Source organism: Motacilla alba, chromosome 2, assembly GCF_015832195.1.
Source record: "Motacilla alba alba isolate MOTALB_02 chromosome 2, Motacilla_alba_V1.0_pri, whole genome shotgun sequence".
Classification (NCBI taxonomy): domain Eukaryota; kingdom Metazoa; phylum Chordata; class Aves; order Passeriformes; family Motacillidae; genus Motacilla; species Motacilla alba.
The window spans coordinates 46,739,829-46,861,724 of NC_052017.1; the positions used below are offsets into that span (position 1 = coordinate 46,739,829).

Here is a 121,896-nt window from a genome sequence, read left to right on the forward strand (position 1 = left end):
CTTGGAGTTGCAGGAGGGAGAAATGCATAGTCAGAAATCTTGACCAACATGTTTCTCTGGGCTGTCTTTCTTCTTCTCATGCTGCACCCTGAGTCTAAGGTCTCTGTGTGATTCCACAGTTTGTTCATTAAAACAGTGTAAGCTGTAAAGAGTTTTAAAAAGAAGAGAATCTGCCAAGTTGGGCAACGCCTGCAAAGATTTATTTCCTTTTGTCCCTATGTTAAACATTTTCCCTTTCAGCCACTTTCACTGGACTACCAGTGCCAAACAAAAAGAATAGGAACATTCCAGGGAAATAACTGGCAATAGCTGAGTCTTCCTTTACCTTGCACATGCTGAGCTTAAGAAGTGGTGACTTTCCACCATGGACCTGCTGGCTCTTTCAGTTGGGTTCAGAAACTCATGTTAAGTTCAAAGAAGAATGCATGTCTGGAAGATATAAAACAAGCTGTGGAAAAATGGGAGTGAGGTGAAAGATACTCTGACTTCTAAATATAGAGAGCTGGGTATGTGTGCTCCCCCAGCAGCTGTGAGAAATAATATTATATGGGAAAAACCTGGCCTCATGGGTTCCAGCCTGCCTGTAGTGGCACTGTGCTTTTGAGCAGCTATGGTATGAATTACAGCAGCTCCAAAATTTCATCTCTAACCCAGGGACCAGCTGGAAATTAGCAGGATGTAGTGAAAATGCACAGCCATACATTACCAAACCCTAGTTACAGAGGAATGGCTCTGGGGTGGGGGGCCTAAAGGAACTTAAAAAACCCATGAAGCAGATCACTGATGGCAAAAGACATCAAATTTTATAACTCTCTGTAAATGAGAATCTTTTATAACATGATAAATTGTATTTGAATAGGATTCTTGGGCCTGCATAAGGATATGGGTTTCTGCAGGATTTAGCCATCAGAGCACCATGGGTCATTGGAAAAGCCACCATAGGTCTCTAAATATAGTGGAGCACAAATGTTGTGTGGCTTAAAATTAAAAGGTATGCTTTTATCTAGGAAGGGGTAAGCCCTGGGGAAATGAACTGTGTGATAAGGGAGGAATTTAAGGCAGTCAGTGCTGGGAAGACACCTAGAGAGGAGAATTGCCTACCTGCCTAAATGAAACTTTACACACTGCCATCTGCCCAGGTGGACCATATGCCCAGGTAGACCTGTATTTCAAGCAAGTGTTAGAGCACAGATCTCCCTCTTAACTTCAATTTCTTTCATCAGAAACACAAGGCTCTAACAAAATATATTTTGGAGAAAAATCTCTCTGGCATGGAAGAACTGAATCAAAATTACTTCAATCTTTTATGCCCTCTATTTCTAAAAATATAGATGACTAATCAAAATAATAAAATATTCACATAGTCAGGAATCCACTTTTACAGTTAATGCTGAATTACATCCAAAGACATTTTTAAATGGGAATTTAATGGGTGTCTTTGAACAGAATGAGAATTTTTTCTCTGTTCACTCCTCAGAGGAGGAGCTTTGGGAAATCACTTAGGAAAGCCCATCATTGGTAGCCTTGCCAAAAGCCACCATGCAATCCTGGGCAGCACATCCCTCTGTGTCTGCAGAGTACTTCCCCTGACAGGAGCTGGCTGCCTCCTGGGATGGTGCTGTACCATACCAGTGATATTGGCAGCATGCTCATTTCCTGCTATCCGGGAACATAAAATAGCTTTTTTTTTTAATTTTTTTTTTTTTTTTGGTAGATGAGAAGGATTTTTTGCCAGGGATTCCTCAGAGGAGAGATTGGGAGAAAGAAGCAGGTCTGAAGTCCCTCTCTATCATGTGTGGCCCTAAGATTGGTGTGAGATGGGAAGGGCTGTGCTGCTGAAGGGTCCCAAGCAGAGGAATGAGTACATCTGGCTTTCCTGAAGCAAGTTCAATTTTGGAGAAGAAAACACTGACCTGGTCTTGAAGAGCCTGGGATTTGACATCCACTTCTGTCCCTGACTAGCTGAATATCCTTAAGCAAGATGTTTCAGCTCCCCACAACTCAGTTTTCCACCTGAAAAACCTATCTGCCTGAGTTTGGCATTCCCTTGTTGGGGTGAAGGACTGCCCAGAAAGTATGTGTAGCTTTAGAGCGGGTAGGCAGGCACTGCCATGGGTCAGGACACCTTGAGGGAGCAAGCTGGCCCAGGACTGCAGATATTGCTGAGCAATAGTCTCAGGAGGACTCTAAAAAATAACATTAATAAAAAGATAAAAAGGAGTGAGTCTTCTATGGTGAAAACATGGTGTTATTTGCTGCAGTTTTCCAAAATTCTGTTACTGAAAGTAGATATTGAGAAGCACAGAGCTTTGCAAACTGCTCAGTATGCTTTTTGAAGAGGTTTGCAAATCTACCTGTCTTTCAAAATGCTACATTAGGGTTTCTAGGGTGGTCCATTAATCTAGATTGAAAGCATGCTCTAGCTAGGGAACAGATGATGATCCAAGGAGGAAGTAATCATCCCTCTTCCTTCTAAGAGCCAATATACTTTCTACAAGGCACAGGCTGCTAGGGACTTACTAAACTGTTTATCTTTCCCATCTCAGCTTCTAATTTCATAATAATTTTTATATTGTTGGCTTCATAGGCTGACTGCCATTCCTTCCCTGTGTTATTTTCCTCCCATTCACCTTTTTTTTTTATTCCCCCCCTAGAAATGCATGAATCTAAGACAAATTTTCCAATCCATAATACCTGAGGAGATCTGAAATGAGGTCAGAGAAATTCACCCATCCCTACAGGATAATCCTGCTGCTCTACAGCATTGCTGGATGTACTGCAAATGCTACAGACACACATGCTGGACTGATAAGAGAGCTGGGGGTGTATTAAATGGAGACAGTCCATGCACAGGAAAATCAGCAGGAGTCCTGTTTGGCCATCCCCTCTCTGGGAAGAATGTGGTGTTGGACTTCTCTGATTTCCTTGCAGTAAAGCTGGAAATGACATTGCTGTAGCAAACCAGTCAGCTGGGTTGTCACACCGCTGCATGCCAAGGTCATTTAGAAAGTCACCAGCGACTTTCTGGGAAAAGCAGCTCTCACCACTTCAAAGGCTCAGGCTGCTGCCACCAGACCTAGTTTCTCTTCTTCACACCAGGCCTTCGTGCTTGCTGCCAAGCATGAAGGAAAATCTGCAAAGTCAATGTCTGCAGTTTCAGAATATGAAGAATAATTTCCTTCCCTGTTGCCAAGGCAGGACTGAAGGCAAGGAGTGGAACAGACTCCCCCCCAGTCCAAGGGCAGCATCAGGCATCCGTCCCTCTTGTTCCTTTGGAAGATAAGCTATTCCCATTCCTGATGCTGGGTGTTAAAACCTTCTGGAAACACAATGCTAAAGGACATTTATTAGTATGCTAACATGGTCCTGTGTGTCCCTTAAGAAAAAACATGGCACTGAGAACTTCATATTGCACCCAAAGACGTGCACTGGCTGAAACAGACCTTGATGTTGGATCCAGACACAGAGTTAGGCCTGAGGCTGTCTCAGAGGACCCTGGTAGTTTCCAAAAGCTTTCTGGAGGAGACATTTCCATCTGCTTTTGGTCATCCCTCCTGATGACTCAGCCCGACTTAAGTCAAGCTCAGCAGAATCCACCACCCCCTCTTCCTCATCTGGGTTTATGTTTTCCCCATACCCTCTTGGGGGCAGGTAACACTGCTTGCAAGGACATGGGTTATCCATTTGTAACTGCGGTGGGACTCAAAAATAATCCCCCAGAAAAGCCTCTGGGGAGAGGGAGGCTAATGGAAGATCTGGCTTTGAGAACAGTTGCTGTAAACCAATTCTTAATCACTCTTGGAAGCTGGAGAGTTCTCCCAGGCTTATTTTTGGAAATTTAAAAAATATTTTTCATCTTTTTTTCTTCTTCCTCCACTCCTCCATCCATTTGGAGTGCTCACAAGAGGTAAGGAAGTAGCCATTTGGTGAGCAAAAAGCCCTGATGGGCTATCCAAATGCATGTTGTTCCTGGCCAAGAGACATCAGTGGGATCAGGTAGGAAGTTCCCCCTTATCGTGCAGGTCCCAAAACATCCTGGCTTCCCTGAGAAGAGGCATGCTTATGAACAAGATGAATGCATTGACATTACATGCAGCTCCTCTGGGTGAAACCAGAGATATTTTCTCCATTTTTGGAGCTGATCTGTGGAGCATGGTGCTTCATCTGCTCTGGTGCATGGCTCTTTACAGGTCCAATCTCAGCACCTGGCTGTTGTGGTAGGATCTGGCACACACAGATGTCACTGGAGCTTGCCAAACCTAAGTGACGTAGACTTGAACGCCAAGCAGAGCAAGGATGGTGGCTGCCATTTGGTTTAGAAAGCAGGATTTTGGTGCAGCAGCTCCACACAGTTGCTCTGATGAGCTATGTTGGAGTGCGTGTGTCAGGAGGAGGAATATACCACTCTTCCCCAAGTAAGGAAAGCTCTTAAGCTCTGAAATGCAGTTCTATGTCAAGCAGTGAAAAGATTAATCATTTTTGCTCTACAGCTGGGCTCAAGATACAATTCTAAACCAGTTTGGTCCAACATACACTGACTGAGGAAATTACATCAACCAAGTTAAGCCTGGGGCTTGCTTTTTCAAAAAGGAGGAGCTGTATTTAACACAGCTGTATTTAACCACATCCTCACCCCCTTTCTAGTAGCAGGTTAGAATCACTTTTCCTCAAGTCAGATCTGTTCTTGGATCTGTCAGCAAAAGAAGACCCCTTAGCAAATGAACAGGGCGACAGTCTTTGGATATGATCCAACTTGCATGTGAAGTTAAATGGAGAACAAATGACACCCTCTTGAGCCAGGGAATGCTGTGGGTGACAGAAAAACACCCTGTGGTAGATGACAACTGTGTTTTCATAACCAAGCCATAGCCTTGGGGTCACAGGAGAGGGAAGATGAGACACTGCAGTGAAACCACAGGGAGGAAGAGCTCTGTGCCCTCGCCCTCAGAGCTGCCACTGTGGTTGCACCTCTGGTCACAACAAACCCAAGAAGATGACAGGTGATGTTCAGCCCAAAACACTGCATCTCCACAAAGCAGCCCAGATTGACAGGCAATTCTTGCCCCAGGCAGAAAGAAGCTGGTCCCATCTATAAACTCCAGCCTTACCTGACTATTTTGCACCATTCATACTTCTGGGAGGAAAAGTTCCATAAATGGGACCTGCGTTTGTGCCCCCTCCTTCCACTGCTACAGCAAAGAGCATCAAAAGCTGGTTTATACTTCAAAGTATTTGCTCTGACACTGTCTTGAGTTGTCACAGATTTGGGTATTAAAGCATCACAGTTTCCCGTAATAGGTCACAACATATTTGCCAATTTTATCAATTTGGACAAAATAAGATAAAACTTATTTAGCTTTCAGAGAGTATGCACCATGCAAATATCAAGTGATCTGGGTTTTAAAACAATCTAAAGCTACAAAAAGAAAGGCAGATAATTATTTTTAGCTCTGATTCAATGCACAGCAGCAAGCTCCCTGTATATAATAACAAGGAGCGTGGAGCGATGCAGAGGCAGAGAAAAACAGCCTTAGAGAATAAAGCAAAAAAGGGGAAAAAAAAGAGAAGAGGAAACTTCTTAAGCTATTATTGCCTTTGCAGTCTTCTTATCTGGAACTGAGTACAAGAAATAATTGAATTACAGTGCAATAATTACTGGGTTAATGAGGGCAGACAGGCAATTGCAATATTCCTAGTTTTCTTCCTTCCCTTTCCTGAAAATACTTAAAATAATTGGTAAACAAAGTGGGTTATTTATAAATACAGACAGACTATACATCCCAAACCAGTACAGCTAAGCAGGGAGAATGGAAAAAACTGTTTGCCTGGGATGTGGAGACATTTAAAGGAAAAGTTTCCCTTAAGGAAACAGCCAGCTGTACACTTCCAGAGCTAACTTCACAGCTGGCTGTTAAACACCCAAGCTGCTTTAAAACTCGACTTGGAGATGCTGAATACATAGTTTTAACTCCTAATGAGGTGTTAAGTGGCTCAGTAATTTATTTCCTTCCCAGGGGCTAATGATCATGTCAGAAGGGAAAGGGCAGCTATCAGCCTTGACATTTCGATGATCCCCACCAGCACTGGTAGAATTGTTATCGCCTCCTTAGCCACAAGGCAGTGAGCTCTCCCGGTATCAGCAGCACAGTAGGATTTTTTCCCCCCTTATTCATGTTATAGCAGCCTGTGTTATTCCTGGCCAGGGCTAAACACCGCAGGAAGGATGACAAAGAAGTAGCCTGTGCCTGGGGAAGTTTGTCAGGCAGTCTCAGGAAGATGAAGAGCTCCCACTGAAAGCCAAAGCTGTGCCAGCTCATTAGCACTCTATGGGGAAAACATCTCCTAACGACATGGGATGCAGCTACTTGCTGCCTTTTTTAAGCATCAGGTTTTCTAACTCGGCACAGGTCAGCTCTAATCAATGTGGGTTTTAAGCCTCAGCTGGCAGCTGCTTTTGAGCAAAGCCTCTCAGAGCAAAGCTGGGAATGCTTTGCAAAGGTTTCCTTTTCTGCTTTTTCAGACCAGGCTGAAATCAGGAGTAAGTAAATATTTAATTTCATTTTGGTTACTTTATGCCCCTGTAGGTGCAGCTTTGCTGAGGCACTGTCTGTTGTGCCAAGCAGCAGTGTTTGTGGCCTTGTGTAGCTGCAGAACTCTCACTTAATTTCTCTGCTAGAACTGCTCATTGAGTGAAATGAGGCTAAATTGTAATGATTTCCATGATGAGGCCAATACAAGAAGTCCGTCTGTCTGCAAGTTGGGAAGCACTGTGAAAAAGTTACTATTTAAGCGTAATGGTAATTATTAATGGTATTTAATAATGCTAATAATTAATTACCATATTAATGGTAATAAATAATGATGAAGTCCAGATAAATTCTTGCTCTTTTGGGGTATTGCATGGCTCAGTAAAGATGAGCTGTGTGGGCTAAGAATCAGAGAATGGTTTGGGTTGGAAGGGACCTAAAAGATTGTCTACTTCCAGTCCCCTGCTAAGGGCAGGGACACTTTTCACTAGACCAGGTTGCTCAAAATCCCATCCAAGCTGGCCTTGAACAGTGCCTTGAACAGCAGAAAGGTGAATATGTAGATTAAAAAATACATAATATCTTTTTTAGCTTCTTTTTTTTTTTTCCTCCTCTTTCTTCTTCTCAATTGCTCATGGCTTGTGTTTATAACTGGTTTTTGGGAAATGTCCAGTATGAAACATCACTACAGTCCTTGTCTTACAATAAGGTAGCTTTGGTGGGGTTGGTGTTAGCTGCAGAGAAAGAAAAATGTGGCCCCTGATTTCCATGGATGAGGTAGGTAGGCTTGCTTTGTGCTGGGTTGGTTGTCAGAGACCTGTGTTTCGACCTCTCCGACAACAAAATCTCTGGCTCGGTGAAGATAAGATCACAGTAAAGGCTTGTCATACCTGTTGTCCAATTATGTCAGTCTATAAAAACAGCTCCAAGTGAATAAAAATAGCTTTGGCAGTGTGAATTACAGTAGTATTCTGTTGTGTGACTAATTTCAGTGCCTTGGTGTGATAACTGAGTTGCTGTAACAAGACTATACAACGCCTTGGTAACACGTGAAACTCGGAGTTAGGCCCATCTTAACTATTTGTCTTAGCATATTTTTGAAATGGACTTTGCCAAATGTCTTTTTCACCCTCCAGTCTAAGCTAGGAGGAGGAATAACATTTTTCCTGCTCTATTATCACGGCCATTTTAAAGTTTTAATTTATGTATTTCAGTCCACCTGTCCCCCTGCTCCCTCTGCCTTTTGTAGCTGCAGCATAGATCATCTTTTCCAGAGGACAGGGCCAACTGCTGAATGCATTGCTAGGCTTAAAGGACACTGCTGACAATCCCAGCTCCTGTAAGTCTGTAGGTCGTGTTCCTGAGGTCAAGCAGCCTCTTAGAAGCCAGGCAAATGGGACATGCGAAGGGGCCCTTTTCCAGCCAAAGAAACACAAGCACGCATGCAGGACCATTAGGCCACTAAAGCCAGCGGGGTTATGCACACACTGCAAAATGAGCAGCTGCTTGGAAACGTTACTGCATGGAGAGGGAGGTCTCAGCACAGGCAAGATCTTCTAGCTTACTCAGCTACACTGCATGATTTTGAATGACTGCATGAATAATGGCACAGGAAGGGAAGGGTGGTGTATAGGGTGACCCTTTTTCTTCTACAGAAAAATAACCACTGCCACAGAACCAAACCAAAGTTCTCCTTGTTTGAACTTCTTCCCCTCACCTTCTGCTGTATGGTTAGATGTGAGCACAAGCATTGCTGAAGATTCAGCTCGGCTACTTAATCATGGGTTTGCAGCATGCCAGCTTCCAGGGGTATATTCCATTTTTAATTGCTTCTGCACTAGTCCTTTGTACTCTGTAATTTGTCACACTGCAGGAGACTGTTTTGCAGTGTCTGTGCTCCATTCTGTTACATGTCACCTCGTCTAAAGTTAAACTCCAAAACAAAATAAATGTTATCCTATCTGTTGAGCATTAAGTATTGAATAGGGGGTTTAGCTGAAGTTAGATGCTATAATTCATTCTGACACAGCAAAGGATAAAAGGGATAATAAGAAGCCCTTGCATAGCTAAGCTTTTTATCGAAGAAGCCTTGTGGTATATAATTTTATCTTGTTAATATATTAATCTAAGAGTCAGGTGGCCAAGATTTCACAGTCCAGAAATAAAACCATCACGAGCAAGGATTCAAATGCAATATATGTCCATGCCACAAGCCATTACAGTACAATGACATTTAATTTTCATGTGCATACAGAAATACCTTTCTATGGATATTGTCTTGAAAAATTGGTGAGCTGGCAGGAGAGGGTACTGAAGGAAGAAAATATTTGCTTTGACTCATGCAGGATAAATGCAGTGCCTGAATGATGTTTCTCAAAACAAATTGCTGTTCCAATTTTCTATTCTGCCCAGCTTGAGTTCACAGAGCTGTCTGTATATTGCATTTGTTCCAAGGGTAAGGGGAAAGCCTGGGACAGATCAAGCTCTGCGACTTCAGGCTTTTATTTTTATTCCTCAATTTTTCAGTGGTAAAAAGAGCTTAATTGCACTTCCATTGTAACAAAAGTGCTATGAGGAAACATTTCTGTGATGTTCCTTAAATAAGTAGATTAGAAAGATTGGGGAAAGGACCTCAGAAAATTATTTCCAATCCCACATGGTTAGTTTTTTCATTTTTCAGACCTGCTCCTTTTGGATCATGCAGAGCAAGTGCCTCTGAGCAGTTTGTTAATGTGGCTTGGGATCATCAGAATCCTCCAGGAAAATACCTTCACTGGTCGTTTCCCAAAGGGTTTCTCCCTGCATGTCCTATCCTGGACACACAGGATACCCACATATCATGTCTGAACCTTGCTGTTAGAAGAGAGGAGAGATTAAATGCTCTATAGGATGCTCTTCTGGCTGTATTCAGAGATTCATGATCCTTTGCTTCATTTGCCTCAGACCTCTGGCCACTGCCCTGCTTTCCACAGTCTGAGAAAGAACCTTCTTAGGGTTTTATGTACGGTGAGAAGACTCGTGAATCATACAGTCCTTGGCCCCACTCGAAAACATTTATGCTCAAATCTTTCAAACACTTTACTGTCATTATTATCCATTACTGTAAAGAAATTTCTTAAATCAAGAGATCAGAATACTGAAATTTCACTAACAGAGGGACACTGAGGCCTCTCTCTTCTTCAGGTTTCCAGCCTTGGGATATTACAGTGGCAGTAGGCTGGGCACAGAAGTGAGGAGACAAAGCTCTGAGTGGTGTTTTAATGTCTTCATTAAAAATGAACATATTTTATGACCATTCTCTTCTAATGTGTGATTTCACTTTGCTATGAAATCCCAAGTTCTTGGCAATGTGATCCCACTGGAGTATCATTCAGCAAATAACACAAAGCACAGGCTTTTGCTGGACTTTCTAGGACTGCACAACTTATACTTTGTAGGAATCCTCACTAATACTTGAGGGGATGATAATTAAAAAAAACTGAAACAACAACAAACAAAAAATCCCAAGTTGTTCCTCAATAAGAGCTTGAAAAATACTCCATCTGGCTTTTATGAAGTAGATAACCAGGATCAGTCTTCTGTACAGCTGCTGATAGGAGAAATCTCATGACTAAAAGAATGGCAGCATAGAACCTCTTCCATCAGCAGGGACTGTCCCCGTGAACAGCTTCTGTATTCTCTCAGCTGGGTGCACTGACAGTATGCTCAGTCTCCCCTCAGTCTGACAGGCCACCAGTCTCCCAAGAGCACAAGGTTCTGAGCTACATGGCTCAAGAAACAAGGTGCTGAGCACAAGCAGCAGCCATCTAGACTCACTCCTTGTTATGCAGGCACAGCATCAGTTGCCAAGTCAGCTCTGAGCACATCTACACCCTGCAAAAAAAGATTGAAGCTCCTGCTCAGATGACTGCTAAGGTTAAATGGAGCGTGGCTGATAGCCCTGAGACCTCAGAAGAGCATGATCTGTTTTATCCCCACCATAATTTTCATTATGAAACAACATTTCAGGGAACAAAATTATTTTGAAGTGATAGTTCAATTTGATTAGCTTCAACTAGCTTAGCAAGCTGGAGGTGGGGGATTTTAAGATTAAACACACTATGTTTTTGCTTACAGTTTGGCATGACGCAAAAATAATGGTAATAGCTCCTCACTGGGAACCCAAACCCAGCATTTAAAATGGTGTGCATCTCATCTGTCTCTGAGTTCCGATTTATTTTTCCCCCCTAGTCCTTTCCTGACATTTTTAAGCATTAAATGTTAATGTAATTAAGGTCTAATGTGACTGCAGCCTCTAAGAAACACAGCATGCATTTTTGTCATACTCAGAAAGTCTCACAGTAGTGTGGGAATTTTTTCTTTTCCTTCAGTTTCCTCAAGTTTTGGAACCTCTGTTTCCAAAAGTGATGCCAGCAACCAGTACATGTGGCCCCAGCACATGATGGGAGTGTGGCTATGGAATAAACTTTAAAATAAACATTTTAAACCTGAACACCTGATCAGAGTGTTATATATCATATCATATCATATATCCACTGAGCCCTGGGCTATCCTAGTAATGCAACTAGTCATAATAAATACAATAAAATAATATTTTTTTTAAGATGCTAACACATATAATGACCATGAGCTAGCAAGGACTGTTTCATGCAGTACTGGGCAGAACCATAATGTGATTTAAGTGCTTGATATATTTCTTCTGAGGGATGGGAAATTCCATTTGCTGAGGCAGATGGAGATCCTTTTGTATTGCTTCTCTTCTGGGCCATGCTCTCCAATGAACAAAGTGTTTCTTTCCCGATCCCAGAGGTATCTGTCCCCTTCTGTTCCAATGTAGAGCATCACACATCATGGTATTTCTGTTTGGTCTGTAAGAGCAGTAAGTTACAGGAAAACACTCCTGTTGTCATTTATGGTAACTTCTGCAAAGTAGTTGGCTGAAGTTAAACCTTCCTATAATTGCTGGGGCTTCTAAGCACAAACATCCCCTTCACACAGTAATCATAGCAACAAAAAGCCTTCCAACTTTTTAGTAAGGAAATGTTCTATTGTTTCAATTTGCTGTAATTAAAGCCTGCTCTTTGCATTAGAAAATCAAATTCCATTTACAAGATGAATAATTCCCTTGAGTTCTCTTTGCTTCCATTGTTCTGAAGCGATCGAACTTCTCCCTGTTTGGCTAAGGAAGCCCTGCAAGTTGTTTTTTTTTTTTTTTCTCTCTTAAAATTAACCCTGTATAACATGCAGAGTGAGAGCAGAATAAGACCTCTGTGACGTTGCTGGTTGCAAGCTGCTTTGTTTCTCCTTTTCCAGAGGAGGTACCTCTCCTCCCACAGGAGGTGACTCCCTTGACTAGGGAATCTCTCTGTTGGACCATTTCAACAGAGCTTTTGTTCAGAACTTGTGGATTTTAGTCTTACGGTATTAACAAACCTCTATATCCATTCCTGCAGAATCAGAAACAAAACTTAATTATTTGAGAGCAGATGGACGAGGATTTTTTGCTTGTTTCTTTCTTTCTTTTTTTTTTTTTGGTATTTTTTTGATCCAGCTTAGATCACATATCTTCTTTAACTAAAAAACCCCCAAACCATACAGCTGCAAGCCACTTCATTGTTTAAAATGGGATGGTTATACCCATGGATCTGCAAAGAATGGATATGAAACTATCAGTGCCGTCCAACCCCTGCTCTGCTCTCTTTTCTCTCTCTCAATATCTGTGCTCTCTGCAGCTTACCAAATCCTCCCCCAGCTCTTATTTATCACGCCAATAAGTCCAAGACCACCCTTTTCTACAAAGCTGCAGAATAATTTAGGTTGAAAGGGAGATCATCTAGTCTGACCTGGTCGAAGTTACTTGGAACCAAAAAGAGCTGTGCTTCAAATATCTCCAAGGATGGTGATTCCTCAGGTTCTCTGGACTCCTGCCCTTGGGCTGCTTCACTGTCATGGGCATATGTGCAGGGGAAAGATCACTCAGAATTTTCTGCTGAAATCTAATACATTTCAAGAGTTTAATGCTATTAAAATTGGTTCTATTACTCTTAATAGCCAAGCCACGGTTAGCAGTAATGGATTTTCTCCTCTTGCATCCAGGCATAAGGGACTCTCCTCCATCTCAGCAATACGAATACTGAATTTGAATCTTAACACAGCTTTAATGCTTCAGAGGCATAGGCAGGAGTCTCTTCCTTGTCAGGGAGAGCAAAAATGCTACAGCAGTGAGCTGGCACAGCCGTATGAGCAGAACTGTGAAGAGGAGATAAAAGTGGGAGCATGCCGGGGTGCCCAGAGAAATCTTTGTGCCATCCCATGCTTCCTCATCCAGCTCAGGCTTTGCTGCTGCTCCTCTGCCACTGCTAGCTCCAGGGGATAAACAGCTCTGAGGATTGGGGGTGGATGCCAAGAGAAAGGTGAGTTGGTGGCACAGAAGGTGGGCAGCAAAGCAAATGGTTTCTCCTGGATAATTTACTCCTCAATATTAAATGGACCTGAGTATAAGTCTCTTGTGGGGACACCATATGAGTCAAGGAGCTGTAAAATGAAGTCACAGGCAACTGGGAAGACATTCTGGAGAGTGTTGGATATCTTATGTGTGAGCAGTCTCTGTGCTTTGCCCAGAGATTAAAATATGTGAGCATTAAATATCCGACCATACCAAGTGACACACTATAATGAGTGAAGACCCTTACAGCTGATTCCTTTAACAACATAAGTCAGTCAAATATTACAGGTTTTTCATGCTGTTTTGAAAAAAAAAAAAATCCTTAAAAGTCTGGGGGTTGTTTTTAACAATGAGCTTAGAGCAATTGTTTGGCATCACAAACGTCCAAAACTTTGAGCAAGAGCAACTATGCTAATCAAGGATTTTTTGTTGGGATATTCCAATTTTCTAATTTGTTTGTTTATTTTAAAGCTTAATTTAACATTTAAACCAAGACTATAGTTGACTTTTTATTACATGTTCCAGCTCTGGAATTTGAAACTTCTTCATGCAATGTTTTTGAACATTTTGATTTAAAAATGTGAGTTAGAGGAAGCATGTGAAATTCCTGAATCATGTGAAGGAAACCTGTCTTGACCTTTATATAAACAGATCGTTTTTACAGTTTTCTGTTTGGGTGGGTTTTCTGTTTGTTTGTTTGGTTGGTTGGTTGGTTGTTGTTGTGTTTCCCCCCATTTGGTTTATGCTAACACAAATTCTTGTCTTGCCTTTTTGTTTTCATGCACCACGCCTGGCCTGATCTCCTGGGAATCTCTAACCCTTCCTAAAATCCAAGGAGAAGAATGCCCCTGCCACTGCTGAGGGACTTGCAAACACTGCAGAGAATTTGTCTCTGATATCCACTTTGACTTAGGATTCTGCAGTGAGTTGGTGGAACGTTTTTGCTGGGCAGTGCACCCAACATTGTCCCTGCCACAGCCTCCGCCCAGCACAACCAAATGAAATTCAGAGCTTAATGAAGGACAAAACACAGTGCCTTTCTGATTCAAAGGATTTCTTCTCTAACAATGTTTCTTTCATGACTTGTTCTTGTGATACAGAGTTATCATTGTGCCTTAAACAATGACTAGCTTGCATCCAAAGGGAGTCTTCAAGTTTGTGTCACCTTATCTAAAAGTATCGAGAAAGGAGAATACAGACAGAGCAAAACTCCTACCCCACTTCTTTTCAACCTATGGCAAAGGTGGCGAGAAGCCTCGAGTGTTTGTCTTTGGAAGAATAAGCCCTTTCAGAACCAGGTGGTGTCAAGATCGATTGATGTGAATGCAGTTTAGTATCCTTGCCAGCTCTTAGTGTGCATGGCTGCCTGTCCCAAACAGCCCCTGTGAAGGCCACATGCTGATACCCTTTCTCACAGCGGGCAATCCCGCACTCTCCAGCTAGTCACAATCACACTAGAGAGGGTTGGACTCAACAAGGGCAGTGCAGATGGCAGATCCTCATGCACAGTGTGCAAACGGCAGGCTCAGATCCAAAGACCTCGCAGAGTTTACCAGCAGCCTGCAAACTCCAATTGGTGTGATGGATAATTACTGTATTGAAGTTCTCTAAAATACATGGAGACCACTGTTGGTTCTCTTTTAACCTGCCTTTCTAAAATCCTTCTGTCCTATACTAGTAGGAATAACAATGGCAAGCAGTGAAACACCATAAAAAAGTTGCAGGTGAAAAAAATAAATAGTAGGAATGATGACTTGCTTTGGTGAAAATCAGTCTCCCCATCCCCATGCAGCATGGAGGTGACAGTGCATGCAATAACAACTGCTTGCTTGATTAGGGTAAGTCATACCTGGCAAATCTAATGAAGGTGAACTGTGTGTGTGGGCATTCTTGTGACTTTGCCAAGGCAATGCTGGATGTCAGGCAGACCAAGGGAATCAGCACATCCAAAGTAGGTACCTGACACTCTGAAGCCCAAGACACTAGCCCATGGAATACCACCATGCAGTCAGCCCTAAGTGTCAACCCTAAGTGTGGAGTGAGTTCTCATCCAGTTTGAGATGGCAATAGGGTATATAAACTGAAGGAGCAGCAGCTGTCTTCCCAAAGGTGTTTAATTGCCACAGTTTGCATGTGTACATGCACAGTCAGAAAAAGTCAGAGTCAGCAACAGGCGCTTTTGGGATGGGCCTTAGTCAGCCTAAGTGAATCATTCATCCAACCATTTCTCCAAGTTTGACCCCACTGACTGTCCTGTCTTCCTTCTGTCCTGTCTGAGGAGTCATGCTGGTGGGTTACCAGCATTCCCTGATGTCACTTGGTAGGTATCAGGATAGGGATGCCCAGCTCCGTGCAGTGTCAGGTGACAAGAACATCCCCTGAGTCATGGGAGGAGCATATGCCATATGCCATAGTTGCAAGTACACAGGTTAAAGGAGACGTGCTCCATGACTAACACAGGAAAAATGTGGCTCGTCTACTGGCTGGCAAGAATGTGTGTGTGCGACATGGCTATATGTGGTGTGAAATCAGAATTAATCAACTGCATGCTTTGGGACACTTGGGAGAAGGATTAGAACCTGATTTCAGGATACCTGGTGAGATTACTTTTGAAGCAGGAGGCGCTGGAGCCATTCCTGAACCACAGCAAAGTCTGAGAATCCATCACAGGAAAAACAGACATCCCACAATACCCAGAACAGTGTTTGCATAGAAATGACAGCTAACCAATATGTGCTGTGTTGTTTTCATGGTGAGTCATGGTGGTGAGAACACACCAGGTGAGCAGGAATGAACGGCCTGCAGAGTGTGGGGAGCTCGTGCTCTGACATAATGCAAATGCTTGTGTAATGTGGTGACAGCTATTTTTCCTCACGTCTCTTCAAACTTTGAAAAAGTCTCTCCAAAACATGTTATTTGGTTGGAACAAGGATTGGAGCTGTGCATGTGACCTCAGCTAAAACTTCACACACAGTAAAAAGAATACTCTAACATCTTACCTACTGTAAGCCTTTATTTAGGCAGCAAACTCCTCATCCCAGGATATGCAAGCTTTATTCCTGTCCAACAGAACTTCAGAGTTCCTGCATTTCCAATTATTAGAGTACATATTACTTGGCATTAGCAAGGACTAGGATCTAGCCTTGAAATAGTAAGCACTTCAGGGCTGTGGGGTTTGTTGTGGGAGAACTCTGGTTTTTGCAATGTGTATAACAGCTGGCAGCAATTCACCAATTCTTTGGCATGGTGGCTCTAAGAATCATGTTCTTGAGTGCAGCTGTGTCAATGCACAGCTATATTCCTAATCATGCTGTTGGGATTTGTGAGATAAGCTAGAAACAGACTTTGGTCTCTACTTAATGGGCCACCCTGGTTACTCTTATTTACGTTTTTGAACCTTTCCTGCCTCATCTGTGGCTCAGGTATTCTCAATTTGTATGGATGATGTTGATTTCTCTTCCCTAGGTCTCTACCAAAATTCCTCTTGTTAATTTTGGAATGTCCCACTGACCTGTGTAGACTTTTTAATTTTGATCCTACCCACTCAAGTCCTTGCAGGCTTTCTGACTCCACCCACAAGCTTTGTACGTATATGCTCTTCCACACCCTCTGTCATTAATCAGCTGTTTCTGTCCTATCCTTCAAGTCAGTCATCCCATCAAAGAAAATAGTTAGTTTGGTACAGCCATGCTGGTGGGGTTTTTTGAACAGCTAATTACCTTCCAAGGACTTAAAATCCTTATTTGTGCCAGGGTCTTTCCAGTGATCAAAACTAGGTCCTTCAGTTTGGTTTTAATTAGCTCAGTGCTGCTCAGTTCCAGGTGTTCAGGGGCTTGCTTGTCCTCCACTGGTCCAGTATTGCTCAGATGCTCTGCTGCCCATTCCCCAGATGCTGCTGACCCCAGCTCACTTGTCTCCTCCAAGCAGCCATCCTACAGGACCTGTTCCTAGAGGAAGACCTCTACACTGTCTTGCTGTTCTTCCTCCTGCATGCTTTCATTTCAATAAAACCCAGCTCTCAGATGGAGAATCACACAAGTCAATTCCACCAATAGTGCAGGCCCTCCTGCTTGCCTAAATCAGCAGAGCAGCCTTTTAAATAATTCTGGGCATTTTCCTTTGTCTTCATGGGAATTGGATCAAGCTTTCACTGAAGGTGTTGTAACAACTAGGCAACTTGGGCTGCTTGTCAGGGAGGCTCCTCAGAGAAGTTCAAAGTCTGCTGGGAGTGGTTGAAGCCATTAAACCATTTTAATTGTTGGTACAGGACTTGAAATGTGAGAGACAGATTTTCTCAGGAGAGCATTGCAGAGATGCTAATTTATGCAATGTGCTATGTTTTGTGTGAAAAGTCTTAATCAAAACATTTTCTGTTTCATAAACCAATGACCTGATCCTCAACAGAGCTCTGGTTTTATACGGGGGCTCTGTCCTCTGCAGATCTCTGAGAATTTGGGACTAAGGGAAAGTTTGGCTCTACTTTGTGATTTATTTTCTTCTCAGCAAACAGAATTTTATACATGAAGGGGAAAAGACAGGAAACAAACGCGGCACAAGTAAATAACACAGAGACCTGACTGACCTCTCCTTATATCTGACAAAATCAGGAGAACTAAAGAGTCCAGGTTTTGCCTATCTGAATAACTTTAGGGTCTGAAACACAACTGTTCAATGAGTAGAGACTAATCCCTTATGTTTTTATGATAAAAAGCTCCCAACCAAACGCAAAAGCAAACCCCCCAAACAGCAGAAATTATAAGTAACACATAAGTCTGGGCAGAATTGCAGTGGCTGCTACAGTACCTGCAGAATCACGGAGTCAAAAAGCTGTATGCATGAGTTAGCTAATGGTCATGAACCTCTTTGAAAAGTAAAAGGTAAACATTAAATGGATTTTTTACACATTTCTCTAAAATTTGTTAACAAGAAAAGTAATTATGATAGCCTAGTAACTACAGGTAAAGGATAAAATTACAAATTATGCAAAATAGTAATTTATTCAGTTGAGGGGCTGGTGGTCCAACTGCTGATGACCAAAGTGCTGAAAGCTATACTGAACAACCCTTTCCAGCATATTGGTTTATTTCTTCTCTTCTCCTGCTTAGGTCTCAAGGTGCCTAAAATCTCATTGCCTGTATCTTTTCCCCAAAACCCCACTTGATGCTTGCCTTTGGGTGGAGCCACAGAAAGATTGCCCTAGGTGAGAGCTTAGGCACCTGCCTCACAAGTCACCAATTCTGTCTCTCCCTTGTGCCAAGTTCACATAGCAGTGAGTGATTTGTGGGCATTTTTACTGGAGTCTTGATGGACTAGGCCGCAAAGAAAACATTAGCTGGGTCACAGGTCCACCACATCCTGTGTTTCTCATCTGGGAAGTTCAGGAGATACCACCACTGGAGGCCTGGAGTAGGCAAGCTTCTGTAAGCGTGGCCTCGATGAGTCTGCCTGGGGTCAAGGAAGGACTAGGTTTTTTAGTTCTTTTCTATCCTTGTGCCCCAAGGGGTGTCTGAGTCACCTCAGATGTGGGGCATGAGAATCAAATCCCCCCCGCTGTCTATGGAAACTGGAAAATGCATCCCACGCTCTGCTGGAGACTGTGTTCTCTAGCCGGGGTTCCTTTTTTTTCCCTCTAGGATGAGCTGTCCTACTGGTTGAGAGCCACTGGTTGAGATCTCCTCTGGAAGGGAGAGGTCTGCGTTTCAGACTCAAGTCCAAGCCAAGTGAAGCCCTAATCAAGGTATGAGGATGACTCACTCCTGCTCACCCTTCTGACTGTATTTCTCTGTAGGATGTGACACCCGTAACCCAGCAACACAGCCCTGGTGACATCACTTTTCTTTGCAACAAGTTTGACAGCTGTATAGAACGCCTTACAGGAAAAAGAGCTCACATCACAGACATTGGATTCCCAAGGAAAAACTCATGTGATTGTGTGCTCTGCTGCTCTACCCCTCATCCCTTCCCCAGGGATTTTATTAGAGAGTGGGCTAATATCAAGCGAATTTGATAAAAGTTAAATGTCTCAAAAATACAGAGTTTCTAAAAGAGCCACAAATATTGATGGCCACGTAGAACAGAGATATCCAGATTAGTGACCCCACTGAGAGACCAATGGAGACTCAGTTTTATTAATAAAAACCAGAAAATCAAAAAAGGAAAGAGCCGCCAAGAATCAGACTTTGTAAGTCCCACCGCTTATGAAATTGCTAACTCCTACTTGTTATTACTTGTCTTCATAAAAACACTGCTTGTCTTCTCCCTCGGGCATCTGTTACAAGTGTTACTGAAGATGTCCTTGCAGAAAGAAAACAATTATTTTAATAGCTCCCTTTAATAAGAATACAGGCACTGCAGTTAATCAGCTGCCTTTTCGAGCCCTCGCCCGTTAAGAGCCCAGTGCAGCAGGTCTGAAAACACAGGGTGTAAAAGTGTGATTGCCAAGCCCCCCAAGGCTGTGTGAGAGCTGGAAAAGGCGCTGCTATCACATGGTGGGCTGGTAGGAACTGCTACTGCTGCCTGAACACTGAAGGCAAACTCTGTGTTTTTCTGTTGAGTAACATCTTCTGGCTCCTTCTATCCCTCATCATAAAGCCCAGTTTGTTTAGAGCCTCTGCAGTGTAGATGAGGGATGTTAAAAAGTGTAAAAATAGATTAATAGATTCTTTTAAGACCAACTTAAAATGGTAAGAATTTAGGCTTTAAAATCTATTGGCCCGTAGGCTGATTTTTTTTCATCAATTATGCCAAAAGACATTGTTCACCAGTACCTGCTCCCATTCCATCGGGTTCAAGCACTTCCATGTCATCCTTAAACATTGCATTTATAGGCCTGAAGCACTGCAGAACCTCCTTCAGATGGAAAAGGTTTAGTTTTGTTCTTTCTTCTTTGAAGAATTCCTGCAAGGAAGAGGCATTTGAGACCTCCAGAGCTGGCAAGCAGGGGACTCAACCCTTCCCCTGCATTTCTCATGTGGCCAGCTGCTTGCCCTGGTGCCACTCAGCTGTCTAGAAACCTCTTTCACTACCAGTTTAGGGGGACAGGATGTCAGATGCTCAGTTAAGGAGGGCTGTAGACAGTGGCAAAGCAAATCCAAGATCAACAAATGGCCACTGGGCAATGATGAAACCATTGTTCTCCATCTCCTTGCTTTTTAACACTGTCCAGTGAAACACAAAAAGACTCTTCAGGAAGCGTGATGGCTGCTCCCAGAGGCCTTTTGAGGATGTCTCCCTACACCTCTCACTGATGGAGCCTGCCTGGCCCTGTGAGGTCCTCCTCAGATTCACACCCTTAGAGCAGTGAAACTCAATTTTGCTGTCACTGAGAGGTTTCTAAGCCAGCCCTGGCCAGCAGCCAGCCGCTCAGTAGGCAGCGAGCTGCGGATCCTGAGGAATAAGCCACCCACGGTGTCTCAGAGCCCTCCAAACCTGTTGGGGCTGACAGAGATTCAAGAACCCTGGATTCATGGCCTCTTGCCAGGATAGGTGCCAAGCAGACCAGGGAGGCTACCTGCCAGCTGGTGATCACCAGGAGACCATGATCAATCCATCTCTTCTTGAATAAATTTACATACACTGAGCTCAGGATTGGATCAAAGATAAAATCTAGTATCTACCTGGGTTCCATGAGATTTATTTTCTGTTGCCTACACTGGCTGTCAATAACTTTGCCATTGTTTTTTCAATAACTAACTGACTGAACCCCATTTGAATGGATTCCTTCAAATTAATGGATTGCCTAACACTGATGTCAGGCCAGTTGATTGATCTTTTCTTCCTTTCTTTTCTGTTTAACTTTTCAAGACCTTTTCACATCTTTTGGTGCTTTCCTGAAATGTGCCAAAGGTTGACTCAGATCTCAGCAAGCTTCCTGTAAACTGTCAACAACAACAAAAAATATGAGTATGGGGCTAATGGAATGATAATCCCCTCATTCTCTCCCCCAGCCCATATTTCACATTAGCATGAGGTCATACTAAGAATTAGTTGATGGGACACTTGTTGCATCCCTCTGAGCTCTGCTTCCTCAGCTGCATCCAGTCTCACAGGTTATTTTGGTGCTGCAGATTCAAGGAATGTTGAGTAGTTGCTGTCAACAGAAAGTGCTGGACAAAAGGGACATCTGTTTTCTTTCTGAAGATGGTCCTGCCTTTTCTCCTGAAACACAGAAAACCTAGTGCTGCCTGCAACGTAGATGATGCCTCAGATGGATTTTGGGGCTTTTCAGCTTCAAAACTTACTTAATGAGCCTGGATCAATGCAAAACAACCTGCTGTAGAAAGCAAAAGAGTGTGTTCTCCATTGAGATAACAGCTTGTGGAGCTATTACTGTAATAACTCTGCCTTGCAAAGAATACTCATTTCAATGGTTAATTGTTTCCAGCTCTGTGCTGGTATCGTCCCAGCAGGAACAGGCCCAGCATGACTTCTGCTGCATTGGCCGCTGCTATCGCAGCGCACAGAGCACTTTCCAGCAGACGTGGAAGCATTTAATCACCTAAGCGAGCACTTTCTGTGCTCCAGCAGCCAGCAGAGAGCCAATGCCCTAATGCAACCAGTGCCCTAATGCAGCCAGTGCCATTCCCGTAATGATAATTTGCTAACTCCACTGCTCGGGCGAGCAGCAGGGAAATGTGGGATGCGCAGCCGAGTATCCAGAGCCAGGGTTAAAGCACCCGTGCCCCTGTGCAGAGAGCCTGGTCTGAGAGCCTGGTAAAGCCTGGTGCAGCCTGCACTCCCTTAAGCGCATCACATTCTCCTTCGCCAAGAAGCTGAATAAATGTAACTTTTTATTTCAGGTGGATGCAAATCATTTCCATTAGCTTGCCATGAAAAATACATGTACAAGCTGCTATTGCAAGCGGTTTCATTTTCATTAGAGGGCCAACCAAGAGTCTTGATGTTGAAAATACCTATGTACCATATTCTATGCAGCTAAAAGAAATACATAGAGAGAGACTGTCAGCACGAGGCAGCATCAGGGCGCAGAGCTGGCATCTGCAATCATATGTTTGCTCTTTCTTTCAATTCCCCTTCCTTTCAATTACACCCACCGATTATATTTCGATTCATTGACATTGCAGTCACTCCTGTGTGGGCACAGTCAAGCTAGTTTCAAATGAGCTAATTTGGCTACAGATAACATTGCAGACAGTGCAGCATGGGACTGGATGCAGTGGAAACTGGGTAAATATTTCAGTGGCATCACCAAAATGGGCTGTGGTGGGCTGCTGTGGCTCTCAGCACTCGAATCAACTATGTTAAAGCCAGCTGAAGCACACAGGCAATACATAGCCATGATTTTGGTGCAGAATGAGGTTACTGTCAGGGAAGGGCTAGGCATGCTGCAGACCACCACCCCGGCTGAGGCAGACCTAGTATATAGATCTAATGTGTCCAAAAGCATCATTCTGTGGGGAGTTTGAGTTTGTTCAGCACTCTTGTAACTGCTTGAGATGTTAAAAAAAATAAATAAATAAAGGAAAAAATGCAGACTTTAACCCGATGTATAAAACAGTGCCTGCAGGAGCGCAAAACCAGTGGAGATGACTGATGAAGCTTTCATGAGGTCTGAAAACACACCTATGCCCCATCAGATGCAGAGAGACGAGCCCAGGGAACTTCTGGGACAGTAATGCTGCAGGCAGCGTCTAAACACCTGAGACCTCAGCGTCCTTTCACCTGGGGACGAAAAAAGCCTGCCCTCAGCGGCCAGGCGACAGCACTGGGAACGTTCTTAGTCCCTCTGTGCCCACGCGGGAAGGAGGAGGAGGCCAACCTTCCTCCTCCTCCGAGCCCCCCGCGGCCGCTGCGGCCGGGACTCCTCCGTCGGGAGTCCCGGCGGCGCCGCTCCCCGCCCCGCCCGGCCGCGCCGGTCCCCGCGGTGCCCGGGCGGGGGCGGGCGCGGCGCGGGTGACGCCCGGGGGGCGGTGGCGGCGGCGGCGGCCCCGCCTCGCCCGGCCGAGGGGCGGGGGCTCCCGCAGAGCTACTACTACCGCCGGCAGGGCGCGGGGTAGCGGAGAGCGCCGGGGGCCGGAGCGGGGCCGGGCGGGCGGCGGCTGCGGAGGCTCCTGCTGCGCCGGAGAGCGGCGGTGCCCGAGGAGGGGGAGGAGAAGAAGAAGAAGAAGAAGAAGAAGGAGGAGGAAAGGCGCGGGGGCCCCTCGGCGGGGCGCAGGGTTCCGCTGACCGGGCGAGTGTGGCGGAGCGGGGTCTGTCCGCAGCTGCCCCGCCGCCGCCCGGTCCGCCGCCGGCTTCCCGCGGAGGTCCATGAGTCGCGGGCGGGCAGCCCCGGCAGCGCCCCGCGCCCGCTTCCCCGGCTCCGGTAGCGGCCCGTGGCGGCGGTGAGATGGGGGGCAGCCTGGGCTGCCACCGCTCCATCCCCCGCGACCCGGCCGACCTGTGCCACAGCCGCAAGTTCAGCGCGGCGTGCAACTTCAGCAACATCCTCGTCAACCAGGAGAGGCTCAACATCAACACGGCCACGGAAGAGGAGCTGATGACCCTGCCCGGGGTCACCCGAGTGGTGGCCCAGAACATCGTGGAGTACCGCGAGTACATCGGCGGCTTCAAGAAAGTGGAGGACCTGGCGCTGGTGAGCGGGGTGGGGGCGGCCAAGCTGGAGCAGGTGAAGTTCGAGATCTGCGTGAGCAGCAAGGGCAGCTCGGCGCAGCACTCGCCCAGCTCCGTGCGCAAGGACCCGGCCTCTGAGCACCACCTGTCCGCCACCAAGATCAACATCAATACGGCCACTCCGGCGCAGCTCATGAGCATCCGTGGCATCACTGAGAAGATCGCCAACAGCATTGTGGACTACCGTAAAGAGCACGGGCCCTTCAAAAGTATCGAGGACCTGGTGAGGATGGACTGCATCAATTCCTCCTTTCTGGACAAAATCAGGCACCAGATTTTTGCAGAGCGCTCCAGGCCCCCTTCAACAAATACCAACGGTGGCCTCAACTTCATGGCCAAGCCTCACCCCAGCCCCACCTCTCTAAGCCTCCAGAGCGAGGACTTGGACTTTCCTCCCGGGGGTCCAACCCAGATCATATCCACTCGCCCCTCGGTGGAGATGTTTGGGGGGGTGAGAGATGGCAGACCCGTCTTCAGGGTGGCTACGTGGAACCTGCAAAGCTGCTCCATTGAGAAGGCCAACAACCCAGGCGTGCGGGAGGTCGTGTGCATGACGCTGCTGGAGAACAGGTAAGAGGCAGCACCTGACCTGCAGGCCCAGCTCCACGCAGGATTGTTGGCTCGTGCCTTTGAGGTTTGGGTGCTGTAGAGTCTTGTTGTGATCCTAGTGGGACTCCCTCCTTCCCGGGATTACTAAATGTTTCCCACTTCTTGCATGAAACTGTGTTTGAGTCATAACGCTGGGTCTGTGGTGGCTGTCCCTCCATAAAGCTGCTGTAACCCTCCATAGGCAGCGGAGCTCCTGAGGAGGGGTGTGTGTACACACAGCTGTGCAGGGGAGACTGGGCTGTCACAGTCAGTCACCTTAGGCCTGTTAATGGTTGGTCAAGGATTGTTTCTCCATTAAGAGCCTTTTGAACATGTAATGGAGAGCTGTCTTCCCTGCCAGAAGCTGGGGGGCAGTAGCAGGAGAAGGGCTGTGTAACAGGTGTGGAATGCCACAGCTCGTCCCGCAATGGTGACACAGCTTGTTAATGAGTGGTCATGGGGCATCTCCTGAGCTGGAGGGACTGCTCATCCTTGGGGGTGTGAGACATGCAGTACCTGCTTGGGGAGGCTGTGCTGTCCTTGTGCCAGGCTGTGTGCCCTTACCGCACTGAGCACTTGGTGGTGTGGCAAACAGGATGGTACTTCAGGTGTTCACGCAAAGCTGGGAGTTTGGGTTTTGTTTTTTGTGTGTAGTTGGGCAAGAGTGCTAGGAATGTCTATCATACTAAACTTTCTGCTGGACACAGAAATGTAGATTGCAACAAGCATTTTGAAATAACTCTAGCACTCTAGCCCTTTCCTTTTCATGTGTTAAATCCGTCCCAGCTGATCTGGCATTTAGTTTACAACAGAGGTAAAGTTACTTTTCTCTCTGGCTGTGACTCAGACTTCCAGCAGGAAATGAATAGGAGCAGGGGATTCTTGGGCTTCTGCAAAAGGGATGTTGTGGGGAGGGGAAGTGCTCATGAACTGTTATCTCTGTCCTTTTCCAATAATATGCTGAATAACAGCTCTTGTCGGTGTGGTTGCAGAGGTCAGGCATGCAAGCAGGATGGTGACAGTGATATGAAATCCTGTGCTGCAGTACAGTATTTGTGGCCAGGGATAGCTCTGCTGTGCACTGCTTGGGAGCCTGATGCTCCCACCTAGGAAACATCTGTCATCTCACAGCCACCACTGTTTGATACCCAAAATGAAGATGGTAGACCAGCAGGGTTATTGAGATGTTACACTGATGGCTTTAGCCTAACATCTGTCAATATTCTGCTTCACTAGTTCAGGTATCCTGTGATTTTCCCTTTGTCTCCACTCTCTCTTGCTTTTTTTTTTTTTTTTTTTTTTTTTTTTTTAAAGCAGCTGGAGTGGAACTGCTGGGGAAAGAAACTGAGATCATCACTAGTCTCAGAATAATTCTAATAATCTAGTTTTGGGAGAAAAGTGACTTTGATGATTTATTTATGTTTTTATATATGTATATAAGCAATTTTTAAGGACCTCCTCCAGTCAAGTGCTAACTGTCACTTCTGCAGCTTCAGCATTTTGTGGGAAAAAGCTCCAAACAAGATGGCCCACCTATTACAAAAACCAGGAAGATGTAGTGGCTTATAAAAGAAAGCTGCCTTAGCCCAAGCTGGCCACTGTGTGTGCAGAGTGTGGCTCTAGAAATTTGTTTAATTTTTGCCTTTACACTGCATGGTGCTTAATTTCTGTGCAGCTTAGCCAACAGGCACTTAGTTGTGCTGGGTGCTGTAAAATGTCTCCTGGATACTTTGAAGTTTCAAAGGAGCCTGGTAGAAGTACTTGTTTTTGTTCTGTTTTATTGCACATATCTGTGTCATCAATCACACAGGGTGAGTACGATGCAATTGTTTTCTGTACTTGATCCAATTTGTGATAATGTGAGAAGCTGGAAAGAAATGAGAGCAATGTGCATCCACAGACAAGCCTGCAAAACTTTCCTGGGAAAATAAATGTGGGAACAGAAAAAAGCAACACTAAGCAGGAAAAATATATACATTGGGAAAAGCCATACTCAGCAACTCGGGGAGGAATTTCCTCTTGCTTGTGTGAGCATTGTTGGGGTCAGTGGGGCTTTGCAGCTGTAAAACAGCCTCAGCTGAGGCCAGAAACTGCCTTCATTCTGCTTCTGAGCTCTGTGGTCTCACTCCCAGCTCAGGTTGTGTATCCTGGGAATGGACAGAATGCCTTGCAAACTAATCTTTGCCCAGGTAAATCAACTTCAGTAGACAGTCAGCTGGAGAAATTCACCTCTTGCTTCTCCAGGCAAGAATATATCACTGCACGAGGCTCACCAGCACTTCAGCCTCACAAAATCCATGGGTGTGTTTTCAAAGTGCTCTGTGGGTGTCCCACATGTGTTGCTGAAGTCTCCAGCTATGACCCAAGCTGGAGGTGGATCTGAAGACTCTTTGGCCTGACAGTAGGTGCTCTTGTGAGCTGTGCTGATGGGCACCTGCTTGCTGCTGCCCTGGTGTGCAGGAATAAGTGTGCTCCTTCATGCTGGCTCCTTATAGTCAGGGCTGGTCTCAGGTAGTCCAGGATGCTCTCAGAAGCTGGAGTACTGTCTTGGTGCAGTACATACAGCTGGAGGAGCTGCCTCACCTGGTTTCTTAAGTCCAGAAATAAAGCAAAGCAAGTCAAGAAGATTAGTAAAACTGTGTACAGAGAAGCAAAGAATCTAGATTTTGTGTATTTGGGACTTTTATGCCAGTTAAAAGGGTTGCTTTGGGCCTTGCCTTGTGGTTTGCTTTTTAAAATTTTGTTGGTTGGTTGGGGGTTTTTTGTGTTTTAATGACCTGGTCACAGCAAGTAGCTTTAAAACCCCTTGGGGTTGTTCTTTCAGGTGTTAACAACAGGGAAAAGTACTGCTTCTTTCCAGGTGAGGCTAGAAGGCTGTGCTCCTCCTGTCTTCCAGCCCTTTGCATTGAGGGAACAGATGTGCAGGAAGGAAAGAGGGCTGGACTTCCATTCAAACCAAACAAAATGCAAGAAAATGTCACATTGCAACCTGCTGAAGGGAGAAGAGGAAAAAAAAAGAAAAACTAATTCAAAGTCTCATGCTTGTTCCCAGAAGTGCTAAATTTCTGAAGAGCAGTGAAGGGAATGTACACTAAATCAGTAAGCATGACTACTACTGCTAAGCTATTTTGAAATTCATTGCTGTAGTGCAAAAATAATGAAATACAGCAAGGTCCTCACCCTCTTTTCTCATATTACAAGGATCTATGTTTATCACAGTGTTTGAAGTGAAGGAGTGAGGTGTTTTCATTCAGAGGACTAGAGGGTAATTTTAGAAGAGCTTAACATGATGAACGAGGAGGCGAGCATGACACATAATTGGATTGAAGTATCAAGTCTGGGGTGAGTTTGCCCAAACCTGCAGGGTTTCTTGCAGGTGTTGTTCAGAAAATCTGGGATTTATTTACAAAGAGTTAGAGGGGGCCTGTCTCCAGGGATGCAGGTCATCCCCTCTATCTGACCTCCATGTCCTCCCCATTCTCAGGGGGAATGAGGGAACCAACTGCTGCTTCTCACAAAAATAAAGAAAATGTAGGGTAAGAGCAGCATGATTAAAAGGGCAAGTTCAGGTCAAAGGCAGCAAGTGTTTTTGTGGAGAATAAGTAGCCTCATGTTTCCAACCCCAGAGGATGTTTCCTCTGGACAAGGATGGTGCAAGCACCCCAGAACTGTCCCATACCCTAGCTCCATAGGGAAGGGTACTTTTGCCACTCCTTATCCACTTATGCCTCAGGCCTGTCCCTCCTTGCCATAAACTGAGCTTGTGGCTCCCGTGACTGCTTTCTCTGGCTGTCAGGGTGCCAGCTAGATGATCCCATGAAGATGTGTGGGGCAGGCTTGGGCAACACCGACCGATACACAGGGCACTGTAAAGGTGCAAACTCCAGTTTGGCTGTGTGCTTCAAAGTATGCAGGTAGCCAAGGGCAGTGATCAGCTGTGCACCTTCCCCAGCATGGTTTCAATGGAGGTTTTCCAACTGGTTTTCATGATGCTTTATAATACTGAGCAGCAACTTTGTGAAGACCTCTTAACTTTTTCTTTTTTTTTTTTTTCTTTGGAAGCACACTTTGCAGTTGACTGAATGAAAATTGATAGAGGGTTTGAAGGCCTGAACTTGTACTCTATCTAAAGGAAGGGGACTGTGTGTGAAGATGATGGTGGATCCAAAGGTCCACAAAGCCCAGCTCCTCTTTCTTTCTGATGTCAAGCAGTTCAAGCTGTTGTTTCCTTCTGCTGCTTTCTTTGGGCAGCTTCTTGGTGTGGTTACATCTTCTACATGTAAAAAGTGTAAGTAATAAAGCCTTAACACTTGTTGCAAAAACTGCAGAATCACAGAAGAGCTCAGGTTGAAAGTGACCTCAGAATATCATCTGACTCAGCCTGTCCTGGGAAGGGGAGCCTGGATGAAATTATCTATTCCTGTGTCCAATCACACAGGCCAGAGGTTTGAAAACCTCCAGCAGTGTGGTTCTTCTGCATCCCTGGGAGGTTGTTCCAGTGACTGACCCTTTTCACGATAAAAAAAGTTATAACTTGCCTGTCCATAAAGTAACAAATACAAATAGCAGTATAAGGTTTGTACTTAGCACTGGTGGGGTTTTTTTTCTTGGCTTGGACAGCAAGCCTTAGGAACATGTCAGTCCTTTTTTCTTCCCTAGGTTTGTAACTGGTGAGCTGTTTTCAGTGTGGTTAGACAGAAGCATAGAGGTCTCTCAAAGGCAAAAAAATTAATCTCAATTTCTGTGTCTGGGACTTAAGTCAGTGTTCCAGCTGGGGGAGCAGTAGGTAAACCTCAGCCCAAAATTGCTTCCTGGGAGGCAGTGGGTATACAGGCAGGCCCTGGGTAACCCTTGCTGTGCCACAATACTTGAAAGTTCCTCTTAGCCTTACCTTCCCCAGGAGACCTTAAGCACATCCTCTTGTCACCTAATAAAAAGAGAAGTTTCTGAGCCAACCTCTGAAGGGGTCTCTTCCTATTAAGACACGAGGAAAACTTAATCTTGCTCAGGCCCCTGTACTAGGTGCTGGAGGCAGGAGAACCACTTTTCCCATTGTTCCCCTACACTAAGGAACAGGGTGGGGCTTTTACTTTCCTCTCCAGTCTCTTAATCTGGGCTGAGAGGTGGGGGTTTACAAGGGGCAGCTCTTTGCTACTGGGGCTTGTCAATTTGCTTGGGAAGGGGTATGGTGTGGTACCTTGCCTCCAGGATTGTATTGGGTTACCTGTCAAGATGATGGAAAAAGATGACACCCCCACGGAGCAGACATCGTAGTAATTTATCATGGTGGTAGTGATGGGTGTACTTGCACACTTCAGAGGCTCGTCACCAGCTTGTATTTGTTGTTTCTACACTGTTGCTGAAGCTCTCAGTGGTTGGCCAAAGCCCTGAGGTGCATCTGTTTTATATCTCTTTCTTTGTAAAGCTACGTGGTTTTCCCTCCATTGGGTTAGGCTGGAGTCTTGCCAAGAATAATTCCCCTGCAAGAAAAGATCAGGAAAGAGGGCCTGGCTCAAGTAACCTGACCATGCTAATAAGTCTTAAACAGCAGAAGAACAAATACACCCTCTTCTCCTTATGTAATAGAGAGGAAATCCTGCCTCCTGCAACTTCAGAGAAAACTTAAGGGGAAAAAAGGAATTGTTAGATGATATCATTTATGGGCACTTCACAAAGGGGTTTTAATGAGAAGTAGGAAAAATGATGCATATAAAGCCACCATTAATTTCACTTTCTGATATCTCAGAGGACAAAAAAAGTGGGGTGATAGAAGAGCTGTTGTTTTCGGGGTTGGCTTTTTTTTTGGTTTATTTTTGGCCTCTGCCTGCATGAGACCAATGATATTTTACCTACTGGAGACTAGTGGGAGCCTTGAACCGCCTTCTGCATACCATCTGGCATGGGAAAGCAGCAGGTCAGACCCTGGGATATGTATTTTCCAGTGAAATGAAACTCGACTGATTTACTCCTGTTCAGGATTTGGCCATTCCTTTGCCTGTAAAATCACATGAAGGCTGCCAAGCTTAATGCTAAGGAGCACTGCCCTCTCCCTGGGGACTAGGGCTCTTCTGAGGTACTGCTCCTGTCTTGGATAGGGGTTCCAGCCCCTTTCAGGACTGCTGCTGGGGGAGCAAGTGATGTCAGTTTTAAATTAATCAAATAATACACCAATTGGATTCTGTTTCCAACCTTCTGCTTCATATGGATGCAGTACTGAGCCCCTCTACAAGGGTATCACCTGCTCCTCCTGAAGGAGCTGGGTTGCTTGTTCCAGATACTTTGCAACTCCTGGGTCTCTGCAGGAGAGATCAAAAGCAGTGGGTGGACTTGCAGCAAGACTCCGAAGGGTGTATGCCATCCCTGTGTCCAGACACTTGGAGAAGGCATCTGGAGCCACGTGCTCTGCAGGAGGTCTCAGAGGTGAATGCACTGAGCTAGCTGCTTGATCCTGCTTGGTCTCTGTTGCCACAGCCCCCGCAGCTTTCCTTCCTCAGACATGACATAGCAATGTAGAACAGGCCCTTGAAATTACCCCTGAGTAGCCTTTCCAGGGATTTTCTGTTTTAAATGGAGATCTGGGCATTGTTTTAACTTTGCATAACTGCAGTTTCAGTGTATTTCCTGAACATTCAAGAGCTGTATCCAACCAGTCATTTTTATCTGCTTTTAAGTTGAGAATGTAGCTGGAAAAATAGTATTAGTTAAAGGCTGGCTTATCCATATAAAATAAACATTATTCTTCTCCTTTTTAAAATTATAACCATGTCCTGCCACTGTTACTTGTGCCATAAAGCTTGACTAAAATGAAACAGATTAGTGGGGAAAGAGTTGGTTCATATATTATTCTTTGCTCCCAACATGTCTGATACATCTGGCAGCACTTAATGGCCACATAGTTTCAATCCATGCCTGCATGACTATTTTGCACGTGTTATTTTGTGTCACTGGATTAATGTTGCACATTGCAGATATTTTGGTAAACCAGAGCTGCCAGCTTATTCCTGTAGATCCTGCAATGTTTGCTTTACGCCATGTGGCAAAGATTAAATGGGCTGGCTGATTTAAGGTAATAAATTGGTGAATTATTAAGTGATGCTGTATTGCCTGTTCCCTAATCACAAGCAGAGGCCACAAGACTATAACCTCATTCTGCTTGACTTCTCAGAAATCTTGTGCCACATGGCTGGAGGAGACAGACTAGGTACCTACACGCAGGGCTTTGTCCTCTAAACAGAAATATTTAATGCTTCATGATTTTTTTTCTGTGGTTTGGGAACTTGAAGTACAGCTGCAGGAAGGGTGGTTTTCCAACTTTGTCTTTGAAAAGAGCAATGGGACCATTTCCATTTCTTACTGGGAAAGAAGAACCAAGGGACTACTAAGTTCCTGACAAGGGAACTAGGAACTAGGCTATACCTGGTGCAAGCAGAAACTTGGTCAGTCACTGCTAATTGGAGGAAAACACTGTCTCTGCAACCAAGTGCTGGTCTAGCTCACTGTGAACATGGGTCTCCAGCAGTGTTAAACAGGGACATTTAGGACAGGGTTTTTTTTCAAATGTAGCTGCATCCTTCTTGATGTAATTGAGCTTCAGTGTGTTTCCTACAGTTTCATTGTTAGGAGGACCCTGCTTCTTTAGTTACTAATTAGTGTTTCTTTGGGAATGTGATTTCAAGATTTGGCTGGATGAGTAGAGAAGAGGTGATGGGTCATGGATTACAGAGTGTGTGTTACTTTATTTTTAAGTCACATTGTTCTTCATTGTAATGCAAGTGTAAGCTGACAGATGGAAGCACAGTGTCCTTACTGAAATAATTACAATATGCTGCAGTAATTTCTTAATGCTATTATATGGTGTGGTGATGGAGACAAGAACCATGGCACATTAATAATAACAGTGCTTAAAAATAGGAACACAATCGCTTCTTCACTTCCAGATTTTTTTTCATTATTATTGTGCAGAGGTACTGTGCTTTGTTTGAGTAGTAGCTGGTGATCCCCTCTGATTTATCAAAGAGTAAAAGTGCATGATGGCTTTTCTGAGGGGAGGGGGAGACCTACCAAAGACATCCTTTCTCATGTTTGTCCTCTCCCTCATCTCAGGCCAGGATGCTCCACAGTGGATTCCAGAATGCCTTGTAAGGTGCCAAGAGTATAGTGGGCATCATATCAGTGGTAGATAAATATGAAGGTAGATAAATATTAATGCAGCTATGGTAAAAAGGGATATTTTCTGTCAATAAACTGTTTCATCTCACCCCTGGCATATACAGTATATCCATGTCCTGATCAGACCATGTGACATTTTCAAATGGCACGAGTGTTTTCAACTGCTCGGTCACTAGCGGGGAGGCTCAGTGCTGCTGACCTCCTTTCCCTCCCTGCTGCTGGGGGTTTGTGCAGGAAGGAACCCGGTGTCAGCACCAAGCTGTTATTTTCAGTGCCTGTGGTAAAATTATTAGAGGCCAGTGAGTAGAGAAATAAGTTTACCCTGAATGTGCCCCATGTGCGTGCATGTTCCAAAAGTTCAACTGTGTCTAAAAATATAATTTAAAAACCAATTAATTTCTATGGAAAAATACATCTGGGGTTATATTGTTGTGTGTGCTAGGGATGGCCGAGAACACTGTGGATACTGCATGTGCACTGTGAGTGCAGTGGAATTAATGCAGCCTGCTTGTGCAGAATGGATTGGAATCCCTCTGACTGAGGCCGTCTGGAAGGGAGCCTTATGCAGGCTGTCTGGTTGTCTGTTCTGTCCCTGTGTCTGTCACGGAGTTGGGGGGAGAGCACAGTAATGCCCTTCTTCTCTTTGTGATGAACATCCCAACGGGCAAGGCTATACCTGGGAGCAGCTCTCACCGTAGGCTTATGGATATGGATAATGAAGAGGAATCAGGAAATTTCCTTTTCCTTCTGTGTGGCTATTTTTCTCCCTGTTTTTAGAGGTGTTTCAGGTAATGTGATCAATCTAGTGTGCAAATTTAGCTACAACAGCTGTCCAAACCATTCACAGCTGAACGGGTTTTTAATGGGTTACTGAACAGCGAATTGATCAGCTCCGCTCTGGTTGCGTGAGGCAGTGGCAGCCTTCCTGCCCTAAATCCCTCGTGCTTGCCGCACGCCAGCCCTGCAGAGCCGCCGTTCCCTCTGCTTCACGAGGCGGGCGGAATAAAGAAGCTACTGCTTTTGCCTTCAGACTTATCCTTCCACTCCTGGGTATTTATAGCTCCGTTGTTCCCCTCCGCTTCCGCGTTGCTCTGTCGGTCACAGCCCTGCGGGTGCGGAGGCGCAGGCGCTCAGCTGCCCAGGGCTTGCTCCCGGCTCACTTGAGGTCATTGCCGGTCAGTGCCCACTCTCTCCAGCTCAGGCTTGGCTGGAGTAAAGGTTAGCCACCTGTCTGCCAAACTGGAAGCAGTGTGCTGTTGGATACATGCTGGATGTTAACTTAGAAACCTTATATTTGGTTTCTTTATTTATTCTATTTAAACAAATAAGACCAAGTGTGGTTCCGTCTCAATGCCACTGAATTGCAGGGTGTTGTGTCAAAAGCAGGTCTTAATTAGGTGTTGAAAAATGAACTGTCAGGCAAGTTTTCCTTTCATACATGCAGGGCAAGTTCTTCGGGTTTGCTGTCAAACCTATTGCCGGTAGAATGTTAAATGACTGCCTTACTCCTCTTTTTTTCTCCTTCTAAGCAGGCAGAAACCATGGAATAATGTGAACCCCTGTCAGGGAGGATAGTCTTAGCTAGGAACAGCCCATATGACTTGTTATAAAACAGTCTGCTTTTCTAACAGGGCAGGAAATTTTCAGTGGTAATCCCATTTTAAGCTAATACTGGCAGATACTACTTTTCCACTGGACACAGTGATGGGGTCCCTTTCTGTAAGGATTGCCTTATGGCAATCTTTGAGTCGTTCCCCTCTTGTGATGTGTGGGGCTGATGGTGGTGAGGCACATACCAGCTCCGCAATATGCAGGAGAGGAAGTACAATGTGTCTGCAAGAGATTCTGCCCCCAAACACAAAACACCAGAGCTGCTGGTGAATTAAGAGCTAAAATAAATGCTATTACCAAGAAAATACTGCAGTGGTACCTGACTACCCTTTGCAACCTTTATTCTGACCAACCCAGATTGGGTTGTGATTCTGGCAGCAATGACAGGGCAATTTTTGGTTATCTGTCTGTCTATATCTTCCTGCTAGTCCTTTGTACAGCTCTTTCCAGTATCTCTAGCTGTGTTTATAGTCCCCTTTCATAATTAATGGGGACTACCAGCTGCCCACTGCCATCCCTGTTGGCTGCTCTCCTGAAAACACGGCATTGAGCAATAAGCAGCATGTGGCCTGGGTGAGGGCAAAGGGGTCGATGCTACTGGCAGATAGCACAGAGGTACTTCCAGCACATCCCAGAGGGATCTCTTGGTGAAGATTACCCATTGGTTACCAAGAAACCCCTACAATGTCTTGTTTTTATTGCTTCTGAGTTCTCTAGTGCAAAGCAGCGCTGCACAAAAGGAAGCCGTGGCTTAAAGGACAAGATACAGTTTCAGTCATCAGCTCGTGGCTATAGATACAGATGGATATTTCAACAATATCGACTCTGGGCTGTTGTCAGTAAAAGTTCTGAGAGCATTGCTGCGGCTGTGCAAAAGCCACCTCCAAGAATGTGGTGTTTCCCATTACTATTCTAAACTGAGAGCACTTGGACATGGCTGAGATTTGACTTGCTTCTCTATCCATTTTTTTCCCTTTTTTTGTTTCTTTTTGTTTTCCGTGTGTGTGTATGCAGCAGATTTTTTGAGGAGCTGGATGCAAGGATGATGGTGACCTATATTGCCCAGCTGAGCTCTGAAATTTGACAAAAAGAAACTGAAAGTAAGAAACTGGGTAGATATCTGTATTGGTTGTCTATATGTTTAAAGGAAGTTGCCTCATAAACTTGCTTCTATCTTTGACCTTCTATTTGAAGCTTGCTCTTGCAACCTGAACATGAGTCCCCCTTCCATGTCCTCTTTCCAGCCCTCCTGAATCTAAAGCCTTTTCACTGGTTTTACTTGGCTTTTTGGTATGTTCAAGTCTTGCCATACCTTGAACACTTCCAGTTAGCTCAAACGCTGCTTGATCGAGCCTTTGCTTTCACACCACGAGGGTTGAATGAAATCATCTCTCACCTACAAGGCTGAGGACTTCAGTTTCCTTGGCTCATCTGTGATACTTCCCCCAAATCATTCTAATGCCATCTTCTTGCTCCAAGATATGCTGCAGCATTTCTTTTTCTGCTGAGGCCTCTTGCCAGGCAGTTTGAAAATCAGTGCCTTTTAAGATATATCAAGTTTCAGGCAAAAGCTGCCTGAAAACTGCAGCCTCGCCTTTTATGTCTGAGGGTGTTGGGAATTCTTGCAATCAGAGGAGGCTCTTGTACCATTGCTTTAAAGGAAAAAAGTATTTATGTTTTCTATTTCTGTTCCTCAGAGGCACAAAAAGCTCTGCAGAGAAATAAATTGTTATCTTCCTGATGTGTTGGTTGTGGTATTATTTTTAACTTCTTCGAGCAGTTGTTTTAAAGGAGTTTGTATGTACGTTAGGCACTTGGCAGTGTGAGTACTCAGTATTTTTTCCTATCTGATTATGCTGTGCGGGTGCAGGCTGCCCTGACAGTTTATGGATCCTCTTCCATATGCATCCTATCTTCCTGAAGATAGTGTCGGAGCTGTCAGCTCTGTGAGGAGAGACCGCTGAATTTATATCCGAAGAATCTTTTTTGTCTAGCAGCTCTTCAGTGCAGAACGGTGTTCAGAAAATCTCTTAAAAATAGAAAGTACTGTAGGAATATCAGCTTTGTCATGGTGGTGTCGTTCATCATCAGTGCCAAATTGATTTGGCTAATCCCCAGTATTAGTAGGAGAAAGTCTGAGTTGCCCACACAAGGTTCCCTGTGCCCCAGTTTTTAGAGTGCTTAGTGATATATTTTGGATTGTTGTTTTGGAGTCTACAGCCAGACCAGCACAACATGTGTGTACTCACTTAACTCATACCTAAGTGTGTTTTTCAGTAGGACTGTAACTATGATGGTCTAAAAACTTCAGTTCTTCTGGGGATGAGATTTCCTTGTGTATTTATCTGCTGCAGGCCAATTTCATGTTATCAAGGAGCAAGGGTCATACAACAGCATGAATCCAGCATCCAAAAAAAGCACAGAGATTGTTGCTTCCCTTTTTATTACTCCCTGTGCTTGGCTCAAGTTTCACCTCCCAGGTCTACTCCTCAAAACTGGGATGTTCTTGGAAATGCTGTCATATCTAGAAGTTTTTTCCCACTGAATTGGTGGTTAAATTTTGGACAGTTTGATTGTCCCTTTTTTTCATCCTCCTGATTGCTTCATCCAATCAAACACTTCTGCATGTTTCCCTGTCTCCCTATTTTTATGTCTTGCTTTCCATACTGGCATTTTGCCTTATGGGTGCAATGAATGGCAAGATATATTTTAGTACTGTGTTATTGCCCATAGGTATTAAATTACTGGTTTGATTGTTTTTATAGCACAACTTTAGGAGGCAGTCAGTCATACTAACAAAGTCTGTGTGAGGCACACCTCTTCAAATAATCTGGAATGCTTTCCATGGAACAATGATTACTTCCTCCTCAGAATAATCAAGAAACAGGAGTGGGATCAGCATTATTAAAGGTCTATAATTTCCCCTCCATGGACTTTGTAGACCTGCAGGTTGTAAACACCATTGAGAAGAATCACTGGTGCCCTCTTTATGTTGCTTTATGTCCACTATTGAATCCAACAAAATTGTCACCAGGGCTCAGCATTCAATGTTCTTGCTCCTTTTCCCTGGGGGTGTCTGCCAGCTTCACAATTTCCCCAAAACACTGGTTTTGGGGTGTTACCACCTGCTCAAGCTTGAGAAGATCAGTGGCAGCCTGGAGGCATGCATGGCATGGCAGTGGGGGCCAGGGCATCAGGGAGAACCTATGGGGAACATCTTTGTGAGCATCCACATAATCCTGTTTCATGCCCTGCATGTAGTTTGTTAAGACCTTGTTTGACTTGGAGCTTGTTAAGATTTTGCCTTGGATCTTGTTACAAAACATGCAAATCATATGAAAAGCTGCATAAGACATAATTTTGCACCAGTATGTGCTTGATGGGATGCACAATTTCCTCCTATCATCTGTTTCCAAAATACATTTGCACTTCAGCTCCAATATTTGGAGAGCTCTGGGTCTGCATAAAGCAGGCTTTCTCATTCCCACAGCAGTGTGGTGTTTCTAAGACTGTTTTGTGCCGAAGCCCCTGACCTAAATAAGGTTAAGGATCTGGGCTACACAATTAGCACCCAATGCCAAGAAAGGAAAAGCTAAACTTGAGCCACCATTCCCTGCTTGGCCAGGGCTGGTCTGCATAGGGGGCTCTGTAGTCCTCTTGCATCCTTATGCTGTAAAGGCCATTCTTATGTCCAGACGTCTCCGAGCCTGGCACGCAGGGGTCCTCTGTGACTGAGAAGCTTTCAAAACTCCTTCCTGCATGTCATTGTGCAGCTAGAAGCTGGGATTGCTTCCAGCTCACTGAAGACACTCTGACATTGTTCCCTCCTAATCCCCTCCTTCTCACAGAGCATGGTTTTTCGGAAGGCTAGCATGTTCCCTTGCTGGCTTTCCACGCGGGAACACAAGCGGAGGTTCCTGGGAATAACGTAACCCTGAATTAGCGATGAGCCAAGGCAGAGGGCGGCTGCATGGTGTGATGGTGGGATGAGCCTTTGGCTCTGTGGTGTGTTAGGGAGGATGCCTGCCTAGCCAGGCTGGCTTGTGGCTGTGCTCCATTTATCTGCTTACTGGCTTGCCAACAAGGAAGCACAAATGTTTAGCAGCGGTAGGGTGGCTGGGTTTCAGCAGGAAGAAATGCCATCCCTCCCATCCTCCTTCTTGCAGCCACTCAGAGGTTGATCCACACCTGGTTTGCTGTTTCTTTTTGTGTGCTGGTAGCCTGGGGAAATAAAAGCAGGTTAATGGGACAGGGAGGAGGGTGCTTTCTACTGAACTGGCTTTTTTTTCCCCCCAAACCCAGATACAAGCAGAGAGAGAGAGAACAAGGTAATGAATAAATAGATATATTCAGATGTCTTTACAAGGGCATCTTTCAGTGCAGGGATTTGACCTTGGAGATTTGGATCATGTCATTTATAAGATGGTGGCCTGAAGGTGCTGCTCCAGAAGACTTTGCACATCCCTCAAGGCATTCACAGGTCCAAAGGGAAAGAAGAGTAAAGAAAATTTATTCCAGCTAAGTTCTCTCTCCTTTTCCTGCCTTCTAGCAGGTCAGGAGCTCAGGTGAAATTAGAACTTCTGGTACATCTGGCTGTGCTACTCTTCACTCTGCTGCTCCTTCCAATGTTATTAGCTGTGTGTATTTGGAGCGCTGAAGACGATATTTAAGGAGACGGAAGCTGGGATTGAAGCTGGGATTTTTTCAGGTTTTCTCCTAATGACGAGATCCTGGAAACATATGTAACCATGAACACCAGCCAGCATGAGTGGGATCCCCAAATCAATGGTGGATCTATGGTGGGTCTATCCATTCCCTAAATAGATGTTGGAGCCTCCTTTGCAGTGTCAGGCTCTAACTTTCAAGTTTTGCCTCTTAGGAGTATTGAAAAATGGTGAAGATAGTTTCTGAAAAAATAGCTGAATTAACTTAGAGCTACACTTAACAATTTTGCAGGTCTGTGATCTGTAATCTCACACTTTTTGCTTTCATCCCTCAGAGCATGTCCTGTAGAAAAGGCTGTGTTCCTGGGAGATAGGACATCTAAAGTGGGAGGTGGGTAGTCAGTCAAATCCCACAATGATATGCATGACCTTAGATTGGATATTAGGAAAAATATCTTTGCTGAAAAGGTTGCCAAGTATTGGAATAGGCTGTGAAGGGAAGGGGTTGAGTTGCCAACCCTGAAGGTGTTTAAAAGATGTGTAGATGTGGTGCTTAGGGACAGGGTTTAGTGGTGGACTTGTTGCTGTCAGGTTAATGGTTGGAGCTGGTGGTCTTGCAGGTCTTTTCCAGCCTAATAATTTCTGTGATTCTGTGGGTTGCCACTGTGAGCTTTGGGTAACATCCTGGTGTGACGTAAAGGGCACAGCAGTCAGAGATACACTGCTGCACCTCCTCCAGCTAACCCACATCCCTTTCACCTCACATCCTCTAGACATGATGGGTATTTCCCTTTTTGAAAGAGGGCTTTAAAGCATTATTGTGTTTTGGGATGGGGGTAGGGCAGAGAGGAAATCAAAAGCCCAGCATGCTGGCCTTGCTGACTTAGGAAATCAGATGGTTTGCCTTGTGAGAGATTTCTTCAGTGCAGAGCTGGTTGTGAAGTGGTAGTTTGCGGCAATGTTGGCTAATTCACATTTTCCTGCCAGACAGGGAGGTAGATTGATCCCAGCAAAGTGTTGGTTCTGCCTCATGGTGTAACGAAACTCCCTTTGCACGCTCTCTTTGTATCTATACACACACAAGTTGCCCCTGTTTGCTCATCAGAACAGGTTGTCTCTCTGCTTGTGGTTGTGGTCAGCAAACTTCAGCTGGGGAAGGTTTTGTGGTGATCCAGGCTCTGGGGAGAGCACGCTGCCATCCTTTTAAAGGAAGGGTGGAGCATCACTGCTGAAGATCTGTTCCAGTGTTAGCTTAGCCTCTTTTTCTGCCCATGCTGAATACTAAAATGTGTCATTTTTTTTGCCTGAACTATTTGTGCTTTTCTCTGAAGAGGAGAAAGGCAACTTAAAATTCTCCTTTCTGCTCCCTTCTTCTACCCGGCTTTTCTGGGAAAGCTGTCCTTAGCATTTTCCTCTGTGCTTATGTCATGAGATATGTAACATATGTTGTCATCTCCTCTCAATGCTCTCCTAAAAGAGGAAGGCATGACTGCAGCCTCTGTAGCCTTTCTTCCCCAAGGATACCGCTTCTTTCCTCATCCTCCCGTGTCACTACATGGTCATTTGTACATCTGGCACTGTCCAAGTGAGACCACCCAGTCTTGTCATCATTGCCTTGCTGAGCACCCCGTGGGCTTGGTGAGAGGTTGGCTATGTCCTATGGTGTCACCCAGAGACCCATCCTACCTCTTTGCTCCCTTAGGGCTCATTTTTGTTTCCTCATGCTCCTATCCCCAAGGATGGTGCTGCTTCATGGTGACCTTACTGAGATGCCAAAATTGCCATCTTGCACTCGGCTTTTTTTATTCAGTGAAGTGACTGAATGCTGCTGTACCTGCTTTCTTTTCATCATCTGTGACATGGCCAGTCTTTTCCTGAATATTGGGGTTTCAGGCATTGGGGAAGCAGTTGTGATTTTCCTTACTGGCTTATATGTGTATGCCACAGTAGGGTTATCATTTGCTTAGTATTTTATTGATTAAGCTAGTGAAGCTGGTGAGCCTCTAAGGGGCCACAGGCAGTTCAGCTGTAGATTAAGATTCAGGAAGCCCCAAGTGCCTGGTTGGCATTGTGTATGAGAGGAGCCAGCCTGATGGGGGACAGTGCCTTCCCAGCTGCTGTTTCATGGACTCCCCTTCATCAGGGTATCCTGGCCACCTGGACTGCAAACCAACATCAGTCCCACTGAAGTGATTAATGTGTCTGGAAGCTTCAGTACCCTTAATGTGTGCTGCACATCTGCAAAAAACTGGAATGCTTAGCCAAGGTGAATGGAAAGGAGAAACGACTTCTGCCTCCAAACCCCTTTTCCTTTCTAAGCCTTTAGTCGTGGAGCAGTAAACAGGAAAAGTAATGAAGTCATCTTTTTGATGCTGTGCAGGTATGCTGGAGTTATGCCCTATTGAAAGTTCAGTAAACTCTATTAACCTTTCTTACACTGTAAGGATTTGCATAACATCAGGAACTTCTTTCCCTTACAGTAGTACAGAGGCTGTGGGGTGTGTGTGCTATTTTTCTCTTCTCTCTGTAAAGCAAAAAAGACATGCTGGTTTTGCTTAACCAAGGGAGATAAGAGAACTTCCTCTTATTCAGTACTGTGGCAATGCAATCCCAACCAAATACTATGTAGCTGAACTTAAGCACGTGGAGACATCTGCCTTTGGCAATTTTTATTTTTATTGGTGAGAGAGAGTGAGAGTCAGTGTTTCTCCTCTTTCAGTGTGAATCCTAGTAACCCCTAAGATGTCTGGCTGGATCCCTGCCTGTGCAGGGTTATTTCAGTTCAGGCAACGCACACTGCTGCAGCTCGTGGCAGGCTGTATCCACTCACAGGCAAAGCGCCTTAAATCTTTGCCCTACACACACTGTGTAGCACAAATAAGAAGATGCTGAGAATCATGTGTTTAACAAAATCTCCTTTCCGTGGCTCTTTGAAGAGGTTTAAAAAGATTTATTTATTTTTTTTAATCCCCAACAAGCTCACAGCCTTTTAAAATTAGAAGGATTCGGGATTTTACTTTTAAGTTTACCTGTACCCTCTCTAAAGAAAAATCTTTGGTGACAGAGCTGACACAGCAGAATTGTGTTTATTGTCCACTATTATGCATCTGGTAAAGCACATATGAGAAGTCCTCTTTTCTTCAGACCTCAAATCTTTCCTTTTTTTCTTAGTGGATACTAGCAGGCTGGTAAAATAGAATTCCTGTGTAGATGCAGTCCTCTGCAATTTATGTTATAGTCATATCTACAACTTTGTATCATTACTGGTTACATACCTGCATGCTGGCTGTGCACTGCAGCAGTTGTGACAGTTTGCAGGCATCAGTGTTTATTAAGAGCTCTAAAATAAAACTAATGACCCTTTCCATCCTCCCAGCCTTTGTGATTTCTTAGGTGTTCTGCTTTTGGTTTGAATTTTTGTTTATTTTGGCTTATTTTTTTAAATAGCATATGGCCATTTAGGATTAAGCTGCAGCTGTTCAGTGTTTGGGGATTTATCTGATGCCCTTTGAGAAAGAGACATTCTCAGACTTCTGTTGCTTAACAGGGCCTTGCTGAGAAGAAGACTCTGACACTTCCTGTTGCTGTCCTGTGTTTCTAAACTACCACTTGTCATCCACCAGGTTTTTCCTCTGCCTCCATAATTATTCCTCTAAAAACCAGGGCTTGCAATTTGTAATCAAGAATATAGCTAGGAGCTATTTGACTAAATTGGGGGGCGGGGGGAGGAGGAAGGGGAGCTACTACAAAAATCAGAGGAATGATCCAAATAGTGAAGAATAAATGCTGAAGTAATGAATAATGCATTAATGCTGTCCTTAAGTCAGAAGTAGGAGCCCTGTACACTATATAATAAGCACTTATATAACGTGGATGCATTCCTGCGCTGTAAAATATCTAAATGAGGAACTAAAACATGAGGTGGTCTAAGTGGAGTAGACTGTGACTGGGAACTGTAGCCACTCTGGGTCTGTCCCACCTCTTCTCTGACACGATGCTGGATGAGTGCTGTCGCTTCTCTGTGGCTTCAAGCACATTCTAATCAGTGAAGAAGCAGCAGCACATGTCCCTGAGCTCTCCTGCTAGCTTCTTGTTACTCTTTCTCAGCAGCCAGAGCTGATCCAGGTTAATCTGGGAGCTTCTTGTCTGCCAAGTAAATTGGCTTCACTTAAAAAGCTGCAGAATACAGCTTGCTAAACAGGAGTGGTGACTGCTCAGACCATGCTGTCTGCAGTTGCAAGAGAAAGCCAGACTACGCCCTGGCTATTTGGGCCATCTCCACTTGCTGCCTCTATAAAGCATGTAGAAGTCCACAGGGAATGGTGTATGGAGACATTAAATTACACAGGCAGGAGAGCTGCTGTGTGGTGGGAATATGGCATGGGGTGAGGTTTTCTGGGTGGTCACCTCTGGCATTTGATCAGTCCTGCTGCCCATTGAGAGAGATGGAGCCCTGCCATACAGTCGCCCCAGGAGGGTGGATGTGGCCAGCGTGGTCATGGTGCTGGCACTGGGAGCAGGGTGCCTGGGCAGTGCTGTTGTGTTTCAGCATGATGCTGCTCTGCCTGGCCTTGTTCAGCTGTGCTGTACTATTCCTTATCAAATTCGGGCACTTGGAGACTGACACTAATTCTCATTTGTTTGCTTTTTATTTGTTTGAACACTATGACAAATGCAGGGGTTCTGTTTGCTATAAAGTCATGACTCATGCTCTTGAAATTGTAGGAATTGCTCTAGAAATTACATGGGGCTCTGCCTTCGTTGCTGTTCTGCCATTCACCTGGAGTTTCAGGAGGTTCCACTTTGATGGCATTCCTCTTGAGCTTCCACAGAACATGGCTTTTCCTTAGGACCAAGGGGAAACTGTGAGCTGTCATGCTTCTTTGCACAGACCTCTGCTGCAGGAAAACATTTACTAGGCAGGCTGCTGTGCACAGTGTTTCTGCAGACATTGACCAAAAGATCTGCGTTTGTAACAGTGCCAATTATGGCAGGCAGTATAAGCTTTTGTGTGTGCACACATATAACAGTCTTGATTTGAAACTTGCTGTTCCACATATAAGTATTCCACAATTTAAAACTCTCAGTGATAACTTCCATCACAGAAACTTAAGATTTTTCCTCTTCTCTGAGAGAAATAGATCACTTTAATGAGGCTCCTTAACTGATGGAGTTTGTCCTGATCTCAAAGTCATAAGATACTAGAACAAAGAGGCTGCTGTGATAAGTGAATGTAAAGTAACTCAACTGTGCTATTTGCTAAGCACATTATACAACAAGGGAAAAAAAATCTTCTGCTGTGCTTTCTTCAAGGAAACTTTTAACATGGCACATTAATAAACCCATGCCAGAAAATGGCACACAGTTTAGGACCTAGGCAGGAGCTCAAATAAAGGATTAGTTGCCCTCCACCTACCTCATTCCTGGGGTGAGACTGATTTGACTGTGGTCTCATCGTTAGTGAGACAACCCTTTTGTGTATCTTTTGGTCAAATATTTCACAACAGTATGTCATCTGCTGTGGAGGGCAGCTTCAATCTTGACAGCAGGCTGCAGCCCAGAAAGCCTGGGAACCACCAGAAGAAATGCTTATATGGACAGTGGTGCCATCCTGTTAGGAGAGATGAGAACAGCAGAGAAAGCAGAAAAACCCTTTGCCTTCCTTACCATGTGTCTCTAAAGAATCTGGCACAAGCTACTGTTGGGGCAGGGGAAAGAAAACATTACTTGACCCCTGTATCTGGTCAGATAAGCCTCTTCCTTTGTCAACAAAGACCGTTTATGGCAGTAGATATTTGCCATGCAGGATAATTATCCTTTATGATGAGTAATAAGTTATTATGCTCTATAAGTGTGTAATTTGAGGGAGTGGCCACTGTGGCAGATGGTAGTCCTTGAATCCAGATGATCCTGAAGGAACTCAGCTGTGTCAGTGAAGCCTTGTGGAGCTCAAATGGAAGCCCATAGCTCAGCACTGCAGGTAAAATAACTCCCTGCTTTACTACAAGTGAGCAGTTGCTTGGTTTGGGATCTTTAAAACAGATATTAAAAAAAAAGCTTCCTCATTCAGAAGCTGGTGCAGCACTAGAAGATGTTATCTCAAGGTCATGGTGTCTTAGTGTTTTAGAGGTTTTCAAGACTACAGCTGACCTCATGATAGCCCCGTGCTGAGGGCACTGCTGCATTTAATGGTCTCTTTTGACCAATGTTCCTGTGTTTGTGGCTCTGCAGTACTGCCGCAGATAGGTACATGGGATTTGGTTAGTAGAAGATTCTTCTCTTGGCCACACCCTGTCTCAAGGAATTTCTTGAGAAGCAGTAGAAAAAGTGAAAGCCTGTGGAAATAGGCCATAGTCTACCTGGCTGCATGTTTGCATTGCTTCTACTTTCTTTTTGAGCGGTTTGCCCCTTCTGCTTGGTGTACATCTGCCAGCAAACTGAGCAGAGGCTGGTTTGAGGACAGCTGTTGGCTGGGAGAGTGTCGACTCAGCCAGTTTTTCTGACTTTGAGAATTGAGGACGGATTACATTTGCTCCTGGATTAGAGTTACAGCTATGTGATGCATCCACTGGAGGTTTAAATCCAAACCTTTCCGTGTTACTCCGATACTCGGAGCACAGGCTATATGCGGTTGTGGCTTTTGGCTAACCGGAGGCTTAAGCTTCACATAACCCTCATCACACTTCAAAGTCATTACTGAAGTACAAAACAACTGGACTGATAGAAAGACCGTCTGGTCTGTTATTTGGGTTAAAGTTATATAAATGGCACTCCAAATGCCCCATAGGCTAAATTCCCTTTTCTAATGCAGTATCATGTGATTTTGTAAATGAAGCTGATAGGATACTTTTGTTAATTAGCTCTTGGAAAGAAGGCTTTTAACTTCTTACGCTTATTTGACAGGTAGTTTTCTTATCTAATTTGTTCTTTCTATGGGCTCTTGCAGATGCAACCTCAGTATCGGCTGACTGTTGTTTTCTGGCTGCAACATTCTTTGCGTTTCTGGCAACCTAAGTACATCAGTGTAAACAAAATTCTTTATGGCTTAAGATCAACACCACTTGTAAATAGTAGTGAAGACTGACAGAAGGCTGAGATGTTTTCTGTGGCTTTTCTGACATTTAAAGGCTTGGGTGCATGCAAGATGGAGGAGTGTCATCTTTACTGGTATGCAAAACTTGGGTTTTCTGCCTTTGCTGCCTCTGGCCTGCTCCTCTTCACAGTTTTCCATTTCTTCACTTTTTGTTTTGGACTGTGCAATTGACCTCTGTTTTAGGAGGATGAGTGTTCATGTTCATTCAAAGCTCGGCTTGCTCTGTTTTCAGCAACCTTTGCGTGGGCTAGCTGAGTGACAGTTTTGAGGAATTCTCATCTATTGTGACCTTTCCTTCACCATCTGGGATAGATGCTGTAAGGAGAGCACCCCAGTTGTTGGCAGTGGGTCCTGACACCATTCCTGTGTGTGGAGCAGCAGATGGCTGTGCTGACTGACGCTCCACTGTGTTGACATGCAGACTCAATAGTGTTAGCCTAGGCCTGCACTGGAGACTTCTGTTGGAGTAGTAATGCATGAGTGTTATCTTGTTAAACCCGCATTTCTCCCCCTCTTACAGTAACAAGGTCTCAGACACCTTGACAAAGTCTTTGGATGCCCGCCCCTTGCCCTTGCAGAGCGCTGGTGTCAAGGTCTTGTCACCAGCTTCCCAAGCTCCACTCTAGGAATACAGGTGGGCTGGCTTTTGGCCACAGAATGGGAAGTCCTTAAAACATACTGGCTGTCTGCTAATACAGTTTCTGCTTTGTTTCCCACCTGTTACAATTATGCACTTCATTTTAGCCTTTTTGTCAAAATGTCCTTGAATTTGTAAGACAACATAAGCTGCTCATGAAAGAGCCATGGAGAAAAGTGCACTTGACCAAAGCACTGCTCTTGGTTTCTGTAGTGCTCCTTTTCCCTCATCACAGTGCCTCTCCTCAGTAATTTTGTAGGGTCTCTCGGAGCATTTCTTGTGCACATTCTTCTGTTTTAATACCCAGTGTTTAGTGTCTTCCAGTACTTAAACAATTCCATTTTGGCACAAAGTCTTCTGCAAACGATGCGCATATGAAATGCACAAGGGCTGTAGCACTTCGCCAGCCTCTTCAAAGTAGAAGCCAGCTCTTGAGGGTCAATCTCTTTCTTAAGAGTGTGCTGTCAAAAACTGCAGAGTTCTGTATCCAGATTCAGCCAGGAAGCTTCAATACTCTTTGCACAACACCAGGATAAATCTTAATGGCACTCAGATGTCACCAGCTGATCGTAGTTGGACTGCCATAAAGCTGCACCATTGCTCTTGAGCAAGTATTTTGCAAAGCAAACTGACTTTCATTGTATTCCTTTGTAATGATTTTAACTGTATAAACTTTCTTCGAGATGAGGCTGTGGATGTAAGGCAAAGTAATACTGCCTTAAGTTTCTGAGGCTGAATAAAGGGCCATGACGAACTTTCACATGACAGCTTGATAGCATATGGTTCACATACCTAATGGAGAAAGGGGCATGGGCTATTTCAAATCACATTTTATTTTGCAGGGAAAGAGAGGCATATTTTTAAAGTAGAGTCCCAATTAACCACTTTGCCTCCCAAGGCCCCATAATTTTGCTGGAAGCTTTGTAATTCATGGCAGAATGGTAGTGTGGTGGCGTGCCCTTTCCCAAGCATATCCATTTATTTAACTAGAGACTACTCAGTTTTTCCACTGCTGCTGTAGGGCAGGATTGGGTGGGAGAAGGTGCTGTTTCTGGAACTAGGAGACTCTACCCCAGCAGGGAATGATTCAGAAAATCCAGAAAAAGAGCCAAATGCCTGAGACTGCGTACACTATAACATAATGCCTATATTTGGAAGCTCTAAGTCACCTTTGATTTTTATGACCTTCTAAATTTTTGTTTTCAGTGTTGATCTCCTCCCTTGTTGGACAGATTTGAATAATTCAGTGCAAGTTAAATAAGCTGTTCATGTCCAGTTTAATGACTCAGAAGAAATCAATGTTGCCACAGACACAACATTCTCTGTGAGTCTTTATCTTCCTGCGGAATTATAAGGAAACAGGCATCTTTTGAAAAATTAAAAAAATAGAATCCTGTGACTGTGGACATTATATGGAGGATTTTGCCCAACTTCCAAACAATTGAGCATAAGGTGAACTGGATTGGATGAAGACATTATTGTTCTTAGCTAAAAATAATAAGAGATTAAATACTGAGGAGGAAAAGTGCATTTTATTCATTATATGAATTAAGCCAAAAGGCAACTCCCCCACTTTTTTTTTTTTTTTTTTTTTTAATGCAGGCAACTGATTTTGGTTTGCTGTCTGTTAGAAGGGAGTTGCAACAACTGGTGTATTTTTTTTATGCGTAAATACAAAACACATACGCACAGACATGGCACTTGCAGTAGTACTCTCTTCTGTTGCCTGAACTATCATGTAGTGAAGTGTTTGTCACAGGAGCTATCAGTGAAAGTGGAGGTGAAAGTGGTGACAAAGAAGCCTGCTGGACTTGTTACCCTGAGTTTTGAATGATTTTGGGAGTTCGGCTGCATTGCCACTGTATGTGCTTGGTTCCTGTTAGTATTTATGTATGGACAAAATTGCTATGTTTAGTATAATTTAATATAGGTATTTGATTTACTGTTTCTTTATTCATTAGGTTACTATTTTGTAGTCATTATGCTCCTGGCAGTCTCAGGCCTTTTGTGGTTTCATCTCATGCGTTTGGGAATTTGGGACATATTTTCAGCTGCCTAGTCTATTTTAAACTCTCTTTTAAAAATTAAAAAAAAAAATCAACAAATAATGGGTTAGAACAGATTGATCCTTTTGAGCCATTTGCCTAATTAACCTTTGCCTCTCAGGAATCAGCTTTGATTCTGCTCAATCAAGTGCAATGTATCCCAACCCTTAATAACCAGCATTTCTTCTGAGGACCTTGGAAGTCTTCCCTGACTTTTACTTTTCTAATGGCTGCCACTGTCTTGGCATTGCACCAGTTTGCAGAGACCAAACTGGAGAAGGACAGGAAAGAATAATAACAGGATATCAAGGGACAAGGCCATAGGATGGCCTCTCACTTAGTCAAGCATTTCTGAAAAGTATGGTTAGCACAGTGCTTGAGTCTTCAGTACTCTGTACCTCAAATGCAGATTTATGAACCTAATAATGAAAGAAAGGACAATATTTAGGTGTGCATTGCATGCACCCAAAGGATGACTCTTCTGTGACTTCCTCTAGTGTAAAAGTTTGAGGGAATCTTCAGAGAGACTTTATACAGGTAGAAATTATGTCCTGTCTTCTTCCCCTTTACCTGAAAAAAGGAAAGAATTAGGCCCAAGATCTGATCCTCTATGTGGAGAAAGAGGTAAATAGGACTCTTCCCAGTTGCTCCTAACCTACTCTCTCTGATAGAACCCCCCAGAATTTGCACAAGTGTCCTGAAAAAGCATCATTGCCTCACAACTCACAAGACACCATTTCTGGGTAGATGGGTAAGAGTGATCTTTCTTTACCCTCACAGAGATTCTCTGAGTTTTGAGCAGCTATCCTCTTAATTTTGCTGAGTGTGACCTGCTCTGCTTACTGATGTAGTGGAAGTCTGTATGCACAGCAGCATGGATTTCATCCATTTGGAATAACTTGCGTTGGGTGTTTCCAAGGAGGTGGTCAAGAAGGCTTCCAGGTTTCGTTATGCATGGGCATTCACGTGTTTCCTGCAGTTGGTTGTGGTTTGGGTCATTGTGAGCATGTTTTATTCCCTTCCAAAATTCTAGGAAGAAGTTTCGCTGTTCTCGCAGCCTTTTTGGTTTTTCTCTCGCGTGTTGGGAATACACAATGCTCAGAATTTATGAATCATCGTTCCGTTCCTGCAATGATACAGCTGCACTGAAACCACAGCATCAGCTGAACATAAATCAGATCCTCAGTGCAAAGTTCATAGGTCCTGCAAAGTGATGGCTTTGCTGCAAATTTAGGGCAGAGAACAGCAAGTGGAGAGCATCCCTGAATCCAGGGAACCACTGAAATAGGAGAGGAAAGAAATGAACTATTTCAATTGCCTCCTGCCTTGTAATGCTGCTGTTCTCCCCCTTCAACTCTCAGTAGTAACCATCCATAATTCATGTTTTCCTTCTTCTAGTTCCATTACAGTTTCCTTTCTCCCCGTGACAAATACTTCAATCACTCACATAATGTAATAGGATCCATGAATGCAAACATCAGGGTGGGAGTGTTTGTGTGGCCTGCACTACATTGCCAATTTGCTTGATGGATTTTGGCTTCTCTGCTTCTTCCATTTACTCCTGGTTCCCTTTCCAACTGCAGTGCCTTGATCTGCTTTTTGGTTTCAGACCATGCTGCAGGCAAATCAGCAATGACTAGACATTGAAGAATATCTGCTTTCATCCCAATGAGGGAGCTGCAAAAAAAGTAGCCCTAAATAAATTCACCTATATATAGTTGTGTATATATATGAATATTTCAGAAATTATATATGACACGTATATGATCTGTTTTATGTGTATCTGTAGTATAGATAGATATAAATACATTAAATATGTAGGAAATGCAGCTCCCTGATTTTATAATTATTTCTTCTTACTGTGGATACGCTTTTTCCTGAGAATCTTCCAACATATTTTGTTGTGTCATTAGCTGGCAGTTAGTCCCAAAGCAATATGGCATGGTATTCCCATCCAAGCCCTTAAGCTTACTTCAGAAACTCTCTGGTGGTTTCCAGCAGCCGTTAAGATGTGGCACTGGACACAGTTTTTCCTTCCATTTAAGGAGTGATTGAGAAGATGCAGATGCTTTTATTGAAAAGGAGAAACTGTTTTTTTTTTTCCTCATCCAACTTCACAGGGGTAGATGAAGGAAGTGTCCGAGGCTGAAAGTCATTGAGCATGCTTTTCTTTCCTCCTTCTGCTTTTGTTTTTATGGGGGTGTGAGAGTCCTGGGGGGGGGGGAAAGACAACTTTGTAAATGGGATATGCCAGCAAAAATAAGATGTATTTTTACAGTGCATGCATTGATGAAAGCCCTAAAAGTTGCTCCTATACTGTGAAGGCAACCCACTTAGGCGACCCAGTGCCCTGGTCAGTGTGGGCAGCCAAAAAAGGAGGGGCACAGATACCTTTGTAGCCCCAGGGTGCTCAGACTTGCTCCCCCATCATCTCATTGTGTTAAACTTAGTTTGCTAAGTGCTATTGGTGGGTCCCTGCTGTTCTTTCACCTACCCTTGTGCAAGGTAATCATCGCAGGGGTAGGCAGAGTCAAGAAGAGAAACCCGGGGTCCATTAGGCATTAGCAACAAGGTCCAGCAGCAGGTCTATATTTAAAACAAACAACCAAACAGCAAAAAAAAAAACCCACTCCCACCCCCTCTATAAACACCAACCCCCCACATCCCCACACATTTGTTAAGCCACAAGATCTGTGTTTATCTGTTTGCCACTTTTGGGCTGTTAGCTTTACCAGCTCTCCATCTATTTCTCTAAGCATCTGGCTATGCTTAAAACAATCAGAAAAGAGATAATCACAGCCCTTAACCTCAGACTGTTGACAGCTGGGGCAGCAGAGACCACCACAGCCCTCACAGGGAACACGTACAGACATGGGGTGCTTCCCCATCCTTATCGTTATATATATTATTACTCGCCCTGTCATCCAGCAAATGCTGAAGGAAAAACAGGGGCTGTGGTGTGAATGGTGACGAGCGTGCCCTTTCAGCAGCACAAGGGGAGACTAAGGTGAGGGATGGGGAGAGCAGGCAGCTGATGAGGAGTGCTCCCTCCCAGGTACCATTAGCACAGCTCAGATGTATTTTTTTTTTTTTTTTTTCTTTTTTTAGTCCAACTCTCACATTTCATGCCCATCTCTTAGAGCAGAATAAATTTATGAGCAAGGCCAGTTTGGATAGGTTTGCAGATACAGTTTTGGCATACAGATTTGGTGGCCCAAGTGGTTTTGTCCTGTTCTTTTTGTTAACCAACTCACACATGCGTCTGTCAGTAAACACTTCAGTTACATGCATTCATGCTCTACTCTTAGATATGTTAGTGTTCCTTAAAACTTCACCATGGGCCATAATATATTTGTGGGATCTTATCTCAAGAGCAAAGAGGAAGAGTTTGTAGACTAAAAGGACAGGAGAAAGGAATTATTTAATGTTGCTCGAAATGGTTTGGGATTGAGTGGTTTTTGCATGGGCTATTTCTAATAATGTCTGTGAGCCTAGCTGAAGCAAGATTTAGTGCAGCTGTATGCTGAAGAAGGTGACAGAAAAGCAAGAGAAGTCAAATGGCATTTCTCAGTGCTGTTAACTTTAGGCTTATGCATTGGCTGATAAAAAGCATGAGTGTTGTGGAAAAACTCAGGCCTTGAGCAAAGGTATGTAATTGAGCTTTTGTAGGGCACCGTTGTGAGGCCAAACGTTCACTTAAACGTTTCACTGAGTCTCTGATTGCTGAACTTAATGCTTCACATTTTCCTCACTTTCTCCTCTTTCCCCTTTCCTCAAAATTACCAGGTTCTGCACTGAATGGAAGCCTCAGCTCCATGCTTTGCTCAGCTCAGCAGAAATAGGTCACTGTGCTCACTGATGCTCTGCTCTGGGGACCCTCTCTCTTTATAGTGGCAGCCAAGTGACCTGTGTCTGTAATGGCTGCAGTTCTAGTTCTGTGCGGGGGTGGTCCAAAAACTGACTGTAATTCTAAAAATCTTTCTACCCCTAAAAAACCCTTCAAGCTGATTTTGGAGGAAGCGGTTTCTCTTCCTCAGGTGAAGACCTGAGGTGCATTCTGTGTGGAAGGAGCTGGGATCTGCCTTGTGCAGCAGTCTCAGACTATCCCATCTGCCTTGCTGCAGAGCCATAGGTTCACTGGTTTGCAGGCAGAGGACCCTCTAGTGGTTCTTAGGACAGCCCCAACATTCCCCATGCAAGAGCAGATAAGATTTTGTGGGCAATATGAATTCAAGCTGGGAAGTGAAGCTCAGTGCAAATTAAACACGGTCATGATGGCTCAGAGTGAACAGGAGGCCATCAGCAGGCAAGGGACCTATCTGCAAGTTTGCAGCATTGCAAAAGACTGCCAAAAAGACTTAAATTTCTCCTGGGTATGAGGGATTAAAAAGAGAAACCCAATGCTACTTGTTTTTGAGTAGGAAGACTTTGAGGAAAAGATTGCAATGATAGCCTGAGGTGTAGAAATGTGTTGAAGCTATAGGCATTTGCTCAGCACTGTGACTAATCTTCTGGAAACCAAAAGGAATTCCCTTAGAGGAGAATGCTGTGCGTCACCCAAGGCCAAAAAAAGAGGGAGTCATGTTTCCTTGACAGCACATCATGTTTGCATATTTTCAGTGCTGGAGGAGAGTCCTTCATCCTGATCACTGCATGTTTTCAAGTATTTTGAGTACGCCTGGGGTGCCAGGATATTAATTTCAATAGCTTTGTTTAAATAGATCATGTAAGTAATTCAGTCAGTGAGTATTTATAATAGAGTTTCATATTCAAGCAGAGGCATTTTCAGTATAGTTACTCATATTACAGCTTTCTTAGCCAGTATATTTTAAAGCTGGTAAGTTAGAGCAGGCTCTCCAAGAGCCATAAGGTTTCTTTGGGAAATATGACTTTTCTACAACTTTATTCATGAGTTAGTGTTTGCACAACATGGGTGAGGATGAAAGAAATAATGCCAAGGACATACATAAACAGAGTAGTGCTTAAGTGTTGTATTGTAGACTGCAAGAGCTTGGGCTTCAGCGTTGGCTTTTGGTAACTATTTGCATTTCATTTGAGATTTTTTAAATTGGAGACTTCCTCCCCCCTCTCTTCCCCCAGTTACTGTCTGTCTTCCCATCTACTTTGAAATCCTTGGTGAACCAAAAAGCTACAAACAGCAAACGAAGTTATGAGCTGCTCTCAGTGGTTGTAAGATTGCTGATGTAGTGCCTAAATAAGCAGCCTGATTTCTTTTTGAAGCATCAAATGCCCAAAGCAGCAGCCTTGAAAGAAGCTGCATTTCCAAGCTGATGTTGCATTGAAGTAGCACATACTAATGTTGCTTGGAACTGCTGGAAGAAATAGCAGTAAATAACTGGCTATCAAGAGCAGTTTTCCAGGTAGTGGGCTGTAAGCCAATGGACAGAGAAAGTGTCTGTGTTGGTGCTTTAAGGAAAGAAGGACCTTGCAGCTGGTTGGATAAAGGCTGATACTTATGTTTGCAGATTCCTTTTGACCAAGAAAAAATACCTGAGGTATTTTCAGGTGTCACCTGAGGAGAAAAGAGTAAAGTACTGGGCAAACATTGATCTCTTAATTTGTAACAGAAGAGGAAGTCTTCTCCAGGAATCAAACCAATGTTGCTGCAAATCATGCAGCAACTTTGAATTGAGATTTGATTCTGACCCTGCATGTGCAGTAGAGGTAAACCCTTTGTATAATTTCTTCACCTCTGAACAAGGGTACAGCATCTCCATAATATAATGAAACAAAGTAAAAAGATTTCTGCTTCCTGTTTTGTTACTTGCTTTTCTGTGACTGAATACTTTTTAAAAAATAAATACATACCAGTTGAAAAAGTTCTTGTGGGGCTTTGCAGGTGTAAATGGGAAGAAAGATAGATTTTTACAGTGAGATGATGATTTTTAATTAAAGTGGTACTTGCTTTTAGGGCAGTCTACAACTTTCTTCTGTAGCTATTGAGTGTCAGATAACTCACAAATAACATTCTAGAAATAAATCAGTCAGTTGGTAGAAGCATCTGCCGCCTTGACTGATTTGATTAAGTAATCAAATAGTCTAGCTTCAAAAAGAACAATACAACAGTAATTTGCATACCCCCAACCCATGTATGCATAGAATTGAAGCCACCTTTGCAGCAGCCCAGGTGGCTGTGAGCACCCTTAGTGTGTGTCACATGTGTCTTAGCCTACCTCCCTCTCACCTGTCCTGTGTTTTTCTCAAGTGCACTGCAACAGAGGTGAGTCATCCAAAATGAAGAGGTGACTCCTGAGTTCAGAGACAGGTCTTGACTGTGGCTGCATTGTTCCTGCCTGGGTCATTGGACTTTGTTCTCCAAGGTGCATCAGCTAAGGTTTCTTCTGAGTTGGACACAACACTGCAGTGTTTTTTTAAATGGAACTGCCTTCTTTGCTTGCTGCCCAGCCCATCTTTATTTTGCATGCTGGCTGAATTGCAAGGAAAATGATTAAAAATACCTTCTATTGGTTTTGTACTTTCCCTAACTGTCTTCCAGTGCAGCTGAATGTGTGTGTGTGCAGCCTAGTGTGTTCACCAAACAGCAACACCAAATCACATGTCCCCTGCTACCACAGTGGTTGGGCTTTAATGGAATACCTTTTTCATTTTTCTGATTATCCCACTGTTTTCTGAACCATCTCCACCCTCTTTGTCTTAGCAGTAATAGTCTCTGCAGACTAGAAATGCATTGTCTATGGCTGTTTTATAATTCATTGTGTATAGGCTTTTTATGATACCTTGAAGACACTGAAAGCTGGAAGTCCATTAAAGGGAAAGCACATTGGTGTTTAGGGATTAGGCTGTGAATACCTGCAGTGGAAAGCCATAGAAAGACAGGACTAGAACTATGCTTTGCCAGCTGCTCTTGCAGGATGGATGTACATAATTAGCATATAAGGTGTCAGTGGTGTCAAGAATTATGCAATATTGCTCTGAGGTTTTGAAAGGCTAATAAAACTTTTTGTATTATATCCTTTGGCAGGCTTCTGTGTCGACTATTCACACCTCCTGAATAGGAGCTTTAACTATACTGGCTTTTTACTGTGTCTGTGTGCAGGGTGGTGAGAGTAATTTAAACAATATTTATATGCATCATTTGATTCTTCTATAGCTGTAAAAATGTTTTTGTATCCCTGGGTAAAGGAAATTATTCTCTGGAGTTCAAGGATAATATATTAAATGACTGGGTTTAAGACTGGGTAAGGGAAGTGAGCCTGTAGAGTTGCAATACAGGTGTAGAATCCTGTTTGAGTGAATCTCATAACCTTGTTGAAGTGAATGAAATTCAGTGTGCAGGATTTAGCCCCTAGAGGTAAACTTAGAAAAGATTCAGTAGGTGAAGAAATTTGGGATTGATTAACAAAGGGCATTACAAGAATAATAATTGAGGATTACCTTTCTACCCTAACTTTAAATGGTGGTGCACATTCCCCTCATCTTTCCCTCAAATTTCTTGAGCTAGGTTGTCTTAATTACTGCACCTCAAAGATTGTGAATCCCTGTGAATGAACAGAAACCTGTTGACACTGAGGAACAAAGCTGAATACAACTGATAGAAATGTCTAGAATATTTTTCTGTGTTTGTCATTCAGAAGACCCTTTGGTGTTAATTTGGGATATTACAAAAGTAAGGATTGATGCAGTTTCTCTGTAAGGCAAATTCAGATATGCTTGTAACTTGGAAACCAAAAAATCTGCTTGCGATAGCTAATTCAAGGCAAACAAAGTGTCATTGTCTCTCTTGCTTTATTTTGTTTCATCATGAGCATTTCTTGTATTTATTTTTTCAAGAGAGAGAATAAAAACAGTGCTGCAGTTCTGCTGTTTCTTCGATTTCTGTAATGCTTGCAGTAGAGTGATTAATTCTGTTTTTCTCTCTGATTTTTCTTACAGTATCAAGCTTTTGGCTGTGCAGGAGCTGGCTGACAGAGAAGCACTGGAAAAGGTATTTAAAAATATATCTAATGCAACTATTGTAACAGATTTAAGCTCTTAAAGCCCTCTGTGTTAGTTGTGCTTCTGAACTTCATGGAATACCATGTTGCAGAAAATAGGACATCTTCCTAGCTACATAGTGCTTGAAGGCAGAGGGTCGATGTTTTGTCTAAGCTGATCATGTGCTTTTGGTGTTTTCTGGTTTTACAGCAAGCTTGGGGTAAGCAATGCTTAATAATAAGCAGTAAGTGATAAAATCCAGTGTTGCTCTTCATCCAAGAGTATTGCAAGCACAGCAGGCTCAGGTCAGATACACAGAGGAAATTCTTTACTGTAGGGGTGAGAAGGCACTTTAACAGCTCCCTCAGGGCTGTGGATGCCTCATTCCTAGAAGTGTTCAAGGCCAGGTTGGATGGGGCTCTGAGCTATCTGGTCTGGTGAAAGGTGTCCCTGCCTGTGGCAGGGGTGTTGGAACCAGATGATCTTTTAAGGTGCCTTCCAACCCAAACAGTTCTATGATGGCCTGCTTCTGGATTAAGAACCAAATTTCTTTTTGCTTTATGATTCTTCTGGCCTGGCAAGTAGGACTGGACTCCCAGTGCCCGTACTGGGACCAGTGGCTTCCCTTCACTTTCTACCCTAACTCCTTCACCTGCAAGAGCAAGGAGCCAGCTGTGAGGCAGCATGGAGAGACCTTTTAGGATGCAAAGAAAACAAGTGAATTCTGAGCCCTGTTGGAAAAACTGCTGTCTTAGAGCAGGAATTTAGCAGCCCTGATCCAAGCAGCCACTCTGTACCTACGAGTGGTGTGGCAAGGCTGGGGGAGGAAGGAGCAACCCTTCTCCTGCCTTGAACACATCCTTGTCTGTGAGAAGGAGGATGTCCTGCAGTGCTGTGTTCAGGCTGCTTTTGCTGGGTACTCTAGAGATAATGAGTAAAACAAGATACACCAGCAGCGGATGCTTCAGCCTTGTGCTTTGCCACTGACTGGAGATACATTTCTCTGGGATCGTCCATACACCCCAGTTAATTCACATGCACTGGTGTTCATGAACTCTGATTTTTACATGAAGAGGTAGATTTTGATAAAAGGCAGTGGCACAGCACTGCGTAGGAGACATTGTCGTTTTTCACACGTGAACAAGACATGGTTCTCAGCCACTCGTGCAAATCAGGTTGATCTTACAAAGATTTTCATTGTTTGCAGCAGTCGGATTCTCTGGCCCCTCACACCCTGTACCCTTCCCACCTTTCCAACGGACCCGTACCTCCCTTTGGCCCCATGCCTCCAAAAACATGGTCTGGCAAGGTTAAGTGACCTCAGCCTGGTGGGAATGGCAGTTTGAGGCATTGTCTGGAGCGCTGCAGGAAGCTCTTCAGAAAGGCTCAGCCTCAGAAAAATGATCTTTCTAAATTGAGCTCTCTCAATATTTGATATCTGCTTTCATACAATGCCAAGCTTAAAGAATTTAAAAGGCCAGTTTAGCCCTATGGAAAATAACAGGCTTGAATTATGTAAGTTCAAAGAAATTTTTAAGGACAGGAGGGGAAAGAAGCCCACAGAATAGAACAAAATCCCTTGTCCAGCCTGCTTGCAGAGTCAGGTTTTAAAACCACTGTACTGAGTTTGTATTCTTAAGTGATTATTTGTCAGCATTATACCGCAGGAATACAGAATATTATTAAATGATAATATTTTCATATTTATTCTAAGATGGGTTTTTCTGGTTTTCAGAGGGAAGTTTCCTTTAAAGTAGCTATGGACTTGATAACTTAAAACTGGTTTTCCTGTAGGACAATTTCCAGTCTGTCAACTTTGGAAACTTTCTTGTTTCTAAAATTTGCTGCCCAGCTTTGCAAGTGTTCTTACATATTTTTGACACTTGCATGGAATCCTGGAGTGAGCAAAAGCTCCCTGCTGAGCAGCAGTGCTCCCCTGAACAGACTTAGGGGCTGCAGATTAGCTCTACGAAATCAAACCACATTGAAATTGGGTGCATGTGCGGCTAGTCTCTTGAGAACCAGGGCCTTGAGGCAGTGTCATAAAATTATTCTGGCCATGAATAACACAGGCAGACTGTGAGGTGAGGCACATGAAGCCAGTGGACTGTTGGTGCAGGCTGGGAGAACTTGCTTAAACTGTTGGGGTCTTGCTTGCTGGAAAAGGATTTTGTGCTGTTCTGTCTTAGGTACTTAAGTGTCTTTAAATGTTTCTCCCACCTTGGCTATTGAAAATGAACTAACACACTGTGAGAAGCTTTGTGTCATGCAAAGACTCCATTTGTTTAATTTCCTAAACCCCCCAGCATTTTGGCAAACTGGGCCAAAATGGCCCTTTAAGCTGAAGATCTACCACACTGGTGGCATTTATGCCTGGTGTTGCCAAAACAGGAGGAATGATTGGCAAGGTTTAATTACAGCCTGTCCTGGACTGGGACAAGCTGGATTAATTCTTGGATGCTGCTCATGAGCTGGTTTGTTTTTCTGGGGTGCCACAGTCCCCTGTAAGCACCACAGACAGGGTGCTGCTTGTGGAGCTGAGCCCCAGCACCATGCTTATTGCTGTTAGGAGGAATGGGAAATAATAATTTATTTCAGTGAACCAGGTCACATAATAAGAGCAAGAGCCTTTACCTGGAGAAAATTCTGGGTCAGAGGTAGGTTTGTGTTTCTTTTGGCCGTAGCCCATCAGATCCATTCCAGCACAGGCTCCATGTGAGTGGTCTTGCAGGCAGCTTAAAACCAAGCCTGTGCTTACCTGTATTTTGTCCTACCTTGAGCCTTCAAATCAATGTGTTTGCTTCCCCCTGCCCCCTTGCTGAGCTTGCCCTGCTGCTGTGGGATCGCGTTACTTACATGCCTTCCCTTCAGAAGTGCTGCTGGCATTCGCCGAGGGCAGGGAAGAACACAGATGGAGAGATGCCATGGGAGGGCTTCCAGCCATGCCAGCCTCGTCCCCACAAGGGTTCAAGGCTGCTCAGACTTTAGAAAGAAGTATCACAGGAATGCAGGCTTGTTGGTGCCGAGTCCTGTATGGAACATCTCTTCCTATTCCAGAAGCACAGCTCTGGGAGACGCTCTCAGTGACACTCTTGCCCCAGTGTGTTTTTGAGTACTTTACTTTATCTAATTTTGGCAATTCCTTAATTGCAGAAGAAGAATTCTACTTGCCAAATGTTAATTGTATTTATTTGGGGAAGGGGAAAAAATAATTCTCCCAAGGAACATGCTGTTTTTATAGTTTAAAAATAAATCTGTGTAAGTAATTAGGTTGAACTGCCTAGCCAGGTGACATTTCTCATTGGTTACTGTTTTAGCATTTAAATTCATAGCCCTTTTCCATGGGCAAGCATGTACACCAAAGCAATTGTTCTCATTGGTGCTTGATGCCAGTAAGTTATGCAGGAAGAATCATCCATTTTGCAGGAAAAATAAAAATATTCTTTGCATTCTAAGCATTTCCTCCTGCATCTTTCGGTGTTAACAGAAGCTCTTGAGTTAATTTCTGCTTCAGAGGTGGGTTATAGAGGAAAATAAATAATTTGAACAATTCAATAACCCCCTGACAGCTTCTTAAAAGGTAAGCCTGCTTTGTGAACAAGCAACAGTAACCCATTATTATCCTATTTGTGTATTAAAACGTAAATGCATTTGCTGTTACTCAAGATGACAAAGGACTGTCTACTTGACTCCGCAGACAGTGAAGTTTGTTGGCTTCTCATCTAGGAAAAGCAAATCATGTGATTCTGAACTGCAGTTTATGAAGTGTGGAATTCATTTGCAAAGTGATGATTGTTCTGCCTGGAGTTGGAAGAGATCTACTTAGACTAGTAGGTAGACTGAAGGACAATAGGAATTGGGGTGAGAATTTTGATTTTGTTTAAGGATGATGTTCTTGAAGTTGACAGTAACTTGCAGCTTGAAAATCAGTGTAAGTAACACAAGTTTCACTATTAAGGTCTGCCGATAACAATGACGGCTAATTTATGTGAGCTATGTCCAAGAGTTCAGATAAAAGGAAGTGAAAAGAACAAAACAATTATCAGTAGGCTTGCGCTGTCTGTGTGGGGATTTTCACCTTCACTGGAGAAGTTTTGGAGGTCACAAATCAAGAGCGATTGAAAGTCTTTCACCTGGTGCTTGTGAAGTAGGCATATCGTGCCTACTCATGAAGTATAAATGCATTCACTGGGCACAAGGGCAGGCAGCCATGCACCTTCTCAATATAGGAAGGGATCTCTTCTGCCTGTTGGTCTAACCTTACTTGGTCATCCATTGGGAATTTCTGCTGGAGAGGACAGAATGAGAAAACTCTGATCAGCCTTTTCCTGCAGGTAGATTCCCTCCCCACCCCATGTAAAGAGCCATTTCTCTTTCTTCATGTTTACCTTGTTGCATTAAATGGAAAACTTAGCTCTGTAAACAAACAATTTCTACAATCTGTGCTCATTTTAGTCTTTTCCCACCTCCATGAGCAGTGCTATTGGCTGGACTTGTCTTCCATGATGTGGAAACAGTTTCCTGGGTTTCCTCACCCGTAGGAAAGACCAGATGTCTGTATCTGGGAAATATTTCCTAAATTCAGCCCCTTCCCATCACACAGAATTTTCACACTGTGCATGAGGAATCAGTGAAGCACAACTGAGGTGATACTGATGAGGTGGCATTATTTTACTAGAAGAAATTTAACATGCCTGCCATTCATCAGAAGTGGCATTTGTGTGAGGGGAAATTCAGTGACTGATGTTGCACAATTTTACAGGGTAAGATAAGGCAAAAAGGGGGTGTTTGTTTATTTTTAGTAGCATCGCTCTGCTGGTGCAATTTCAGCTGCAGTCAAAAAGAGGTTTGTAAAACCCTGAGCTACCCTGTGTGTTCCCTGCTGTAGCCACCTTCTTTTTACACAGCACATGGAGAATTTTAACTAAAAATTTGCTTTTGTTTTCTTGATCCAGTGTACTGTTTCCTCCAGATATTATCAGAACATAAAAGGTATGACGTCAATTGAGGTTCCAGAATTTCCAGTATGAAATGCATCTGCTGGAGGTTTTTATTTATCTTTTGTCTGCTTTTGAGTAGATTGAGCCAGATCAGTGTTTAATCATGATTAAGCCCATTGTAATCTCTGTTCTTTATAAAATCCCTCTCCGAGCAGAGCGGGTTGTTTATTTGTGAAAGGTTATCCCTAGAAGCTTTTTGGTGTTTGAAAGAGAGGTGCTGGTTTTCATTTGCAGGGGTAAGCATAGGCACATCACATCTTGCTTGCATGGATATAAATGTGGTTGTGTGTGCATTTGATGTGATTTTTTTTTAATGTAGCTCAGAAATGAAGTTAGTCTGGAACTGAGTCTTTGCGTGCATATTTTTAATTGCCATAATCCTTCTGTACAGTGTGAGCCCTATCTTGCAATCATGCTTTGAGCTGTTGGTTAAAAAAGATCATAAGGCGATTTGCAGTGAATGAATTAGTTGCTGTAAAGGAGTTATATTTACTGCCTGTTCTTAGACTTATCCTTTCCAGAAAACAGTTGACCCCTTTGAAAATTTGCTGCAATTGGAGGTCCTCTAGAGTCAGATAAGGAAACAGCAGTCTTGCTTTCAGAGATCAGGAAAAGGAGATGTCAACTTGGCCAGTGACTCAATCAGGACATTTGATCAGTTTCTTCTAGCCCTGTCACTGCCTCATTTTTCTGCTCCCCATTTCTAGAGAGGATAGCTGGAGTCAAGTCTCTGAGCTATGAGTTGGACTTCTGCAGAGTTCATCAGCTGATGTAGGTCCTTTTGCCCTGCTCCTTCAAAGCCACCATGGAGTCAATGATTGACCACTTAGAGTAAAAGGAGGTTATTCCAAATCATCCCGCTGATTTTGCTTTAATTCTTTTTCTCATCTTATGCTTTACCATTTTGCTTTCCCACACCCTCCCTGTATTTCCCCCTCTCTCCGTTGTCTTGCTTCTTTATCTGAGTGCAGGTAATACTCAGGAATACAAAGTATTAATTTTTTTCAGACTGCACCCTATGGTCTCATGAAATCTCGGAGTGAAGGAAAGAATAGCTGTAATTGGAAAGCAATAATTTTTGGCTGAGTGGAGCTGCAAATGCTGTAGCATTTTTTACTAAATAGGGGCCTTTTTTGGCATTATCATATCTACTAGATTGTCTTAGGAGCACTGCAGCTATACTGTGTTTGCTTCTGGCCTTTCATATTTTTCCTCCTTTCTGTCCTCTAGGAGGGATTTAGATGGCTGGCAGTTTAAGGACATGTATTGGTGGACCTTACAGTTCTGGCCAGGTCCATAATGATTTCAGTAGCTCTCTGCAGGAGGACCTGTGACTACTCTATCTTTCCAGGCCCCTCACCTGCAAACTATCATCACTTGGTCAGCAGCATTGGAAGCACAGGCTTTCATCTACTAGGATTTCTGGGGTCTTTGATGTTGGCTGGATTCTTTTTCTCTGTAGTTGCATTGCCCATCTCTTTTCTGATAATCAGTGGACTTCAATAAACAAAACACTCGAAGCCATGCTATACACAGCACAGGGAGCTACAGAGAATACAAATTGTCTTAAAATGCTGTCCCTTCTTCCCTAGAGTACTGTTGAGCCTCTCTCTCTGAGCAGTGGCGGTATGGAGATTGCTTGTTCCAATAGCTTGGCATTTTTTGTAAATCATCTGGTCTTATCTCTCAACGTAAGCCAAATTCACCCAATAATGAAGTCATTCTCTACACTTCCAGAGTGGGGGGAAACAGAAAATATGTGTTTATAAGTGCTGGCAAGTGTTAAGATTTGTTTATGATTAGTAGAAGTAAGAGGGGACTTACTCAGTCATTTTTCCTTGATTTCTTCTAGAAGATGGTAGAAGGCAAAGTTCAAAGAACAGGAACAGTTTTGAATAGTCAGCAATTTGAGGAAGAGTGTTTCTTGGTTTTGTTGTTTTTTTTTTTCTTTTTTAATCTATTGACATAGCAGAAAGGGTGTTTTAATGTCATCCCAAATAATTTTTGATAATAATGCATATGGTCTCTATGGGAAGCCAGAATCCATGGCATCTGTTAGAGCAAAACTTTGGTCAGGGTTGAAGGACAGTCCTGTAGACTCTGTGGAGGGCATGCTAGTAAGGACAGACAGAAAAGCATGTATTATTACTCATGGAAACTTATAAATAAAGAATGAGCTGTTTCAGAGAGGAATCAATGTCAAATTGGGCCCTTTGAATTAAGGGCTAGAGCTGTTAAAACAAAAAAGAAAGGAGTATGAGATATTTTTTTTTTAATTTTAAAGGTAAGATAACTTGGCCTAGTGCTAGCAGCCTGCAAGAGATCCTCCAGATAATAGGCATTAAAAAAAAAAAAAGGAATTAGGAGGTGAGGCAGATTAAAATAACTTTACAGAAGATGTCACTGTGTTCTGTAGGATGGTGTAATCAATGCCTGAAGGAAGAATAAATATTTGAGGCTGGCAATGGTTGTGAGTCATATTAGATGTTTCTTTCTTCCTTGTTTTTGTGTTCTTACCATGGGAAAGAATGCTTGCTCTAAGCAGAGATGTAAATCAGTTGGGGAAAACAGTAATACCACCAGTCGGAAAGAAATTAAGCCACGAAACACCCAACTCACTTACTATTACCTCTAGATATTAGTGCAGTTTTATCATGAGATGGAGGGAGACCTAAGCTTACATGCTTAAGCAGCTTTCTTTGAATAATAACATTCAAATATTGTGGTTTCCCTGTTCCCTTTCAGTCTTATTTGTTCTTCTTTTGCATTAGAATATTTCCCCCCCTTCCTCTTCTCCTCTGGCTGAAAGTGGCACGCAGATGAGGAGAGTCAGATGATGGCAAATCAATAGAGCTCACCAGTCATTTTGTTTAGGGTGCTTTTAGTCAGTGAATAATCTACTGTTCCTTATCACTTTTGTATCTCATGCTTCATAGGATGGTTTTCTATTTGCTTTCTATGTTAAGGGCTAGGTTCTGATAAACTCATTGTCACCTCGTGCGGTCCTGGTAGTTCCTGGGTGAGTAAGGTTGTATTCACAGTGGTGTCATTTTACACCACACCACAGAAATTGATTCCTGGGTTTCATGGGAAAATAATCGACCCAGGATTAAGCATAAAAAACCAAACCCCCAGGCCCTAAGCAAAACCAAAAAAACCTCCCAAACAAACAAAAACCCCCCAACAAAACCCCACAACCAGCAAACATCCAAAACCCACACAAACAAAAACCAAACCAAAACCATAAAAAGGTGTTCCCAGGAAGCCATTGACTCTGGTTGCCCAGTACCTGACATCCAGTCCAAATGAACATATAGTTTAGGTGTCCAGACAACTGCTGCCTGGATGCTCATGATTTTTGTGGTTCTGTGATTTTAGCACAGCTACTCAGTTGAGTTGGGTACTATTTGATGACAAAGTAGTGCAATTACTTGAACTCACTCAACTTTGGTAAAACCAGCGTGATAAAAAAGATATTCTCACAGTCACCAGGGCTTCTTTTTATTCATTTTTATATCATGTCAATCCCCTTGGCACGCCATTATAGCTGTTAATGATTATAGTGCCTACTTATGAAGTATAAAACACTGTCTTGAAAAGACTTCAAGAATAAATTTGTGACCAACCTTGATGAGCTCTTGAGCCTTAATTTATGAATTATGTTTAAAATAAAAAAAAAGTCTTTAGGAGTATGAAAAGAAGTAGTCAGGAAATGTCCTCTGCCAAATGAGTCCAGCCTGCGAAGTACAAGGAAAAAGCTCAGCTTGTGAATGGAAACATGAAAAATTAAGAACCCACAAATTTTCTACATAAAGGCCTGTTAAATATGGCTGTCCCTTTCCACGGGTAAAGGACAGCATAGATTTCTACCAAACATCTCTGTAGACACCTTCCCATTAAATGGCAAACTGGATGAAAGATAGTGAGTATTCAATTTTGACAATAGGCAGCTGAACATCCCATAATTCTTCACTAGTGGCACCAGCACTAAAAATGTGTTAGCGGAGTTATTGTATTGCCTCTTTCAGTTGTTGTTTTGCTGCTCTGTGCCAAAGGTTCTTCCTTGTCTTCTTTTTGAAGATCTATAAAAAGACACTGTTTATATAAATAATCACCTTTGTTTAGTATGGAGGTAGGGGAACAGGCCAGTGAATGATCTGCATTGTTGTCCTGGGAACACAGTGTTTAAAAGTGAGCAAAGAACTGGGTTTATGGGCAACAATATGTTTTTTAAATCATATATTCAAAGATTACTAAGATTTCCTCTTAGTACAGAAAAGTAAGCATTTGGGTGGCTGTGGTGAGCTATAACTCATCTGGGAGGGCAGTGTAGAAACTCACTGTTTCTCGTAAGTTTTTCCAAAGCAAGTAAAACTCATAAGTGTTTTTCCAAAGTAAGTACTCAAAAGGGAAAGCAAGTAATTTGGGAGTGCAAACTTCAGCTCCTACCAGTCCCCAGTGGATCCTGTAAAGCCTGACTTAGGAAAAAGAAAAAGTGATCTGATTCCAACAAGTTTGTATATGGAAACAAACCATCACACACTTTTGATAACTGAGATAATGTTAAACTTATCAGCATAATTATTTCCGGCACATTCCCGAAGCACAATGGGTGAGTAACACAGCAGCAGCAGGAGAGGGGCGTGCATCCAGCTGGATCCACATCCATGGGCTGGTTCAGAAGAGAGTCAAGCTCATGAAGGGGCTCAGATACCTGATGTGGGAAAGAATGCCTTCAGTTCGAAAAACCTTCCAGTCCTGCCAAGCATCATTTAGCTGCTGCCTAACCCCAGGGTGCCTTAAATGACGGTCCCCTCTGACGCTTTGCAGAGCAGTGCCTCTCTGCAGACACGGAATTACCCACCTCTGAAGCAGGCAGAGGGACTGGGCCACTTAGTTTCTAGCCTATGTATAGGGCTTGAAAAATGATCCTTCCTCATCCTGTCTCCTCTGAGAAGCTCAGTCCTGAAGGTTTCCTTTTTTAAAAGTATAAAGCTTAGAAGTGGTTTTTGCAGCAAAGCTGGGAATTCAGGTCACCACAAGGCTAACGGGGGTGAGGCTGCAGTATGGTAAGTGTTTGCTCTGTGGTCTATAGCATAGTGTCTATAGTGCCTGAAGCTGTCATTCCAGAGCTGAGTGAGAATCTGATCTTCAGAGGAAAGAAATCCTTCTTCTGTGGGTGTCTGAATTACTGGTATGCTCTTTAAGAAGTAGAAGCAGCATTTTTCCAGGAAGAAAGAGTGCTTCTTGAGTTGAAGAAAAAGCTATAGGTGCCTTCAGATGGACCAAGCTTTAGGACCCCAATTTGCACATTATCCCAATAAATGAGCTTCCTATGTTCACACACAAAGGTATGTAGAGGTGGTGACTGTGCCTATGGGTCTTTCTGAAGAAAGACAAGGGGTGAATATTTGGCTGTGCTGAAGGGCTCTGCCTTGATTTCACCTCTTGCAATAAGTGTATAAAGCTTTTTGAAGGGTGAATTGGGTAATGTGAAGAATGTGGAGGGTAGCAAGAATTGATTTGGTCATTAGTCTGGATGTTTTGATTTAGTTCTAGGAACAACAAACCAGTACAGAAAGGATGGGAAGGTATTGCCCCAGGTCTCAATGACCCAGTACAAGTAGGACACGCTGGCATGGCCAAAGGGGCAGATACGTTTTCCAGGCATAAGTCTATGGCCTTTGCCTGTTCAGTGGATTGATTTGTTTTGTTGTTTTTTTTTCCTTTGTCCTAGAATTTTTCTCCCAAACTTCTAAATTTTAAAAAATTATTTCCTCATCTCTAATGTCATAGAATTTTGTACAATATTGAGAAAGAGAAAACTTTTTCCATCACCAATATATACATATGGCTAAGACTGAAACTAATTCCCTGACGAGGAGGTTGTTCTCCTTTGAAAACACTTATAATTACCTGCCTATCAGACCCCCATGTGCCTTGGTTTAATATGAGCAACATGAACAACACAAGCAGTAAAGATGATGGAGTCTTTAATGAAGTCTTCCTGAAAGGGACTATTTGAATGGGCATGTGAATAATGTCATAACATAGGGTCACTCCAGTTTTCCCACATGCTACTTCTGTGGAATAGAGCCAGTGAGTGCATCCTGCACGGCAGGGGATGCATCTCATTCTCATGTGTGTGTTTTTTGACTGTGTTGCAAACAGGAAAGGGATATGCTTGAGAGAAAGGCAAACAAGCAATGAAGTCCTGAGACAACATTCCTGTCAGTTTCAAGCTTTAAACCTAATGATGGTTCCTTCCGTGCTGTTACATTTGATTATAGGAGAATCCAGATGTCACTGAAACACCTGATGCTCCTCTGTGTCCCCTTCCTGAGTTGCTCCAGCCTGTGGGAATTGCATTCAGTGTTACCCAGCTGCACAAGTGTGCTGAGCATCCTGGCCCTGCTGTGTCTTTGATCTCTTGCCTTGCCTTGTGCTGTCACGTGTGCCTACACAAGGGCAGCAGTCCTGAAGCCTCTGACCTTTTCCTCTCTCAATAACCAGTACAATAAAATACAGCACCCACGAGTCTCTTCAGCCCCCAACTCTGCTTTTCTTCCTCACAAACCTGATCTAATAAAACACTCATCTTCTGGAAGTCAAAGCAGAAAGTTTTGCTTGAAATTGAAAGGTGTTGGTTTCAGGTTCTTGGAAAGATTTGTAATATTTCTGCTTTGGCTTTCTGGGTCAGGCTTCCTTAGGGTGAGCCAACTGTAGCTGTGTCGTCCTGTGGTAGATTGGATTTGGATTATGGGTGTTCAAGTCTGCTTTTTCAATTAGAAATAAATGTAGAGTCCACTTGGATAAATAAAGAAAGGATAATGTGCATTTAATTTTTAATGTATACAATACATAGGGATAGAGCAGGGAAATCAAGTATGGATTAAAAATGAGCATTGCTAGATGGTCTCATGAAGCCACTGTCTATTTTGTTGTATCTTCTATCAGAGATAAATTAGATCATATTTCAGGGTGGGATTTTTATTGGAGTGGGTTGTGGGCCTTCTCCTCAAGTGCCACTGCTCAGTTTACATTAGAGCTCTTCTGTTTACCCTTCCTGGGTGCACCAAGTCCTTCATACTGGGAGATGCTCTGTAGCACAAAACAGCCCTCACCTCAAACTGTGAGTGTCTATCCCCATGGAAAGACAAATATTTGCTAATATGACACCTATACATAGCTGAGATTGTAAGGAATTGATAGAAGTTTCTTACTCATCTTTGGTACTCATTAAAGCTGCTCCCTCTAGTGCTTATTAAAAGAAAAGTAAGTCTGCATATGTGACATCTAGAAAGGGAAAATTTATCCTTTTGTTCTCATCTCTCTTCTCAATTAAGAGGAACCAAAATCACCTTTTCTTTGATGAAGCAAGTAGTTGTTTACCTCAACTGCAGTGCTCTTTTGGCCTTACAGCTTCTGTGGTGGTTAACCAAAACGGATATTTAATTGTTTTGAGTGCCTTTCTGAAGTACAGGTGATGATTACTGTACCTAGACATACCATGACATAACAACAGGCTCACCATGCACTCTCCTCCTGACTGCTCTTTCTCCTCGTGCCCTTGTCACAGCCTCTGCTCTGACTCCCGGTCTGAAACAAAGGTATCCTCCAAAGAGCAATCCCTGGCTAATAAAAAATGTGTAATTTATTAAACCCTAAGGCATTGTTTTCCTGAGTCACATTTAGTTTCCTCAGGGTTTAGGAGTAGCCCATCTTCTTTTTGAGCAAAAGATGTTCACCACAAGGGAGGTCACTGGCTCAGGGTGGTCCCCAGACCTGGCATTACAGGAGTACCACTTGGCAGGCCAAGATGCTCAGCATGGAGTGGTGTCATCATCTGGGAAGGATTGACCCTGCTGCACAAACGGGGTTGGCTGCACAAATAGCACTCCAAAATAAAACACAGAATAACCAGAGCATCCTGAAGAAGTGGTAGTGGGAGTTGCTTGTGTGCAGAATTGCAGAGCGCTCGCCGGCAGCTCTACGAGGGGTGGAGTTACTGCACTGGAAGAGACCAAACTTTATGCCCAAGTTAGATGTTCTCACAGTGCTTGGAATGCCCTGGGGAGGCAGGTAGGTGTGTTAGGAAGACTGTAACTGCCTTATGGTCCCCAGCACGTGCCAGCCCAGCGTATGTTTTTTTCCCTGCTCCCAAATTAGTCCAAGACCCCTTGCCTTCGCTTCTCCACTCACTCCTCAAATTTGCATTTCTTCAGCTTCTTCTAGCTGCCCTCTGTTCTCTTCCTAAGTCAGCCATAAGTACCTGTCTCTGCTTCTGGGCAGGCAGGGAGGGACAGGTGCCAGCTCTTTGTCAGGGTGGACAAAGAGCAATTGCATCTTTGGATCCTCCCTTTTTGGGAAAATAATGTGTTACTTATCAGCAATTGTGACAGAGCTTGTCCCAGTTCCTGGGGTAGTGGCTCTTATTTGTGCCTTGTATGCCAGATGGGGGGCAATCATAGAACTGCAGACTAGTTTTTGGTTGGAGAAGACCTTAAAGATCATTGAAACCAATGGGGCAGGTAGTTACCTGGCACAAGGAGGTTGATCACTCACAAGCACAGGCTTCCCTTTGTTTAGAGTATGCCTTGGAGCTTGATGTTGCCATGTTCCCGTTCCCAGGCAGCACTGCCTATCCCACAAAAACTAGCACCCAGCTGGAGGAGAGACCACAGGGCATCTGTGTAAATAAGCCTGGGTGCTGTTGGTCCCACAGTGTGTATGTGTGAGCTTTGACTTGGTATGTGTAGGTTATAATGAAGAGGCTGATTGAATTTCAGGAAACTTGAAGCTTGAAAGACTCTAGGGAAAAACAAAGCTAGAGCTCTTTTCCTTAGGAGGATTTTTTTGGGGGGGAAAAAAAAAGACTGAGATTTTAGTTCTGGTTTTTCTTTACCACTTGAAGAATTGCCTCTCAAAGGGGTTGGCATAGCTCTAACTTAGCTTTGCAAAAGAGGAAAGGCATTATTTTTCATTCCCGATGTGGACTAGGAGCTTGTGTGTATATTTTTGCTGCGTGAGGGAAAGCGTAATGTTGGTTGACGTTGGGTTTTGTGGGCAGAACAACGTGATTTGAAAAATGCCATTCTCACTTCAGCACAAAAACATGACCTCAGCAAGTGTGCTGTCACAGCTTCAAAATATGTGTGCCTGTAAGCCTTGGAAAATGAGTACAGATTGAAATCAGCTACTGTAGGCCAAGTTCTCCATGGCTGCAGCCATACCCAGAATGGGCTTTTTTTTCTGAACAAACTGTGTAATCTTATTAGTCATCTTTTTGTGTCCACAAAGTCAAATCAAGACCTTAAAATAAAATCAATTTGAAGGAACAAACTATTCAAACTAGTTGACTGCAGATGCTCTTTTGAATAAAATGATGGTTTCTGTAGGATTTTTTCAGTCCTGTCATATGCTTTGTGCTGGACCTTCTAGGCAGCTGCAACCTAGAGATAAGTCTTTTGTCAGGTTACGTTTAAACTCCCAATTTCAACAATATTTTTGGTTTTCTGATTCAAACTATTTAAGTGTTAGAAAACTCATTGACCAAATCCACTCTTTTTGAAGACATTAGAATGGCATTAGGAGTGAGTAATTATTGCTGCTGTGATTTATTGTATTAGCTGAGGTAGGACCTGGTGATCAGCTGAGAGCAGAGCTGTGTTCCCAGGCTGTGTAAACACCCTACCTGCCTCTGAGTTCCATAAATCAGCCCAGCCCCAGCCCTGCCTGAAGGTACATAATGGGCAACAATGTGGTATGTTACTGTGGCATCTTGAATAAGAAGCCCCAGCCAACCTCTGCACGTCAGAAAACTTGCTTTAAAAGCTGTGCCGAGCATTTTTGCTTCGGGTGCGCAACCAGAATGGCTCTTGGTCTTCTGAGGCAAATAGGGGTGCCTGGGCTGTGTGTATCTGAGAATCAATGCCTACAGCTTCAGCCTGCAGGATGCTGAACTTGCAGACAAGGGAGTCTGTGAAGGATCAGGATTTGATTTTAGTTTCTGAATCAAAAGATAAACATGAAAATAACTATCCCATCATTTTACTGATATCCATGTAGGAAATTCGTGCAGCTCTGTAGCTCTTCAAACTGTGTTAAACGTATCTCACTGTAGAAAGTCACTGTGCATGAGGTTATTGTTTGCCTTGCAAATCCTTTGTTAAATTGCTCCTTGATCTGGAGGGGTGTTTTGGATCCAAGATTTTGTCTGAGGATCCTTCTCCACTGTGAAAGCCTCTGCATTTCAACACAGTTTCTCCAGTATCTGAACAAGATGATGCACGGAAGTCCCTGTTGCTCTTTCACAGGGATGGCTTTTTCCCAGCCCCTTTCCCCACAGCCAGAATCTCTGCCACAACCAGGGCATGCGACTGGAGCCAACATCCCTGCCAGCTTCCAGCCAGATCCTGCCTGGACCCAACATCAGCCTTGCAAAGGACTCTAGCTCCTGTTGAGCCTGGTTTTTAAAAACTCCTAACAAAACATTATATTGCATATAATATATTATCTGCATAAGGAGTTTCAGATCCCAGAAATTCCAGGGTGGTTTTTCTTATTTATTTATTTAGTTAGTTAGTTAGTTAGTTCGTTAATTAGTTACTTTTATTTAAATCTCAAGATGTTACAGAGGTGGACTCAGGGGCTCTCCACAGTGTCATCAGTTCTGGTATCTATGATCTGCTGGGCATTAGGATGCAGCCTCTCTAGCTCTGACCATGAGCTTGGACATGTAATGGTGTCTGAGTGCTGTGGCTGTCCAGCAGTGACCAAGGAGATGAGCACCTCTGGGAAGCGTGAGAAGGACGTGCTAGAACTGCGTGCAAGTGTGCAGCTGCTTCCTTCATGCACTGAGGAAACCGAGCACGTGTCCCTGGCGTAAAGTCAGAGGAGCCTTAACCCCAAAACTCCAGCTACTGAGCTTGGCCTCCACCCTTCCTCTCATGTCGTGCTGGTGGCTGTGTTGCTGGAGTGGGGCCAGCCACGCTATGGGGGCCTCCTGCCCCCAGGAGGATTCTGCAGCTGTTTGTGAAGCCCCTGCTAGGGGTGGGATATGGTGCAGCCAGCATCTTCGGAGGCAGCACAGAGGAAACCCCTTTCCAATCAAACAAGTCGCTCTGGAGGAAAAGAAAAGCGTCTGAGGGATAAATATTCTCCTTGCAGGATTTGCACTGAGTTGTTTTAGTTTTTATTTATCTCCAATTCGGGAGTGAGTCAGCCTGGGATGTGGCTCAGACCACCTCCTTTGCAAGCCTTCAGGGAAGGCAGAGAGCACAGCCTGTGCTCCTCTGTGCCTCTTACCAGTGCTTTACTACACACTTTATTTTGCAATTTTTAAAAATACTCTCCAAGCTGATGTTATTTTTTTCCCCTTTCCTCTCTCTCTAGTTTTGTATGGAGCTGAACCAGCCGACGCTGCCAAACATCCGCAAGTGGAAGGGCCCTAGAGGATGTTGGAAGGGTGTTGTTTCCGAAAAACCCTCAGGCCAGCTACACAAGGTACATTAATCCCTAAGTCTGAACTTTGGCTTTGCTTTTTTTCCCCCTCTAACCAAGGGCATATTTTGAATGTTCAAGGCAACCCTTTTTGGCAAGGTTTGCATTTCTTGTTTTTTAAGCTGGCTGTTCCTTTAGCTTTTAATGTGACTCTACAATTTTTGTTTTGGAAGAATTGTGGCACACTTGTAAGGAGGAAGATGTGTGTGTGTATTTGGTGTGTGTGTTTTTGGGGGAGGTAGACAAAAGCAGTACAGATATACTGATAAAAGCCATGCTTTTGGACAAGGTAAGAGTCCTGAGTTTTTCCCCTGGCAGGTTGCAGTACTTTCGACATTTTTGTGCAAGTCACCTGAGCTTGCTCCCTGGTGCTGCACTGGCTGCATTTGGAAGGGCTTCCCATTTTCCTACCATTTTCCTAGTTTACAAGTGAAGAGCCCTCAGAGGAGCCCTGCAGCCTGCCATCCTCACCTGGACAAGTGTACCTTTTGTGTTCCCCAGAGTCCTCAGCACAGGTGTTAAAAATATTGTGGACTCCATTTGAAATATGCACCATGCTGCACTGTGCTTTTCCCTGCAGCATCTTCTGCTCTGGGAATATATTTATATATATGTTTAAATGTGTACTGCAGGGAGGTACTGATTTATTAAGGTGGTGACAGCTGCACCTGCCTACCCTTGACAATATTCAAGCTGCACTGGGCTGGACATCACTGACAGTGCCCAAAAGCAATTTCTCCCAAGGGAAATCTCTCTTTTTCACCTTTAAGGGCGTTGATGGGTTTTCAGAGCAGTGCTCTCCTTAAGCTGGAGACTGTTGTTGCTGAACAGGGTTGTTCTCATGGTGCAGTTATGGCAGTGTGGATGTTGTGAGTAGAAGCAGGATCTGAGACCTGTCACATAAAAAGTAGTGCCTGTAACTTAGTGCCCTGCCTTAGACAGGGAAGTCTTCAGCAATCTATTGATCCAGAATGATCCATTCAGAGCACTGTTGTTACTAAATATGTGGCTGCAGTTGTGTCTTATAGCCATGCTGCTTGTAATCCACATTTCTTTATTTTGGCTTTTCCAATACAGGTTGCATCACCATTCACTGGTTTTGAAGGAGGTGCACCTCCTTTTATTGCCCTTCTGAGAAAAACCCAAGAATGAGGGGAAAATAAACCCAACCAAACCCACTACCTGAGCAGCACAAGGATTGTACTCTAGCTAGACAGACACACAGTGTCAAGAAGGGTCTGGAAAGATACAGAGTGTCTGAAAGTTTAATACAATCCACACTTAATTGCAGCGCAGAATGTAAATGCCCTCCAGGATATTTTTATTTGTGGCTGGAGTTTTCCTTTGATATCTCTTGTTAGGCCACATCATTAAAACACTGAATATAAGTAGTTGTGCAAAGTTGTCAAAGTTGTTCCCTCCACATTTTCTTTTTTTACTAAGAATTATTAATAAATATCTCAGAATTTCTATGTTAACTTCAGAGTCTTTCATCAGTGTTTTCTTGAGCTGTACTTCCAAAGATAACAATGGCAACTTTGACTACAGGGTGACTAAATAAAAATTATCATCCACCTTGTTTTACAGACAGGGATATAAGGATGAACAGTTCCCAAAATTATGGGAGAAATGTGCAGCCAAACTAAGAATAGAAATTTTATCTACTTGACTCTTCCTTTTAGCTACTTTAACAGGAATCTGGCTGAGCTGTAGAACCCTTCAGTAAGCCAAAAAGTCCCTTCTTTTTCTGGGGCTAGTTAGTCTGTCAGGTTTGAGCACCGTGTATACAAATGCAGTGAGGTAACACAGTGTAACCCCAAGAACACAGCATCTTTGGCACAAGGTGATTTTGGGATGCTGTGTAGGGCTAAATAACACAAAATGGTGTATGGTGCTTCTAGCTTGGGCTTCCATACAGTCTGAGCATTTCAGCCAGGCAATTACTTTTGACTGCCATGTTGATACGAAGTCTGAAGCCTGGAAATAGCCAACAGCTGTTGACAGCAGTTTTATTATTTCACATCTTTTCCTGTATCAGTTTTTAGATCTTAGGCTTCTTACTGGTGGAATAATTTTGTCAGTATTTTAAAGGTGACTTATCAAAGGAGCTACCAAAGAATTTGAACCAGACTTAATCCTTTCAAGGCTCTTGGGAAGTCAGCGGAGCAGTTAATGCTTTTTTATTGCAGCTGAAATGGAGAAAACTCTTCCTTGCAATAGATGTAATTGTGATTTGCTAAGGGAAGTGGGTTTGAATGATGACAAGGGAAATGGTGTCTGGGTGATGGGAGAAGAGGCTGACAGTGTTTGAATTAGATACTGCTGCTGGTGTGACCAGTGTAGACATCTCTCTGAAAATGCCAATTCCATGTCATGAAGTAATCAAAAAAAAAAAAAAGCCCATTCAGGATCACAGAAGCAGAGCTGAAAGGAGCCGAGAGCTGAGCATGAAACATACAAGCTGGAAAATACAGAGAAATTGATAGGGCTGAGAGGTCTAGACCAGGTTTCACACTAAGAGACTGAAGGGGCTGGGATATTTATATCTTGTGAGTGAAAAAAGGCTGTTAGATGGTGTGTAGCCTGGGGATAAGGAACAACAGTGTATAGCATCATCTGCTGCAAGCCCTAGCAGTCATCCAGTGAGACCTCAGGGCACCAAACTCATGGTTAGAGAAATAATCATGTGGGTAACAAACTTCCTCATTACTGACCACGCTCAGAGGTATCCAATGCCTTGTTTGGAGTAGGAGGAAATGGGGACTCATCAGCCCAAACACACACATGAAGGGCAGCATCCTTCACCCCTGCAGTGGTCCTGACCATGCTCTGCCTGTAGAAGATAAAACAGACTATTAAATCCTTGGCTTTACTGGCGCAGTGCTGGAAATAACTGGGTGTCCAATAGCCAGTGTGCAGGTGTGAGGGGCTGTGAGGAGCAGAGTGATGTGTGTTTCAGTTTGGCACATTCACTCTTCAGTGGAGTCAGTGGAGCTTTCCAGGAAGCATTCCTCCCACATCTGGTGGGAGTTTTGGAGGGGGGAACTGAAGAAGCCTCTTTGTCCTCTGTATCTTCCACTAAAAGCCCAAGAAGCTGTTTTTCCTTTATGCTTGAGCACAGCCAATTGGGCTTCCTGCCCTCAGCAGGAACCAAGCCTGATATATGTAGAGATATAGATATATGTAGAGATATAGATATATGTAGAGATATAGATATATGTAGAGATATAGATATATGTAGAGATATAGATATATGTAGAGATATAGATATATGTAGAGATATAGATATATGTAGAGATATAGATAGATAGATAGATAGATAGATAGATATGGGGCTACATTTGGGCAGAATGTTTTGTTTTTACCATCTTGTGACTGTCATTTTTCTTTTTCCTTTTTAATTCCAGGGAGTTGAATATTCTGGCTTCCTCTGGGATACAACAGCTGGCATTGAACTGAAAGATGCCTCGTCTCAGGAGACTGCACAGACTAATGGCAACGGGAGGCACTCATATCCTCATCCTTATCTTGCACATTTCAAGGTAACTGCCACAGTGCCAATCTAACCTTGCAGAACTTTTACTAAAAAGAATTTGGCTATGGTGAAAAGAGACACGGCCTTCTCACAGATAAAAATTTGCATGAGCCTCTCAACCTTCTTATCACTGTCCCATGGCTTCATTATGGATAGGTGCTTAATGCAACTTAATACATGTGGTAGCTCACCACAGTCAGCACAGTCAGTGGTGAACTATCCCTTGCTCCTGTGGAGATATATATATTTGCTCCTGTGGATGGATATATATATATATATATATGTGTGTGTGTGTATGTATATATATATATATATATATATGTGTGTGTATGTGTATATATATATATATATATATATATATATATATATATATATGAGTATGTGTGCATATAAGGCACAGTGCTCCAGTGAGACTTGGGCTGGCCTACGTTATGTTGCTGTTACACTTCAGAGTTTCCATTTTAAAGCTTTTTCACTAAGGCCAAACTTATCTAAAAGAACATCATCACTTCTGGAACCAGTTCTTGGGCATATGCTGGAGCAAACATATGAGCAGAGAGAGCCCATCTCCATACAGGCTGTGATTAAAGGGTCCAGCTTAGGGAACTTGACATCTCTGGTAAGGCTTTGAGAGAAGCATTAATTGGATAATTATTAATAAATAAAGTATTAGTAATTAATTGATCATACAAATGGGTCAAAGTGATTCCCAGAGGGTGAACAGGAGATTGCAGAGAGCCAACAACTTTTTTCAGGAACATTAAGTTTCTTGGTTAGTCTCTGTGACAAGCTGGGGCTAATCACAAGACAGTAGTAATTAGCCTCTGTAATGACCATGACAGTTTTTGTAGCTTATTAACAACTGGTTTTGCATAAACTGATTTTCATAAGCAGCTGACTTCTTTCTGCTGACTTTTTCACCACAGTGGTGAAAGGAAGCTGTTTGCTAATGCAAACCAGTTTCCCCAGAACTGAGAGGGTATGAGGTTACTGCAAACAAAGCTGCAAAATGCAAATGTCTCCCTCCTCTTCCTCCCCGCACTGAGACTCACCACACATACAGGCAGTGTGAGTCCTACTGCCCCAGATTTACTACTGAAAGTACTGGGAGCTGGCACGTGGTTTCGCGTTGTGACCGTCCATTCCCCATGTGCAGGCATTGATTTCTCCTCCTTGCCCCCCAGGTCGGAATGAATGATCTGACCGTGGTTAACCTTCACCTGGCCTTGCCACCCTCTGCAGGAGAGAACACCGGGAAGAACCACGACAGCCACAAACTGGCAGCCTGCGCACAGAGTTTGCAGGAGACTCTGAAAGGTAAGGCAGGGGTTTTTCCTGCCAGCTATCACGTGCACACTATCTAATTCAAAGGAATTTTTGAAAGAGTGAACTTTATCTCAGTGAGCATTTCAGAAATACCCTTATCAGCTATTTGTGTGATGCATGGTGTGACAAATGTGCTTTTCCCTTGCTCATTGTCTTACATTTTCTTTCCTAATTAACACAAACAGCACAGGAGATCCTACTGGCTTTGACACCATTTTTTCAAATTAGGTTCCTTCTGGTTTTGTGCCACTGTAACAGCAAACAGCAAGTTCTGCCAAAGGAAAGAAAAGTCACTAGAGCTGAGACCCTATTTTAAGTGCTTTGTGGAAATGACACCTACCTGTTATCAGAGCAAAGCTTAATTATTTTTTTCTTTCTTCCAAGAGAAATAGTTCTATATATTTAATTTTTGGATAATTGGAATGTCTTTGGAAAACCCAATGCAAATTTACAGATGGCTGCTAATGGGAAAAGAGACCAAATCCTGCTTTGGTACCTGGATGTAATATGTAGAATAATTTTGTTGATTTGAAATAAGTTGCTCTGGCTTTACACCAGGATGAAATGACACCAGAATTTAGACCTGAACTTGAGCACTGAAATAAGCAGCTGGATTTCTTTTCTTCATTTCTGTGAGTTTGCTTTTTACTTTGAAGCTTGGAAATTATGTTTAACTTCCTGCGAAGCAGAACAAAGCACTTTAGATTCTAAATGTTGCTGATCTTGTTACTGGAACAGAAAAAGTCTAGCCCTTTGTTTACTGCTTAAGAAAGATGTGAAAGGGTTGCAAGGTTATTCGCGTGATGATTTTCAACTTGGCCAGCTCAGCAAGTTTGCTCACTTGGAAGTGTTAATGTCCCTCTTGTATAACTCAAGAGGTATTTGCAGTTTTTCTGTGTGTTCTATTGTAGTTCCTTTTGAGCTGCAGGAGCCAGTCAGAGCTATTTTGAGTGCTACTGATTTAAGTATTTGTCCACGTACTTTAAAATTGGAAGGGATGAAGGTAAACAAAAGGGTCATTTGTTTAATCCCTAAAGGCTGAACTGAAACATGGGATAAATGTGTAGCTCTTCTGAAGTCAACTGAACTGCACTTCCACTGCATCTAAATTTAGACTGTTGGTGTTCTCTTTATTTCATGTTTTAATTTTCATATGGCAGGCACATTACTGGAGCACGCTTGTTCTTGGCTTAGCCTTTCACAAAAGAAGAAATTCAGATTCCTCCAAACTTGTGGGATGCAGGTGTGGTCTCCTAAGGAAATGGTAGTGCACACATGTGACTTTGAAGTTCTGAATTACCCTGCCAAAATGAATTTCATGCTTAAAATTACCACCATCCTTCAATTTCTTACAAATTAGTCCACAAAATATGGGCAGTAAGAACTGCTTTGCCTGTGGGTACTCCAAAGTTGAGTTTCTGTTCCCATTTTGCTAACAGATGCCTGTTCTATTATATTTTATTCTTACTAAGAGGCAGGTGAGCATTTGAGGAACACTGTTTACTATCCTATGCCTCCCTTAACACAAGACATAATATCCCCATATTTTTCCCATTAGATTGGTGGGTCCTGGTTCCTTTTTCCCTCTCTTTTCTTCTTTCATCAGTACTGGAGAGATACTGTTAGATGGCTGTTAGCTGCTCATAGCTAACTCTGCAGCAGCTCTTCTGTCTTCTCACAAGAGCTCCACCAGCTGGTCTCCAGTGTGGTGACCATGGGCAGCACACAGATGTTATTCTGGATGTCCTGGTAGTGGCTGGACCCCAGGACCAGGGTGCTGCATGGATTGAGAGAGTCCTGAGGAGAACAACTTGCAAATGCTGGTGGATGACTGGCTGGACATGACCCAGCCACGTGCACTTACAGCCCAGAAAGTCAGCCTCATCCCTGGCCACATCAAAAACAGTGTGGCCAGCAAGGCAAGGGAGGGGATTCTGTCTCGCTAATCTGTTCCCATGTGACCCCACCTGGAGAGCTGCATCCAGCTCTGGGATCCCCAACCTAGGAAGGACATGGACCTGTTGGAGCAAGTCCACAGAAGGGCTGTGAAGATGATCAGAGGGTCAGAACACCTCTCCTGTGAAGAAAGGCTGAGGTATCTGGGTTGTTCGGTCTGAAGAAGAGAAGACTTAAGGAATATCTTACAGCAGTCTTCCAGTACCTGAAAGGGGCCTACAAGAGAGCTGAAGAGGGATTTTTTACAAGGACATGTAGTGATGGAACAAGGCGGAATGGCCTTAAACTGAAAGAGGGTAGGTTTAGATGAGATATTAGGAAGATTTTAGGAGATATTAGGAAGAAATTTGTGATTGTGAGGGTGGTGAAGCACAAGTTGCCCAGAGCAGCGGTGGATGCTCCTCCTTTGCAGTATTCAAGGCCAAGCTGGATGGGGCTTTGAACAATCTAGTCTAGTGGGAGGTTGAACCCCCTGGCCCATGGCAGGGGGTTCAAACTAGATGATCTTTAAAGGTTCCTTCCAACACAAACCATTTTGTGATTCTGTGATATCTTCTCCCACGTGGCTTGCCCATATTCCATGGGTTACCCATGCATCAGGGACTGGGCTTACAAGACTTCTGAGAAGACTTCTTGGCAGCCAGTGTAACATCACATCCTCATCATATGTGTGTCACTCTGTCCAGGAAGGATTTGAGCATTTAAGAATCTGTTTAATTCATGAGGGAAATCATCCAGAGCATGGTAAAGGGCATGGCAGGAAGTATGTCCTACAGACGTCCCCTTACCCTGCCATGAAGCAAAGGAGGGTTCCCAGCTCCTGCAGAGAGGCAGATTTCAACACTGCAGACCTTGTGCAGGCACTGTCAGTCCCTCAGCTGATTGCCTTGGCACACCAGAGCTCAGCCACTGCAGCAGAGGGCTGAGTTAAGCTTCTGCTTTGCTTTGCTTTGCTTTGCTGGCCAAGAGCCACCCATAGGCACTGCCAAAATTTGCTGGTGCTTTAGTGATTTTGAAGATGCCTTTGCAAACAGACCAGACTTATTTTTTCACCTGAGGAGTTCTCCATTGACAAGGGCATGGTTGCTTTGGGCCCAGAGAGTGTGAATGTGTGCGAGAGCACTGCTGAGAGGTCATGAACAGGACACATGCCTGGTTGCTGTGGGCTTTATGCCACCACGTCCCAACAGATGGAGGCTCTGGGTCCTTGTGGACAGTACAGTCTGTGTGAGGGACCTTTGCAGCAGAAGATTGGTTGTTAAGAGAGCTCCTGCTGCTCTGTCTGTTGGAGGAGGAGGAGGACCAGATTGCATTGGCCGAGGAGCCTCTGGCTCCTGAGGAGCAGAATCAAGCCCTGCCAGTCTTAAACTAATTTCCTCCAAAAGAGGAAAATCACAGCACAGCACCAGTAGCATTGTCTTAATTTTCTATTTTTCTCTCCATCTGATTGTAACTGTGGGCATCATGATTGCAGTTTTCGATCAGTTATCATCCCTCATTATGAGCAAGGGCATGATTTCTTGCAGAACTTTTGCTAAGTTTGGCTGGGAGCCATTGGGACTCATCCATGAGACCCCTGACAGCTGCAGCTGCTGTGGGCAGCTCTGCTCCCTGCCTCTGCTGAGAGACCCAGGAGTGTCCAGTTAGACAGAGTCACACACTTGGGAGCATCCAGGTGGGTTCACTTCCTTCCCTCTCATGGCTGGATGTCTGTCAGAGTCTTGGGAGGCAGACAGACACAAAACTGCAGTGCTGGCATGCATGATGTTGTCGTTGCAGGAGCTGGCAGAGGTAGGAGCTGGGCTGAGAGTGAGCCAGGACGAAGGGGATATGAAGTTGGTGGCACTCTAGAAAACTGGTTGCTTGCTTTTCTTTGCTTGGCACAGGGCTAAGGGCTGCCTGATGTATTCCCCACTCTGTGCAGTCTGAGGAAGCCCAGAAGCTCCTCTCAGAGGGGAACCAAAAGTACTCCATTCTCTCCCTAATGGCAAATGGGGTTTCAGCTTTTTTAATATGCTTCAGCCTATTCTGTCTGTCAACTTTACACTTTGTTATGATTTTTATGCTTAGTTATTCTGCATGCAAATTTTAAATGGGTGAAGAGTATAGTGATTCCCTCCCTGGGCAGTCAGCTGGCAGCTGTCTTCTTACCTCCTTCCAAGCATGCATCCAGGTGCTGGATCTTTTATCCTCTGCTATTTCTAACCTCTCCAGAATGGAAAGGTTAAATTTTTGAGTCAGTTAAAATTTTGACTTTTAAGTACAGGGTTTTTTTTTTTTTTTTTTTTTTTCATAGATATTTAATGTAAGGGAGGTAGTCTTGAAGATTTGCTAAAAAAAGCATGAGTAGTTTAGGATAGAATAGAATAGATTTTGTGCATAATCAAGGTACTGCTGTTAAGATCCCAGCCTGTCTATCATTTTTAAATACCAAGGATATGCTCCAGAGGTTTCTGTAATGGCCTTTTCCCATATAGTGTGGAGATGAAAGCATGGAAGGAGCCAAGTGCTGCCTGGGCCATTAAGCGTGTGTTAGCACTGAGGGACCAAAGTTACACTTCGGGATTCCTGGTCCTGCCAAGCAGGAGCTCTTTGTCATGAGATGCATGCACAACTACTGTCTCACAGCAGGCATGGCCATCCCATTAGACAAAGACTGATTTTACTTTTGGGTTCTGGTGGAGCTTAAAAAAATCTCAGATTCAGGTGGTTTTTTTTCCTTCAAAGGTGGGAAGACTGCTGTAATGAATGCTTTATAGAATGGTATTTAAACTTCATGTTATTTACAATATGATTTGTGACTTAGAAAGGGTAGGGAAACCACAAATAATTTCTCTAAGTATTCATTGCCCCTCTGCATCTTAGCAAGCACCATGTTTTGAAGTATTTGTAAGTAATATGCCCTCAGTCTCGCTTGCTCTCTTGCCCTTTCCCAATTAATCTTTTCTGCACTGCAAGACAGGAGAGGAATAGATTTTGTTGAGCTTGTGCTCCCTCTCCTGGATAGCGACTTCTACAGCAACAGCAAAAAAACGAGGAGGTTTATCCAGAGCACTGAGTGTAGTAGAGAAAGCCTGTCCAGCCCATCCCCTCTCACATTCAAACCCAGGAAAGAAAGAGCTTATAGGCTATTCACAGATCTCTCCTCTGAAGGAGGACAATTATGCCAGCTTTGGCATAATTTTTTTTTTGGTGCATTTGTGCCTCCTTCAGCATCCTTCTCCAGTGGCAAGCAGTGACATGAAAACATCTCTGGTCAGCTGTCACCATTCTTCAGTAGTCTTGTCAGACATTTCTGACAGTGATTGGAGATGGGCACAGAGGCCTGTGCTTTGTCCTCTTACCCAAGGGCACAGGTGGGATGTCTGCATCCACATCTGTGGGCTAGGAGAGCACACATGGATATGGAATTAGAGTCTGGAGTTTCTACTCTCCCTCAGTAGGGTTGGAAACAAAACATAACTGAAGTAATTTTCTGTTCCAAGTTGAGCAGTTTCCCTTCAGTCAGCCAGGCAAAAGAAAGTTGGTGTAGTCAGGGAGTGTCCATGTGATTTCTCAACTCATCTTCTGCCATCAGGCTTGCAGACTGCCCTTTGGTCCTATTCCTTGGGATTTTTAAATCCAGAATTTAGAATGAGCACTGCACTTTTGGCAATGTGGTATACCAGCAAAAGGCTGCATCTTCCTGGGTGCCTCACAAAAGTGTCCTTGAATCTTAAAGAAAATCTATTTTAAAAATGTCCACATAAGTTAAAGCCAGAAGATATTTCTTGCAGAAAAACAAAACAAAACAAGGGGCACAGATTCCTAAAAACCTCTGAGACTAAAACTGCTTGTCTTTGAGTTTGTCACTAACAGGGAGTAGCAAGGAAAAGACACTAATCTTTAAAGCCTGTCTCTCACAGTATCCTTCTGGACAGAATGTCCAACACACAGCTGGATAACATAATGGGTGAGCAACCAGGTCACAGATCAGGCCCAAAAAATTACAGTGAATGGGGTGACATCAGGCTTGCATCTGGTGGGGTTCCACAGAACTCCACGCTTGGTCCAGTTCTCTTCAGCATTTTCAGTAATGGACATGGGACTTGAAGGAATACTAAGTTTGAAAAAAACCACTACATTGTGAGGAGCTGTCAGCTCCCCAGAGGGCAGACAGGTTCTGCAGAGAGACCTCAGCAAACTAGAGAGATGGAAAATCACCAACTATATGAAGATTAACAAGTTCCAGATTCTGCACCTGGGATGGGGCAACCCTGGTTGGGTGCACAGACTGGGGAATGAGAGGCTGAAGAGCAGCCCTGATGAAAAAAAAACCTGGGGATCCTGGTTGAGGGCAAGTTGAACATGAGTCAGCAGAGCCCTGTCAGCCAGGAGGGCCAACCTGGGGGGCATCAGGGACAGCATCACCAGCTGGGCAACGGAGGGGATTGTCCTGCTCTGTGCTGCTCTGCACTGCAGCGGCCTCACTTTGAGTTCCGGGGGCAGTTTGGGGTGTCACAACATAGAAAAGACATTTAGATGTTGGAGAGTGTCCAGAGGAATGCCATGAGGATGGTGAAGGGCCTTGAGGTGAAGTTGTATGGCGAGCATCTGAGGTCACTTGGTCTGTTCAGCCTGCAGGAGAGGAGACGGAGGGGAGATCTCATTGTGATCTTGAACATCCTCAAGGGCAGAAGAGGAGGGGCAGGTACTGATCTCTTCACTTTCGTGCCCTGAGGGACCTGAGGGAATGGCCTGAAGCTGAGTTCAGAGGTTTAGGTTGGGTATTAGGAAGAAGTTCCTCACCCAGAGAATGGATGGGAACAGGCTCCCCAGAGAAGTGATCACAGCACAAAGCCTGCCTGAGTTCAAGAAATGTTTAGACAATGCTCTCAGGCACATGGTGTGACTTGGGGTGTCCTGTGCAGGACCAGGAGTTGGACTCAATGACCCTTATGAGGCCCTTCCAACTCAGCTTTTTCTATGATTCTGTGACTCTATAATAAATGAGATTATATTTTAAAACAAGTATCAAATGTGTACTGCCTGGTTTTATTGTCATAAAGAGAATGGCTGTGAGTAAACAGTCAGTGAAAAGGGCTTTATACACCATTTCTTTCATGGGTTCCGAATACAATCACTTTGTTTATTCAGTATTTGTATTTTTCTTTTTTCCATTAATCCTCTTGTATTTGAGTGACGGATGTCCATTCCTCACATTCTTTTCTATTTTTCCTGTTTTCTAGGAGAAAAAGATGTAATAATCCTTGGAGATTTTAACCAGGCCCCAGACAGCAGTGACCATGACATCCTGAGGAAGGAGAAGTTTCACCACCTGGTCCCTTCCAGCACCTTCACCAACATCAGCACAAAGAACCCACAAGGGTCCAAGTCGCTGGATAACATCTGGATCAGTCGGAGCTTGAAAAAGGTTTTCACAGGTAGAGTTGCTTGAGGGAAGTTTTGTAACCTTTAATTAGGTTTGCCTCGCTTTGGGCAGTATCACCTAACGTTTTCTTTGTGCCTCTCTTTGATGCAGGCCACTGGGCTGTCGTGCGAGAAGGGCTCACAAACCCATGGATCCCCGATAACTGGTCCTGGGGTGGGGTGGCCTCAGAGCACTGCCCCGTGCTCGCTGAGTTTTACCTGGAAAAGGACTGGAACAGGAAGGAGGTGACGCGGAATGGGAACGGGGTGACGGTTGAACGCAACGACTCCCACACTAAGCACGAACGATGACGTGAACTTGGGGGTGCCTCTCCTGCCACCCAGGGAAGGCTCTGGTCACTCATGACTCCATGGCAGAGCAGGACTGCCTTCCTCTCCCTTTCTTTCCTGCTCTCCTCCCCGCGCCTAGAAAACATCAGCACTTGATTTTGGTGGTCCTGGCTTTGTGCCCCTCCTGGACAGTTCTGGACAGAGCCTCATGGCAGCAGAACAATCTGCAACTTTTTCTGGGGACACAGTGGACATTTCCACACCTGGAGATTTGGATAAGAATTGTACAGAAAATAAAGTGTACTTTTAATATTGGAAAAGCTCTTTGCTGAAATGCAGCTGAACAGGGTTTTGCTGGGAAGGGGGAAGGGTGGGTGATGGTTATTTTCCTTTGCCTGCTTGTAAATTGAGGTAATAAGGGAGGCCCCAAAAAGAGAAACACAGTGGACATTCTTGGCAAGTCTCAAATGCCATTCAGCACTTGAAAAAGCTGCTGGAGCTGATCCCTATGTGACCAGCAGTGAGACCTGAGTGCTGCCTCTGCCCCAGCCTGGAGAGACACTGTTCCTCCGCAGCCCCATGTAGTCACCCCCTCATCCTTTCTTTCCTCCTTCTTTACGCTGCTGGCAGGGTCATTTTGCCCCAGAATAGCTTCCTGGAGCTTGACTTTGTCTTTTTGTTTGGTGCAACATTCAGTGTTGGGTTTTCTTACTGTACAATAGTTTTCAGGAGCTGGGAAAGCACCAACTTGTGCACAGCCAGGTCCACTTCTCCAGTGCCCTTTGCCTTGCTCTCTGTTGGGGATCTCACGGAACAGCCCCTGCCCTCTGGGCCAGGGGCTGGCATCAGTGAGATGTAGCCATGGATCCTTGTCTAGGAGTCCGTGTTCTGCATCCTGGAGGTCTATAGATGAGCCCATATTCATGTGAGCCCTGCAGGGGCTGCCCACATGATGGAATGGCCTCCAAAAGTCCATTGACTTTTTTAGGGGGTTTCAGTTTCTCCTTCTGGCAGACCAGGCAGTTTTGCATCCCTTTCCTGAGCCTCGCTGCTGCATAAGCCTGGTTTGCTCAGCACAACAACCACAAATACAGCATGTGGTCATCGTGCATATGGCAGGGACGGGGGCAGCTTCCAAGGAGGTTTGGGTTCTGTGCATGTCCTGGGTGGGGGCACCTCAGTCAGTGCCCTGCCTTGGCAGCGCCAGGAATGGAGCGTTGAATTTGCCACCTCCTTGAGATTTTTCATGCAGCAATTAATAACCAGTGACCTAGAAGGAAAACATATCAGCACTTCAGCATCTGCAAAAGAAATAGGTTGAGTGTGAAAGGCACTGAGCTGCCCCCTAACCCAGCGCCTGCTGCTCTGGGCTGCAAATGACCACACATTTTGCTGCTGAGAGGAAAGGAAAATTCTCTGGCATGGCTCATTACTCTTGACAGCAGTGCCACACCAAAGGAGATGTTCTAACTGAGGGTTTTAGAGCAAAACAGAAAAATATTCTTGCAGAATTTTTTTTACTGTAATTTTCTGAGATATCACCTCAATTCTAATGATTGAATAATAACTAATTTCTCAACAACTAAATAAATTCCCCTGCAAACACACACAGTTGAACAGCCTTTCTGTCTGTTTGCAAAACTAAACCCAGAAAAAGGTGTCATAGCATGGGGGTGACTCTCAGACTGAGGGAGATTTCAAGGATGCTTCAAGAGGTCAAGTGAATGACTAAGAACTCAGAACATCAGACCAAAAATGTACCTTTAGTTGCTCAACATTCCCTGTTGAAAATGGAAGGTGCAGGCACTTATTTCTGGTCATTAAAGAAACTAGCCAAAGACCCTGGCTCCAGCTTTCATTCTCAATCCTTGCTGCATCTTTGTCCTTTTTAATCAGGCACAATTTTGCTGCCCTCTTTTAATTTGAGCAGCACCAGATTCCCCAAGAAACTCTCACTGGATAACTGCAAAATATAGGCAAAGATGCAATAGAGTTGCCTTAGTCAAATGAATATTACATGAGGTGAGAGGCAGTAATATACCCAAGAACACACTCACTCTCTTGTACCAGCTAGTGTTTCCCTGCTATAAATATGTTTGGAGGCTGAAATTATTTTATAGCTCTAGAAATAAAACTTGGAAAGGCCAGATTCCACTTATTCTGCTGCGGGTGTAAATAAATGCAGAGGCACCAAAGCCTAGAGAAGCACCTGCAGCCTCCTGAGCAGGTGATAGTGCGCACAGGTGCTGCAGGGGCCCTTACTTCTGCTCATGAGTTAACAGGGGCTGCCAGTGTGGGAAATGAGCTGAGCCCCTTTTATAACCCATGTGTGAGCTGTAGGGAAAGTTAACGAGGCTGGTCTGTAGCCCAGAGGTCCCTCAGCCCAGTGGAGAGCTCTGGAAAGGTGATTATTTGTTGGATAAAAAGATGCATTGGGATAAGATGGGAAGAAGATGGAGGAATTGGATACCTGCAGGTGGAATTCTGCCTTGCATGGAGCATGAGGTATGTGCCTGGTTACTTCATGTTAGCAGTCAGCAGTGCCTCACTGTGGTCTCACTGGTTTTCAAAAGTTTGCTTTTTTCTGACAACCCTGGAGGGGTATGAGGTAGTTGTGAGTCTGATGGATTTTAGAGTTCCCAAGAGCATCTGTTGTGCTATAGTTGTTCAGAAGCTGAAGTGGTGGCTGTGTTCCTCCTGCCCCTGCGGAAGCAAACCTGAATAGCAATTTTATCTCAAGATGCTCCTAGTGCAAGCTCTGCTGGCCCAGCTGGCTGTGGCTTTAGTGCCCAGGCAGTGCCAAGGAAGGCAGCAACTAAGGAGGGGGTACAGAAGCAGTGAACCATTCCTACAGAGGGTTGGATACATCTTACACATCTTGGGGTCTTCTTCTTGGCCACTTCTTTACAACAGAGGGCTGCCTCCTCTTTCCTGCTGACACGTGCCAGCCTCAGACCTCCCCTGGCCAGGGGACATGGCAACAGCTGATGCACAGCACTTGGTCCCTGTGGTGGCTGTGGCTGATGAGACCTCACTGTGGTGGCTTCTGCAGGGATCTCACTCCTCTTTCTAGCAGGAGAGTCAGCTCCTGGAAAAACACATTTGAGTTTCTACCTTTTATTATCTTCTAGAAAAAGCTTAAAGCAGAACCCAGCTCACCAAGGCTGAGGGGGGCATTTCTAGCATTTGACCTCTTTGCTCCTCACAATGAAAGCTTTTAAATAATTCTCAGCCAAATTATTCTCCTTTCCTATTTGCTCTTACCCGTTTGCTTCAGGGGAAACCCTCTGCTTTGTCCTGTGGGCTTTTTAAAAAAACTTACTTGGCTAATGTCCATTTGGTCACTTGACTTTGCAGTGTTGTTGCACTGCAGTGTTGCAAGCCATCTAAAAAAGGAGGTGTGATATAGAAAGGTTTGGAGAGTTTTAAAAACCTCTGAGGAGCAAACACAAGGAAATAACTGTCCTGGAGATGAACTTCCAAGAACCAGGTTGTGGTAGCAGTGGGTTGATAAATCCTGATGCAGCAGGCAGGAGTGGAGGCTTGACTGTAGAAGTTAATCAGCCTTGGTCTTGGCACTTTTAAACCCTAAGGGGAATCAGTGCTCAGTGTTCCTAGAAAATGACAGAAAAGGGTCAGTCCAGGGGACTTCAAAGTTTTCCTAGATATCTAAATGCTGCCTTCTGACATGGAGTTGATTTTTGGTTTTAAACCTGGTGTTTTGATGGAGCTTACTGGCCACAGGCAGGAGCCAGATGGGATGGTAAGCAGACCTCCCGGGTTAGCAGCTGCTGTTCACTGGGAGCACGTCAGGTCATAAATTTAAGCACTCAGAAATTAGGTGGAAATGTCCCATATTTAGGTTATGAGCTTTTCCTTAGCTGCAGGAAGCAAGGCAAAATCATGTAGGCATTTCCTGGCTGCTGACTTTAACACTAGTACAGAGTCTCTAGAGGGGAAAAACTTTATAGGAGGCTTATATTCTTTGTTTTTCCTAAGCAAAATGTAAAGCTCTTTCCCATGTGAGGAGTCACACTAATTGTGAATCAGGGCTCTTGTGGGAAACAGCCTGCAGAAGCTTTTTTCATCCCCAGAAGAGATGCAGCAGCAGGTTTCTGTGAGCTGGCTGCTCTCAGGGTGACTGCAGGGCCATGCCAGCAGACTGCACTGCTCTCACTGTCAACACTCAGCAGTTCTGCATTGCTTCCCACATTCCACAGAGCAGGACAAGACCACTATTACAGACAGAGCCCTTGTATGCTTACCTGTTTTTTAGGGTTTTAAGCATTAAGCAATTTTTACTTCCATATCTGTAGGTAAAAAAGCTCCTTTGTAAAATCAAAGTAGCTAAAAGGATTTACTCTGAAGTACCTACAGGTTAGGTGTACACTTAGGAAATATGTTGCTGGATGACCCTTTGATGACCCATCCTTCTGGCCATCTCATAACCCTGCAATCCCATAATCCAGATGTTCCCAGCCTGAGGAATGTCCAAATTTCTCTTTATCAGCTGTATGAAAGGCCTCATTTAAAAAAGGAAAAAAAAATGGAACGTGCACCGACCTGAACTGCAACATTGCTCAAACTTTATGTGAAAACACAAGGAGCACCAGGGTCTCAGAGCACTTTCCCACCAGATTTTAGGGAGTGGCCTTCTGGGAAGCTCTTCCTTCAGACCTCCTTACTTCCTTGTCTATAGACAAGAGAGGCTGTCTTGCAGCTGAGTGGTCAATTTACCTCCCCCCATTCTTATTTTCTGACGTTCTCAGCAGCCTCTCACAAAGGTCACTCACTCAAAGGTGCCTGGTTGGGCACCTCGGTACCCTTGCACACCTTCCTTTGGGGGAACCTTATCTTGATTCCTTCAAGTGCACAGCTGTAGTTCCTTTGACTGACCAAGGGTGCTGGGAGCTGGAGGAGTGTGCACTAGAGAGACTGGGAAGTGGGGAAGGACAGAGACGAGCCAACAGATGGAGGAGTGAATCGCCACAGGAGGCTTCTCCACATGATCCTCTGGTGACATATCCTGCCCATGCCTGGAAAAGCTTCTTGGCTGAAAGTTATATAGGAAGATCAAAAATACAGGACAGCTTAGCTTTAAAACACTCCCAGGAGGAGAGGAAAAAGAGGTTGACTTACAGATCACCTGTGATTTTTTTGGTGTGTGGGAGTGAATTTGCTTATTTTCTAGGCTCAGAGATGCATGACATGGTAGTGAATATATTCCTTAGCTATTACGGAACGTGAAGAACTTGGATTAAAAAAAAGCAGCCTAATGGATGAGTGCTAGAGACCAGGACAAAAGTCAAACAAGACAGAAATAAGCCAGTAAGCTGGAGAAAACAGCCTGACAGGTCTCCTGTGGCTTAGAATGTGCCACAGGATGGAAATTGGGCCCTAAAATATAAATGTGAGACCCTCCAAGTGTCCTTTTCAGAGCACTCCTGGGACAGGGCCTGAACATGAGCCCAGCTCTGCTGTACTGGAATAGCTGTGAAGTGGAATTGCACAGATCCAGTGAGAAGGTCCCTGCAGGAAGGTGTCCATCCCACTCTGACCTGGGGGATGGCAGCAGTACCGTGGCTCCATGCCAGCCCCTCCTGTGCCACCATCTGCATTTCTCTCACCACCAACTTTTTTAGGAATTTTTTCCAGGAATTTTTTTCTTTTCAAAACCATGTGTGTACAACCTGACCCTGCTCACTCATGAGAGACCTGTTTGTGGGCCCTCTACCCCTGCTCTTTCCTTCTTCACGCTGCGGCCAGTGCAGTTCCAACTTCAGCCTTGGTTTCCTCACTTCCTTCTTCTGAAGAGCTGAAATAAGGCTGTACTTCACCCGGCCTGTCCATAGACACCTCAGAAAAAGATGTTTAAAGTGTCTCAGGGGCACTGTGTGATTGGGGAAGATACAGAACATTTCAGCACCCGCATAAAAAATTAATTTGTACAACTTTAATGGAAAGGGTAAGGATATGCCTTGAAAGGTAATCCTGATGACATCTTTCTGCAATTGAACCAATGTAAATGAAAGGGTTTAAAATTCAATATCCAGTTTTTCTGGAATTAATATAGACTGTGAGAAGTCTCTAATTGTTCAGCAAAGCCAAAATAGATTCTCCCTTCTGTATTTCACACACTCATTTTAAACTGCATACTGAAAAAAAACCCTCTAACTTAATTTTGTGTTAATATATTACAGAAGTTATTAAGACACTTTTAAATGACTATTCCCTTAAAAAAACCCAAAGTGAACAGACCAACAAAATAAATAAATAACAAAAATCCCCCCAAACAAAGCCAGACTAAAGAATTGTTCTGGCTGTTTCCTTTTGCCTTTTTCTTGGCTTAGACAAGGTGTCTCTCAGCTTTCACTCTGACTCATGGATCTCCAGATTTCCATCCTGGTTTCCAGCACCAATGATTTCCATTTTTCACTCCTTTCAGAGAACCTTGGTGCTTAAGTTGCTTCTCAAACTGCTGGCAGGGCATCCAGCTTCACAAGCCTGGCACTGGAGTGCTGCAAAAAAACTTCAGAGCTGCATTGGCCCTGCAGATCACCTGTAACAAATGTGAGATTTATTCAGTACTGAAATACACCTGCCAGTGATGGCTGAGGGCTGTGTTTCACCCTACTGATGCTGTACATGGGGTGGCAGGCATGCACACCATGCATGGTGGTGGGCAAAGGAGAACAGTGGTGGTTTGGGAGCCTTTGAAGGGAACAGATTTCAGGCTGTGTTTTCCAAACCTCCTAGCGAGGGAAAGGGAATACGGTGTGATAATACTTAGCAAGCTTGCAAGGAAAATTAGCAATTGACTTTGAAAATATTTCCATTAAAAAGACCCCAAAACTCTTGAATGTTACCCTTACTTACACATAAGGAGCTGAGCCATAAGGATATGACAGCACTCCCTGAAGATAAGTAAGCACATTTTATAATGTGAGAGGGGATGGGGAGTGCTGGAATGAAGCAGCGGGGGGGGGGGGGGGGGGGGGGGGTTTGGGGGTGGATCAAAGTGTTCAAGTGGAACATTTGGAGTTGCCATTTCCTACAGGGATGGTGCTGAGAATTGCATTGCAGCAAAGAGGTTCCACTGCTGCCTTAGACCATATCCTGGAAAACAGGAGGATAATTTCCTCATGAGCAGCCAGGCCTTCTGACTGAGCAGGGAGAGCCATACCCAGTGTAAGACTTCAATAGACCCTTCGTGACTCCACCCCAAGTGATGCTTTTGAAAAAGAGTCAGAAAGGCACCTCTTCCACACACAACATAGGATGTCCAAGTTGCTGGAGAGCTGAGGCCATTGGAGAGAGTAACCCTCTGACACAACACGATGTAACACTTCAGTACTCTCATCTCTGTCATTATTTTGTCTTTATTTGTAAAAGTTGTATAAAATGCCTTTCAAAATTGGTCTGGTGAAACGGGGAGGCTTTTCCAATGTCAGCCAGGTTTCTGTATAGGAATAACATAGCAAGACATAGATACACACCAAAGCAACCAAGCCAGACAGCCAGGAAAGGCTGCCAACACAGCACCGACACCATGAAACTGTGCAGTGACATGAGCTCACTGCTGTCCACACACTCCATCACAGAACTTCAGAATCACAACTCAGTAACCAGCCTCTTCACAGTGAAAAAAAAATTTCAGGAAAATTTACAAAAGCTACACTTCAAAATTTGAGACACTTTTACAAAGGAGGAATGACATGATGCCAAAAACAGAAGCTGACAGCTTCACCTATTGCTACATATTGATAGTGACCACTTCCAGACTCCAAAGTTTGCACCAGGCAAATCTATTTCTAGGATAATGAAGAATGGAAGTTTAATGGCACCTACTGCTTTGCAAAAAAGGTGATGCAGGTCTTCAAGTAAAGCAAAAAGGCCTGTAGTAGTGTCTAGGGCTACAGAGTGGTGAAAGAATCAGGCCTGCAGGCATGGCATTTTGTGGCAAAAATGTGACTAGCACAGCCTCCTGGTTTTGAGGACACATTATTCACGTGCACTTAGATTATAGGATGCTACTACTGTGGGAGGAGGAAAACCACTTTGCTTATGTAAAAGTCATGGGAGAAAGGCAGGGGTCTCTCCTGTCAGCATAAAATCAGTTCAGAATTGTTCCTTTCTTAAAGGATTGTCCCTTTTGCATACCCCAGGGTCAGCAAAGTGAGCCAGAATTTTCCACAGTGTAGCTCAAATGATCTCTGCCCAGTTTACTCCAAAGACAGCTTTTGACTGTAATCCTTGGCTTGACTTCAGTCATGTGTGACTTTCTTGCTGTTTCTGGCAAAGGAGCCAAAACCTGGAGCACACGTGCGGGACTGACTGCAAGTGACTCCTGTCAGGCTGCTGCAACAGCTCTGTGCCTGTTCTGCACAGCTCTAAAACAAAGCTGGGCAGGCCAAGTGACCAGTGATCAAACTAGACAGCCTGGAGGAGGAAAGGAGAGAAAACAGCTTACAGAGGCTGAATGGCTTTCAGCTCCTGAACAATAGTGACAACACAAAATTAAGGCTGCTGCAAGCAGTTCTCAGTCCCTGCCTTGAAAACAACTAAATTTAGTAAATTTATGCTTGATGAATGCATTTTCTTTTTTGCAGCAGTCATCCAGCCACTGCAAACAATCTGCAATAGTATCTGAAAGGCAGCTGCTTTTATGGGATTGTTCATAAACCTTCAGATCTCTTAGCCAACCATCACCTCACAGTTTTCCTATGGATCAGGAAATATGTTCTCAAGATTTTACTTGAGATGGTAATGTCTGGTAATGTCCTGGTACAATACAAGGTGAGAGAGTTATTGCATTTGTTACATTGAAGAACAGATAAGAGGGGAGGGACACTGTGGCTCGGGTCCATGCAAATGTGGCGTGGAGGAAACCTTGGCTCCATCTACTCACTTTATCCCATGCCAGGCCTGTTACCAGTGAGCAAGAGCAGCAGGATAAGAAAGGGCAGAAGCCCTGTCCAAGGCTGCCACTAGTTTCTGCCCAGCGTCTCTGACCACAGCTGCTTCCCAGGAGCTCAGAGGAGCCCTTGTAAAATTCTGTCTACTAAAACAAAACCCTCTTGTCAGAATACTTTGCCTCACCAATCCCATAATACTCCACAATCAGAAAATGTAGCTTATCTAGTAAGTCCTCCTGCATCATCTAAGTTATTCATCATGTGACTAGAGAAAGCTCTTTGCTGCAAGGAGCTTTCTTTCCTTGGTCCTGGATATAGCACCAGCAGTTAAAACAGAGGTAAAGTTGCTCCAGAGTGGTGCAGCACTTCTGTTGGAACACAGGATAGGGCACTTGAGAGTCATTTTCTTTCCCCCAGTCACATCTTGTTTCTGAAATGAGCTCTGCAAGCTCAGGCTTGCTGTAGTGTGGGGGTACTGCTCAAAAATGTGACCTGGTCCTCTGTAGGCTCAGGTGATCCAAAGAAGAAGTGAGTGTTGCCTGCAGTGCTGGATGGTGGCCCTGTGTTCCTGAATTTATTTAGAATCATAGGTCATGAAATCACAGTTTTGCTCGATCCTCCTTCCAAAACACTGCCATGCTGAATTTCCTAGACATGCTATGCTTGTCTTCAAAGGAGGGAGGCCCTTCCCAGAATTCAGCTTCCTGAAACATGTACTATACACATAAACATGTAGAACAGTGTAACTTTTTGAGGGAATGAAGGGGAAAGCTTTGCTACCCGCTTACAATCATTAAAACATCACTACCTACCTTTTCCTTCTTTTCTTAAACGCCAATCCTCTCACTAAACAAAAGCCCTGAAACATTTTGTAATGTTGCAGACTTCGATCCTGTGGCACAAAGACCTGCTTCTGTGCACTGTTTTTAAACTTTCTGTTTTCATTGCAGTGATGACTAAATGGGAAAGGTATGCAGACAGCAATGCAGCATAATTTACAGCAGTTCTATTGCTATGAACCGTGACAGCTATGACCAAAGATAAGGCAAACAAAAGTGAACTAAAGGGGAATTTCTCCTCTGTCTCCTTTCCTCCACCTCTAAACCTGGGAGGGAAAAGGCAATATATTACAAGAGACAGCACTGAGCACTATACCAAACATACAAAACAGAGTAGATGGTTGGACAGATCACTGCAGAGGAATTTCTAAGCCAAATTTTACAAAATGCACAATCCCTTTAAAAAATAATCAGTATACAATCACAATGCAAAAGGACGTAAAGGGGCTTTTTCTGAATTCCACGTATTTTGGCCACTCTTCCCTCCCATTCCTCATAAGTGCCTTTTTGCAAGCTCTGGGAAGTCCAGTTATACATCCTCACAAAGTAAGTGAATGGATGTCAATACTGTTAATTTATGAGATCCTGGAGCTCCTCATCAGTCAGCTCATTGACTTCCATGATCTTTTTCAAGTGTTCCATGTACCGGGCGTGGTCTTGCAAAAAGTGTGGCACCCTCATGTTCTCAATGACAGCCAATCCTTTCAGGCGATCCACGTCCTCATATGAGATCTGTAAGGAAGGACACAGGTCAATTTAGCAGTACAGTCCCATTTCCTCTCTGCTGCTGCTGCTATAAATGCCCTCCTGTAAATGAGAAAATATTACAGAGCAGGAGAATTTAAAACCTTGGAGAAGCATTTGAAAACATGAGCAACTGTGTGCTTCAGTAGAAGATGCAAAAGAAGTGTAAATTTAGCAAATGTCTTCATAATTCCTGATTCTGCTTTTGATTTAATCAGTGAACAGACTTGTAGGAATGTATGTGAATGAGAATCATCTACAGCAGCTGCAGGAATAGAGAGGGAAAGGATGGAACACATGTGAGTCCTGGAATGTCTTCTCAACAAGGCAGAAAGATTTACATGACAATGGAAAGAACACTGTGCAAAAGACTAAGGAGCTAGAAAGGGAGGGCAGCACAGGCTTGGCACAGGAAACAGTTGCAAATGCATGGTGCCAGCTGACCTGAACTCTGCTGCTTCATTTTCACTGGTAAATGTGTTTATGCAAAGCTAAATTAAAATGCACCCCTAGTAACTAACTACAGCATGAACAATACTGAAGCATCCCAATTTTAGGGTTTTTTGTTTCCTCATTCAATAGCAGAGTGCAGACTGGGTTTGCCTCATGGCATCAGAGCTTCTGGGTATTGGTGCTGAACCCTCATTTTGCATGTATTACAGGATCTGGTAGCTTTTTTCCCTAAGGAAAATGGATATTTCTATCTTCATAGTCTTATGATTCTAAAAGCTAGGACTTCTAATCACAGTAGCTCAAGATGCTGTGAATGACAGTCCAGAAAGGATGATTGCTTTGGCTGGGCACAAGCTGCCATGGATGCACAGAGCAGGACTCCTTGGGCAGCTGTCCAGTGTGATGAAATTTCTGAATTTCTGTGGCTGTCGCTTTGTCTCCAAGCTGTGTGTTCTGGGCACCCTGCAGACAGCAGCATATGTTCTGGCAAAGCCCACCAGCCTTGCTGTGCTTCACACAAGCTTTGTGCCAGGTGGCTTCAGTGGAGCCTGCTCCTTCCAACCTTTCTGCCCCATGTTCCCTAAGGAGCTGAGCCTTGTATGGTCTGGTTTCCCTGGAAGCAGCCTGCCCTCTTGGCAAGTGATGGTTTCTACTCAGCAGCGATTAAAGTGCACCTGAAGGATTCACCAGTGTGCGAGGGGCTTTCTGGAAAGACAGGACAGTGCAATCCAGATTGCTACACCTGATCCACAGAGACAGGTGCATATCTCAGCAATGATAAAGGGAACAAAGCCCACAAGGGGAAGCAATTTGCATCTGAGTACACAAGTGTGCTTTAGTTGCAAGGACAAGATGCGCCCAATTAAGAAAACAAACAGACATCCATGCCCAGGCTTATTCAAGTCACTAAGATATCACTGTTTGAAGACTGCGTGGCATTATACCTAATTAACTTACTTAGAAGTGGAAAAAGGGGAGCTCTACAAAACCATACCATCTCTCAGTCTGGAGACACAGCACCACATGCAATTAAATTCTACCTCTTTTCCTGCCTAAAGAAAGAAAAAGGATCCTTCTCCCCTCATATTTATGTTCAGAGGTTTCTGTTACTGCTGCAAACAAGAAACATGTATCTGTAATCTGAGATATGGTTTGAATGGGATGCATTTCCCCAGTCCTTGCAATTGTTAAAAAATTACCAAAGTTGACATCCTGAGAAGATCAAAAAACATAATCCCATCCTATGGTGGAAACCGGTTGTTTTCCTTACCACATTTTATTAGTCATTGCACTAGATAAAAAAGACTGAGGCTAAAACTGGCTTACTTATGGTCTTCATAATGTGCTCATGTGTTTCTTGGGAGACACAACAGTAGGTGATATTTTGCTGCTTTTACCTTTTCAAACTCTGGTAGTTATGCTATACTCAAGTTCACCCAGTATCTGCATTCTATTTCTATTTGGCACTATTTGCATGCAATTACCACTTGAATTTTTTGCTGTGCTTCCTGTATTTGATTCTTTCCTGTGAAGTGTTAAAACAGCTCCTTTTAAGAAGCACCTTTTCTCAGGTTTCAAGTGTTTTCCTTAGTCACTTCTAGGTATGTTGAACAGTTTGCATGTATCCACACCACACTCTTCTACACCGTAAGTAATGTCAGAAGCAACAGGAAGGCAGGACCTGGAAAATGTGCCAGCCAAGTTTAATACTCCCTTTGGAACAACCTGATCCTCCCATTCCACCCTAAAAAAATCAAGTAAATCCGCCATTTAAAGTGGTGATAAATCACTAGGCTAGATCCCAGTGCAAGTTTTATGCTTCTCTCTTTCATAAGAAGATGTATTGGAGTGGACCCAGTGAAGGGTCACTAAGATGATTAAGGCACTGGAGCATCCCTCCTGTGAGGAAAGGCTGAGAGAACTGGAACTGTTTAGTCTGGAGAAAAGCAAGCTCACAAGAATCATCATTGTGTATAAACATGGGAATGGGGCTCTTCTCACCAGCACACACTGGCAGGGCAAGGGGCAGTGGGCACCAGTTAAAATGTGCAAAATTCTGTCTGAACAAAAACCACTTTTGTACAATGAGGGTGGAAAAACACTGGCACAAGCCTCCCAGAGGGGTTGTGGAGTCACCATCAGTGCAGATATTCAAAGCCCTACTGGACATGGTCCAGGGCAAACTGCTCTAGCTGACACCGCTTAAGCATGGAAGTTGGACTAGATGATGTTGAGAGAGCTCTGCAGACCTCAACTAATATGTGATGCTGAGAACAGACATTGCCCTGGTACACAAATTTGCAGTTTGACTGCAGATGTCTGAAGCTAAACCATTCAGAATATATTTTAAGATCCCTTGATTTTGGAAGTTGTAAAATCAAGCACTTATAAATGATCATACTGCTAGAAACAAATTGCTTGTAGACCCTTAATGTGGGTGCCATGCAATATGGATCATAAAGGAAGCTGTAATTTTATGAGGAATGACTTAGTGTGTTTTTCAAGTGGCCTGACAACCTGTAGACTCCCTGAAAAGAGACAGGCATAAAGCAGTAAAGGAACTGTGTGTTCAGTGGTCTAGCAGGCAGAAGCTGTGTGGAGTTAAGCAGGCTTAAAGCACAAGGAAATTTCAGAGAGAAACTTGCAGACTTATTTGACAGTGTGATTTTATTTTCAAAGCTTCCTAACTTGGTTCAGTTACCTAAATAGCTCTTTCTTATCAATAAGGATGATGCTGACAGTAAAGGGAAAACTCAAATGTAGACCGAAACGCTCTACCATAATATGCCCCTTCTCTTTATTACCCATTGATTGCTAAGGAGGCAGAAATGTTGCTCTTCCAGCTCTAAATTCAAGCTCAAGTCAATTTGACTCCCTGTTTATGTGAGTATGAAACCTGCCTAATGAAAGCTTAGCAACCCAAGGATTTGGTTCAGGAACTGTGACAAAATTTCTGCACTTTTTAGGATGAGCTGAGAACAAACAAGCCACGATAGTTAGAGTGGACCTAAAATTCATTCACATTCTGTCAATATAGAAATACCATTATTCTGGGGGGAAAAACCCTCATTTTTTAAAAACAGCTGCCATCAGTGAGAGAACTTTGAAATGAAATACTCTTTGTGGTGGAAGGGGGCTGCATTAATGCCAAATGGTTCCTTTTGTTATCTGCTAGGACCACTGCCTTATTTAGTACCTGTGTTGTTTGGCCAAGGCAGTCTGTTGTACTGCAAGTCAGGTAGTATCTCATAAAGGAAGGAAAGTCTAAAAAATATGACCATAAAATCTTAATCTGATAAGTGAAGAATGAGGTCAAGCTGGTAGAAATTTTTAGGACCTCAAAATACTTGCAACTTGCACAGTGTAATTGAAGGTGCTGTACAGAGCAGAGAATTCTAGATGAAAGTAAAAGCACCATGACTCATAGTTCATTACAGGCAGGCATGCTGAAATGATAAAACTGTACCCTTGGGAATAATGAGCTCAATCACCTTTCCAAGGGCTGTCAGAAGATGGAAATCAATGGACTCCCTGTATCTCAGGATTCGGAGGATGCCATCCAAGTACACCTGGTCCTTATTGAAACAGCCTGAAAGGAATGGAGATACATTGCACTCTATCAGTGTTTGGTCAAGGCATGTTCTCAGAAGCCATTATGAGCAGAACAATTTTATTTTTAAAAACCAGATATTTATATCCCTGACTTTGAACACCTTTCCAAAAACTAGCTAGAAGGCAAAACCCACCAGCCAGAAAAAGAAATCAAACATAGAAGGTAGGGCCTGTGAATAGCCACAGGCAACATTACATCTGTAGAAAGCAGGTCAAACTGTGAGTATGAATTTTTTCAAAGTTTTGCATTTATGTTCCACTTCCACCAAAAAAAATCCTTTACTGATTCAGCTTGAAGGTTTCACCCATGAGCATTTTCAGCCTTGTTTTCCATAGCAGAATTCCTGAGACCCCATTTCAGAAAGTGTGGAGTCTGATTTCTCCCTTTTGCAAAGGTTTTACTGTGTGACATGATTAAGGAGCTCTGTGAATGTTCTGAAAACCCCCCTGAAGTACAAAACAAGAGAAGACAAACAGGGAACTCACCTGGTTGTGAGGTGTCAGTCCACCCTCTCTTGGCCCGTACGCAGTAATCCCACCTAGTGTTGGGGTCCTTGACAAATTTCCCCACATCCTGGAAAAGCTGACTGAAGGACATTTGGCTGGCCTGGTACACCGTGTAGTAGAGCAGGGCAGCTCTCCAAAGAAAAGGGTCTTTGCGGAACAGGACGCTGTGAATGCTCGCTAGCCCCTCTTCTGTAGGGTTGATTGGCTTCAATCCGTGTTTTCTACGGCCATTACGGTTGCACCAAGGCTGGCTGTTGTTGTTGAAACCCCGAAAGTAATGAGTTCCTGAAAAAAACATAAAAATAAAAGGAATCTGGCACTTAGAACAGTGGCATCCAGTGATTAACAAAAAGTTATAAAACATATAAGGAGATACCCATTTCAGAACTCTGAGCTGATGGGACTGGGCACTGAGAAAAGCAATGACTTTAGCTTTGTCTACAACAGACAATTTTGTCAGAGATGTATATACCACACAACTATTCACCTGCTGACTGCAAGTGAAATTAATGAAAATGCTTAAGGAATGCAACTATTAGGAGGACTTGACTCTCTAAATCTGTGAAAAGGAATTTTCGGAAGTCTTACAAGCTGAATCGTATCTAGCATAGGCTAGGCATTGCAGGGAACAGCAGGAAGGAAAATCAAAGTAAAAGGGCAGAAATGTTGCCTCCTGAAGGTGATCAAACAGCACTACTGCAGCCTTGGAAGATGTTATGTCCCCTAAAATGTGAGTAACAGTGGTTCTAGGCAATTGCAAGGCTTATTCTTCAGTTGCTCTTTAGTCACTAGTCAAGTTTATCACTATTTTATGTACTCAGTTGAAACAGATGCACTGAAAAATTTGTAGACATTTTCCACGGGGCTGGGCCAATCCTGTGGAATGCAAAATCACAGCAATTTTACACCAGTTTAGGGATCACTGGGTAAATTCTTCATACCTAAAGCATGCCTACATTAGCAAGCAGTGCAGCGTGACAGAAGCAGGTTTGTGAAGTGACACGGCTGGCGCAGAGGTTGAATGGTCACACTATTTTTATTTCCCCCTTTTTTATAAACTCCAGAGTAGTTAAAAAATAATTGCTCTCATGAGCAAAATGCCCCTGAGCAGTGACAGCAGAGAAGGTATGCCCTGGAGCAGAGCCTCTGGGCTAGCATCATCTGAAAGCATCACTCTGTCTGCTCCAAGATCCCTTTGGCAAGGGAACCTCAGTGCTGTAAATGGGACTGGCTGGTAGGCTTACTTCAAAAGCTTGCTCTGGATCTGACCTAAAATGCTAATGTCCATGAACCCTAGGAATTCTTTTACAGCATGCTGCAGTAACAAATAGGTTTCTCCTTCCCTTTAGCACATCTCCAGCACAGGTTCTTTGGATAGGTATGCTCCCTCTTTCTGTACCTGTCCAGTGCCTGGCCCACCACTGTGCCATAAGTAAGAATGCATGCAAGTACTCCCCTTTGCTGCAGAAGGGATGTGATGCTCATACCAATTTCGTGTCTCAGCATCCCCTCCAGCCAGTGCTCTCGCGCGGTGGAGACATTGATGGTGAGAGTGGGGCGGCCGTTCACCACGGTCATGGAGGCTCGGGACAGCAGGTCCTCCGTGAGATGGACCACAATCTGAAGAGGAGAGAGTTCAGGCAGAACTGAAAGAGCTCTCTTCTCGCTCCTGATCCTGCTTTTTCCTCTGGCTCTTCCATTATTTCATTTCTCTTTGGTCCCTTGCCCTCCGCAACTCTGTCTCCTGATCAGCAATCACCCGAGAGAGCCTTCTGAATGAGTTTATCCTGCTCACCTGTGCCACTGACAGAAGCTCAGACTTTATGGGGTGAGTGAGGGTGAACATAGACCAACGTGAGACTGAAAATTTAGTATGACTGACTAGACTCAGAGGGCAGGGAGGAATTGCATGCACAACAAATTAGAGAAAATACCAGATTTGAACTATGTTGAATTTGAACACTTTGAACTGTGTTGAATTATCTTAGAAAATACTACGTTACCTTGAAAAATACTAGATAAGAACACGTAAATTGACTAGGTATCTATATTAGATATAGCTGTCTGAATGCATTTCAGACAGCAATTTTGAAGTCACTTGAATGAGAGGGGGAAGTATTGTATATATTTTCCCCTGTTACATGCTGCAGACTTGAAATATTGAAATACTGGCATTGTTTTGTTCTACACAGCAGAATAGCTCTTGCTTTCCTGTTCTCTCTTGGAAAACTGGCAATCAAAACAAAAACTGGCAGAGAAGGAAACTAATGCACATTGATATATTGTATTATTTGACTTTAAAACACCTTTTTAAGCAAGTGACTGAGAGGGAAAAGTGAAACTCTTTGTTGAAGACTAAGCAACCTTCTCTCTTCATGTAAAGCCTAATGAAACAGTACCACTCAGAAGAGTACAAGGGAGACTATTTTAAAGAAAGATTACTTTTTTAGTATCCAAAAAAAAGGACTCGGGGATCAAAGGTTATCACTGTTCCTGTATCACTGTACAACTGTTCTGTGTACTCAAAACTCACCCTCAGCTTCAAGTTCAACAGCAAACCATCAGTCCCATAAAACTTGCATTTAAGAAGCAGTAAAAAAAGGTAAATCCCAAAGCATTTAGATTTAAAGGACAGGTGCCACTTAGCTTTATTAACACCTCTTCAGCTGGAGAGAGTATTTTCATATTTTAGACTATCCTAAGCATGATGTATTAACCCTCTTTTCACAGAAAAGTGAAGCATTTCTGTGGTGTTGCATTTTACCTAAATGGGATGCCCTTAAAATGAACTGCATCACATTTCATTAAGAGGGACATGGGCTGCTGAATGAAGATGTAAGATCCAGCTGCCATGAAGTCAAACCAAGCCAAAAATGAAGAGTGAGATAAAAGCACAGGGAAAGACAAAACATACAAATTTTTTCTGCTTGCTCTAAACTGTTATTAATCCCACCCTTAGAAACACATGTAAATTACTGTCAAATCATATTCTCACAAAAATGTGTGATGAGTTTAGCAGTTTCTCCTAATAATATTATGTTTACCAATTAAACCTAATTTCTGGGAAATTAATTTTTGCCTCATGATTCCAGACTCCTCTTGCTCACTGCCAGTGATCTCATCCAAGTCTTTGACTCTGTCATCTGTTGATTTCATTTGGATTAATCCCTTTTTTATACATTCAGTTTCATCTGACTTTTCCAAGCAATTTCATGTAACTTCATCAAACTGGTCTTCTAAAATTCTGAATGTAGAAAAAAAGGTTTTTTTCAGAGGGCTCTAAAAATTAGATGGTTAAAGCCAGGAAAAAACAGCACTCAAACCGACTCAACAAGTTCTTTGAGACATTTTTATTCACTTATGTCACTTTCATTTGTGTTGCTTCTTATAAATCACTCTCTTGGGTTGCTGCTTATTTTTCTTGGCCTTTTCTTAACTCTTTCCTTTGGTGTAAATAATTTGATACAGGAGAACAGATGGCAGAACTGATGAATAAATGGAAATGTGCCGGTCTCCAAGTAGCTGAAAAAAGGAGGGAAGGAAGGGTGTCGTTCTTGGGTACTCCCAAAAGAAGAGAATTTCAGAACAAGCATATATGAGCCAGGAAACAGGCTCAGAGAGATGACTGAAGCGTTCACAATGAATGTGTGTCGTTTCCATTGTTCAGACATCAGACTGGGCCTAGCTATGAGAAAAGTATGATGTAAGGAATATTCTTGTACTTATGGAGGAAAGACCTCCCAGATGGTCTCTTGAGTCCATCCAATGTCTAAGGTCTACACAAGTGTTTCTTTCCTGATCCAGTGCAGGGCTTACCTCCCCAAGACAGCCTTCTTTCACCATGTACTTCCTGACGTGATTCCAGATACGACTTTTGGTCAGCAAGCTGCCTCCAGTGGCCTGTTCAAATTTTTCATAGCTTCCATATTTCTGCAACGTCCGCTTCATAATGTTAATGGACTATGAAATGAAAAAACATAGCAAATATCAGTGCAGTAAGATCCCCATGTCAGACTGACACTTGTATTCTTTCTCTCCTTCTCAATCTCTCTTTTTTTCTTAGTTTAAAATCCTCCTTTTCTTAACTCACTGGCAGTCACTAACAGGCTGTACTCGTTTAATACATGCTGACATGCTCTGCAATGAATTTATGCCATCTTATGATGTACATTAATGCCAAAGTACTCAAAAAAGATTCTGATCAACTCATCTTAGACCCACATACATCAGCATGATGATTAGATGATTATCAGCCTAGTGAAATAATACCCATTTTGTCTTTAATTTTGGCAATGTTGTACAACTGCCTTGTAAAACAGATGTAACAGGTCTCCAGGACATTTGCAGTTTGACAGCATGTTTCTTTTTATGTTTTTTCCAAAGAATTTGAAAAAGATCAACTATTACTGTCATCTGCTTCACTTCTTGGCATGTTCTAATTTAGGAACACTGGTTAAGCAGATGTGTAACTATAATTTTAACAATAATACCTCCACCAAAAATGTCACCTTGCAATAAAATCACCTGTACCAGGGGTGTCTGTGTGAGAAAGAAGGAGAGAGAGTGGGTACTTTTATTTACAGGACTTTCATTTAAAGTTCTCATTTAAACCACAGTACTTCTTTAAAACGCCCCAGAAAGAAGGCCTGTTTTATGAGACAAATAGAGTAATATCAACAATTCTCCTATGAACTGCTGCTAGAAGTCCCTTGAGCAAAGCTCAGCACAATACCCATAACCATGATCTGAACTATGCATATTGAAAATTTTATTGATGGGGTGTGAAATGCTCATCCCCAGTTATCTGCTTTCAGCACGCCATTACACACACTTAAACGAAAATGTGGCATGGAATAACTTCTTTCCCAGCCAACAGTCCAGCTACAGGGAATAGCTTTTTGTCATAGACTTGATAACAGAAGCTCCTGGCACTACCTTAAAAAATTAATGCTCTTGCTAAGAAAATACCACTAACAATAAAAGGTGAAAATCTTGCAGACTGAATCTCTTTTTACATTATACACTTATATCCCTTCATGAACACGTTTGTCTCCAGCTATGTAATTCTGACATTGGCAGATTGATTTTCCACAAAAACTGGATTAATTTATTTTCTCTCACAGCTACCAACAATCCTTCTCTAATATTGTTAAGGTTGAAACTAACCAACCTTGAGCAATTGCTACTGAAACCCATAAATGACAGCTAGACATATCCTTAAAGTCCAACAGCTCTTTGATGAAGGAAATGTCACTTACCTGAATGCCAAAGAAATACTGCACCTAATGTTCAGTATTCCTTTGTCTTGTATACTTTTCCAAATCATTTTTTTCCTTTTTTAAAATTACCTATGAATTTTAACTTCTAAAAACAATATCTGTTTTATAAATTTTTTAGTGTCTGTGCATTCTGAGCCCTGTCTTACAAAAAATGCTTAGTTAAAAAAATGACTTAAATATTCCCACCCTTTTCCCAGGAAGTTAATTCTCAGCCAGCAGCCTGAACAATTCATGATAACAGTTCTTCAGTCTCCTTTGCCAGGATCCTTAAGATATTTATGTCACCTACTAGTTGTTTGGTATATTGGCTTTCTATGAACAATTAATTAACTTTATTTGTTCACTCTGGAAGAAGTCATCTGTCAATCAATCTTCCAGCATGAAATTTGTCTCCACAACTTCTTGATATTAAATTTTAATTAAATCTATAAGAGTAAACACTAAGTACCCACTTAAATTCTAGGATGCCTAAATTCATTTGAAATGAAATCTCAGAGGACTCTCCAACCTCAGCTGGAGTGTAGGCATTTTCTAAAACCACCTCATCACAATGAACAGTGAGAAAAGGAGCACTGAACACATCAAACCTCCTGCCTGGCTGTCTGTAACAACAAACTCCCTGGAGATGAGACCTCCAGGCTACAGAAGGTAGCCTGATTTTGGGAGTCAGAAGATCCAAGTTCTAGCTCTTCCTGCCTGCCTGCCTGCAGGCACCTTCCTGGGCTGTTGAGGACTTTCCTAAATGCTGTGGGAGGACACTTGAATCAACAACACAATACAAACAGCAGGTTTTCAGACACAGGTCCTTCTCAAGAAACACAGACCCACTCCAACCTGTCCTACCTCAACCTGACAGAGTTCACAGCTTCAAGGGGAAACTTTTTTATGTGCCACACCAGGTAACCCACATCCTGGCATTCCATCTACATCCAGATAGGTGTTGCAAGTTTGAGCTCTTGCATACTGAGAAAGTTGTTAAGCTCAAGCTTCCTCATTGCTGAACAGGTACTCAGAAATTACTGAGAAGGGTGCTCACCCTTATCACCTTCTCACTTGACTCTGTTTCAAGTAAAACAGAAAAAAAGTCCTGAAAATTCTTTCCAAGTGGGCAGGCATGGCTCTGGAAGCACTGAAACAACAGGGAGAGCCATCACACACAGACACATTGCACACAAATCCTTAGGGAGTGGCAGATGGCCCTGGCACTGGGATGAGTCCCATCCCCAGTGATGTTCCTGGTTTGGACATTTCTTGCCACAACCACTCCTGTTGGGGGTGGTTCCAGAAGGGAAAATGTTTGGGAAATGTTTGGTTTCCAGGCACTGACTACAACACCAAGCCCTTAATTTGAGGTTCTGCACCTGCCTTCAAGGTGAGATGACTCAGTCAGCTGTTGCAACAACTTGCTGGGAAGGGGGAAAATCCAGACCAGCATGCCAGCTGCTGCCTAGTGCAGCATCCAACTGTGAGCTTATTTTCCAGCCTCCAGGCCAGCAGAACACTGGTACTGCTGCAGTTCCTAAGGCCAAACTGTAAACTCTTCAGCAACAAGTGAAAAATGGAAGAAAAGAAGAACTATGTGGCTGTACCGGGTTACTGGTTAGGAGTAATAATTCCTGTTCTTTTCAATATTACCTAAAATGTCTGCTTATCCCTCTGATCACTACCAAAGAGTGCCAAAAGAAGGAGCAATCATAAGACAAGCCCCTTGCACAGCAAACTCTACTGATGCTCAAGAAAGCAATGACACAGAAGCACAAACAAGAGCAAGGCAAGGCTGTTTAATTGACTGGATTAGGTTATGGTGGTGTTGGCTTTTTAAAACCAATTATTTACAGCCAAGTAGGTCTCTGAATCTCAAGTCACCCACGTCCAGCAACTCAGCTCAGCGGCTGAGAGTTGTTGGAGAAATATGTACTGATAAGACTTCTTATGAGTTGTGTGAGGCCAGCCAAGTCAGAGAAGGGTCACAGTGATCTAGGAGTCTAGGGGGGTCTCAGGGGTCTAGGAGCCCCCTACTTGAGTCAGCTCAACCAACACTCAGAAGCAGCTCTGCTACAAAGTGGTTGCAGTCTCTGCTGAGATCCGTAAGACAGACAAGGTAGACACACACCACTGCTCTTCTTCCAGCATAACTTATCAGCTAGGGGGGAAAAAGCTTCCAAGGTGCATCATTAGGTAACACCTAGCACCAGGCTGAGCTGGTTAGTCTAATCAACAGCCATAAAATGGTGGCTGTTTGGGTCAAGAGGAATGGAGGGAGGAAGTATACATTTCTAGTCCACTCAGACTGTAGTATTTGGGGTTTTATTTAGTGTTTATAGGGGCTTTTTTTCTGCATGCTTGCTCTTAGTGATATAACGGCTACATTTAAGTAATTTGGAGCTGGTAGAAATATTTTTAATTAAAAACTTTTAAATTACTTTGCAAAGAATTTGAAGTTAATACTCACAGGGTTTTTGTATGAGACTGTGCTCTGAAGTAATAGATATCTTCCTACTGTGGTATCACCAGAAGTGATCTATTAGTCCCTTTTAGGGGAAGAGAGATGTTTGTGTCAGACCCTGAGAACCTGTGCCACTTGGATGGCCTGGCATGCTTTGTGTTATGTATTAGCACACCTTATCTATAAATCCTAGCTAGCAAGGGAATTTGTTACTAGTGCAGAATGAAGTGTTTTACAATTAAGTGCTCTATACAGATAGTGTCATGTCCTTGAACCTTCCACATGCCTAAGCTGTGACATCACTTGGACATAGCAAAAGATTACTCAGTGTTGAATGCCATGTTGTTTAGCCTTCCAGCTCCACCTAATTTTTTTTCCCCAACATCTGATAAATTTGCTAATTGTAGGCTACTTTTATTATTGCCTTAAAAGGTGTCACACAAACACTTGCAATGTGGTGTAACTGGTTTATTTATGAATTCAAAACTGCTATACTCTTATGAGTACGAGGGAAGAGGATGTGTAACTCTTTCATGCGAGGATCACTCATTTGAAAAAATGGTTGGGGGTTTTTTGTTGTTCTTTTTTTAATGTATATGGAAATAGAATTCTTGTTGCCTTGTACAATTCAAAGAAACAGGGTACCTGAAATTGCAACTTGCTGATTTTAGTTCAGCAAATTGCAACTGTTAAGTTCATCTGCTCTGCAAACTCTGGTAACAACTATTTCTAAGCAAATATTGCCACCGCTAGCATCTGCACAAAAATAACAAACACTTTGAGTGCTAAGAAACTTCACAATGAGGGATAAGTAGTTTGAGCCAGAAAACTTTCAGAGCACAGAGCTGCTGCAGTGACCTTGAAACACAGTGGTAAGAAAATGAACTTCTGTAATATCAGATATGTTAATCCTTGTGAAGAGTGCAAATCTGCATGCTATTTTCTATTCTCCTGTTTACTTCCCTGAAGACAATATATTGTGTGACTCATGAAAAAACCTTATTATGAAGAAGATATCATAACCTAGATATGAAGAGAAAAACAAACAGAACACAGTATGAGAAGGAAGACACTAAAATTAGCATTTTTCAAATGTATTAATAACTCAAAAATGTTTTCTCTGTGTCTGTGAAAAGTCAATCAATAGAAGTGTTGGGCTGTGCCCAAGGTTTAAGAGCTCTGATTTAAGCAGAGGCATGGGGTAAAGTGGGTGGTCACAAGCCTGTGTGTTCCCCACTGCAGCATTGCTGGGTTAATGGTTTGCAAACCTTCAGTGCTCTTTGCCTTTAAAAAAGTAAATAAATGGAGCAGAGTGTGATTTGTCTTCCAGACATATTTCAGTAATGCTATATTAACCAATTTCATAGACATGCACAAATGCAGAAAGAGCAATAAGAAAACACAATCTGTTTTAATGTCCTAGCAGGCTATGCACAGCTGTGGGTAAAAAGACTTTTGATATGACTGAATAATTCTCTAAAATTCTGAACTGTCAGGTTTTGAGCTCATTTCATTAAAGTATCCTACAAGCCTCCTATGAACATGGTGGGTTCAGTCAGTAAGAGCTGGGTTTACAGCTTTTTACTCATAAAAGAGCAAGCAAGTGTAAGTTGCCATGACCACCTTTTGTAGAAAAAAACAGGAATAACTGTTCACAGTTACCAAGGCTTTCTAAAATAAGTGGAGCAATAAACAGAAGCCAAATATGCTTCCAAAAAAAAACCCCAACAAAACTGAACTGAACCTCCTTGTAGCAAAAAGGATCACTACACACAGTTGCATTTTTACTGCAGACCCAGCTCTTGATACTGTATTTTTTTGCAAATGAAGTCATCCTTTCTGAACTTGCTGTAAGATACCTACGTGTTTCTTCTGACAAGTAAAATCTGCATGGGAAAAAAAAAATAGCAATGCGGAAAAGCAAGTGCTCCTACAATACTTCCTGATTAAAATTTTTGATTAATGCTGCTTTTTCTGGATAGTAAATTTGCATGAAATTAAATTCAAATTTGCGTGGAGATGAAAATTTCTAAAGCTAGTTGTAGATAAAAGAGAGAGAGTGACACCTGCTGGGCTTGGAGCTGTGTTAAAGCTGCTGGTTTGAGCATTTTTAAGTGCAAGGTGTTTTTGTTTGGTATTTTTAGGAGCTGAACTTTGAATACATGCTTTTCTACTGACTCAAACTAAGTCTTGTGAAACAGTTTACATATTCCTTGTTAATTGTCAGAAATACACTTCCTTGAAAATTAAATCCTTTACTGCCTTTTATAAAGTTGTTACAGGGCCTTTATTTTCCCATACTTTTTATGGACAGGGAAAAAGGTAGAGTTACAAATCAGAAAAATATTGAGGAATCATTTGTTATTAAAATATTCAGTATTTACACTTATGGGTTTTTGTTAAAAGAAGGGTAAACCAAAGACAGGTTTGCTCCAGAAAATCATCATGCATACATAAAAGGACTTTGAAAGCTCTGGTAGCCCGTGCTAAAAGGGATAATTTGTATTAAATTCGGTTTCTCAAATCAGTAGTTGTTGATTTGCTGTCATCTACGTTGCTAATATTACTAAAAAAATCAAAGGAAAACCTATAAAAAAGCTCCAGTCAAGGAGCAGTTTTATTTGGTGTCATTACAATTTAGTTAGTTGTTTGGAAGTACAGAAGAAGATTTTAAGAATAGAACAGCTGTTCCCTTTTCTCATAAAGAAAATAAATTTTTAATGAAAACCCAGAAACGGAGTTGTTAAAATATACAGATATTTCCAATGTGAAAATGGAGACTATCAATACAATGATGTAATGGGTAACAACCCTTTTGAACATTCTTGGATTTAGAAAAAGAAAAAAAAAAAAAATCAGTCTGTTCACAAGTCAGGGATCAGTTCTTACGTTAATTGAAAGGAGACTAGGGATTGTATCTTTACCACCAGGAATTTTATTAAGTGAAATATTCATGTCACAAAGAAGTGAAACTCATGGAACGGCAGGATGTCTTCCCCAATTAAGTATCACTTGAATACGTAAAAGTGTCTGTTTAGAAAAGCTTGTCCGACCTAAATAAGATCTAAACCATTTAAAAACAAAAAGAAAATCTTGCAAACCATTTAAAAATAGCAAAAGTAGGAAGAATACTGCTTCTGCTACTGCTACTTATCTGTAGATAAGCACTGGGTTTTGTCACTTGGGTCAAAGTTGAAAGCAGGGCTTTTTTTGTTTAGGTTTTTTGTAACTCAGGTAGGAAGCCAAGGCAGTTACACAGAATGGGAATGTCTGTAGCTGTTACCAGTGTGGTTGCAAGTTATGAAAAACCAATATTTTCTTCTTAAAATTTACCTCTCTCTGGAATGGAATTTGGCTGCTGCATGACTGAGTCTAATGTATATCCAAATACCCTTTCAAAGTTGATTAAAACAAAGAACATCAACATATGCTTATCCAATAACTATGAACACAAATAATTGCTATCTCCTCCCAATCCCTGTGTCACCAAGAGGATTGGCAAGATTTCTATGCTGCCTTATTCCTCTGCCTGTATTTTTCCTCTACTGGATCCTGCTTTATTGCCTACAAAACTTTCTTGCTTTAAATTACGTTTCATGTAAACCCATTTAGAAGGAGCTGCGCCTTTATCCCCTTAAATCCTGTAAATTTTAGAAGGGTTTCATTTTTTTTTTATTAAAAAGATTTTATTTCAGTTCTACTAGTGCATTCTCACCTTTGATGCATTTTTCAAACAGCAGGGAAGAATAAGGAGAAATTACTTGCTGCAAACAAAGCCAAATACCACGTAGGCGTAGCAAGAAATAATCACTGGAAATGGAGGGGAATAAACGCAACTCTACCTGCTTAAGGAATCTGTCAGACGCATGGCTGTGCTTAGCCAACACATTTGGCAGAGCAGGGTTTTCATACTCAAACTGAGGATTGTACGTGAAATCTGAGTTGAAAAACTTAACCTTCTCTTTCTCCACGTTGGACGGCTTGATGGCAGTCAGCAAGCAGAGCTTCTGGCCGGCGGCGTCGCCTTCCTGCCCACGGCTCCTCGAGGACGGGCACTGCTTTGGCTTGGCGAGACTGGAATGCTTTTTAGCCCTGCTCCGGGGCCGGGGCGGCGGGGCCGGGGCGCTGCCCGGAGCGGCGGCGGGGCCAGCGCCGAGCAGCGGCGGCTGCCGGGGCCCGCAGCGCCGCCCGCCCGGCGCGGACAGCGGCGCCTTCCCCCGCCGGTGCTCGCTGCCCCGCGGGCTGGAGGAGCGCTTGGCGGCGGCTTTCCTGTGTTTCTTGTGGTGGGAGGACGACTGCTTCTGAGCGTGGTGTTTTTTCTCCTCCTTGCTCTGCAGAAGGACGTTGTAGCTACTGGTTCCTGTTGTGAAAATGTCCTTAAGGATCCCAGAATGCGGATGCTGGAGGCTGTTTTCATTATTAATGTTCAGCTTATATACTTCCAGACTCAGGACTGATTTCCTAGAAAGCTCCGTCTTAGGCCAGTGAAGTTTTTCTGAATTTAGGGGGGAAAAAAAGGAAAATAATGAGGACAAACTTCATTTTCACAAAGTGATACTAATCTTAAGAACTCAAAACTGCAACATAAAGGAAACGCAAATGTCTTAACTGCAGTCACATCGCATTAATCTTGACTTCTGGGCATAGGGAGGACTGAGTGTGTATATTACTTTTGAACAATTAGACTGGGACTTGTCAGGTCCAGCTAAACAAGTATTTTATGCCTGCATGTCCATGCACAACTACACTACTAGCAGGTAAGAACTTAGTTGCTAAAAAAAGGATTCTGCAGGACTTCAACAACATTTACTGCAACGTTAACAAATGTATAGTTTTGAGCTGATTGATCTTTATCATGCAAGGAAGGCTTTCTGTAAGGATAAAGACTAACTTAAAAGATAGGAAACTGCATAGGAGCATGTGAGCAGTGTTTACAGTGAAGTCCCACAGGGATCTGTGCTGCGATACAAGCAGTCTGGTGTGATCTCATCTGCAAAATCTGATTCACAGAATTTACTCTCAGAAAAGGGTGAGAACATTGGAAAAGCCAGCCACTGTAAACAATTTTCAACAGTATATGGGTAGTAATATATGTTTAAAAGACTTCAGTTTCATGTGTTAATACAGTTTCAGTCTTAATACAGACAATAAGCTATATTTGGAGAGACAAGAGAGATCAACTAGTTACACTTCTGAATAGCCTTAAGACAACAGTGTGTATTTCATCTAATCAAAGTTGTTCTAGAACAACAGCTGGCTTAAAAAAAACACTCGAAAAGAAACATTATTAAGTCAAACTAAGTGCAAGAAGCAAATAAAGTTTCTTTAATTAGAGTGAACCATCCTTTCTTGCTCTGACCCTTGGCATAGCCTTTAGGGAAGACTGGTCCCCGGTGCAGAGCAGCTGCACGGAAAAGTCATTGAGGATTAAAACTGAATTTAACATTTGTGCTGGCTTGTTAGAGTGAAGTGACCTCGCTTCACTGGTTCTAAGCATTCCCTCCCCTTGACAACCAGTTCCTCCTAGAACATTAGGTGAGCTGAAACTACATGTTCAAATAAATTGTGCCACAGATAAATGTTTCCTACTTCTGTACCTAAAATAAAATGATTTACCAACAGGAGATATGGCTGTGGCGTGATTAAAGCCTGCAAAAGGGATTTGAGCTTCATCCCAGTTATATGTAGCTGAACTGTAATTACTTTACATACAGTAATTATACTCTGAATGTAACAGCAGCAAGAGATCATTAAATGCCTCCAAGGCAAAAAAAATCAACAGTGGCTTAATTTTGGATTTATTTTCACAGTAAATGTCAGTTTTGCTCCCAACATAAGCACCATGACAACGTATTTCATGCTGTTGGACCTCTGTCAGTTCCACATCAACCTGTGTTCCTCAATTGTCCTGAACATCCTGTCCTAAAAACCAAAAAGACCAGAGGTACTATTTGCATGAACATGTGATGAATGATCTGCAGCCAGGGTGTTTTCTCCACTGGAAAGAAGAGAGGTTAGAAGAGCAGCATTAGATTATTCCCCTTCACTAAAGCATGTGTATCCCTATGCAAACTCAGTTTTCTTCCATCATAAGTCTGTGAATCCTCTTTCTATGCTTGGCACAGGAGCGTGCTCCTTGGCATTCCTGTTCAAATTCTGTCAGATCATTCTCATCACATTTGTGACAACCTGCCTACATGGCTTATCCTGCTCTCCCATGAAATGTTATGGTGAGAAACTACAGTTCCCCATCACAAGGAGAACAACATCAAACTAAATATATAAGAGAGATGTGGTTTTTTGGACAACAGAATGGGATGACCACCCTCATATTTCTGGTCTTTGAGACTGACTTCTGACCTGTATCAACTACTACTGTATGAGAACCCTTACTTTTAAGAAGGGTAAGTGAAAACTAAGGTTTCCAGAATGTCTGAACACATATCAAATTTCTGAGCACATGACTTTGCTTAGGTAGACAAAACTGGAGTTGGAAATTACACAGCTACTTCTTAAAATATAGACAAATAACATGATACTAGAGGCATTAATGCTTCACCTTCTCTACTAAGCAGCTTTTAAAAGCCACAAAGAATACAGAAGCCTTAAACTGCTGCTATAACGGAACAATTAGAAGTAGTATCACACAAGTATCTAAGAAGTGATAAATAGAAAAGAAAAAAAACCAGACATTTAATTCAAGGGAACAACTCAAAATGACCTTAAACCACCCATTCCCTCCCTCCCCCAGTGCTTGTGTCAATCTAATACCAAAAACTCATGACAGCAAGCTGTTAGAGCTAAGAGGTACAGCTGGCCAGTAATAAATGCTTTTATATGTAGGCAATTACTGAATGCTATAAGTCAGAATTCTCCTGGAAGTGTCACAAATGGTGGCTGAGTGCTGAACATGCACTGGCAGGTTTCACATGCACATGGCTGATATCAAAAATAGTTCTTCCCAATCTGTAGTTACTTTATAAGCGCAACCTCGTAGCAAAGTGATTTTTCAGCTGCCAAACTAAGTGTGGCTGTCCTTAATTTTCTTCTGACTAAAGGATACTGTTCCATGCCTATTTGTGCTGGAAACCTAGAATCAACAGGTAATTTAGTACATTTGAAATATTATAATGGATAACAAAGTAGTTTTCACAGAAGTCATTTAACTGCTATTCTAAAATTTTGTATCGGTCTCCTGAACATCATTACCAAATAAAGGAGAAAATAAATTTAAGACTATGTCAAAATCATGTTGCAAAGCACCAAGTTTAAAATTCTTTCTCTAGTACATTTGTTTAAACTATAACATATTTTAAACTCACATCTGTAAATCAGACAGCATCAACCAAATTAAGAATATACTGTCTTCTAGGAAACTTGTCTTACCACATCCACGAGTTTCCAATGATTACCAATGCCTGATGATTGAAAAAGAGGTGTAGTATTCTGAATATAAAACAAATTCATTGCACAGCCTGCCTCCTGAAAACCTGCTTCAGGATTTCAAAAAGTACTGAGATACTGTGCTACTATAAAGTAGCCAGTTGGAATGGATTATCAACCCAGATTAATTGCATGGATTGCTTAGCAGTGATTCCCAGCTTTTAAATTCTGGATACCATTGGACAGATTACTTCTAAAAGATATGAAAAAGGCAAATGGAAAACCACCATGCTATGGTGTAACGCTATCCTGCATACCCGAATACAGATATCATGCTACAGATCCCACAGGTTTTATCTTTTGTATCTCATCCACATGTGCTACATGTGTTCTGAGAAGTACAAATCTGAATTTCCTGACTTGACTTATTTCTGTTTTTGCGGTAGAAAACTGTCAAAGAACATATGCCCAGGGCTCATTACCTTTGAGAACTTCCCTCCTGTGATTTATGTACCAGGATTCTTTTCATTGTTTTCACTTCCAAACACTCAACAGTCACAAAGCCACAAGCCCTTCAGCAATCAAAAAAACCCCAAAACCCACAACAAAACTAATACGGTCTCTTCCTAAAAGATTCCCTCCATCATGTTTACTTCCATTTATTTCTATCTTGTTCCTTTCTGCAACAACACTAACAAAAACATGGTCTTAGAGGCACAGGTGAAATATTACATGCAACAATCCGCCACATTTGGAGCGTGAGGTGATGGCAAGGTATAAGCAAGAAGGGGACAGAAGGGCTGCCTGTCCCCGTTTTGTCATAATTAGGGTACCAAAGAACAGAAAACCCTCCTGTTAATGGCAACTTGGTCTGTCTTGGGCCAGAGTAGAGCTCTACCACTCTTGGGCGCGATGGTGTTCAGCATCTGCTGACCCATAAGCTGGGCTAGCAGGGCAGCCAGCCAAAGGCAACCACCCCTGTGAGTCTAAAGAATCTCACAAGAGAGCAGGTTGTGCCCTAGCCAAAATCCCATCATTGTCAAGACATCAGCTGGACCTGGCAGTACTGGACTTAGTCCATCCTGCAGACACAAGTGTACTAAGTGTCACAGAACAACTCAAAGTACCACAGGCTTGATTTTGCAGAAAGAGGAGTTTTATCTGTAACTTCCATTTATACACGGGTAGCCATTCCAGTGTCACAGCAGTACTGGAAAAGGGATGGAGTCCATGAGTGCTAACAGAGAATATGTGGGAACCACAAATTTAATGACGATTCTGCACTAACAAAACACTTCCCATGTATAAATGACTGCACCTCAGTCATTAGCCTGGAACCTTGTACCACTGCAGACACTGTCTAATCTTGTCAGAGGTTATTTGTTAGAAAAAAATGTTACATTTTATGTTATATTTAGGAGCCAGGTCATATTATTGGTTTTTTGTCCTTTAGAAACTGATGGATTGAGCTAATAAGTCAATAATATGCGTGGTAAAATCCCAATGTAAGCATTTTTCTAGACTTTGGAGTGTGTTATATAAATAATACCTTCCTCTAGACTACAGGGCAGCTACTATCCAAGCAGCTTCTTAAATACCTGTTCCATAGGTGGAATGAGGTTAATGACAGGTATTTGTGGGCACGGATATCTCTGTCTGGCCAGCCTTGCTCTAAAATAGCAGAGAGCTCCTGCAGTTTTCAAGCAGCTGCCACTCAGGTTATATATGCACAGTGAACAAATCCTGTCCAAACTGCACGTGTGACTAAGGTGCTTAGCAAACATGTTCGTGGAGCACTTCCTCCTATCCTGGGGATGTAATGGTCTGAGCCACTACTTTTGTTTTTAAGATTACCATTACTATGTTAGAATATGGCTGAGTTTCTTTTTGCTCAAAATCAGAAATCCTTTCAAGGCTGACTTGAATTTTCAAATTTATAGGAATGCAAACAATGTATGCGATCTGTCTACAAGCAATAGTTAAGTTTGAAACTGTGAGATGAGAAGGAACTACACAGATGTGACAAGTAAGATCCTTCCTTTGTCACACTGTGCAAAGGTACAATTACATTACAAAGAAATGTTTATCTCCAATATTCAGAAAATTTAAATAGATTCACAAGCCCCTGTAGTTTATGGGCTCCAGACTGTATGGTTTGTCTGTGCAGAGGGCTATAGAAAGAATATTCTGAAAAAAAGCAGGCAACATAAAGTGTTGTATATGAACCTGTAATGTTCCACTGCCTCTCAAAAACTACAGGCTTGTATTTGTGGCATAACCGAATCTGACCACAATCCTATATTCTGTTTCCTTGCCACTGGAAACCCCTTTAAAGTTTAAAAACACTCTGGTTTTGAACAGAAGCTGTCAGGCAACTTGAACTAGAACACACTGGAAGCTCTGTCAATGAATGAATATGGTTTAACAGAAGAATTAGGCAATGAGTTTCTGTAAAAACACTGACATTGAGTTACTTTCTATTTTCACAAGCATCTTAGTTATTAATTAGAACCTGTATGATACTGGGAACTTTTACATTTAATCTAAGACTCTTTTTTCCCCCCCAAAAAATATCCACCTATTTACTTTTCTCCTGTAAAGGTGTTATCTGTCATCCAGCTTTTAATTCTGAGCTTCAAAACCAAGGACAGGTTTCAGCTATCAGCCAACTTGTATATCTGATTCATTAGCTGCCAGTGTTCATAAATAACTCTGCATTTTTAGGGATGATTGGCAGTTTGGATTTTCTTCTTTAAAATGACAATGCTATTTGAGAAGTACTCTTTCTACCCAAAAAAAAAAAAAAAAAAAGAAAAGAAAAGAAAAAGGAAAGGTATGGACTGACTTCCAAGCAGTTTCCTGCACGTTTACGTCTATACTGAAATACAGTATTATGTAACTGACTCCAAATTCGGGCCCTTCAAATTAAATTACATGGGCACAGTAATAATCAATGAAAGTGAAGACTTGGCTCTAATGAAATCAAGCAACAAACTCCTACTGATGTAATAAACTCAGGATACAATCACAGAACACTGATTTACAGGCAGACCTGCACAGGATGAAACTCTCATCCAAGCAGGTCTCTGGCTTCTACTGCAACACAGGTGCAGTCAGGAATATTTGACGGAGAGATATGGACTCAAAATAACTATTTTTCACAAAATCTCATCCTTTAAGATTGCAGTGGCTATTGCTCATCTCCAGCATTGCTCTGATCAATCCCATTAACTTTATTTCTGTTCCCATTATCAGAAGTAACACTCTAGTCATATCCATGCACAGATGGAACAGCATATCAATTATGCAGAGAAAGAGTAGCTTTCTCTAGTAGTAAGAGATCTTAGTTATGATTGCAAGGGTATTGAATGAGGGCACACTAAGACACCTCCAGCAGATTTCTTGTAGATAGATTTCCCCGTGGCAAAGTAACATTGGCTTGAGCCAGCTGAAGTAATGACACAAGAAAGGATGTCAAATTTTAACAAGGAAGACATCTGTTTTCAAGCAGCAACTGTATTGTACACAGCACAAGAAGACAGTTTTGTGTAGCACCAAGTACCAGTCTATATTATCGTTAGCTGGTCATAATAGAGGTCTGTATACACACATACTATAGGGTTTTGTTAACTCCTCTGAGAACACAGCAAGGGGTAGAGCCAAAACGAGTAAGACACCAGATATAATCAGCAGTAGTTTTACTGGCATTCTTCCTTGCATGGTCTGTCCCTCGCTCCAGCGGAGCGGGTGTCACCTCCGCACTCCCCCGTGTCGCGGGGCAGGGCCCGCAGGTGACACGCTCCCTCCCCATTCACCGGAGGGCTCCTGCTCCTGGAGCCAGGCAGGTGTGGAGCCCTTCCCCCGTCCCCAGGGGACACCCCACCGACACCCGCGGCGCCGCCCGGGCGATGCTCCCTCGCTCGGCGGGAAGCGCTGGCGGCCCGCCGGCTGCCCCGGGCGCGGCGGGAACCGCGCCGCCCCCTCTCCCGCTCCTCACCGGTGACACAGATGGACTCCAGCATGGTGCTCCGCCGGGCAGCGCCGCCGCTCTGCCCCGCCGGCTGCCCCCCGCGCGGCGGGCTCCCGGCTGCTGGGCGGGGTCCCCCGAGGGGAGGCGGCGGGGAGGCAGCGCCCGGCGCCGCGGGATGCGCCCGCCTCGCCGCCTCGGCGGATCCGGGGAGCGCGGCTGGCCCCGGGCCGGCAGGCGGGAGCCGCGCCGGCAGAGCCCCCGCCCGCCCGCCTCTGCAGACTACAAGTCCCGGCGGGCTCCGCGGGGCCCGAGCGCTGGAGGGGGCGGGGCGCGGGCGCGCAGCACCCTGGGATCTGTAGTGCAGCTGTCGGTGTCCCGGGGTGCCACCCCGCCGACGCCACCCGGGAACATCAGGCCGCTGTATCCCACCGGCACTGCTGGTCCCAGGTGTCAGCAGCATAGGCCAGGCTTTAGTGTCATCCTTTGCAGGAATTTAGCGAGCATCACTCACGCACAGACCAGCGTTGCAGTCCTCTGAGAATCACCAGCTACCACCATCCCTGCAATTGGCAACAGTCGGTGTGATTGGTAATTATCTGCTGGATCTGTGGCAGGCAGAGGAAGGACTGCATGGGACAAGGGTGCTTAGCAGAATACGTGCCACCCTGGGAGATGGTTCTCGTGCCAGGGAATGTCTCATGTAATGAGAATGGAGGAATTGCATCAGGGCAACGGTTTAGGGCCGTAACTGATGGTTATCATACACCGATAAGTAGTAAATAGAATTTAAAGTAGAAGACAGACTTTATATTACACCCTCCTGTCACCTTACTTGTTGTGCAATCTGTTGCTTTGCTTGTGAAACCTTTCACTCCTTGAAATACAATCTGTGCGTTTTAAAAATGAACATCTAATAGGAACAAGTTATTTTATCTTAGCAATCGTGGTTGTGTAACCCATTAATGTAGGCACAGTGTAGGAAGATTTTGTACTTTTCATGCAGACTTAAGGGGACTACTGAAGTCAGATTACACATCAGTACGTTTTACTGTGTTAACAATGTTTACTTTTCTTAAATGATCAGCATTTATTGGAGAGAGCAGTTTAATTGAAAGTAACTTACCAGCACAATAGTGCTTAATACAGATTATGGGAGTGTAGGGATCTCCCAGGGAGAAGAAAGCTGGGAAGTTGTGTGGTGCTTTAGTTGAGTATCTTAAATATCTGCCACGTTCCGTCTCATCAATAAATCCATATCTGCAATGTGCTCTACACAAAGATTCCCTCCATAGCACTGCCCAATAAGACCTGGCTGTATCATCAGGTAGCAGTGGAGGAAATTCTACAGATCCCAGCTTGTTGATACTTCACAGAACCCCTTTCTGTCTCCTACCTGGAAAAGTTTCACTGAGTTTTGTGAATCCTTCTTAGACAGACATGCATACTTGCAAGAATGCAATTACGAGACTGAGTAAATACTGCTCAGTTAGCTCTGTCTGCTTTCATGTCAGTCTTCACAGGCAATTATTAAAAAAACAAAAATAAGGGTTTAAAGCAAATATTTTCATTTTATTTTCTACTGCCTCACACACAGTCAAACCCAGCTTAAGACCAGCTATGAAAAGACTGAGGTGTCATTTTTCTCAGTTGGCTAATGAGGAGCCAGTGCTGAAACACACTTCTACCTAGCTGACAAATTTGAGGTCTCTTTTAACTTAAAATCTTTGAAGATCCAGAAAGATATATGCTCTGTCAACATGTCCAAGTTTAACCTAAAATACCCTCTAAACTATTTTGCTAACAATGTAGCATCTGGAACTTGCAGGCTTGTCTCCAAATCTCAAATTGCAGGAACTGAATAAACACTTTTAAATTTAGAGAGACAAAGCTATCCCTAATGGGTTAGAGTTTGCTTCTGATACATGGTAATTACAGGAAAAAAAATCCCAAAAAAACAGTGAATCTGTTCAAGCACTACAAATAATTAGCACAGCTGACGAAGAAATGATAGACAACTGCTAAAATATAAAGTCAATGTACCATTTTAATGAAACCTCCCAGCAGTTTAGCTGCATAGACCCTAATTCTCCTTCTAGAGATGCTATTTTATATATACTTGGATGCCATAGCAATGAAATCAGTAACTATCCAGCTATTTTGTGTATTTTACACATCTACCTTCTCTCCTTGCTCCATCCAGGGGATGCCTTCTCTCCATCTCTCTCATCTCCTGCCTGCTTCTCCCTGGTGTCCTTTTTCCCTGAGTGCTTGGGTAGTCAGTCACCCCTGAATCTGCTGCCTCCACCTTGTTTTTTTTCTCTTTCCCCGCTAGCCTTTTCCTTTGCAGGATGGTGTGAAGGTTTTT

General features: G+C 43.4%; 2 protein-coding genes across 3 annotated transcripts; one reads left to right on the forward strand and one right to left on the reverse strand.

The window, feature by feature from the left end:
- Positions 1-23,102: 23,102 nt before the first annotated feature.
- On the forward strand, positions 23,103-85,703 carry EEPD1 (endonuclease/exonuclease/phosphatase family domain containing 1). Its single transcript, XM_038127256.1, has 7 exons — positions 23,103-24,171; positions 56,323-56,374; positions 72,759-72,869; positions 76,274-76,408; positions 77,586-77,718; positions 84,912-85,106; positions 85,205-85,703. The coding sequence occupies exons 1-7, from the start codon at positions 23,318-23,320 to the stop codon at positions 85,402-85,404; spliced, it is 1,680 nt and encodes a 559-aa protein (XP_037983184.1). The 5' UTR covers positions 23,103-23,317; the 3' UTR covers positions 85,405-85,703.
- Positions 85,704-92,518: 6,815 nt separating this feature from the next.
- KIAA0895 (KIAA0895 ortholog) lies at positions 92,519-119,802 on the reverse strand. 2 transcript variants are annotated; one of them, XM_038129189.1, is made up of 7 exons: positions 119,559-119,802; positions 112,135-112,673; positions 104,270-104,413; positions 101,941-102,073; positions 100,433-100,738; positions 99,826-99,923; positions 92,519-95,869 (listed from the first exon to the last, which is right to left on the reverse strand). In XM_038129189.1, exons 1-7 carry the CDS (start codon positions 119,581-119,583, stop codon positions 95,708-95,710), a joined length of 1,407 nt encoding a protein of 468 aa, XP_037985117.1. In that variant the 5' UTR covers positions 119,584-119,802; the 3' UTR covers positions 92,519-95,707. The 2 variants fall into 2 exon arrangements, with proteins under 2 accessions (XP_037985117.1, XP_037985116.1); XM_038129188.1 differs by having other exon boundaries at positions 92,521-95,869; positions 112,021-112,673.
- Positions 119,803-121,896: the final 2,094 nt, after the last annotated feature.

Coding starts and splice junctions, on each gene's coding strand:
- EEPD1 (XM_038127256.1), top strand. CDS start 23,318: ATGGGGGGCAGCCTGGGCTGCCACCGCTCCATCCCCCGCGACCCGGCC. Junction 72,870..76,273: donor CCTCAGGCCAGCTACACAAG/GTACATTAATCC, acceptor TTTTAATTCCAG/GGAGTTGAATATTCTGGCTT. Junction 77,719..84,911: donor TTTGCAGGAGACTCTGAAAG/GTAAGGCAGGGG, acceptor CCTGTTTTCTAG/GAGAAAAAGATGTAATAATC.
- KIAA0895 (XM_038129188.1), bottom strand. CDS start 119,583: ATGCTGGAGTCCATCTGTGTCACCG. Junction 102,074..104,269: donor AAGAAGGCTGTCTTGGGGAG/GTAAGCCCTGCA, acceptor TCTCCTCTTCAG/ATTGTGGTCCATCTCACGGA. Junction 95,870..99,825: donor TTCTGACAGCCCTTGGAAAG/GTGATTGAGCTC, acceptor CCTTCCTTACAG/ATCTCATATGAGGACGTGGA.